This window comes from Candida oxycetoniae (assembly GCF_023343755.2).
Source record: "Candida oxycetoniae strain CBS 10844 chromosome Unknown scaffold40, whole genome shotgun sequence".
Taxonomy (NCBI): Eukaryota; Fungi; Ascomycota; class Pichiomycetes; order Serinales; family Debaryomycetaceae; genus Lodderomyces; species Lodderomyces oxycetoniae.
In genome coordinates, this window is record NW_026055415.1 from 1 (window position 1) to 121,708 (window position 121,708).

A 121,708-nucleotide genomic window follows, 5' to 3' on the forward strand; every position below is an offset into this window, starting at 1 on the left:
ATCCTTACACACGGGTTTGATTGCATCCTTACACACGGGTTTGATTGCATCCTTATCAAATCAACCAACCACAAATCCCTCTTTAAAAAGTCAATCAAAATATCCCTGACAATCGTGACTTTGTCACTACCCTTTTCGGTCAACTTCTTCAACTTCTCCTCCTTATCCTTATCCAACTGTACATACTTCAAACATGGCGCTAAACATAATATCCAGTATAGTCTCGCAAAGTTGGTCCCTTCTCCTCTAATCGTGGTCTCATCAAACTTACAGATGTACCTCCTCGAAATAGAGTGGGGCCCAGTATATGGCGTAAACACTCGACTCGAATTGGGATGTGCCAGTGCATACTCATAAAAAGTCCGAAACATCTCCATCCCTTCTATTTTGATCTCTCGTGGTATTCCGGCTTGCAATAACGCTTTGTCCTCTTCACAATATTCATGTTCTACATACTGCTTTTTTAATACAGAGTTGTCTCTCTTTGTACTGGGGTCTTGGCTTATATTCATATCGTAAATCTCATTCTCCTCAAACTTGTTCACTACTAGACCAGTTCTGCCCCTATCAAATCTGAAACTTGCTCCATATACTCGGACTCCCCTTTCACTTGACTTGGTCAATTGAACATCATCCTTGCTCTTTATTATAAAAAACTCCTCCATATCAACATAGTCTTCTATCCTGGGGATAGACACATACACTATCCTCTCTGTAACATACGAATGGAGCGGCACTAAATATAAACGTCGGCTCTTAATATCACTAAATTCCTTTCTGCAATACTTTTGAAATCTATATCCATCTGTATATTGTACCTTCCTGTTTAATATAATTAACCCATTGACATATAAAAGCTTTCCAAACTCCTCTACATTAAGATCCTCCTCCATAACATTTTCATCCTCTTCATAATTATACTCTACTAGCTCATCATCTAATAAGTTATGAAAATACTCATCATTTTTATCCAAATTGTCACTCTCGCTACTCATCTTGCCATGGGGAAGATGAATCATATGGGTATTGTTTACCTTTGTGTTATAATAATACGCGTCTATTAGCCGTTTGTGTCACATGACCAAACCGTTGAACAGTTTTGTGTCACGTGTGGATATCCTTATCTCTCTGTCACGTGTTGACACTATTAATCTATTATTTCTCTTTTTTGCATCAATATCTTTCAAAAAGTTTAAAATAAAGTACCATACCTACATTCTGATAAAACTCATTACTTTTATAAACTTCCCATTTCTCATCCCTACAAAGAAGCTTTCATCGCCAGTCTCACATATATGATTAACCCTCCTCCAATGATTACCTCCATCATGTTCTCTTTCTTCATAGTCTTCTCTATGATGATATATCCCCCCTTCCCTCTTTGTATATAGACTATCACATCCTCTCCTTTCTAGCATGAAATGTTTTTGAAAATTAACCCTTTAGCCTACTTGGTAGCTATTTAATTTTTTTTACCTGCGTTCGATTCTGACATAAATCATTTTTCTATTATCTTTTCCAGTGTCACTTCTTAGTGTCGTTTTTTACGATATTATTTTTTACGACAATTCCCTTTTCTGTAAACTCTCTCCTCTGTCTCTTTTAATGTCGCTTTCTACAATACTTTCTACGACAATTCCCTTTTATGGTAACTCTTCTATGTCTTATATGTCCCTTTTAGTGTCTTTTCACGACAATTCCCTTTTCCAGTATCTCTTCTATATCTTTTATGTCTTTTCTACTTCTTCTCTGCCTTTTCTGTTCTCTCTCTTTCATCTCTATGACTCATGTCAATACCTTCTTCACATTTCCCTCAATACACTTCTAATTCATTCTATTCTCACTATCCTCGGGTGACTCTCCAGCTCTTCTTTATCAACAGCTACTTCCTCTTTCCTTCTTTTGGTCCCCCCTCTTTACCACGTTTTCTTGCAAATTTTCAATTTTCAATTTTCCTTTCTTTTCATTTTCAATTTTTCTTTCTTTTCTTTTCTCTTCCCTCTTTTCTTTCTTTTCTCTTCCCTCTTTTCTTCTTTTCCCCACCGATGTACACTTCAACAAGAGCTACTACCCCGCAATCCCTCTCCTTTGAGGAGGTCGTCATGACGGGCTTGGCCCCAGATGGTGGCCTCTACTTACCCTCATCCATCCCGAAAATCCCCATCGCTGACTGGTCCTCCCTCTCCTTCCAGGACCTCGCTTTTCAAATTATGAGACTATACATCCCCTCCTCAGAAATCCCAGACTCTCACCTCTCATCCTTAATCTCAAAGTCTTATGCTTCCTTCAAATCGGACGAAATCACCCCCTTATACAACGTCAACGAAAACTTGTACCTCCTAGAATTATTCCATGGCCCAACTTACGCTTTCAAAGATGTCGCCCTCCAGTTCGTCGGTAACTTGTTCGAATACTTTCTCCAAAGAAAAAAATCAAACCCAATCACCGTCGTCGGCGCTACTTCAGGTGATACTGGCTCAGCTGCTATCTACGGCTTGCGTGCCAAAAAGGACGTCAAGGTCTTCATCTTGTATCCAACAGGAAGAATCTCCCCTATCCAAGAACTACAAATGTCAACCGTCCCTGATGAAAACGTCCACGCCTTATCCGTAAACGGCACTTTCGACGATTGCCAGGATATAGTAAAGGCTATCTTTGCTGATAAGTCGTTCGCAAGTTACAACGTCGCCGCGGTAAACTCTATAAACTGGGCAAGAATCCTCGCCCAAATAACTTACTACTTCTACGCTTTCTACAGAGTAAAGGGTACAGTTAGGTTCGTCGTCCCTTCAGGTAATTTCGGCGATATCCTCGCAGGCTACTTTGCCTACAGAATGGGTCTCCCCATAGATAAACTCATCATCGCTACAAACGAAAATGACATCCTCGACAGATTCTTGAAATCGGGCGTATATGCAAAGGGCTCGTCTGTAAAGTCCACTCACTCACCGGCTATGGATATCCTCGTGTCTTCAAACTTTGAAAGATTGCTCTGGTATTTGGCAGAGGGCTCGGACCTGGAAAGGGGGGGAACTGTGTGCTCCTACATGGACCTGTTGAAAAGGGAGGGTTCCTTCTCGGTACCAAACTCGGTCCTCCTGCAAGCAAGAGAAATATTCGATTCCTCCTCAGTCACAAACGATGCAACTATCGCCACTATCAAAAAGTTCTATGCCTCCCACAAGTATGTCATTGACCCTCACACTGCTGTCGGCGTAAACACCGCCTTGCGCTTCCTTGAAAATCACCCGGCTACCTACATATCCTTGTCAACTGCTCACCCGGCAAAATTCTCAGAACCAGTAAACAAGGCTCTTGCCCTGTTTCCAGAATACTCGTTTGACAAAATCATCCCGGACGACCTCAAAAGGTTACTGTCTTTGAAAAAGAGAGTCACTTACGTAGATGCCTCCCTTGAGGCTGTAGAAAACGCAATCAAACATCTCTACTAATTACTCATTACCTTCAACCCTTCAACAATTTCCTGGTTCTTCTTATTCCCCTTTAAAAGATACTTTAAACAAAGTATCGCCCTCTCCTTGAGAAATGGATTGTTGCTATCAATAACACAACTGGAAAGTATCATCATCAACCCCCCATTCTCCCTCATCTCTTCTTGCTCTTCAAAGCTAAACTTCCGCGTGAGTACAGTGACTAAATCACTCTTGGCATGATAGAACCGCCCGGTGCCCCCTTTCATCCTAGGCTCTTCTCCAAGAACTCGAAACACTTGAACTAATTTACTAATCTCTCCTTTACTCCCACTATGCGACATCACTTGCAATGCCAAACATATTGGCCTCTCTTTTAGTGGCGCACTCGCATACTCTTCAAACACTTGCTCAACCCATAATAATGGCTCTTCCCATTCCTTCGTTTGAACAACATAACTACTCAACTCTAGCCACTCGCAAAGAACTTCCTCCTTTTGTCTCTTCACCCACTCCCCAAATCGATCATCAACAATAACCTTATATAACATCTCAACAAACTCTTCTTCAACTCCTCCTTGGCTTAGTCGGATCACCATCCCCATCATCTCATCGCTTATCTCCCCTAAATCAAGCTGCCGAATAATCAAATACACTACTGCCTCTCTATCAATCTCAATCCCTCCCCATCCCATCACCTCACTCGTCTCCTTCTTATACTCGTTCCTCTCAAAGTTGGCCAACGTTTGCCAATATACTCGATCAATCTCGGCGTGGCCCCGCGGAAATCCCTTGAAACTACTAATCACTAACGGATACACTACACTGCTCATCCTCGGCGCCAGATTCCTCACCATCAAAAGTATCCCTCTATACTTCCTCATCCCTTTCTCCTCAGGTACATACTCAAGTATGCTTTTCGCACTCTCGACATCCACCCTCTCGCCTCTATCAAGCGCCTCCCGCACACTATCAAGCCCGTAGTCGCCCCGTTTTATCTCTTCTAATATATCCATCTATTTAATCTCTCGTAACCTATTTTCAAACGCACAAATCATCATTTTCGAAACGTGTGGCGCAAAAATTCCACTCATCAGATTATACATCGCATTTCGAAATCTATACACTAACTTAAAGTCAACTCGACACTTGTCCCCAAAACTACTCCTCACCTTGCAAAACCTCCACTGCGTCTCTAAGACATGGAACAACTCCATCTCGACACTCCGCGCAACAACTTGCTCATTCTCAATACACTCTAACTCACATTCAAACTGCTCAACAATATCCCGCCACCCAACTCTTAGCCCGCCTCGTGTCGGCCGCCCGCTTTCCCGCGCACTAACAAACGAGTCCTCAACAAACGGTACAAACTTCTTGTACTTGTCCACTTCACTAACAACCAGATACACCGCCTCCGGCGTCCCGTTAAGAAGCCTCAGAATCTTATACGTCTGCGCAGCACCTGTAAAGAGCTGTCTACTAATTCTCATCATTTTGAATAAAAGTGTACATTTACTATACAAATAATTTTTTTTTTTTCTTTAAGAGCGAGTGTATATCGCCTGTTTAGAGTGCTTCAAGACGGGTGTAATAATACCATCCTCCTCTAATTGCTTCAATGCTACCCTCGCAAGAGATCCTCCAATCTTTAACCTGTCCACTAATACCGACACAGAAACATACTTGTATGTAGGAACATCCTTCAAAATCCTATCGTATTTCTCTTGGTCTAATATAACAACATGCTGTGCCTTGTCCTTAACTTTACCCTTGTTCCACTTCTTCTTTCCTTTTTTACCACCGGCTAACGCAGCTGCGGCCTTGGCGGCCTTGGTCTGTTGGATCTTTGGTGCCATCTTGGATAAAGAAGTATGGGTACAGGTTTCGTTTTATTTTTTCCTCTATTTTTTGCTCTAAATCCTCTTTACTTTAGGGCTTAGCCCTGGAGTATCCTTATACACGAGTCAGGCTACCACCCTTTTTTTTTCTTCCTTTAATAGCTTCTTCAATGAAGAGACAAGCTGAGGCACAGATCACAAAGGACGCTCTGGGGGATACACCAGGGGATCAAGAGCTTCCCATGGAGCTTAATGCGCCCCCTGAGGTCTTGTCGAAAAGGAAAATAATAAAACCAAAAAGCAAATCAACTCCCTCCAAAATCCAAGCTTTAAACGAAAACTTTGTGAAAAAGGTCAACGAGGCTGCAAACGATGAGAGTATCGTGGATTATACGGAGATTGCAGAGAGGTATATACAATACTATAAGCTGATAACTACACAGCCAGAAAAATCTGCCCCTTTTCCTGCCCCCCCTGCATCTGCCCTTTTTCCTGCCCCCCCTGCATCTTCCCCCTCATCTCCCCCCGGTTCTCCTCCCCCTGGTTCTCCTCCACCCTCCACCTCTCCCCTTTCCCTCCCCGGAGAGGAAAACGAAAAACTCATCTTCACGACAAGAGTAAAACTACTCCTCCTAGACTCCTCCTCAAAATCATACCTCAACAAGGGACTTGGTGACCTCAGAATACTCAAAAACATCAATGGCAAATCGCGCTTGCTCATCAGAGCAGACTCAAGCTTGCGCATCTTACTAAACTCAAATATCTCAAAAGAAGTCTCCTACGACATAATCGGGAATGGCACTTTATTAAGAGTCCCTGTATTTGAATCTGGATCCGTCTCCACTTACGTCCTAAAGGTAAAAACTAAAGAAATCGCAGAGGAAACTCTAAAATATATACAATAAAAAAAAAAAAAAGAAAATCACTTTCTTCTAATCCCAAAGAGCTTGGCAATCTTTTCCATCGTCGATGGATGCAAGTCCTTCTCTTCCTTCACCTTCTCCCACTCAAGTGTCCTTTTCGCATTCTCATCATTAAACGCATCCGCTAATGCCTCAAGCAATGCACTCTGTGTCGCAGTCTCTGGAACCAACGTCTTGACATTCAAAATAACTTCTAAATCGCCCCGTCTTTGTCGACTCACTGGAACTCCCTTATCGGGAATCACTAACCTCTTGCCATTCTGCACTCCTGGTCGAATCTTTAACTTGACCTTCTCTCCATCTAAGGTGGGCACTACAATCTCTCCTCCAAGACTTGCAGTAGTCATCTTGATCTCCAGCTCAACTACTAAATTGTTCTTTTCCCTCTTGAATATAGGGTCAGACTGTACATTGATCCGCACAATCAAGTCTCCATTCCTAATCGTATTATACTTGTCCTTCAAAACTTGCGGCGCATCTCCTTGCCCGGGAATCCTCAACCTCGTCCCATTGCTGACCCCGGCAGGTACATCGATAGTCGTGGACTTGGGAACCTCCTGTACCCCGTTACCGTGACACGTCGTACACCCATCTGATCGGTTTACTGCTACCCCGGATCCTTGACATGTGGCACATGTAGACGCCATATGGAACCCGCCCATCACATACGACGTCTGGCCCGTGCCGTGACACGAAGAACACGTTTGCTTCTTGGCTCCCGCTTTAAGCCCGCTTCCTTTACACGTGCCACATGTCTCAAGCACCTTATAGTTGATAGTGGTCTTGCCTCCAAATATACTCTCCTTAAACGGAATCAGCTTAAGTACCTCGACATTATCCCCAACATGCTCCGTGACAAACTGGGCTCGTCTACCACCACCACCACCACCACCACCGCCTCTAGAAAAGGCTTCCTTAAATAAATCCTCAAAATCAAACCCATATGGATTACCAAATGGACTACCGCCAAATGGATTACCAGATGTGTTTTCAAAGGGATTCTGCCCTCCTCCAGTGGGCTGTCCATTCTCATCAAACGCATCCTTACCAAACTGGTCATACTGCGCCTTCTTCTCTTTATCCCTTAATATCTCATAACTCTGTTGGATCTTGTGGAACCTCTTCTCCGCATCCTTCTCTTTGTTCACATCGGGGTGAAACTTCTTCACTAAATCATAGTACGCTCTTTTGATCTGCTTGCCGTCCGCTGACCTATCCACTCCAAGTGTCAGGTACGGATCATAATTAAGAAACAACCGTCTGGACGTTTGCAATTGCCGCCTCCATATACTACTGACTAACTGTGGTCTCAACCTCATTGAAGAAAAAAGAATGCAAAAGAAAGCAAAAGAAAAAAGAGAGAAAAAAAATAGAAAAAGAAAAAGAAAAGATAATAAAGCTAAATTGATTTGAGATACTATCGAGCAGAGCGAGATAGTATTGTTACTCCACTATCGAGCGGAGTGTCAACAGTGACACTATCTCGCTCTGCTCGATAGTGTCAATAGTGTCCATAATGTCAATTGTGACGTTGCTCCACTATCTCGCTCTGCTCGATAGTGTCGATAGTGTTGATAGTGTCGCGTCTCGATAGTGTCGCGTCTGCAAGCGAGTCAAACAAGACCGAAATTGACTCTCCAAAGTGGTCTCTTCTTATACACTCAGCAAATATCGGACTAACATCAATCACCACCAACTTATTCCGGTGCGCCTCAATACGACCTTGTAATATAGGATAAGTGTTGGTAACAACTATCTTGTCAATACACCTCGACTCCGTTAATGCATCCAAACAGGAATCGTTAAACACTCCGTGCGTGCCAACTACATACACAGCTTTTGCACCACAGTTCAACCTCAAGTGCTCGGCAGCAGCAATAAACGAGTTGGGCTTGTCTATCATATCATCGAGTATGATCGCTACTTTATCCTTGACATCCCCTACAAGGGTAATCAACTTCTCCTCCACCAACGGCTCGTCCTCGTCGTCGGAGTTGGTCACATCGTACGACCCGCCAAGAACATCACTGTCTAAGGAAGCAGGGGCAGAGGCACAGGCAGAGGCAGAGGTTGCGGTTGCTGCTGCGGTTGCTGCTGCCCCTGCCTTCTCTTTTTCCCCCTCCCACTCGTCATCAACAACATGGCCCTGCACAATGCGCGCCGTTTGTAATTCATTTACTATATTATCTTCTTCCTCATCTGTAATCTTTGTTGTCTTTAACGCCTTCTTCCTCGCATACTCATCCTGCGTGCGTCTCCTATCGGTATGAATCATAGCAAAATTGATCTTAAGCGAGTCGGCCAACGCAGTTACTCTCTTTGTGCCTCCAGGGTTTTTCGAAACAACAACTGACCTCTCCCAGTCTTCAATGTTGTGTCTAATCCATCGCGCCAAGGTAGGTGCCCCAAATAGATTATCCACAGGCTTGGTGAAGAATCCTTGCATCTGACTGGCATGAAGGTCCATGCTCACAATATGGTCCGCTCCCGCCATTACCAACAAGTTCGCCAACATCCTCGCAGTAATGGCTCCCCGGTGCTTCTTCATCTTGCTCTGCTTGCTGTACGGAAACTGCGGAATCACTGCAGTGATCTTATTGGCACTGCCACCTCGACACGCACTGATCAATATCAAGAGCTCCATGATATGGTCGTTGATGTGCGGTGACCCACTCTGTATAATATACACATCCTCATCTCGCACACTAACCCCAATTTGCACTGACGTCTCGCCATTGCTAAACTTCTTCAACGTGCATGGTGCTGGTAATACCCCTAGCCTTTCGCAAACAAGTTGGCCCAACTCAGGGTGTGACGACCCTACGAAGATCTTGCACTTGCGCATATCCTTGAATAAGATGCTTCCCATTGGTAAGAACTACAGGAAAAAAAAAATTTCTCACCCTCACTTCTCACCCTCATTCCTTTTACTTGTTCCCTTTTCTTTTTTTTTCTTTCTATGTTAAAACTAAAGCAAAGCTTGGACCACTACAGGCTGGTTATAAAAAGGTCCAGCTTCTTTAAGGAAATACAAGCTTGTCTTGGTTGTGCTGGATTTACTAAAATTAGATGTGTAGCTTTGGGCTCACCTAGTGGAAGCTCAAATGCTAGGTACCAATACGCATTGCTTTTGGAGATGGCAGAGGTGCTAAATATCGAAAAGGTATCATTGTACGATCCAGTGTTTACAAAATTGGACTTGGAGCTATTCTCAAGTTTCACTGTTGAACAACACTTTACTGGCGATCACCAGGTCCTATATTATATCCCCCACGCGCCGCTTGAGGTGATGGAGCAACTACTAATAGACAATAAACCACGCTACTTCATAGGCAACCATATCATCGCCCACACTGATAGATTGACAAAGAGAATGTTGGCAGATCTGTACCCTACAATGGCTGCCCTAGTACATTGCTGTAATGACCATTCTTGTAATGATGACTTCACAAAAGTGTCAAGGAAAAGGTATAAAGAGCCTGAAATCAACTACAACTTCAACTCTGTCTACTTCCACACCGTTGAGATTGTCCCCTTTAAACACAACTTCTCCAAAGGCGACCCCTGGGGGAACTCCTTCTCAGACTTGGCGTTTCATACTATTGGCTCCACCATCGAGCAAAGCGAGATGGTGTACTAAGTGCTCTATGGCTATATCATAGTCTCTAAAACCTATCCCATGCTTTACAAGGGGCCCTGTGTTGCACCACCATCTCGCTTTGCTCGATGGTGTACTTGCTCTATGGCTATATCATAGTCTCTGCTTCTTACTCGCCGGCTCCTCTTCTCCCTCTTTTAATAAATGTTTCGATAGTATCGAGTACAAATCGTCCTTGGTAAACGGCTTTGCTAGTATATCGCTCATCCCGTTCTGTAAATACGTGACTAAATCGTTGTCGCCAATATTCCCCGTCATGGCAATGATCGGGGTCTTGGTGTCAAACGATCGAATCACACTGGTGGCAGTGGCGCCGTCCAAGTTGGGCATCACAATATCCATCAACACTAGGTCATACTTGGTGTGTTCCACCGTGGAAATGGCGTTGAGTCCATCGGTGACTACTGTCACCTGACACCCGTACTTGACAAGAAACTTGCGACACAACTGAATGCAAACATTGTCATCCTCGACAAGTAACACATGGAACGTGGGTGCAAGGGGCGTCCCTATATACTCACTAGTCCCAGTAGATGCTGCTGCTACAGTGGATGCTGCTGCTACAGTGGATGCTGCTGCTGCAGTGGATGGTGCTGCTACAGTTGCATCCCCACCACATTCTTTCCCTTCAAGAATGTACCCCTGGGCAAGATCAATAGAACCATGTGGCGATATTGCCAGACTGGTAAAGTTGTTTGGTGGCGGAAAGTCCAACGGAGGAAGCTTGATCCCCGATTGTACCAACACATTGATGAGCGCACCCATCGACCGGTAGTACCGCTCATTGAACGAGTTGATTGAAACAATATGGTCAACTAATGTCTTGTACTTTTTCTGCAACATCGCATTCTCTTGAACAAGATGCTGATTACTCTCTTTTACCTGGTTGAGCTGCTCCTTCAAGTAGGCGCAGTTGCGATTGCATTGCGTTAGACTGTGCTCTGCTACAACCTTGCCGTTGATTACACTAGAGTGTTGTTGATGTAGCTGTTGATGATAGTTTTGCTGTTTTTGCAGTTGCTGCTGCTGCTGTAGCTGTTTCTTAATCCCTGGCCCTTTCCTCTTGATATTATCTAACGAGTTTCGATCATTAATCTTGAAATCTGGGTGCTTAAACTCCCACGCATCCTCGCCATATGGGTACGTCAGCCTGGCATCATTGGCCACTTTCACTTTGTGAAAATCGTACTTGTTTAGCTGCCTTACGAAACTGGCAAAGTTAGAATGCTTAAAATGACGGGGTAGTATCTCTTTGGTGAAAGCATTGGTATTGAGCACAACAAAACTGTCTCCGTTCTCGGTCCACTTGACAATATCTTTATAGCTATCCTCCTGCAACATGAGGAATAGCTTCTTGACAAAATCATTGGACCCGCTCTGGTTCGAGCTGAACGTGGTCGCTAGTGTAGAGTCTAGACCAATACTGGACATAGTTGTGGAGGAGGAGGAAGATGGAAATCAAGAGAGGTTTCAAAGTAAAAAGCTGTGCTTTTTTTTTTATTTTAATGTTTAATATCTTTTATTTTATTTTATTTTTTTATTTATTTTTACACGACAAAATATATTGGGAGCGTGGCATTGGTGATAACTGCTCTTCCACCTTCTTGCTTGAGATTTCCTGAACTTACCCCATTAATGGTGCTACCTCCTACAATTATCACCTTTTCAACGTTAATCGCAGACGACAGTCTTAACCCGCTTGCATCTGCCTCTATCGTGATATATGTGTACTCTCCGTTTATGGTCTCGCCATCATCCACGTATAACGTGCCTTTGGCTCTGTTTTCTTTATCGAGCGCCACTACCAAGGTGTACGGATCATACCGCATCAACTTTGTAGACCTCCTGTACCGCATCTTCATGGGCACAATCGAGCCGCCCTTGAGTAGCATAGGAATATCCCCAAGAGTAACAGCAGCAGCAGCACTACCACCACCACCAGCCAAACTCTCTACTTTTTCCCCAATGACGCCATTGGTAAAACTGTAAAACGTATCACCCCACTCAACACTACTGAAAGTCACGGTTGTAGCACCTTCATCAGTCACCGGCTTCACCAATACCCCTGAGTCCCCAAGGAAAAACTCATCCTCAATGTCCAACGCCTTTTTGTGGTGGTGGTACTCATAAAACACAGGCTTTATAACAGGTGTGCCGTTCACAGAGGCTTCGTAGAAACTGGTGTAGAAAACAGGCATCATCGCATATCTCAATCGTATTGCATCTCTGATATGGCCAATATAAGGGTCTCCTGCCAACCACGGCTCTCTCCTTCTAGAGTCTATATGTGCATGACCTCTAAAGAACGGGTACCAGACCCCGGCTTGGTACCACCTGGTCAACAACTCGGCCGATGGATCACCAAAAAAGCCTCCAACGTCTGCTCCTGCAAACGGCATGCCGGCAATATTCATCGTGAGAATCATGGGAATCGATACTTTCAAGTACTCCCACCGCGACATGTTGTCTCCAGTCCACATTGCCGCTGTGCGCTGGCTTCCTGCAAAAAAGGACCGTGTTAATATAAACGGCCTTTGCTGCTTATTGAGGAGCAGCTTGTAAGTTGCTTCGTGCATTGTTAGTCCGTAGAGATTGTGGACACTGCGGTGTTCCCATTGTCCGTAGTGGATGTTGTCCTTTGGCATAGTTGTTTCTGGCCCATCAAACACAGACGGCTCATTCATGTCGTTCCAAAATAGTATGTTTTGGTATTTGTCAGGAATAAACCGTTGGTGAAGTTTGTTCCAAAACGGTTGACTTGCAGGGTGAAGTGTGTCGACCCAAATAGACTCACCGGGCCAGCAGTGGCCATGGTAAACCTCGTTTTTTGAGTTTTTTATTGCAATATCGTTGTCAATGAGGCCTTGACTAACCTCGTATCCTGTTTTGATGTGAGGATCAATGATAACCACCAAGTTTCTTCCTGTTCTGTTCAACACTTGCAACATCCTCCCGGGATCATTGAAATTCTCAGGATGCCATGTAAAATATTTCTTGTTATCGGTGTACTCGATATCGAGCCATATATTATCATAGGGTATTTGATACTCGTCGAATTTGGAGTGCACATCAAGCACATCCTCGATGTCATTGTAGTTCCACCGGCATTGATGGTAGCCTAAACTGGCCAAGAGTGGCAACATGACATTGCCTGTGATTCTCCCATAAACTCGGTTGACATCGCGAGGTTTGTCCTCAATGATGACTATAAAGTCCATCACTCCATTCTCGGACATCCAGTGTACGCTCGAGTTATTAGACTCTTTATGAATATCAACAAAAGTGTCGGCGCTGTTGATCCAGAATATTGCAATTGACACGTCTCGCTTAACTGCCATTAGTAATGGTATAGACCCGTACATGGGCAATCTCGAATCTACTTCGTACTCAAAGATATCCACGTTGTACAACCTGTAGGGCTCTGATCCCAGTGTGTCCTTCAACAGCATCGTGTCTGCATGCTCTGGGATTCCGTAGAGATGACTAAACCCTTTTAGTGTAAAGTCAAGCCCAATCGCTTCTTGGCCCATTGGCTCTTTGCCCATTGGCTCTAGGCCCATCGGCTCTAGGCCCATGTGCAACAATTGTTTCTCGTTCACCACCAACTGCACTTGGTCTCTATAGTAAAAAGTGAACAACACCGGGTTCATCTGTATAACTACCTTCTTATGATGACCATAACTTACATCAACTGAAGTCTTCCGCCTTGTATAATTGAGATGGCCCATCTGCGCATTCTCGCTGAATGCCCACTTTGCCGCCTCGTTATACCTCTTATGGCCTACCACTCTCTGCTCATCCATTCGAAACCTGAAACTGTTTTCAACAATGCTAATCTCAAATGGAAGCTGTACCTGGTGTGGCTGTACCTTAGAAACCACTCCATGTAGCACTCCATTGGTTAATTCAAGCGACTCCTCTTGGACATAATAACCTCCACCCCCATCATTGTCCACATGCTGACGACAAAATCCAGAGTCGGCACATGCCTTGAAGAGGTAGTCCTTAACTGCAGAACAACCACCTACAATAGCAAAAAGACTGAACACTCTCATAAGACCTTTACTTGTTCAGTCGTGCGTACAAAAATATAAATTTTTGCGCAAAAAAAGAACAAAAAAAGAACAAAAAAAAAAAAAAAAAAAAAAAAAAAAAAAAAAAAAAAAAAAAAAAAAAAAAAGCCTTCCAACTCATCCAGACTCATCTCCAAAGCTTCATAATGAATAAAAGACCGAGTGATTCAGTGGGTACTACAAGTGCCAAAAAATCCAAGGTGGCTTTGGATGAGCTAAGTACAGAGGGACCCTTAAGTCAGGCAGATGTGGTGTACTTCAAAAAGGAAGCGATCTGGAGACAGATGATTTTGTATAAACAGCAGGTGTTGAAACTAAAAGGAGAGGTAAAACGGCTAACACGGGACGTTGACCAGCTGAAACATATAAGTAGTGTGTTGATTGCATGGTATGAGCAGCTTGTAGCATTGTTTGATGTAGAAGAAGGGAAAGACGATAACATATTGGTAGCATTCAACGACAAGGTGGATGCCAAACTCCAAACCATCAGTAAACAGCTATCCAAGGCAATCTCTTCCAAAGTGGCTCCGAGCGATATACAAAGCGTTCAACAGCTCGGCACACTCAAAAGTGAAAACCAAATACTTGTCAAGGAAAATCAAACACTAACAGAGAACATAGCAGCTCTAGAGTCGGAGATTCTAGCCTTGATAAACACGTACGAACGTAATGAGTCAAAGACTTTGAAGCGGGTGGACGACGCAAGGAAAGAAATAATGGAACAAAAAGAAGAAGAAGGAAAAGAAGGGGAGTCAACAACAACACCAGCACTACCAGCAGCAGCACCAGCAGCAGCACCACAACAACAAACCAATGGTTCCTCCTTGGATACTCTCACCACGGAGGTGGAGCAGTTGCGCACCTCCAACGCCATCCTCAACGAACAAACACAAGCACTCTCAACAAGCAACCAAGAGCTACTCAAGAAAACAACTGCACTAGAAAGCAAACTTCACAATCTAAGTGAAAGCGACTTGCAGGATAACCCTATATACAAAAGGCTCATCAAGAACAACCAATCGCTCCAAGAACAGATCAGCAAGGTGAACAAACTAAACTCAGTTAACGTGACCAAGTTGAGTGAATTGGAGGAGAAGCAAAACGAGATAAAAAAGATTGTTGAGATGGAATTGGTGAAAGAGAATGAGAGTTTGAAACAGCAGCTCGAGAAAGCAGAACAGGACCTTGTGCGAGTGAGAACAACAAGGGACGAGTTGTTGGCAAAAAATAGTCTTTTGACCAGTGAAAAAGAAGACCAAAAGAGTACCGAGTCGTTACTAGAGTTGAACGAAATCTTCTCCAAGCGGATCGAAGAGCTCACTAAGGAAAAGTTTAGCCCAATGGAGACAGAACATGCAGACCTGTTGTTGTTGTTGAATGAGATTAGGGAAATCGAAAGTGCATTTAAGCAAACACGAGATCTAACAATAAAGAAACTACACACCACCATAGACCACGAGAACCAAGTGAAAAAACTCACTATTGAAAAAAACAAAGCTGACCAAAAGTACTTTGCCACAATGAGACTAAAGGATTCGCTCACAAACGAGAACAAGGTGCTCAAACAACAAGTGGCAAAGTCGCAGGATCTCATCAAAAACCTTAACGAGTTGGAGGTGACCTACTTGAACAAGATCGATATACTATCCAAATCGCTTCTCGACTACAAAATCATCAAGGAGAACTCGTTGCAAGAAAACTTTGCCCTACAAGACAAAGTAAAGAGCCTCCAGGTAACCAAGGAGGCCTTGGAGAAGGATGTCGAGCGCAAGGATGCAAAAGTCAATACACTCACCAGTGAGTTACTGCAATCAAAGGACCTTGCAAACAAACAATTGCTCGAGTTGACCAAACTCAACAAGAGCCTTGCTTCGACAGAGTCGCTACTACTCAAATACAAAGCAAACAATACCAGCTCTATTCTTGAAGAGGACGAGCAGCAAATTCAAGCTTTGCGGTCGATTGCCAAGTGTTCAGTGTGCACAAAGAACTGGAAGGACACGGCCATCACAGTGTGTGGCCATGTATTCTGCTCAGGGTGCACCCACGAGAGACTTGCTGCTAGACTAAGAAGATGTCCCACTTGCAATAAGGGATTCTCAAGTAACGACTTGTTAACTGTACACTTGTAAATAAAAGAAAGTAAAGGAAGTCGTGTGCATTTGGGGGGTAGAGTACTGCACACAAGCACCACTGCGAGTATAAATAAGATGAAGATTTCCTCATCTTCTTTTGGTTTTTTTTTTTTTTTTTTGCTAAAAGAGACCTCGTTTTCTGTTTTTTTTTTTTCTTCTTTTTACTAAAAGAGTCCTCATTAAAAGAGTCCTCATTTTCTTCTTTTTTTCTTCTTTTTTTTTTTCTTTTTTTTTTTTTGTAAATTCGTAAATTCATTTTTGTGTACGGAGTGAAGGGAGAGATAGATAGATACATTTTAGTTGTGTTAGGGTCCCACACAAATGTCACAAGTTGATACAAATACTCCTGTACAGACGCCTTCTGGAGACTCGTTTCATGCGGAGACTAAGCAAGAGGTAATGGGTGAATTGGCGCAGGAACCATTGTCACCACCAGATCCCTCTCCAGTACCGGAAAAGAGAAAGTTGGAAGAGGACGCAAGTGAAGAGCCGGAAGAAAAGAAGCAAAGAATGGGGGAAATGGGGGAACAAGGGGAACAAGGGGAAAAAGAGGAGGAGGTAAGGGAAGTGGAGGTAAGGGAAGTGGAGCTTAAGGAAGATGAGCCTAAGGAGGAGCCTAAGGAGGAGCCTAATGAGGAGCCTAAAGATGAGCCCAAGGAGGAGCCCAAGGAGGAGCCCAAGGATGAGCCTAAAGATGAGCCCAAGGAGGAGCCTAAAGATGAACCTAAAGATGAGCCCAAGGAGGAGCCCAAGGATGAGCCTATAAAGTCCACCCCTGGATCCCCTCTGGACTCCTCCCCGCAAGTCGAGATTACTCCCGCACCCAAGCCGCCACCTGAACCAGATATGGACAACTTACCGCTCCATCCCATGCCCGCACATCAAGTCAAGTTTGCTCTCAACACAATCAAAGCAATCAAACGACTTAAGGATGCTTCACCGTTTCTTGCACCTGTGGACACGGTGAAACTCAATATCCCACTATACTACAACTATATACCACGGCCTATGGACTTGTCAACAATTGAAAAAAAGCTCACAGTTGATGCGTATGAGGATATCTCCCAGTTTGTCGACGATTTCAACTTGTTAGTGGCAAACTGTAAAAAGTTCAACGGCGAGACTGCAGGTATTTCCAGAATGGCAACTAATATACAAGCACATTTCGAAAAACACATGTTGAACGCACCGCCAAAAGAATTGCCATCAGGAGGAGGAGGAGGAGCAGCAGCGGCATCTTCAGTGGTAGCAGCACCGTCAGTGGTAGCAGCACCGTCAGTAGCTGCTGGGTCCTCTCCCACACCACCGCCTCCTCCCAAAAAAAGAGTAACCACGGAGTCTCAACGAGACTCAGTAGCAGCCACACGGCCAAAAAGAACCATCCACCCACCAAAGCCAAAGGAATTGCCATACGATGTAAGACCCAGGAAAAAGAAGTTTGCTGCAGAGTTGAGGTTCTGCACGCAAACAATCAAGGAATTGATGTCCAAGAAACATTACAACTACAACTTCCCCTTTTTGGCGCCCGTGGATGCGGTTAGTTTGAATATACCAAACTACTTTCAAATTGTCAAGCAGCCAATGGATCTCGGCACGGTGCAATCCAAACTTGCCAACAATCAATATGAAAACGCCGACGAGTTTGAAAAAGACGTGAGGTTGATATTTCAAAACTGTTATGCTTTCAATCCAGAGGGCACAGAGGTGAATATGATGGGACACAGGTTGGAGGCTGTTTTTGATAAGAAATGGGCTAATAAGCCTGTGCCCGAGCCTACACCGCCCGCGTCTGAGGTAAGTGGAGGGGATGAGTCTAATAGTAGCGAGGAGGAAGAGGACGAGGAAGACATGGAGGATATGGAAATAACCGAAGCACTGCTCTCTGAAATCCCCGCTATCCAGCTTCTCGAAAACCAATTGGCAAGAATGAAAAAGGAGTTGGATGAGCTAAAGAAGGAGCACTTGAAGAAATTAAAAGAACAACAGGCTGCAAGAAGGAAAAAGAAAAAGAAACGTGGCACCACTAAACGCGGCAACAGTCATGGCCATGGCCATCACAACCGCAGCCACAGCCATGGTAGCCACACCCACCACTCCCACACCAAGTCAAAAAAGTCCAAGGAACCTTTACACCCTGCACAAAACCACCAAATCAAACTTACTCCACCACAACCTGTTGTCACCTACGAAATGAAGAAACAGGTCTCCGAAGCGGTCCCCACCTTATCGGACAAAAAGCTAAATGCTCTAATCAAGATGATTCAAGATGATGTGCAGATCACCAATGATGATGAGGTCGAGTTGGATATGGACCAGTTGGGCGACTCAACTGTGTTGAAATTGTATGACTTTTTATTTGGTGAAAAAGCTTCTCAAAAGTCACAAAGTAAGAGAAAAAAGAAGTCAGGTACAAGTCTAGACGAGTTGGCGCATTTGAGGTCGCAGCTTGCGCTATTTGACGAAGGCAATGGGCAATCTCAACTGCAGCAAACTAACAATAATGGGTTTATGGAGATTGCCCATGAGGAGAGCTCAGATGATGCAATGTCATCAGAGAGCTCAGAAGAGGAGTAAGAAAAGAAGGAAAAAAAAAAAAATTTGTATTATTATGTATAAACACAGAACACATAGCTTTTCTCTTTGATGACCTCACCGTTGACAATTATACGGCAATGTCGTGAGCAGGGTCGGCCCGTGTATGTATCAGGACCCATGGTTCGATACTCCAAGCTCCCGTTTCGTGAACTATGTCGGTTTTACAATGTGGACATTGTATACACACCCATGATCCTTGCGCGCGAGTTTGTACGTAATGAGATGGCAAGGTATGCAGACTTTACTACCAACGATAAGGACCACTGCGTCATTGTGCAAGTCGGTGTGAATAATGTTGCGGACTTTGTCAAGTTTGTTGGCATGGTGCATCCGTATGTTGATGGAATAGGCATCAACTGTGGGTGTCCCATTAGAGACCAGGTGAGGGAAGGTGTGGGAGCCGCGTTGATGAGCAAGCCACATCTAGTGGCAGAGATGATCGCCGCGGCAAAGGCTAAATACCCGTTCATATGCATAGACACAAAGATACGTATACATAATGATCTCAACGAGACTATTGCCTTTGCAAGAATAGTCGAGGCAGCAGGCACAGATATGCTCACAATACATGGCCGCACAAAGACTACAAGATCGTCCACGCCAGTAAACCTTGAGGCTATAAAGGTGGTGCGGCTGCATGTGTCGGTACCGGTGATTGCAAACGGAGACTGCTTTACATTGGACGATTGTAAGAGGATAGTTGAGTTCACCAAGGTTGATGGTGTGATGTCTGCGCGTGGGGTTCTAGCCAACCCTGCTTTATTTACAGGAATGGACACTACACCATGGGGCGCAATAGAAATGTTTATGCATCTCGCCACTAGCTACGGTCTTCCGTTCAAACTCTCGCAACACCACGTTGCGCAGATGATGGATAACATGCCGCTGATTCCAAGAAAAGTAGTGAAAGAGGTGAATACATGCAAGTCAATGATCGATATGATCGATGTGTTGGACAAATACTTTATTCTTAAAAGAAAACACGAAAAGGAGTTTGCCAAACTCACCACCGCGCCCACGCTTACTGCATTTCACCATTGAGGAGAGCAACACTTGTTGTTTTGTCCTTGACCTTATAGATTCCAATCAACTTCTGTGCCAACTCAAACATGTTGTTCCTCAATGATATCACCACAAACTGGGCGTTCTTTGTTCTCTCCTTGATATAGTTGGCCACAATGGACACATTGCGAAAGTCTAGAGCCGCGTCGATCTCGTCCATCACATACAACGGCGTGGGCTTGTACTTGTGCAAGGCAAATACCAAGGCCAACGAGCTCAATGTTTTTTCTCCTCCACTTAGGTTTGAGATGTTTTTCCACGACTTCTTGGGCGGCATCACGCTGAAGAGAATGCCTTCGGAGAACGGGTCCAAACTGTCAACCAACTCCAACTCGGCATTGCCGCCCATGGTGATCATCCTGTACATATCCTTTAGTGTCATTGAGATATCCATGAACCCTTGCATAAACTCGTCGAGCCTCTTCTTTTTGAGATCTTCGCAGTAATCACGCTTTGTGTCGCGTTGTTGCACGGCTTTGTTCAAGTCGTCTTTCCGCTGCTGGTACTCAACAATCTTGGCTCCGTACTCCTTTAGAATCTCAATATCCACACGTACATTGGCCATGTATTTTTCCAACTCATCAACCTCTGAATTGACTGCTTCTATGTCTACGTCGTCTAGCTCGGTAGGGGAAAGCTTGTGCGTAGGCGATGGCATAAGAAACTTGGCCCGATCATCATCATCATTATTGTCCATCCAATAAATGTATGGCTCAACATCTCTCACAGCTGTGTTTTCAAGAGCACGCTCATTTTCGTCAACTAGATGGTTCAACTTTCTCAACACTGAGGTTATCTTCTCTACTTGGTTGAGGGTGTCGACCTCAAACTGTTTGAATCCGGATAGTTCTTCTTGCATGCCTTCGATATCCACGCGTATAATCTCTAGCTCCTCATCTTTATCGCGTTTGTGCTGGTCCAAAGCTTGGATTTTTTCATCGAGTAATACCATTTGTGACAAAAGAGACTTATGGGACTGCTGGATCGCTAATAAGTCTTTTTCCAAAATGTCCTTTTCCAAAGTGGCCTCCTCAATCAACCGTTTGTACCGCTGCACATCACTTTCCAACTTCTTAATAGCAATTCTGTCGCCACTTGTTTTATCATTGATGATGGATATCTGCTGTTTGATACTGTCGACACGTGAGTTTTGTACCTTCAACTCTACACCTCCTGCTTCCATTATTTTCTGCTCCAACAAAAGTATCCGGTTCTCTGAATCGGCCATTTCCGACTTTATTCGATTCCTCTCCTCATTCAACAGAGCAAGTGCCCCTTTTTTCTCTGAAATCTGTTTTTCAAACGGGTTATCCGTCTCCATCTGTTCCTGCTCAAGAGCTAAACTTTTGCGAAACTGTGCAATCTCTTTCATCTCTGATGCAAGTCCTGCAATATCCAACTGGAGTTTATCAAGAGCAAGTTTTGTTTCTGGCTCCAATGCTTTTACTTGTTGCAAAGCAGCCATGTTCTCATCATACTCTTTTTTTACCTCTTGGTGTTTTTGCTCCAACTCGCGTAGTCGAACACGAATATCCTCAATCTCAATCTCCTTCTCATGCTCCAAGACCTCCCCCACCACCTTGTTCCCCCCTCCCAACTTCATTGCGCCTCGCTGTACATAACCTCCACCTGACATTGTTCCAAAAGTATCTATCACCTTCCCATCCAATGTCACCACCTTCCATCGTTTTGCACCATACGCAACAGCCTTTGCTTCACTCAAGGTGGGCGCCACTAGTGTATTAAACATCTTGCTGAAAAACGCAGGTGCAAATTTGTCACTGACTGGTGTGATCAAGTCAAATAACCTCTTGATCCGCGATGGGTCTCCTGGAGTACTAATCTTGGATAGATCAAATTTGCTCAACTTGTTAAGACATATGAAATTGGCGTACCCAAGCTTATTTTTCCGCAAGTACTCGATGCATGTTTGAGCTGTTTCGACGGTTTCCACAACCATCGAGTCTAGCCCTGGCGCAGCAGCAGTGGATATCGCAACATCGTACTGCTCGTCAATCGTGCCTAGATCTCCTAACCGGCCATAGAAATCATCGATTCGGCCAGACTTGGCCAACTTTGTTAATGCTGCTAGCACGCTGTTTTTGTTTTCTTTTGTTTGCATTACAGCAAGAGAGTCCAGGAGTTTATTTTTTTGCTTGGTGATTTGCGCTTTCAACTTGTCCAAAACCACTTTTAGTGAGTTTGTTTGCTCTTCTCCAAGTGCGGTTTGTTCAATGATTCGCTCTAGATCCAACTCCTTCTCTTGTAACTGGGTTTCTTTGTTCTTGCCCTCTTGTTTAATCTCTCTCAACCTGTTTTTGCTTTCTTCCAACTGCATTTTCGTGCGATTCATCTGTGTTTCAAGCATATCTATATTCGATTGGGTGAGCTGTATTTGGTTCTCGTTGTTTTTCAATTTGGATGTCCATGGATCCAACTTTTTCTGCAAGTCCTCAATCTCATTGGTGAATGTGGAGGTACGTTGTGTCAACTTCTCCCTCATACTCGTTAGCTTCTCTTCTTCCCTTTGGAGATTATTGGTCAAGGCATCGATCTCACACTTGTACTGGGAGGAGGAGTTGGAGTAGGTGGAAAGTTTTTGGTTTGCGTTGGCCAAAGATTGGGTCAGTGACGTTACTGATTTGTTTGCCTTTTTCAACTTTGTCTCCAAACTCTTTTGTTTTTCTTCAAAAGAAACACTCTTTTGGTTAAGGGTTTTTTTTTCCTTTTGGAATGTGCCGAGCTCGGAAACAAGCGTTTTCACCTGCTTGTTTATTGCCGCTTGGGAGGCAACCTTGTTGTCGATCAGTTTCAACAAGTTTGCATTTTCAAGCCTCTTTTTCTCCAAAGTATCGCTCAACTCTTGTACCTCGCCCTCCTTCTGGTCCACCTCCCTTTTGTACCTCCTCAAATCATACTGCTTTTGCATACTCTTGAACTTTTCCAACTTTTTCTCCAACTCCAAAAATCTCAACGCTTCAACTTTCCTCTCATCAAGCAAAAGCTTATCCTTTTCAACAAATGCAAACCTATCCGACTTTTCCTGGCACATTGTGTTTAATTCTTCAATCTGCACCATGCTGTCCTCGATCAACTTTTTGTACTTTGTGGTGCCAATGATATCTTCTAGGTACTCCAACAACCCATCGTCGTCGCCTTCCTTCTCCCCCTTTGGTTTCATTTGTGCTATCGACTCCACCTCTCCTTGAAGAATGAGAAACCGTTTGTGGTCCAAGTCAACGCCCTTTTGCTTCAATAAAGTGGTCACCTCTGTGTAGGTGCTTTTCTTACCATCTAGATAGTACTGTGACTGGTTGTTTTGGAACGCTTTACGCGAAATCACCAATTGCGAGTTGTGCACAACTTCCAATGGCGGACCATCAAGAACCATTTCAAAATGGATATCCACCTGGCAGAACTCAGGTCTTGTTTCGTCTCCAGAATTGTGGATCAACTCAGAGATCTTGCCTTGTCTCATCTTATTGGCCTTGAATCCAAACACAAAAAGCATAGAGTCAATAACGTTGGATTTGCCACTTCCATTAGGACCAACCACGGACGAAAACGATGTGTGGAACGGTCCAATCACTTGTCTCCCTGCATACGATTTGAAGTTGGTCAACACCAATTGTTTGATCGCTAGTCGTGGTTTGCTTTGGGTATCATTTTTGGAATTCTCTTTTGCTATGGTCTTCTCCCCCTTACTCTCCTCCCCCTTACTCTCCTCCCCCATGGTCTCCTCTCCCTTACTCTCCTCCCCCATGGTCTCCTCTCCCTTACTCTCCTCCCCCATGGTCTCCTCCCCCATGGTCTCCTCCCCCTTGCTCCTTTCCACCCCCTCCTTCACATCATAATCGCTATTATTAACAAACGTGTCTTCCCCCTCGATCTGCCTCTTCCGCTTCATAACAATTCAATCGATATCAAAGGTAGTTCTTTTATTTATTTATTTATTTTTTTTCTACAACTAAGTACTACACCACTATCTCGCTCTGCTCGATAGGGTCGCGCTATATATCAAAAACAATCTTCTTGGGCACCTCTTCGTCCTGCTTCTTCTCAAGAGGAGGTAACCCTCGCAAACTTCTCTGGATCCTTTTCAACTGCGATATAAGCGGCACTGACCCACCATTATTACTAGCAAGACCGGTCTCCTGGTTCTGTTTCTTCACATTGAATGGGTTGTTGTTGTACTCGCTAGCATCGATAAACTCCGTTAATAATGTCTCAGCTTGACTTTGCGGGATAGACAGTTCTGTTCCTACTCGTACAGCAGTGGGCGTATTCAAAGTAGAAGGTAGTGCTCTTCTCCCAGACATCATGACAACAAACTATAATGATGAGATGGGCTAAATAGTTTTTGTCAATTTTTGTGCGAAAAAAAAATCAAAAAAAAAAAAAGAAAGAATGAGAAAAAGAGAAAAAAAAAAAAATCAAATGAGAGATGTTAACTGAGATATTGTTCAACAACATGTTCCTGGTGATCAAATCCTATGTGAGGCCACTGGCCGCGGCACACTTTCCTATTGGACATTCCACTATTGGACAGCCCCCTATTGGACACTCCCCTATAGCCCTTTTGCTTTTACAGCTCCGCTTCAAATCCAGGGGTAACACGTACCAGCCATCAACATTGAAAAGAAAGAGACAGTTTGGGTTTCTAGCTAGGCTCAGAACAAAAGGAGGACAAAAGGTGCTTGCACGAAGAAAAGCTAAAGGCAGATGGTACTTGAGTCATTGAATATATATATATCTATACATTAAGCTTTACCTAGCATCTTGGAGTACTGGACCTCGATTTCATGTACGAGTTTCTGTAAGTTGACTATGACCAATGTATGAGTGATGTTGGGCAACTTGTCCCTGTGTAAGCCAAACCATTCCAATGGTGGCGTGGCGTTTCCCAACTCTTTTAATTGCGGGGCCTCAATTATTGGTGGCGCTAAAGGTGTGTACTGGAAGGTAGAGCCTGTTTCCACTTTCTCCATAGTCTCTTTGATTGCATCGTCAATCTCCTGTGTGGAGTTCTCTTGCAAGCTGTAACTGCGTTGCAGTTGCAGGTGCAGTTGCGAGTCGCCACGGTTATGCATATACTCCCTCCTCGACGCTAGTGCCCTTGTATGGATGTGGTACATTTCTCTAATAAAGTTGACGGACCCTAAATTCCACCTCACGTCTACAGTGCCATTGAACGATGACTGGAACAAATACTCAATCACGGTACTTTTTTCTTTTTGGAATGTCCTCATGGAGACACGGAAGGAGGGAAACACAAAGATGTTGCCGCCCTTGGCCTGGTGAGCCGAGTTCAAAAACTCATCAACTGTGCATGTTTGCACAAATGATTCCAGTAGAGGTGGCACTGAGGATAGCGAGACGTTTAGATCGTTGAATCTCAAATCTAGCTCGTTGGATACGCCATGGGTATACTCGTTCTGCTGAAACTTTGCTCTAGACTCGTCAAGCTTCACAACGAGGACCTTGGAGTTGTCTATGGAGGATGGGTAGACGTGAATCAAGATTTTGCCGGCAGATACATGAATTGTTGTATCCAATCGTTTTATTGTCTGTAGAATGTTGGAGTAGGAGCTGTGCAAAGGTTGTTGTTGCTGCTGCTGCTGCTGTTGTTTGTGGTGACTAATGGATTTGCCCCTCGAGGAGTCCCTAAGTATCTCTCTATACGAGCTTCTAGTTTCTAAAACCATTCTGGAGATTGTATTTGCAATGTCCATAAAGTTTGAGGCCGAGAGTGAAGTTATATACACCTCGAGGCCATTGAACTTGGTGGTAACAACAAGATGGTCCTTGGCAATGGCCAACGCGCTCTTCTTGTTGTATATATCCATTGAAAAGTCTTCAACATAAACAAGGGCAATCACGTGCTCGTCGAATGACATTTTAAGCGACAACTTGTTGACACCACCGGAGACCAACACCAATGGAACGTCGAGTGTTGCGCCTGTAGCAATCTTCCAGCTGATGGTTGTGTGTAAATTGATCTTTTCAACAAGTAGCGACCCGGTCAACCTACCCTCTGACGACAAGTTGATTGTGCTGATCCCCGTTCGCAAATCTTGTGACCAGTCCTGTGCTTTCTTTGACACTGCCCAGAAGTTGTTCATCAGCAACTGGGATTTGCCCAAGGCCTGGCCAAAGTCCGCTTCAAGGTTGACTGTGTTTGCGACAAAGACTACTATCCAAGGGAACGCATAGGTGGTGGATACTTGTCTGAACTTCAGGGCTATATTCTGGTTGCGTGCTAGATCAGTGGTGTCGTCTTTGGCGTCCTCTTTGTCTTGGTGGAATAGATTTTTTGGGAACCAGATATCGGTGAATAGGTTGACGTCTTGGTACTGTTTCACATTGACATAAGCGTTAGTATTGGTCACGCACCCAGTGGAAAACATGCGGCCCTGGGCTCCCAAGTCCAACACACTCAGCAAGAGTATTTGTTCTATTTCTAGTGAAGCACTGATGTCCCTGGAGTAGATGTGCTGTAGTGATGCAGAAATGCCATCTAGCAATGCAGACAATACTACACTCTTTCCTTTTGCATCGTTTGAGTTTACCTGGATGCAGAACCCGTCTAGACCAACCACTGCGGCGACTTTCGCTGTGGGTTCACAGCTTAAGGTGAGCTCTTGCCTTTTTATCCTGATGGCAATGTCGATGAGAAGATTGTTGAAGAGAGACAATGTCGACGCTTCGTCTCCTATCTTTTCCTTTTTCTCCACCTTTTTTTTCTCGTCGTGGACCAATGCCTTGACTCCGGAAGCCAAGTCAAGCATGATTGGTACGCATTGTGGGTACAACACGTTTTCCGACGACGACGTCACCAACTCTCCCATAACTTTCCACAAATCGGAAGTGTTTGTGAATTTGACAATTGTCTTGATTGCTGGTGCATGCAAGTACATTGACTTGTCGTCAGAAAACTCATCCTCCTCCATTCTGGTGACCAACATGTTTGAGCCGGCAAAAGTGGAGACTAGCTCAATTGACTGGAAGGGAATTCGTGTGTTGTTACTTGTTGTTGCTGTTGGTGCTGTTGGTGCTGGTGCTGGTGCTGGTGCTGGTGCTGGTGCTGGTGCTGGTTTGGTGGCACTGAGAAGCTGAGACTTTCTTTCTAGATACAGACGGATCCCACTCGCCAGAGCAGATATTTTTTGTACAATCTGTGTTATTGAAGTGGAGATGAACTTGATGTCAATTTCATCTCCATGAACAGTGAGCAGCAAGTGCTTGGAGTCTATAACATAGATCAATTGTAACGTTGGTAAGAATGCGCGGTTCAAGCTGCCTCTCTCTGAACGAGCGCTGAAAAAGTTTAGTGCGTGATTACCATGGGCTATGGAAAAGTAGGCGCCAATAAGCGTAAACTTTCCCAAACTCTCTTCGGTAGCCGCAAAGAACTTTTCCGCTCCAATAATCACTCCTGGGTAATCCTTTGAATTGTCGTTGAAGAGCCAGCCGATGCAGAAATTGTACGATAGGAACTGGAATGCGGAAAACTTTGCGTAGATGAACTGCTTGAGAGAGGGTGAAGAAGCATTGGGTGTAGCAGTTGGTGTTGTGGCCGCCGCAGATGCCACCTCGTGATACCGCTTAGCAACAGTATCAGCAATCCTAGTCATGGCAATAACCACGGGCTCAGACAAACATACGCGGCAAAATTGGGATTCCACTTGCAAATGCTGGCGGGAGTCACGTGTATCTGTATCGTTGAACAAGCGCACAGCAAACTCCAACGCCAATACGTTGGACAAACCCAAGGGGATATTCTTGCTGAACAAGGTGAATCGCAAGAGAGGCAATGCCGCTTCTCCGTGGATGGGGACCTCTGTACTCACGGCAACGTTGCTGATGTTGAAAAAAGTGTTTTCAAGAGCGAGACTTGGCGTTGTTGAGCCCACGCCAGCAGAAAGCTCCAGGTATGCGTTTTTGAAACTAAGGCGGAAAAGATGGTGGTTGGAAGCAGGGGTAGTAGTGTGTCCTACTATACTGGATATCTCTGCGATTCTAGCTTGTATTTTAGAAACACTTGTGACAAGATTCATAGTATGGAGCAAGTCATTCGAGACTATCTTCATATACCCTAGGGACACTTGCGACAGAGTCAACTTCAACTCTGACAGATTTATGGATTCTGTGTCACATAGGCATACAAAATCGGCACATTGAAGACCTAGAACGTTGCTGCGATCAATACTAAAGTTGCTATGTAGCTTTGCAAACTCGGCACAAAGTGCAGCTGTCCCAAGCTCATCATTGAGACTGAAGCTGGCCTTGGCCCCAAGTAGTACACCCGAGAGGTGTAGAGGGTTTAGTATCTCAACGCTATAAGCAAACTCTTGTATTAGGAGTGTTGATGATACCTGGTGGCGAGCTTGCTGTCTTGGTACGTTTGTCTTCTTTTTGAAAAGACTCTTGCAGAATGGCACATCCTCATCCATCACTGCTCTGATGATTTCTACAAAGTTCATCTTGTCAAATAGGATTGTTTTGCACTTTCTAACTTCCAAGTTGAGTTGTGAATTGTTTTGCTGGTTGTGTGCAAACACTTGCAAATGGTGAAGGTTTGTGTGAAAAACACGCTCGAGCGCATCTAGCTTGATCTCCACGATGTGTGTGTTTATGGTGGCTGTATGTTGATCCATAGTTGCCAATAGGTCTTGCACTGTGACAGTTGCCTTTAGGTTTACAAGTTCTACCAGCTGCACAAAATGGGATATATTAAGTACAAGCTGGAATGGAGATGATGATGAGGAGGAGGTGGATGATGTCTCAGTTTCCAAATTCAATAGCGGCACCAATTCCAAAACCGATTTAGTCAATTTACCTTCATACGAGTCGACAGTCAATAGTAGACACAGTAGTGTGTCCTTATTCAACACAAAACAAAGTGTCTTTATATTGATACTCGTTGGATTTTGTGAACAGAGAGAATTGATATTCACTTCGTTTACTGTAAAGTCAAAGTCGACTTTTCCATCCTTTCCATGCTCCTTTTCGTTTTTGGTGAATATTCTCTTCAACATTGCCAGTCGCTGGTCCTGGTTTGCCTCCCAGACCCTCCATTTGGAGAAATAGTCCCGTACATGGTCGGCACCATAGTCAGGTAGTACAAAAGTGCCATCCTTGAATGCGTTGCTCACGCTTGTTTTCCATGTTTCTGGCAAGGTTTGCAAAATGTGTCGTAACTTGGCCACCACCTTCCAGCTATCGAAAAACCGAATGTGTTCTCTTTTGGCGCGTAGAATGTATGCAGGCCGTGTGAGAACCTCTGGATCGTGGTCGATGGAGTAATCCTCTGACGCTAACGTCAATGCATATAATAGTTGCGCTGCAGCGTGGTGGTCTGTAGAGACTTTGAAGCGTGTGATGATGTCTTCAACCTGTTTAACGAATACGTTTGCTTGTTCTAAAAGCCATGGGACTTGCTTCAGATCGATCGCAAGGTCGATATAGTCAAGGTCGATTGAACCAATAAGACTGGTGGCATCCTGGTCTAGCCAGGCCTCATAGTCCACCAAGGTTAGTGAAACTGCCTCTAGAGTATCAGATGACTTTGCGATCGTAAAGTCTAGGCTTTCGCCATGCACGGCAAAGGAGGTGGTTTTTTTGTCGGGTGTTTTGGAAATAGCCATTGACAAGTTGGTGGTGTAGAGCGATATGTGTGGAATAGTCAATCCGTTGAACTCGGTATGCCTATATGGCTCTATACCAATGTGCACGGTAGTGTGGCTATTCACTATTCGGAAGTTGTCAACCACCTTTGTTGAACTTAGAAGATCATTTGCTATTTTGATTATGGATACTTCTATTTCGTCCATAATCGAGTCTAGATAATGAACACTTTTCACTGAGACAAACTGGGTTACGGTACAAACACAAGCAGGACTGAGGTACATTTCAGTTTCGCCTAAATCAACAATGAGATTATTGTACTTTGTATCTGGATCAGGTTGATATGATGGGGAAAAGTCTTTAGTGTTGTAATTGACTGTGGGAAGTGTGTCCTCCATCTCACCTCTGTAGGAGACGGAGGTGGCGGAGTAGGAGGAGGAGGAGGAGGAGGACGACGACGATGTATCATCAATAAGATTGGACGTTTCCAAAGTTAATGGCATAGGCACTCTCGGTAGACTCATTGATGTCATAAAGCTTCCTCTACTCTCCTCATAAAAGGTGTCCCTGTACTCCTCAGTGAGAATAAATGGTGCTCTGTGGAATGGGGCATCGCCGTTTCTAATGTGCACCTGCTGTGTATCTCTTCTGCCATCCATGTCATCTTTTTGAGTGATATCAGACAACACGAGGGAAGTCAGAATATACCCCAACACGTCCTCCGAGGACAGCAACACTTTACCATTGATGGAAGGGATCTTCACAGACAACTTGTTTGAATAGCGGTCATTGCTCAAGTCGTTGTATGACAACAACACATTATTCAACTCCACCTCTGCTGTATTGGTGTCATTTGGTAGTTTAAACTTGAATACAAATTTCGGACACCTGAATGAGAAGTTTGCAGCGTCAAATGCGGGTGGTAATGCATCATTCAATGCATTTTCGCGATCTTGAAATGTTATGCCAAAGTTTGTGATTCCTGCTTTTATTCCTTGCAATATCAAAGGAGAACCATTGATGATCCATTCCCCACTGTAAAAGTCCCATTTGCACCAGAATGTCGTCTCATCAGGTGGAGGTCCAAACATCCTGTGCGAGTGTACACCGAACCCATCAACGTGCACTTGCGGAGGTGTTGTTGTTGTGATGTAGTCCTTGATATAGTCCTTGACATTCAACTTGGCGTCAGCGTCAAATTGGGTGACTAACGAACCCAAAAGAGGACTGAAATCAACCTGCATATCCATATAATAATTGGAAAACCTAATATCTATATCGAGCATCTTGAAAGTCAATCCGATGTGTGATTTGCAACTGTACAAGTGTTGCGGTAGTATGATAAGACCAGTTCGCACTTGGAACTTGAATAGCACATCAACATCGTTCTCTAGTTTCACCATTGCCCAGTAATTTTTGTCTGTGGGAGAAGAGCAAGAGCTCATGGACAGTTGCTTATTGGTGCTGTTCTCTGTGAACTCTTCAAACGTTTTGAAATGTATGTAGTCACCAAAATAGTTTTCCCGCACAGTAAACAAGTACCTAATGACGAACCCATAAAACTTGAGACACACATCATCGCCTGTACAATTGATCTCCACCAAGTCAGCAGTGTTGATCTCCACGCCACTATAGAATGTGTATGCTCCTGAAACCTCGAACGCGCCCGCGCTTCCAACAACATGCGACTCTTTTAAAAATGCATTCACCGTGTGCCATTGCGGCGTGTCCAATACAAGATCAAACCTGGGTGTCTCCAACCTGTATGTAACAGTTGACTTTTTCGAGCAAGCACCCTCAATTGGGATGTCAACAAAGCATCTCAACTCGTCCCCCTGGAATGATAGATACTTGTTGTTAGTAAAGTCTAAGGCGTTGTTGATGATATTGTAGTCGTTGACATTCAAGAATAGTTCATAGTGGAGGAGTTTCCATGAAATGATGTAGTTGAACCGTCTATACTGTTCGTACGGCTGGGGGTCGCCAGAGCCAAAATCCGTCAACAAGTCACTAAATAACTGGATATGTTCCCTCAATAGAAACATTCTTGCGTTCAAACTGACCTGGTCAAACTTCCACTCGCATTTGCCATTCCACTTCAAGGGTAGTGCCACGTCGGCATTAATCTCGTGCGAGTCAGCGAGGAACAACACATCGTGGTTTACCGAAGACTGCACTTCTGGATCATTGAATATCATCTTTAGCTTATTAGGCCATCTGTCACCTTTAGTAATATAGGATGTAAACAGTCCCACGTTTGACCCTTCGCCTAGCTTTACCTCCAACCAACCAAAAGAACGATTGGCCCTTGGCGTGGTGTCTTTACTAGCCTCTCGTGTCGGCACACGTACCACCAACTCGTCGCGCACAATGACCGTCAACTTGAACCCTTCGTAGTTTCTTTTAGTGGTGGTGGTAATAGGCACGGCGTCCTTGGCCAATGAAGGGAAGAGCATACTTTGCAAGGGTACACGTTGTTTATCAGCCCAAGGTCCGTAGTGGATGGTGCCATGCGAGATCTCAATCTCAAGACCACACTCTGGCGGAGCCTCACTTTCCCTAGTCCTAGTGTCTGTTTGTTGGAGTCCGGGTGAGTCATAAAAGTAGATGAACCGGGTACTGGTAGAGTCCAAGAGCAAGCTATACTTTGCATACTCCTCTTGTGTTGAGCCATTCTGAGCAGCAATAACCTCGTGGTCTTGAAACTCGCCAATGTACCGTTCAAGACCTCTCCAATTATTATTGTATTGCTCATCATTAAAAGAGAATTTGAGGCCATTCTCTTTTTGATGTCTCTTTCTAATCCATTTCTTTGCGCCAGCAAGCTTGGTCCACATTTTTGGAGGTTTAAAGGTATGGCCAGGCCCTTTATCGTTTCCTCCTCCTCCACCACCATACCTGTTCTTGTCCAACCCCAAATTTGGTCTCATCCAAAGTTGAAACTCGTTAAACTGGAAATCGTGGAGTAGTCTATATGGATCTAGGGGATTTGGTGCCTTGGACACGTCAATGAGGCCCTTTCCCGACTTGAACGATGCCACAAGCACGCATGGCGTTTTGACATTCCCCACCACAACTGCACCTTTTTTTATACGAACTTCTATGGGCATGATTTGCAAGAAGAGCTGCAACGAACGGCTCACTGTTGCTTTTTGAAACTGCAGGTTGAAAGTGTTGGTGCTCGAGCTATCCTTTACGGTATCATCCAGCAAAGCATCCCTAGAAAAACCCTCCTTAGGGCTATTTTCCTTGGGGATATTGTCCTTGGGGATATTGTCCTTGGGGCTATCCCTAGGGCTACTTTCCTTACCACTATTGTCCCTATTCTCGCCCAATTTGCTAACAATATCATCAAACGCTGCTGTTCGGTTGTACACAAATATCTCTAGACCATCTATAACCATCAAGAACCGAGACGGCAGGTTATCGTTTTGCGTTTGCGAAACTCCTCCGATCTCATAATCTGTTTCCCAGTAGTAGTTGGAGAGCTTAGTGATTGAGAAAAGCCAGTACCTCCATGTGAGGGTGACATTCAATATGGATATGGTCGAGTCGCAGGTGGTGATGATTAAGTTTTTCACAAATAACCGTCCACCCAAGGGCGATATCTTCAATGCATCAACGTGCACTCTAGTCTTGTACTTTTTCCAAAGTACCAATTTCAATAAAGAGGAAAATATAAAGCCCAATAGTTTGTGGAAGTAGAAGATGAATGCCAACCCCAAGATCAAGGAGAGAACCCAATCTACCAAGTAGATCCAAAGCGAGACCTTGATAGTGGAGGTCGACGTCACTGCTATGAACAGTGATTGAAAAGACATACCTTTAAGCAAGCATGAAAGAGAAGGCTAGTAATAAAAGGGTAATATTAACAGGGTAATATTAACAGGGTAGTACTTTAAGACTAATTTTAAGTAAGGGATTTTAAAAAAAAAAGATCGGATCCTTTATTATCGGATGCCTTTACTTTTTTTCCTTTTTTTCTCAAGCCACAACAACTCATCCTAGAAGGTATCTAATGATGTCTAATCGGGTATTTGACAACACAGAGAACCAGGATGCAGTAAAGCCATTTAGAAAAGATGCACACGGCAGTGGCAGTGGCAGTGGCAGTGGCAACGGCAACGGCAATGGCAATGGCGGTTCTAGCAATGGCGGTTCTAGCAATATCAAAAGAGTACCTCTAGGCGGTAAAAACCAGAATACAAATAGCCTCACATTACATAGGTCCAAATCGAATCTAACCACCCCAAAGTTTCATGTTCCAAGATTAACCAAATCAAACTCAACCTTGGGGATCCCCTCTGTTTCTGTTCTCCATGAGAGAGATACAAGAGTCAAACGGATACAGCCACTATCCGAGAGCATAAGGCGGCCACTCAAAAAACAAAAGCCAAGTGACTCATTGATCAAGAGAGACTTGCCTAGGAAGCCACATACCGAGGCATTGGTATCTACAAAGAGAACGCACCGGTTGCACAGTAGCCACATCAAACAACTGATTATTAGAAACGGAGACCCTGGGAAACAAACACAACGCTCCAAGGAGATAGACAAGCTAGTTGAGCTCCATTGGAGGGACGAGATCGAGTCTATACTACCGGAAGAAACAAAAGAGAACGCAGACACCAGCGAAATACCCAACCTATTTGATGAGTCGGAGTTGATATTCTCTACTCCAAACAATAGCCATGATGCAGGTGAGTTGACCATTATGGGGGATGAAGAGCCAATAGGTTTGAGCCAAGAGGATTTGCGTAATTTGCTAGACTAAGTAGTTTTATTTATCTTTCTTTACTGCTGATTACATTGCGGAGAATGGCTGTTTCTTCCTCCATGTTCTCCTTTTTGTCTCCCTTCCCCCTCATTATATACAGGTAAATCCACATCCTTGATTACTGCGAAATCAGTAAACAACAGGGTATTGGCACCGCCATTAGCGCTAGACTCTTGTGCCTTACCCCCCGGAAGAATATTCCGTAGCTTCACCAAGTCGTCCTTTTCCAAAAACCAATTATCTTTGGGGAACTCGATATCCGGTTTCAAGTACAAGTCTCCTGAGGCATTTGGGAAAAGCAGCCACGATTTATTCAGTTTGGGCATACCTTCACCAATGATCTTGATATAATCACCAGGTCTAATCACCTTACCAGGGGGTGTACTAATCTGAACCACTCTTCCATCTAGATGTAAAGCCACTTGTTTTGTGAACCCTGCAAGCGCGTCCGCTAGCAGTAGAGAAAACAGGATATATAGATCATCGCCTTTTCTTTCAAACACACTGTGCTCTTTACATGTATACTCCAAAATGATATCACCCGTTTGTTTTCCCGGGTACTCGTCGCTCTCGCCGTGTTTTGTAACCACGCCTCTGCTCGGCGCGCCTCTAGCAATCTCAAACTCAAGGATCTTGGTCTCCTCAGTTACCCTGGCACCCAAACATACCTTGCATTTGTCCTTGGTCCTATAAATCTTGCCTGAGCCCTTGCAATTAGCACAGTCCACATACTCCTGGGTCACCAACCCTGGAGCCACCCTCTTGATTTTACGCGTGTGTCCTTCTCCTTTGCATACTGCACATGCTTTGCTCATAGCGCTAGCAGACCTGAGCCCACTTCCTTTGCACTGTGTACATATGATATTCCTTGTCAATGTTGTTCTAACCACTTTCCCTATGTATAGTTCTTCCAACGTGACCTCCACGTGAATATGTGCATCCTCTGTCCTAGACTTTTTCTGGGGACCACCAGTGCCACCATTGAAAAAGAACTCGTGAAAGTCGTTACCTTCGTATTGATTGAATCCGCCGCCATAAAACTGCTCAAACGGGTTTGACGCGTAGCTCGCCCCACCGTAATTATTATCTGTAGTTGTGGTCCCGTAATGGTCATAGTAACTTCGCTTGTCCTCGTCTATGAGCACCTCATATGCAAACGACACTTTTTTGAATAGGATCTCAGATGCCTCACGCTCTTCCTCTGAAACCTTATCCGGGTGGTACTTTAAGGCTAGCCTTCTATATGCCTTTTTGATTTCCGCACTGCTGGCGGTAGAGTCCACCTCTAGTATCTCATAAAGGTCTTCCTCGTCCATATGTGAGAAAGCAGATCTGAGATGGAAAAGAGAAAAAGAAAATGAAAAAGAAAAAAGAAAGAAAAAGGTGTAGGAGAAAAGGAGAAAGAGGTGTAGGGAAAAGGTGTAGGAGAAAAGGAGAAAGAAGTCTAGGAGAAAAGGTCTAGGAGAAAAGGTCTAGGAGAAAAGGTCCAGCAGAAAAGGTCCAGCAGATGTTACTCACCTATCTCGTCAATGGGCCATGTCTATTTTCCTTTTTCAAAAAAAAAGAAAAAATTGTACGACAAAGACAGGGTTCGAACCTGCGCGGGCAATGCCCATCGGGAGATACCTTTTACTTTCCAGTTGAGGAACCTGCACCCGACTCTTTAACCACTCAGACACTTTGTCGCTGACGCTACCATATGCCATACTGGATCCATTTCTCGGTAAGCTCATGTGTCACCCACCGGAACTCAGAAACTGGAAACAGCTAGGCTAAAGTAATACAGTTTTGCGACTTCTGCGATTCTGCAGGTGTAGTGGAAAAGAGAAAACCTCCCCCCAAAAATAGAAAAAAAATATATAGCAAGTAAAAAAAGAATGGGGAATCCTTTAGAGGAAATGCTAATGACTTTTGTTGTATATGGTGCCAACATCTTATGGGTCTTATTGTCTAATCAAATCTGGTGGAATGTGGGGGGGGGGGGAGAGAGAAAAAGAAAAAGTAGTTTGATATAAAACATTTTTTTTTTATAGTGAACTATGAAGCAGACCTCTTCTATAAGGGTGTGCCTCTCAAACGTGGCGCCCATAAGGTGTGATACCCGTGAGGTGTGCCACTCCCCCCCCCTCTCCTCCCTAAAGTGGTGTTGCTGTCCACATGATAATTATGCACCACCCGAAAAACCAACTTCAAAAGAAGAAAAAAAAAAAAAAAAAAAAAAAAACAATTTTTGAACGTCAACAATCTTTCTTTCTTAATATACAGCATTTTTATCAAATATGGTATGTTTATTATGGAGGAACCCAATTTGCACCTTTGGAATACTAACCATTATTGTTTTAGTCCAGATCAGGGTATGTTGTTTCCATACTTATTCTACATCTATTCTGCATACTAACAATGTGGCGTCTAGAGTACAAGTTGCCGACGAATCCTTAGCTGCCTTCAACGACTTGAAGTTGGGTAAGAAGTACAAATTTGTAATCTATACATTGAATGATGCCAAGACTGAGATTGTTGTTGACGAGACATCTGCCGATACAGATTACGATACCTTTTTAGAGAAATTGCCTGAAAATGAGTGTAAATATGCCGTTTACGATTTCGAGTATGAGATTGGTGGAGGTGAAGGAAAAAGGTCAAAGATTGTGTTTTTCACCTGGTCTCCAGACACCGCGCCCGTTAGAGCTAAGATGGTATATGCATCATCGAAAGATTCTTTGAGAAGAGCATTGAACGGAGTTGCTGCTGATATCCAAGGCACAGACTTTTCAGAGGTTGCGTATGAGTCAGTCTTGGAAAGAGTTAGTAGAGGTGCTGGGTCTCACTAAAAGGAAAAATACAACAAAAAAAAAGATGAAAATAAAGAAAAAGAAAAAGAAAAAGAGAATATCATATCTATAAGACTTAATACTTTTCTCTCATTCACTCTTGTAAAAAAAAAAAAAGAAAAAGAAAAAGAGAAAAAGAGAAACAGAAAAAGAGAAAAAGAGAAAAAGAGAAAAATGGGTGCGCATTTTCACGTTTTTCTTATCTTGCTTGTCCCTTCCAAGAAAGCATGCCTTCAAAGGTTCCAAGGGCAACGTTGGCTCAAAAGGTGCAAGTTCTTGACTACTACCACCAGTCAGAGAGTCCGCAGTTGAAAACCGTGGATAGATTCAAAGAGGAGATCTCGATTTCTACATCCTCGTTGAGCGAGTGGTTGAAAAATGAACAGGAGTTGCGTCGACGGTTTGCCCAAGCGGACTTTAAAGCCTCAAAGAATAGTAGAAGAAAGGCAACCTTTAAATATGAAAAGATAAATAGCGCGATGGACAAGCTTGTTCAGGAAAAAATGCTAAAAAATGAAGCTATTACTGAACCGATTCTTCGTAAACATTGGGCTATATATGCGCAAAAGTACGGAGTCGATGATCCTAAACGGTTGCATAGTTTCAGTCACGGATGGTTGAGTCAGTTTAAAAAGCGTCATGGAATAAAAAAGAATCGCATCCAAGGGGAAGAGCAGCAACCACTCAAGGAGTTGTCGCATGAAAGTCACGACTTTGAATCGCATGAGGAACAACCTCTGGTTTTACTGCTGCTGCTGCTGCTGGCTCTGCTGCCGCCGCCGCCGCCGCCGCCGCCGCCGCAACAGCCACAATCGCCGCAGAACAAGCAGCAAAACACACCGCCCAAAGAGCCCAGTACTTCCAGCATTACCATTGTTCCCGCCACTACCATTGCTACCACGGCGCCCACCACCTCTGTCGCCGCGCCACCGTTTCCAGTTTCTGTGCCCAAGAGCTACTTGGCCGAGGTGGAAGTGGAAAAGTTTATATTCGTCACTGCAGATAAGTTCTTTCTCAATCACCAAGGTGACTACCCCAACACATATCAGTTGTTCCAAAAGTTCAAAGAGTCCTTTTTCGATGAGAGGATACTTGCATCTAGAAATAAGAATCATGGGAGTACCATCGAGTGAGAGATGATGATGATAATAATGATGATATTAATGATGATGATGATGATGATGATGATGATGACAATTTACATTAGTCTATTTATACAATACTTTATAAGGCTCCTGTAAAATCAACCTCAGTGTCAGCAACCTCGACTTTTAGATTCGGCTCCACATTGATGACATCGCTTTTCTGCTTCCCGTGTTTGCATTTGCAACTCTCGCACAGCTTTGTACACACCTTCTCAATAGCGCTTGAGTTTTGATTACCGGTGGTCTCTTTGAGCTTTTCCGTCTCCAGATCGCCAGGTATTAGTTTATTGATCCTGGTCTCTATTGCTATATCATGGTCATGTTTGGCATACAAGTAGTTTCGAAGCGCCATTTCTGAACCCAAGCCATATGAAAGTAAAAGATAAAACAAAAAAAAAAAAAAAGAAAACCCAACCGCTTGTGTATATGTTGGTACCAAACTTTATCTCGGTTAAAGTGGTATGATTTTTTCTTTTTCTTTTTCTTTTTTGTTTTTTTTTTTTTTTTTCTACTAGGCTCTTACTTGAGATTGAGGTGTCAACTTGAACCCTACAATCATAATACCTAAAGCGATTGTCAAAAACTTGAACTTCAAGCTATCATCGACTAAATCCTCTTTATTTTTGTATTTTGTGTCTTTACCCATGACCAAATGCCTGATATGGGTTAGCATTCCCAGCTCTTCCTCGGAGGAAGATGCATACTCATCGATGAGTCTCTCCTTCTCCTCCTCCTCCTCCTCATCATCATCATCATCGTCCTCTTCCTCGTTCAGTTGCCAAGTAGTGTCTATATCTGAGTCCACCTCATCTAGCGAAGAGAGGTCTGCTCGGGAAAAAACTTGCGATGCAAACTTTTTAACAATCTTGTCGTTGACAAAGTTTGTTTCTTCATAATGTGGAGCAGATTGGGGTGTTTTCAATCCCAAAGTGGCTATACCAGGTGTGGTGATGAGGTCGTCATACGCCGCATTGATGGAAACAGATCTTAGCACTCTCTTTTTATTAATAAGCAAGTCTCTGGAATCTTTAATGAGCTTTGCATCGGAGTACTCATATGACATGGAGTTGAGCGACTGTTTCTTGGCCAACTTCTTGATGTTTTTCTTTTGTTTCTGCAACTCAAACCCAATGTATGAGAGTAATTTTTCATTGTGCAATTTCAACGATTGTAACTCAAACTTTAGTTTGGTGATCTCTTGCCGCGTGCGGCTATCGTGTTGGATGTAGCTGGATCGTTTCGATGACAGCTCAATCTCGTCGTACGATATGCCATGAGAAGTATCGTACCCGTTTAATGCAAACAAGGTACCATTCCTATAGTCATCCATCGACTCTTGAATCACATCAAACGGTATTGGTGGAGGCGACGGCTTGACATATTCGGGCATCGACAGGACTCTTTGCTCCTCAAACTCCACCTGCACTGGTAGTATATCGTGGCTGTTGTATCTAATGTGTGTTGGTTTGGAACTAGAGTACCTCTTTACAATCGAGGTGTTTGCATCGTCATCACCATCACCATCGGTGCTGCCTGCTCCGTCATTGAATGTATTTGCCGATGTGAGCTTGAAGGGAGATAGCACAAACTCAGAAGTGTCGAATGGTTTTGGTTTTGGTTTGGGCTTGAGCTCGGCTGGGAGAGACTGTCGCTTCAAGCTTTTGGAGTCGGGGTCTGGGGAAGGAGGGAACTGAAAGTCCGTATTGACTCTAATGGAGGTATTGTCTGTAGCACTATCCTCCATCGTGCATGAGCCCATGTGGATTTGTTTCAAGAGATTGTCATTCTTATGAGCAAGGAATTCCACTTGGTCCATAAGCACCAACTTGGAGTTCTTTTCCACTTCAAATTGGTTTTCAAGGATCTTGTAATCTCGTATCACCTTATCCAATAAGGTGCTATTGTCCTGGTGGCGTAGCTCCATCTCCAAATCCAGCACCTTCTGCTGTAAACTGTCAACAAGTTGTGTGTAAAAAGTGCAAAGCTGGCCCTTTTCCAGTTCCAACTCCTCAACAGTTTTTTCATAGATCCGACACCGACCTTTAGCGTTGTCCAACTCCGTTTGGAGCTGGTGTAGTTCTTGTGTTAGTGTTTGATTATCTGTGCCCATACGTTCAAAGTCCAACACACTATCTGCAAACCGTCGTTCTAGATGTTGGTAATCTTGGCTTTCTGTAAGGGGCCGAAAGTGGTCATTTCCATTGTTCAATAGCGATTTAGTTCGTGCCTTGCTTTGGCTTTTTACATCCACATCCATACCTTGAATATGAGCACCTTGAATATGAGCACTTCTCTCTACCCAAGGAGTCTCTATATTTTGTGATATGTTTTGAGTAGATTTTGCGGCACGGGTATTTGATTTTACAAGAATAGGAGCTACCGTTAACGAGAATATAAAACAAAACAAATTACAAATGGAAAGAAGAAAAAGAGAAAAGAAAAAAAAAAGAAGCTTTTATTAAATTAGTTTATTATATCGCCGCTACAACTTGTTCTATAGATGTGCCTGGGTTCAAGCTCTTTTTCAAATCGTGTTTTTTGATACTTGCCCTTAGTATCCTTGGGTCCTTTCTTAATGTTCTCAACAACTGTGCTTGCACCTTGCTTGAGGAATCAAAACCCATGATGAAATGTAACCCTTGAAAGTGTCTTTCTTGCTCTCGCGATATGATTTTCGGCAATGGCTTGGCTCCTAGACTTGTGATGTCTCTAACAACACCTCTATTGTTTAAAATCAACTTGCCCACAGTAGAGGCTATCTTTGTAGCCTCCTTCGTTACATGTAGCGGGTCGGTTATACGTGCAATCGCAAATAGCTCATAGTACATCTTTGAACTGGGGTATGGGTGGGTTCCGTGTTGAAAATTTTCTCAAAAAAAAAAAAAAAAAAAAAAATGAAAATGAAAAAGAAAAAGAAAAAGAAAAAGGAATGTAGAAAGACATTTGGTAGCAGAGGACCATGTCACTGTGTGTCCTCACTATGTATCCTCACTATGTATCCTCACTGTGTATCCTCACTGTATATCGTCATGACCTATCCCCACGGTCTCGTCCATTGACCTCTCATCTCTCCCTACAGTTACTTGCAAGAGTACATTGTTTGATTGTTCATCAATGTCTTTTGTGTCCAGATGAGTGTTGGTCACGTGCAATGATCAATATATACCCCCACCCACCTTCACCAATTTCTCCATCACTTTCTATTCTCCCTCTCCACCACTTTCTCTTCTCCTCAAAGACAATGGCTACTAATATCACATGGCATGCCAACTTGACTCACCAAGAGAGGGCTGGTTTGAGAAAACAACAAGGTGTGACTGTGTGGTTAACAGGGTTGTCTGCGAGTGGAAAATCGACCATAGCTTGTGCTTTGGAGCAGTCGATTTTGGGTCGCGGGTTGAATTCATACAGACTCGATGGTGACAACGTTAGGTTTGGATTGAACAAGGATCTTGGGTTCAGCGAAGCAGATAGGAACGAGAACATCAGAAGGATCAGCGAGGTGGCAAAACTATTCAGTGATAGTTGCTGCACAACAGTTACTTCCTTCATCAGTCCGTACAAGGCAGATAGAAACTTGGCAAGAGAGCTACATGAAAAAGATAACTTGCCCTTTGTTGAGGTTTACGTCGATGTTCCCATTAGTGTAGCAGAGGAAAGAGATCCAAAAGGATTGTACAAGAAAGCTAGAGAGGGGATAATCAAGGAGTTCACTGGGATTAGTGCACCCTACGAGCCACCAGAAACTCCAGAGATCCACATTAAAAACCACTCCGGTCTCACAGTCGAGGAAGCTGCACAACAGATCTTGGACTATCTTATTGAAAAAAAATACATCTCCTGATGTTGACTTATTTATTTACTTTTTTAGACTGTCTAAACGTGCTTGTAAGTCGTTGTCGTCATTGTCATGTGCTCCTCCGCCTCCTCCTCCTCCTCCACCACCACCTTCTCCAATACCCTCTGCAACTCTGCTCCTACTTTCCGTCTCCTCTCTTCCAGTAATCCCCACAGGTGTATCCTTCAAGTTTGCGCTCAAGTCAACCCCAATTTCGTCAAGAACCTTGCCCAAAATCTCATCAATGTTGTCCTCCTCGCCCAACTCCCCCTCGCCCTCATCCAATGCCATTGCATCGTCAATGGCATCATCCATAAACTCCTGTTTCTGATCCATCATATCGTTCTCCTTGGCAAATTCCTGTGCTATCCGTGATAGCTGCGGCAAGTTCATTGATCTGTTCATCCCAGAGAGCACCCGGGTGGCGTCTCGCATCGAGATAGCCATTTGTTGGTTCAGCCTGACACTTTGCACGCGCAAGGAGATTGCTTGAAGTTGTGCTTTCATTGAGTTGAACTTGTTGATGTATGACTTGGTTCTTATTAGATCCTTGGCCTGAATCCTTGCACTTGATATCTGGCCTTGCTTAGCGGACTTTTTGATGTCGTTGATAAGTTTCTTTTCCTGTTGCTGCAACTTGGCCACCTCTCGACCAAGCTCTCGCTGGGTTTTTTCTAGCGCCCGCTGGTTCTTACGAAGCCGCTCCTGCGGCGTGAGTGACTTGCCAAACGCCCACTGAAACATTACTCAGTAGATTGTGTTCTGTTCTGTTATTTTTTTTTTTCTTTCTTTCTTTTTTTCTTTACTACAATTTTACATCTATTGCTAATTTAACTGCTCTGTGTGCCATTCCGAGTCCCGATTGGTAGCCATTCCCAGCAGCACCATAGTTGTGAATGAGTACCCTGCCCTCAATCATAACCCTTTCAATCCTAGCCCCGCCATGTCTACATGGTCTTAGTCCAACAGCTACTCTAATCACCTCTAAACTATCTACAGTATTTCCATATGGGTTCTCCGTCAAGATCTTGGGGTAGAGTGTGGTTGTTCTTTTCAAAATATCTGCCGTTTGTTCCGCTAATGCATCTGGGGTCCAGTCACCTCTTTGATAGAACCCGCCCAAGATCAATTGGTCGTGTGAGTATGGCCTTTTGATGATATATGTTGGTTCGCGGTCGCCCCAGCTTAACACGTTCTCCATAATGTGCGGAGCTCGAACCACAACTACTTGTCCCCTACCGGGATAAACATTTTTATCACCAACAAGTGTCCTTGCACCAAGACCCGTGCAGTTAAACACAATACTTGTTTTTGTGGACTCGTATGCTTGTACAATGTGGTCAAGATGTTTTCTTTGAAACTGGACCCCTCTTTCTTCCAAGTTGGTTTTGAAATGGTACAAAAACTTGGGACAGTTGAAGTTCCACAGAAGAAAGCTTATGCCAAAAGCAGACCCTGTGGGTAATTGGTCGGCCTTGAGCTCCTTGTAATCCTCTAGATAACTCTTTAAAGAGTTGATTTTCTTCTGACTCGGCTTGGTGTCCCAGTACTCGGTAGATATATACCTGTCTAAACCCGCAGTTTTGCCAATGGCCAGCTGTACCTTGGCAAGATTAAGATAAGTGTACTTGTCATCTGCGAGAATATCGTCGTCATCACCGGTGATGCACGAAAAGTTTCCTCCCGCATAGGGGGATGTGTAGTTTATCGACTCGTCGCCGGGGAAATAGTCGGCAATAACAGTAATGGTTTTCACATCTATACCTTTGTCCAATAAGGTGTACACAGTGTACAAGCCAACAATTCCGGCACTAACACATTGTTAATATGGGAAAGCTATACCAACACATCCATCTCATACATACCCTACAACCACAATCATTGTCATTCGGTACTGGCGGGAAGGGAAGAGAAAACCCAAAAAGAAAGAAGAAAAAAAAAAAAAAAAAAAAAGAAAGATTTAGTTATTCATAAGTCGTTGACAATCTTATACAAGCGGTCCATAACCTCAGCAGAGTTGTCCTGCGACACATCCTCCATTCCGTAGTTGTAGATGGACCATGACCCGTAGAGTGCCGCCAAGGCACATACAGCTATAGCAAAGTACCCTTTAGATGTGAACCCTTCTGGCAATGGTGGGCGCTGAACATTTTGTCCTTGCAAGTTCAAAAAGTCCTCATTCCCCGCGGCGTTCCCCTTGGATAAAACGCCAACCTCTTTGCACACTTGGAGATGGTTGTCTGGAATCAATTGTTGTTGTTGTTGCACCACAAAAGGATCTTCCACAAGAATTATGGCCAACCCTTGTTCCAAATGCCAGTCAACATGGCAATGGAAGAACCAGATGCCCGGGTTTTCAGCAACAAACCGAATGACAAAGAACCCGTTACCTTTGACTTCAACTGTGTCTCTGATCAAGGGTTTCTCCGGATAGTCAATCATTGTTTTGTTATTTGGATCAAAAGCAATTGGATCAGACCCTTGCTCGCTTCGGGAGATGACTTGGAAGTTGTGGCCATGCAAATGGAACGGGTGTTTGCCATCATCGACATTGTTCAATACCAAGTCCACAACCTCGCCTCCCTGCAAGATAAACGAGTTTGTGTTGGTTCCGTATATGGCCTCGTTTGTTGCCAACTCATTGCTGGACAAGAGTGTATACAATGTGGGCACTTTGGGCGGCGTATATGTCTTTCCATTGAACATGGCATACGTAACACCATCGTTGAGCATTTCCATTGTGAGGTTGAGTTGTATGGTGAGATCGGGGTCAGGGAGCAACTTCTCACCACTAATTGGCACGAGGTCAAAATCGTCGTACCCTTTGAGTTGGTGCAAAGTTTCCTCAAAGGATTGATATGGAAGGGGTTTTGGCAACGACGACCCGCTGTTGTTGTACCTGAGGTAGTTTGTGGATACCAACTGCAAGTCTTGTGGAACCGTATCCAACATCTCCTTATCCAAGATGTTAACAAACCTGTAATCTTGGCCCAGTGTACTCTTTGTTTTAACAAGCACACCGTACCTCTGCCCCACAGTTATATAAAGCGAGTCAACATCATAAGGCACCACAGGTACCCCGTCCACCTCAACAATGGTCAAAGTGTGGTTTTCAATAAACAAGTATTGTGAAGCAAACAACCCCATATTGACAACTCGTAAGAGATATGTTGTATCTGTACGAACATCAAAAGTGACGTTTCTTGTTTCATTGAATAGACTATTCTGGGGAATGGGCTCCGCGCCAGTAGGGTTGAATCTGGACATAAACTGTTTCATAATCTCGGACGTCTCCATGTGATAGTGATCAGATAAACTCAACTCAACTGCTTCGTCATAATGGAAAGGCATATTGTCTTTTTCTTCTTCAATAATAAACATTCCTCTTAACCCATCGCCATATTGAGTGCCGCTATGTGAATGGTACCAATAAGTTCCAGTTTGATTACCCACAGTAAAGTCATAGATCATGTTTGAGCCAGGAGCTATAGGACACTGCGTAACCATCTCTGGACCGTCCTGTGCATTCTGTCCTTTTTGAAACAATCCATGGAAATGCAAAGATACGTTTCTGTCCTGTAGGTCATTATGGAGATGGATAATGACCCTATCGTTGCGACTTACCCTGAGAATTGGGTTTGGCCATTCCTGGTTGATTCCAATCATGCGTCTTTGAAACAACCCATCAGGATTAGCCTGGACATAGCCTATATTCCAGTTGAACGTGTGGATCCGTGCAAGCACTAGATTACACCAGAGTATTAGTAGTAATGCATTCATTGAGAACAGGATCTGATCCCTAAAAAAAGGGAGAAAAAAAAAAAAAAAAAATATTAAATTAAATATCACATTGCTTCAAGTTACATTTCCCCATCACATTGCCCCTTGTGTAAGAGAAGAATATGCACGGAAGAGTTACACAAATAATAGTGCGCACCCAGGTGGATATAGATGTGATCTTTAACTGGAAGGCACTGCAGGTAAAGGACAAGAGACAAGAGGAACCAACTAGGTGGAGGTAGCCCCCTTTCTATGTTCCTCCTTCTATGTTCACCCTTTTAGGTCCCCCCTTTTATGTCCCCCCTTCTATCCTGTATTTCTATGTTGTTTCTTTTTTTTCTTTTTTTTAGAGGTCCACGGAAGAATTGGAAAATGCGGTATTACTTAATATACAGTACATCATGGTTTGCTCTCATCACACCCCCTCCCCCCCTTACAAGCTGAAAGCTTTCGGAGCTTCGCCTTCTGGGCCAATATACTTTGGATCTCTCCATGGCCCAACATCATTCAAGAGCAAGTCATCGTCACTAACATTGTCCATTCCGCCATATTTTACAGGTAAGTTCTGTGGCGGGATCTGTTTCAACAACTCTTTGCTATAGGTGTACCCCAAGATGTGGATCTTGGACACGGTGACAGGGTCCAAGAATGGCTTGAATAATCGGAAAGCAGTTGCAAAACCAAATGGCGAATTGATCAAGTAAAACTTACCCATTCTCTCGGGGTAGTAGTCCTGTCCAATCTTGGACGCCTCTTTGACATAGCCAATGACATTATATGCAGAGGTGATTGAGATCCCTTTCAAGTCCAAAATGGTGCATGAAGTTTCCACCAAGTATCCTGCTTGTCTCGAGCAAGCAGGCAAACGATACTGACACATTGATTCGTATTCCCATACTAGATTCTTTAACATTCTTTCTTGTGTTGTGACCTTCAACATCTTGGTCAAGTCAACCTTACCCAACTCCTCGTAGTATACTGGGCGGCCGTCCTTATCTGTTTTGTGGTAGTAAGTGGGGTACATCTTTGCTACTATTGGCTTTTCTTCATATACGAAATCTTTCAATATGGTATTGGTGCCAAACTTTTCTCTCCAATCCTCGCAAGCAATAAACATTTCTTTGGCCAAGGCCAAATCGAACTTACGTGCCCTTAAGAATCTCAAGAGATTGGCATCGTCTATTCTATGTGTATATCCTAATTCAACCAACTCCTTGCGTAATTGGATAATGTCCTGTATCTGCTGCTCCGTCAAGTTGGATGTGAACCCCGTTTGGTCGGTGGGGGCTGTGATCTGTGGGTACGACTCCAAGATCTCCTCTTCTGATGCCGTGGTCATCACTGTATCTGTAGTCATTAGGGAAAGAGAGAGAGAGTCAAAGAGGGAAGCCAAAAAAAAAAAAAAATATAAAAAAAAGGGAAAATGGGTGGTCTTTGGGAAAGCTGCTTTTCAACCGTAAGTGATGAGCTACGTATACCACTCTGTAACAAACTGTTAAAAAATTATAGCAAATTGTTTTTTTGTTTTTTTTTTGGAAAAAATTACTGAGCGAGAGTTTCCTTCTTTCTTTTTATTTTACTTTTCTTTTCTTTTTTTTTTTCGCGGAACACGTTGAGTTCTACGAACCGGGTCGGAATTAGAGAGAAAAAGAAAACAAAACAAACGGTAAATGGGAGAGGAGGGAAAAAAAAAAAAAAAAAATTCTCTATACTTCTATATTTGCTATACGAAATTTAGGACGACCTCTTTGTTAACCATTTCCAAAAGGGCATTTTCCGCCCCTCCTTACTGCTCACTAGACTGGTGGCATACCTGTCGATTTTTGCAGCTGTAGCGGTTGATGTTATGGTGGTTGCTGTTTGTATACTCTCACGCGCAGTACTCAACGAGTTCTTGTTTATGTCCAAGTTGGACGCTGACGAGTTAGCTTTGTACAGGTAGTAGTCATCTCCAAAGAATCGTAGTTTCAAACAAGCAAACGCGTTGTCGGCCACGAGCGATTTATAGATGTTACCATTTGTAGCAGCACTATTATTATTATTACCACTTGTTGAACTCAAGTTGAGATCGGAGGTGATGACCACGTTTCGTGACAAGTCCAACCACGCTTTGGATAGAATATCGTTTGCAAACGCAGGCCATAAACGGTTGTCTTTGCCTATATAGTTGGCAGGGAACTCATAATTTTCAAGTGACGCTTCCAATTCAGCAATCTTGTTTGTAATTTTCGCGCTTTGCTTTTGTATATCCTTTAGCGTTATATTTGAGTTGATGAAGGAGAAAAACTCCTCGTTGCCATTGCATAGTGACTTGATGAACCCTTCTGTTTCATTATCTCCAGCAAGGTCCAAAAACTCCAGTTGCTCAAACTCTAGAGACCCAATCTGGTAAATGTTTTCGTTGTTCAAGTTCAACTCTTCCAACTTGATAGGATCGAGGTCTCTTTTTGCACTTGTGTGTTTGGAGTTGGGACTAGTCAACAGACTCTCATCCTTTTGAGCGGCGGCAAACTTACTGTAGTTTAGCAAGTGGACTAATTCGGTTAGTCGGAGATACTTGTCTATGAGATACGGTGTAGTGGGTAACTCGTTGGACGTTTCATCCAACCCCAAGTCAAAACGCTTTACTTCGTGGCTCAAGTTTAGGATCTTTTCGTTGAAATCGTTTTTTCTGCCAGTAATGCGATCAAAGTATTCATACACTTCCTGCTGGTGCTTTCTCAAAAAAACATTCATTTTGACGAGGTGCGGCTCCTTATGTGGACTAAACTCTTGTCTGTTTGCCAAGTTGAGGAGGATCTTGGCAATGAGGGTCAAAGTACGCTGTGTTCTTCCTGTTTGGTGGTTCTTGGTCAAGTAGAACAATTTGGGGTTTAGTATTGCTGGGCAGAAGAACCGAAGAAACACAAATGCGCTGATGCAATTCAAACTGGTCACTTTATCGCCGGGCTCGCATACTAGCTCCACTTTGGTTCTAAAGTTTTTGAGCTGTGTTTTGATCTGCTGCGGTATGTCATTGGACGTTATATAGATCTTGTGCCAAATCTCCTCTGCATAGCCATATAGGTTTTTGTAATTCTCTTCAACCACTTGTTTGATGTGCTCGTCCTTTTCTCTTTCTAATGCAGAGTTATACCCGTCATCGTCACTGGCAACATCATCATCACCGTCATCATCATCATCATCATCATCATTATCATTATCATCAATATCACCACTGTTTCCTGTTTTCCGCCCTTGGGTATTGCCCTTTTCCTGTATTCGGACATACCTCGGGTCAACTTCACAATTCTTACATTCTTTATTGATTTTGGCGAAAAAGTCTCCAAACACTTTCTCCAAGTACTCCTGGCCTATTCGAATATTGTATTTCTCCAAAGCCTTTGAGAAAATGGATGAACCACGGAAGAGTGTGTTGAACACATTATTTTGCGATGAACTTTTTTTTGTAGAGAGTTTCTTCTCAAGCGATGAAAGTGAGATCTCTATCAACGTTTTGAAAAACCGGTCTTCTTGCCGAAGGCACTGGAAAATGTCTAGTAGAATCACACTAATCCTTTCAAACTCAGAAGCAGCCATATTCTCATTAAAGAGTTGGATGAGTTTGTCAATGGGTCCGTTCTTTAGTAAAAACTCAAGGCTTTTAAAGTGCGGCGCTGCAAGAATATGGAACTCCTTGAGCTCAACTTGTAGGAGGAGCTTTCCAATGGGGAGGTTATTAGGATCATAGATTGTTAGCCGTACGATATCCAAACTGCTGGTACCATTATTATTGCTGAAACTCGTGGATATTGGTATAGAGCTTAGATGTATACCGTCATTACTATTATTATTATTATTATTACTACTACTTTTGTTGTCTGGCTCCCCCGTCATAATGGTGGTGCTTGTTTTGATCTGTTTTGTGAGAATGTTTGGTGTTACAAAAACTGTACCAATAAGCTTATCGCCCGCAGAATAAGTATCTTGGAAAGTACACTTTTTGATCAAGATGTGGATCATTTGCGTTGAGATTGGCAATTCTGTCAGAAACTGTTCTTTCCAAAACGGATTGCTCGTGTGGTTAACCATTGCAGTTCTCGACCATGGGTACCCCCACATGCGCACCTCGGCATAGATCTTGCCTCCTTTTGCATCACCACTATAATTACCATCAAACTTGGCTTCAATGATATCGATGGATATCTTCTTGGACACCCTGAAATGCGCGCGGCTAAAGTCTGCAAGGCACGGATTGGGGTTGCTCTCATCTGGTGTTGTTGGTTTGGACTCTGAAGTGCACGATCCAATGTACTCTCTCCTGGCAAAGTAGTTTAAACCAACAAACCAGTCCTCCAAGTCTATGTGCAAGGGAAACTCGATGAATATACGCTGATTACTCTGGATGTTTTTGCCTTCTCGTGTTAGGAGGCTTGTCATTAGTTGGTCCGCACTAAGGGTGGAGGTTGTTCTAATAGCATTGTTGTACCGCAACTCCTTCAATGGTCCTATAAAGAGCACATTTGAGCTATTGAATATCGAGTTGTGCATCTCCCGTATTTCACTTGTGTAAATGCTCTTTATATCAATTGAGTAGAGCAAGGTTCCGTCCAACTCGCTGATGAAGTTGAGAATCCCATTGGAGTTGAGTGCACCCATTGCATAGAACCAGCCCTCATTGATGTTATTGCTCTCAATAACCTGTGGCGTAGCAGGAACGTCCTTCTTGTCCACTTTTGGCTGGTACACGGGCACCTTTGGCCCCGTGATGATATGTAGGTTCTTGTACTTGCTTGGTATTGGTGCATATATCTTGAACCGACACACCAACAACTCATGAGGCTTACCTCCATCAACAACAACTTTCTTCTGACTGTACCATTTCTTGGCCAACCCGCGCGGCTTCAAGTTTTGCCAAACAATCAAGCTGCTGATGAGATTACCAAAGTTGCTTTTCGATGCTACTCGGATATACAACTTTTCATTTTCGCACGTCTTGATGAAAATCGCGGGTGGATCCTCATCAGTGTGTTCAATTGGTCCATTTTCCTTGCCACCTTTCCGTTTAGCCTGGAACGTTGTTTGTGTGGGCGACTTTGGTGTACCTGTATTGGGGCATATTTGGATATAGCATGATTGCAAAGATGGGAGGAGGAGATAATGGTTATTGTTGTTATCTGAGGTGAACAATTGTCCATGCTCAGTAATAGAGATCGACGCTACATAGATCCAGCTGATCGAGTCAGTGGACACGAGAAAGTTTGACCCTTCAAACCTCCCTTTGTTTCGACATACAATCTTGTGGAACTGGGACGGATAAGCCATTTTGGACAATCAGTCAGCAACTAGTGCATTGAACAATATCTCGTTCTTGTTCTTTTTTTTCTTTTTTTTTTCGTTGTCATTTTGATTTTCATTTTTTTTTTTTTTTTTTTTTGGCTCGTTGCGTCTTCGTGTTCGTGTTCTTTTACTTNTTTTTTTTTTTTTTTTTTTTTTTTTTTTTTTTTTTTTTTTTTTTTTTTTTTTTTGGATTTGTTTTTCTTTTATGGTATGCTTTATGGGAGGAACAATGTGTGTGTACTATCAGCAAAAAAAATTACCCCGTGTGTGTATAGAGATGGACGTGGCGCGTAGTGAGTATTTCCAAAACGGGGAAGTATATAGATACATATATGTAATTAGATAATATTGACGACGAAAAACTTGGTTATTGATAAGTGCGTCACTATATACACCCCTGAGTCCACTGAGAGAAAGAGAGTTTGTATGGATGTAGAGTAGCGGGGTAGTCCACCATATGTGTAGTGCACTGCACCTTGTTTTTTATATACAAGATTAGGTCTATTATAATGACGAGCTGTTTCATACTAGTGGTGGGCCCAGGATACATTTTTAATTAATGCTCATGTTTAGTGCGAGTTTGAGTTTGGGCACACACTACTCTATCAATTTCACTAATTACTTTGATTAATTACTCTCATTAATTACTCTCACTAAATACTCATTAATTACCTTCACTAAATCACTCTCAATTAATTACTCTCAATTAATCACTTTCACTAAATCACTCTCATATAATCACCTTTACTAAATCACTTTCACTCCTTGTTTCACCTCCTTTTTTTTTTCCCCCTTCTTATATCTACTTATTTTTCTGCTTTTCTATTATTTTTTTTTGGTTTTTTTTGGTTTTTTTTTTTTTTTTCTCTTTCTTTCTTCCTTCTACAGTAGTATGGACTCTAACCATCCGCCACCTTTCCGTTCATTTTCCACCACGCTGTCTAATTATTCCTTTGGCTCGTCGTCATCATCGACCCCTTCCAGATCCAATCTGTCGGGACCACTCAATTTGAGTAACTTCAACAAACCAAGCAAGCCACAAGATCACTTGTATTACAAATGCGAAACATTAAAGCGTAGACTAATGATGTTGGATGGCATGGAGCCATTAATGAATTTGGCTTTTGCCAAAGCAGAAAAGTTATGTGAGCAGCAATCGCTTAGTTTGGCACAGGAGAGAAACACTACAACAATGGATCGATTATCGATCCAGTCTGGCAGTTCAAACGGAAGTGGATCTCATCGTTATCATGCCACCCACGGCACAAATGTTTATCAGGAGAATTTATTAACTTTTGCTGCTGGTGTATTGCCTGCCAGTATTAGTGTGGACCCAGCAACTCAACTATGGCAATTGTTCCAAGAGGGTGCGTCGTTATGCTTGATATTCAACCATCTCTCGGAGCACACTATTGCTGTTATTTGTTCAGATGATGTAAGGGTGTGCAAAAAGTCGGTTTACGATTTTCTCATTGCGGTTAAAACACACTTGGATTTTGAGGACGATGAGTTGTTTACAATATCAAATGTGTTTTCAGACAGCACTCAGGATTTGCTTAGAATAGTTGCATTTGTCAACAGGCTCTTGGACTTAAACCCAGAGTTTGCTTATGAAGAAGATGATCTCAACTTGGAGGTGCAGATTACAGACGAGCGGTCAAAGGTGTTTAAAGAGATTGTTGACACAGAGAGAAAGTATGTACATGACTTGGAGTTGTTGCTAATGTATAAGAACGAGTTGGTGCAAAAGGATGCGCTAACCTCAGAGCAGATCCATTGTTTGTTCCCCAACTTGAACGAGATTGTCGACTTTCAAAGAAGGTTTCTCAATTCTATGGAGTGCAATATCAACGTGCCTGCGAAATACCAGAGACTCGGGTCCATCTTTATACATGCGAGTTTCGGACCGTTCAAGGCATACGAGCCGTGGACTGTAGGCCAGCCTGCGGCCATTGACTTGATCAATAAGGAGATTGCTAGTTTGCGAAAGGCCTCATCCCTAATCGACCCTGGGTTTGAGTTGCAGTCATACATTTTGAAACCGATCCAAAGGTTGTGCAAGTATCCGCTCTTGTTGAAAGAGTTTATCAAGAATGATCCTTACAGTACCCCCTCAGATGAGTTGCATGTGGCAAGAGCCGCAATGAAGGAAGTGGCAAATCAGGTCAATGAAGCTAGGAGAAGGTCCGAAAACGTAGACTTTCTACACAAGTTGGTGGAGAGGGTGAGCAATTGGAGAGGCTTCAGCTTGAAAGACCAGGGCGAGCTCTTATACCATGGCGTCGTTGGCGTTAAAGACTCTGAAACTGAAAGGGACTATGTTGCATACCTTTTTGAAAAAATCATCTTCTTCTTTGTCGAGGTGGATAAAGCTGCAACAGAAAAGCCAGAAAAGAAGTCGATTTTTAATGGAAGAAAAAAGTCTTCATCTAGCGTATCGCAGTCATCAGCAAGCTTATTGGAGTCGCTCAATGCCAAAAACGATAAAACCCCGCTTGAGCTAAGGGGAAGAGTGTACATACAGGAGATCTACAACATTACTCCCCGTTCATCTAACGGGTACACCTTGGTGATTGCGTGGTCTGGCAAGAGGGAAAGCGGTTCCTTCACCCTAAAGTACCGCTCAGAAGAAACTCGAAACCAGTGGGAACACTGTCTCCGCACTTTAAAGACAAACGAAATGAACGCACACATGAATAAAAAATTACGTGACTCCCAACTGTCCACAAACACAAACGACTCCTCCATATACGACTACATCGGCGGCGCAACAGAGTCGGTGCTGTTTGAACATCACCATTTACGCTCCGCAAACGGGCCGGCGTCTAGACACCACTCTTCTTCGTCCACTCATAGCATGATGCGCAACGGGTCACGTTCAAAGTCTGCCGAGTATATGAGACTATCGTCGTCATCGTCGACGGCATCGTACGGTAATTCCACCACAACAACACCCTTATCACTGGCACCACAATCAACAACATTCGACATCCACATTAGCATGATTTACAACCACACTAAAGTACGCGAGTTGCTCATAGTTAGCTCCCAAATGCTGTTTCACGAGCTATATCTGAAGATCTCGGCAAAGATAGCCGTCAGCGATGTGGTGAGCGAGGATATACTAGTGACCAAATTACGGTACAAGGACGAGGATGGCGACTTTGTCGTGTTGGACTCCAACGATGATTGGAGTTTGGCAGTGGACGAATTAAATGGGAAAAACACAATCACCATATGGGTGTCCTGAGACGACGACTCATATGAGTAATCCACGCAATGTGATTTGCCTCAAGTGTTTTTTTGTTTTTTTTTTATATTTTTATTTTTAGTGGTTTTTTTTTTTTTTTTTTTCTATTGCTTCTCACTTTTCTTTTTTTTTTTTTCCCAGCCTGTACACCATGTTTCGAGTGTTACGCAGAAAGAGTGTATTGGCACTTCTGTACAAAAGTGCTGTATCCAGAGGTATCTGGAAACGGCCCCTTTCTACTCCCCCTCCACCTCTTGCAAGTTGTTCGCCGGAGCAACTCCAAATATTGAACCAGGAGAGGGTGCGGGATGAAGTAGATGTGTGTATAGTGGGAGGAGGCCCCGCGGGGCTAGCCACTGCAATCAAGTTGAAGCAGCTAGATAACCAAAATGGACTGGGAGATATGCGTGTTGTTGTTTTGGAAAAAGCCGCCGACTTTGGTGGCCACACTGTTAGTGGAGCAGTAATAGAACCACAAGCGTTTAGAGAGTTGTTCCCCGACTCTTCTGATCAGGAGGATATCCCACTACCAGAGGATCTTGTGACAAAAGTGACATCTAACCATATGAAGTACCTCACGAAAAAGTCCACATGGCTGTTGCCTGAACCGCCACAGCTATCAAACAAGGGCAACTATATAGTCAGTTTGAACACTGTGGTAAAGTACTTGAGTGAGCAAGCAGAGGAGTTGGGGGTCGAGTTATACTCCGGTGTTGCTGTTAGCGAGGTTCTCTACGATAAAGATGACACTTGTGTTATTGGAGTCGCAACACAGGACATGGGCATAGACTCAAAGGGTAGACCCAAACCATCATTTGAGCGAGGGCTAGAGTTCACTGCACAAACAACTGTTTTTGCAGAAGGGTGCCATGGATCATTGACAAAACAGTTGATTAAACGGTTCAACTTGAGAAAGAACTCTGATCCGCAAACGTATGGATTGGGGATCAAAGAGGTATGGGAGGTCAACCCTGAAAAGTTTAAAAAGGGCTATGTTTCGCACACATTGGGGTATCCATTGACCAAACAGTCGGCCAGCTATGGCGGTGGGTTTATGTACCATTTCGGTAATGGCCTTGTTGCAGTAGGGTTGGTTATCGGATTGGACTATAAAAACCCATACATCTCCCCTTACTTTGAGTTTCAAAAGATGAAACACCATCCGTACTACTCCAATGTGTTGACGGGCGGTAAATGCATAAGCTTTGCTGCACGTACCTTGGTGGAAGGAGGGATCCAGTCGCTTCCCAAGTTGGAGTTCAATGGTGGGCTTCTTGTTGGAGACGGTGCCGGGTTCTTGAATGTGTGCAAGATCAAAGGGACCCACACTGCAATAAGGTCCGGCATCATTGCTGCTAAGTGTATCTACAACAAAAAGCTGGAGCTGGAGCTTGAGTATGAGTCTAAAGTAAAGAGATCCTCCATATATGATGAGTTACACAGTGTGCGGAATGTGCGGCCAAGCTTTAACTCCAAGCTTGGTGTTGTGGGTGGAATGGCCTACTCTGGCTTTACCACCACCATCAAGGGGAAAGAGCCATGGACATTGCAGTTTGGTCACGGCGATGCTGCAGCAACACAAAAAGCTCAACACTATGCTCCAATCGAGTATCCCAAACCAGACGGCGTCCTCTCGTACGATATTGCCACCTCGGTAAGTCGCACTGGTACCATGCACAGAGAAAACCAGCCTAGCCATTTGTATGTGGAGAATCTACAACAACATGCGGAAAAGAGCTGGCCAGCATACAAGGGGGTCGAGGAGAGGTTCTGTCCTGCGGGAGTTTACGAATATGTCGAGGACAAATCAAACCCATTAGGAGTTGAGTTTAGAATCAACTCGCAAAACTGTATCCATTGCAAAACATGCGACATCAAAACTCCTACTCAGGATATTACGTGGAAGGTCCCCGAGGGGGGCGATGGTCCAAACTATTATATGACCTAAGGGGGAAGAAATAAAAAAAAAATAATAAAATAAAAAAAAAAAAAGTATATACATATAATACAAGCAAATATACATGTACATGAAATTTTCATATCTAAAAGAATCGATCCAAATCGGACAAGTTCACATCCTCGGGGGCGCCAATATCGACAAACCCAGATCTAAACCATTTCAAATGCTCTGCATCAAAGCTGATGGATGCTGCTCTGCACGCTGATGCATGGAGCGCAGCACCTCCAGCAGCAGCATCTGCACTATGTAGACTGAAAGCTCTAGATCCGCGCCGCGCAGCTGATGCAACTGTTACTAACAGATCCTCTTCATCCAAATTTTCAACAGAGTCCCTAGTCGTACTCCTGGTTAGTAAGAACCCGGGGGTGGTGGTTGGCACACATAAGTGGAAGTTCTCTATACCTTTGAAACTGGTTGTGGCTGTTAATGATGGTAATGCCGCTGCTGCCGCTGCTGCCGTTGCCGCTGTTGCCGCTGTTGCTGCTGATGTTGCTGTTGCTGCTGTTGCTGCTGCTGCTGGTGTTGCCGCTACCGTTGATTGTTGTGCTGCTCCTGTCGCCATCATTGTGTCCTTTACATTTTCCGTTTCAAAGCTCACCTCTTTCTCAAACTCAACCTTCTTTTCCTTTTCACTCAACTTTCTTGCTTCAGCTTCCCAGCCTGGCGCCAAGAGCCCCCTGTACGCATAAACCATTCGCTTGGGCGAGTTGCTGCTCCATGCACGTGAGATTGCGTATTTTAAAGTTGCATCACCGCGTTCTAATCGCTTGATATACGCATTCATCTTTGCCGAAACAAGGTTTGACACCTTTGTGCTCAAGTTGCTCACGTCTTGCTCAAGATGCTGACAGATCTCCTTCACGGTGATTCCTTCGTTGCTTTCCCAAAGTATCAAGAATATTTGGTATAAAACCTCGTCTTCAAATGCAGGATGGTCCTTTTGCTCGGGTCGCGGTCTTTCTCCTGTGACTGGAATGAATGTGGAAATGTCTGTGGCAATGGGTGCTCGTGAGATGTATTTTGTTTTCTTCTTCTTCCCTTTCGGGGTGGGTGGAGTTGATTCTCTAGTGTCTCTTGTGGATGACAGGTCCACCTTGGAATAGACGTCATCGTCGGAACTCATTATAGCATCTTCTTCTGGTGCAATAGCAATGCTACTAGCGCGTGCTTTAACAGCAAACGTATCCGCATTGAATGTAGGGGCAAGCTTAGTACCCATTGCAAAGAAGGAACAAAAATATAAAAGAAAAAAAAAAGGACAAGGGAACAGGAAGAAGAAGGGATAACAGCGGGATGGGGGGGGGAAGGGGGAGATGTTGGTGGTGGATAGATTCAATGTAGAGTACAAATGCTAGTTCATACCAAAGCGCAACCGGGTGTTTCAAAAATGGAACAAATGATAATTAAATATTTGTTCGCTGTTTAGTATTGCACTCCAGAGAGCGTATGAGATGGGGAAGTAACTTGGTGGAAAGTGGAAAACTAGATAAAGAGATATTGTGTTTGCGATTGAATTTTTCAAGAGAAAAAAAAAAAAAAAAAGAAAAAGAAAAAAGAAAAAAAAAGAGGGACAGAAAGAGAGAGAGGGGGAAGATGGGGGATGAGAGGGAGGGAGAATATGGGGGATGAGAGAGCGGGAAAAGACGGGGGATGAGAGAGAGGGAGCAGATGGGGGATGAGAGAGAGGGAGAAGATGGGGGATGAGAAAATGAGAGAGAATGGAATTAATAATGGGCATCTAGTTGTCTCGTTGGTTGGTCTTCTAAGCTACTAATATATATAAAAATGCATCTCTTTTAGCACACACTCTCCTTTCTCCTTTCTCAGGCTCACGTGCTGATAAAAGGGTATTTGGTATCCAGTATCTGGTATCTAGTAGACACCACCTATAGAGTAGTAGATAAATAGAGTTTACGTATCACTGACCATCATCTACCCCACTGCACTCAGTGTTGGGGTCTACTAAGTTCAACTTTTCTTTTCCACCTTAGGGCTCCAACCACTAGGTTAATATTTTTCGCACCAAAACATATATAAAATCAATTGACTTTAAAAAAAAAATAGAAAAAGATAAACCCACCAAAAAAAAAGAAAAGTGCTTCTAACAAAAGTGCCTAACAAAAGTGCCTAACAAAAAAGCCCACCAAAAAAGCCCCCTATTGCATGGATGTTGATGGGAATCACGTTTTGAGTAAGGATATTGCTTCCTCTATGAGCTTCCAATCTTCTCTCCAATACTCGTCCTTATATGGATTAGAAAAAGTCTTGGCGTTTGGTGGAACAAACCAGTAGTTGACGGCAATGTGCACATCCTCGCGGCCTCCGTTAAAGCTCGACACTTCATGAAACCAGCCGGCAGGTAAATACAACATTTGACCCTCTTCTAACCACACTTCCATCTTATTCAATTGTAGAATGCCCGGGAAATACTTTTCTGCAAACACTTTCACATGCTCTTTTGTCTCGGTGTCCATTGACTCCAAGTGAAGAAGCGCAGGAGGCACTTTGGAGAAGCTTGGTGGCTCTACTACATTGGTGCTAGATGACAGGATAATCTCTTGGTCTTCTTCATTATCGACCTCCTCACCCTTCCATCTCGAAACGTCAGCAACAATTGCACCGTCATCGCGTATAGAATTCCATTTGGGTGCTGCCTCGTTTCTCTCATAGTCAATTACACCATTCTCAAAGACCTTGTGGATCTTTCCAAAGGTGTACAACTTTGTTGCATCTGCTGGACTATAAAGCGTAAACTTTTTGTGTCCTTGAACTTGTATGTAGAGATTGTCGGCATGGTCATGGTGCAACCCGGAACTCGATCCGTGCATTGGAACTTGTCTTCCCAAGTGTGTCAAGGGACGTGTAGTATCAACAGTAAACTCTGTAGGTCTGGTTCTCCCCATCCACAAGTTGATTTGTTGCGGAATCAAGGTGGGGATGAGTCGAGGGTGTAGTGGAAGAGTCGTGGTATCAGTGAGATTTGTCAATGGTGCTTGGTACAAATCTTCAACTCTGGCCGCTGCTTCTGCTTCTTTCACCTCTCCATTAATCATCTCCTCAAAATCATCATGGATGTTGCTGACATTCATTGACAATGCCGAAGGCGAATCTGAATCTGAATCTGTGTCTGAATCTGTGTCTGATCCAAATGGCTTTTCATGTCGTTCGAGCTGTTCATACTGCGTGGTTAAGTAATAGTCGTCCTCTCCTCTCTGCAACCTTTCCACCAACTCATTAAACGTCATATAAACTCTCTCCTGCGAAGACCCAAATCCTCCGTCACAGCTTCTTTCCACTTGCAACTCGTCCTCGTCGTCATCCCATTTCAATGTGCTCACAATGTTTGCCAACTTGAGCCTGTCTAATAAAACCAAACGTTCCCCCACCACCTTAACAGGTTGTCTGTTACTGATAAACTTGTCAAAAAAATCCTCTCCTGAGATTGTGCTGCCATCGACTGTCACAATCTGGGTTCCTGGGGCCAATGTATACCCTTGGTACTCATTGATCTCCGTTACCGGTGTCTTATCATCACCATCAGTATCAGTCATTGCTTACATTACGAAAAGAATTAACTTCTCTTCTCACTTAATTTTTTTTTCTATTTGTACTTACAGAAAAAAAAAAAAAAAAAAAAAAAAAAAAAAAAAAAAAAAAAAAAAAAAAAAAAAAAAAAAAAAAAAAAAAAAAAAAAAAAAAAAAAAAAAAAAAAAAAAAAAAAAAAAAAAAAAAAAAAAAAAAAAAAAAAAAAAAAAAAAAAAAAAAAAAAAAAAAAAAAAAAAAAAAAAAAAAAAAAAAAAAAAAAAAAAAAAAAAAAAAAAAAAAAAAAAAAAAAAAAAAAAAAAAAAAAAAAAAAAAAAAAAAAAAAAAAAAAAAAAAAAAAAAAAAAAAAAAAAAAAAAAAAAAAAAAAAAAAAAAAAAAAAAAAAAAAAAAAAAAAAAAAAAAAAAAAAAAAAAAAAAAAAAAAAAAAAAAAAAAAAAAAAAAAAAAAAAAAAAAAAAAAAAAAAAAAAAAAAAAAAAAAAAAAAAAAAAAAAAAAAAAAAAAAAAAAAAAAAAAAAAAAAAAAAAAAAAAAAAAAAAAAAAAAAAAAAAAAAAAAAAAAAAAAAAAAAAAAAAAAAAAAAAAAAAAAAAAAAAAAAAAAAAAAAAAAAAAAAAAAAAAAAAAAAAAAAAAAAAAAAAAAAAAAAAAAAAAAAAAAAAAAAAAAAAAAAAAAAAAAAAAAAAAAAAAAAAAAAAAAAAAAAAAAAAAAAAAAAAAAAAAAAAAAAAAAAAAAAAAAAAAAAAAAAAAAAAAAAATTCCTTCCATAAATTTTTTTTTTTTATATTAGAAACAAGAAAAAAAAAAAAAAAAAAAAAAAAAAAAAAAACATAGAAACAAAACAAGAATCATTAATCAATAATCAAATAGTCTTCAAGTGAGCTCACTTCTCGGTTTATCTGAGTTGTATAATTACTAATTTATCCACTATACGTGTTTCATCAAGAACTTTCACCACGTTCTTCTATACATAGCCAATGGTGCAGAGTACACTATGATGGGCCACACTTGCATAGGTATGTAGTGTAATTCTGAAACTCTCATGCGCATCTAAAATATGCTACAATTAAATTACTCTCTCTTATCCCCTGTTTTTTTCTTCTTCTCTATTTTTTTTTTTTTCTTACTACCAATAATACTATCCTTCTGCTGCTCCCCCCTCCCCCCCTTAACCCCATGGGTGGTGTGATTACTGAAGAGAGTTTTTTTTAGTCAATTGTGTTTTTTCCAATTTCAGGTTCTTACGAAGAAAAAACAAAAGGGAAACAACCATTAAGACATTCTAATCAATAGAATCTTTTTTTTATTTTTTTTTTTTATTTTTTTTTTTAATTATTTTTATTCTATTTCCTCTATACAACTTCTTCTTCTTTTCACAACAATACTTTGCGATTCCAACTCCTCGCGCCTTTTTCTTTCTGGGTTCCCTAAAGGACTTGGGCCAGGAGTTCTAGGCATGGCCATTCTAGGGGTTCTTGGCATATTTCTTTGATGAATAGGTTGGTGCGAGTATTTCTTTTGTAAACTATTTGGTACACTCAAAAACCGAATGTTTCTAAATACTTGCTGGAAACTCTCAATGCTCAATGGGGCGGTTGAGTAGAAGTTGTAAAATTGTAGAATATACATCAAATTTATTGGGAGCTTCAACTGCGAAATGCTTGACATTGTAGCCAAAATCGCAACTTGCGATGATGTATAGTCAAAGTATATATTTGGGTAGAATTGGAATAGTTCGCCAAGATAATAAGCAGAAACCTTGATCTTGTGGTAGGACGTCTTGATGATTTGTGCGTTTGTGTCGTCAAGAGAGGTGAGCAAATTGAGGAATAAATCCACAAATGAATCACATGTGGGGCTGTAAACAACCCAGTCCAACGACTTTAATATGTGTTTCTCCATCTCCATGAATAAGCCTTTGGAGTAGCCACCAACGCAAATTTTACTCAAATCGTCCAACGAAGGCACCTTATGCTTTGAGTCGAGATTCTTGCAGCAAATCCATAAACACGTAAGCCCCAACAATTGGTAATGTTGCTTCTTGATAATCCTCGTTGAGCAATAACGGTCAATCAAATTGACTGTAAAGGGGAACGTGGATCTCGAGAGATTGAGGATGGTGATCACTTCCAATAAAAAATCAAGGAGCAAAGGTCTCATGCTCAATCTGATCTCGGGCTGCTGCTCTATCAACGCCAAGCATGGTAACGTACTAATCTCCACTGAAAGCAAATGTTCCAACTGGTCCAATTGATATTCATCAATGGATTCCTTGTGTGCACTATGTTCCATCTGTTGCACCATGTAATGAGAAGCTTTCCTTTGCGATTCTGAAACTCTAACCTGGAGGAAGGAATCGGGTGAATTAGCCATGATGATATTGAGGATGATAATGTGTGTAGTTCGTTGTGTGGGGGAACGGGGGAAGGATGTTTTTTTATATACTTATTCTAATGTTGTAAAAAAAAAAAACAAAAAAAAAAAAAAGAAAAGGAATATAAAAGCTAAAAATGTATATATAAAAAAAAGAAGAACAAAATTTGGTTGTAAAAAAGATTTCAATGTAATAGTAGCCAGTACTATAGGGAGGACGATTGATAAATGCAAATAACTCGTAGAAGATAACGTTGAATGAGTGTGTGCTCTCTGTATCTTTCTCTCTCTCTCTCTTTTTTTTTTCTCTTTTCTTTTTCTTTTAGTGTACTCAACAAGTGGAAAACAAAAGAGTGGACAAAGAGAGTTATGGCAGTAGTGAGCAGCGTGAAGTCAGGAAAGCAAGATGGTTGGCAGACAACAACGGGTATCAAGATACAGGTGTTTAGTTAAGCTAGTTAAAGCAACTGAGTATAGTTAGTAGTAGTTGTTGTTGTTGTTGTTGTAATGGTAGTGGCAGTAAGCAGCAGTAATAGCAACAGTTGATACTATAGGCAATACAATAATGTTCAATGATTAAGATTGGGAAAAAAGTTTATCGAAAAACCTAGGAAATTTGTAATGATATATATATTGAAACTCCTTAATTAAAGGAGACATTATGTGTTGTTCTGCTTTACCCGGTGTCGTTGTCGCTGCCGTCGTCGTCGCCGCTCTCATTGTGTAACTTTTCACCAATAATTTTTCTTTAATATCTTCTGAGTTGGACATTGAGATTTCTTTTTTATTAATTTTCTCACTTTCTGTCTCTGTCTTTTTCTCATTTTCTCTGTCTTTTTTTCATTTTCTCTGTCTTTTTTTTAATTACTTTGTTATTTTGTGTCCAACGATTGACAATAAAAAAAAAAAAAAAAAAACATTATTTGGTGTCTTCCGCATCTTATTGATCACAAAATGGGGAAAGGGAGGTAGAGAGGAAAAGAAATAAAGTGCTGAAATTATTGGAGATAACTCCCGATACTCATAGATATTAACCATATGTGCTAATTGCTATTATAGGTGTACGATGCTGCCTTTAAATGAAGACAACTTGTAAGGCAAGATCACAAGGGAGGGAAAAATAGAAGAATCAGGGAGAGAGTGTCTCTGAAAGAGTGTCTTTGAGAGATTGTCTCTAAGAGATTGTCTCTGAGAGAGTATTTGTGAGTTTGGGAGTTTGTTTGTGACGACGACAACGGCAACGATGGTATCTAATCTTTGTGCAATAACTACAACGCTCTAAATGAAAGTGCCTCAGCAAACCGACTAACAAAGAATGATATTTTATTTTTTTTTTTGGTTTTTTTTTTTTTTTAATTATTCTTCTTTTCTCTATAAAGTAAATCTCTTTTGTATCTTGTCGTTGACTGTTGGTGGGATCAACTAAATAGTAGATGACGTTACTTATCAACATCCCCTGGAACCATTGTTGTTTCATTTTTTTATATACACCAAAAGAGATATCCATGAGCTAAGATGATTCATGATGAGCTATTGACCAAGTATGGTATGGACTATAGCCATATTTCCATGTTTCTTCCTTTTTTTTTTTTTTTTTTCTCCAATGTGATCCCCTATATTTATCCCTCCGATCCTCCTTTTCCTTCTCCTTCAGCTTCTCCTCCCTTCCCTTTCCATTCTTGGTTTTTTTTCCGCTTCTCCCCCTTGAAATTTTATTTTGTGTCGGAGCATAGTAGTAGACAGACAACGACTTTTTTTTTTTTTTTTCTTTCTTTCTTTTTCATATTGTTAAGCTGTTTTAACTTTCTTGCTATTGACTCCACAAAATCTATATGTACTTTGCAAAAACGGTAAAAATGGTTTGTAGCAATTGGCTAAATGGTTAGCAGTAATGAACGGGTTTGACATTTTTAATAATGATGCAGAGATAACGAAACTGATGAAATCAGCCAATTTCGATGTAAAGGGGAATATTCTCAAGTAAGAAGAACAAAAAAAAAAGAATGGATTTAACTGCCCTTTCTTCTCTACAGGAATGGTGAAGTAATCACGAGTCGAATCACATTCTCCTTTCAAAGCAGCTCGTCTATAGGAAGAGACACAAGTGAGACACACAGAATGGTATTTCAAATGAAGCTCTTTTTCTTTAAACACTATTTCTGTTTTCATTGGATAAGCTCCCCGCTTAACAGTCCCTTATTCTGATTGGCTTTAGTATATGGTTCTTCTTCTTCCTCCTCCTTTTTTATTTTTTGTTTTTTCTTTTCTGGATGTTGTTCTTCTTTTCTTATTTTTCTTAGCAAGATCTATTTACTCAAATTGGTGAGTCTTTAATTTTCTCAGCTACCAAGAAAGGGGGAGGAGAGGAGAGAGGAGAGAGGTATAAGGGCAACTAATCCCCGTGCCGCAAATCAACTAAAAGAGAGAAGGTATATACTCTGGAAAGTGTACGCTTTGGAAGTTAGAGAAAACTCTTTTTAGAGGTGTACGTTTTGGTTGTGCTTTTTGTTTCCTCTAATTGATTATTATTATTATTTTTTTTCTTTTTTTGGCTTTTTCCCCGTCAAGAAAGCGGAATGATTATTATAACTTTCTAGAAATTCAAAACCTAGTAAATAACCACTATCACAAGCTATCTTTCTCTATTTTGCGCATCTATATCACCTGGCGCATCTCCCCCTTTCAATTCGTAAAAAACCAAAAAATGAACAATCAGTACAGCATACATGAAGTATATAATTTGGAGGACTTAAAAAGAGAATGGCGCTCTTTATATGTGAGTAGCGCCTGATTCTGGGAGGAGAAAAAAAAAAAAAAAAAAAAAAAAAAAAAAAAAAAAAACAAAAAAAAAAAACAAAGATAAAAAAAACAAAAAAACAATGTCACTTCCAGTTTAATTTACTCTTATTTAACTTCTCTCTTCATCGAATTCCCCTCTTTCATCCCCANTCTTTTAAAATGAAGATGTTCAGGTATGGAATGACTGAAAACAAAAAAAAAAAAAAAAAAAAAAAGATTGCCGCATCATTAATAGCACACACAGACACTACACACTAAACAGTACACACTAAATAGTACACACTAAATAGTACACACTAAATAGTACACGCTAGACACTACACGGTAGACAGTACACGCTAGACACTACACACACGACTTGTGACGTACATACTATGAGCCTATTGTTGATCCTTAAAATTAGATCCGTGTAGCGCCATAGTCTACAAACAATCAAACCACTGTATGCTTTCATCAAAGATGTGTTCTCTCGGGGATTAGAAGTTTAACTAAAAGGAGGGAGAGGGTACAGAGGTGGTGATGGAAGAGGACAGGAGTAGGAACAATAGAACAATGACGGAGGACTTAATTCACCATTGGGCAACTACTAGCGAGAGGAAGGTTGCACCTCGGCAATGGCACACGGGTTTGAAAGATTACACTTGGATCGAGTTCCACCTGATCTTTCCCACGTTTCATCATTATGTTTTGATCTCTGGTGTATTCTTCTTTTTTGTTTTCTCATAACACTTGAACAGTTCTAGTTGTCGTCTCCAGTGAGATAGTGTCAGTGTTTCATGCCAATTTGACAAAATCAGATAAATTGAGTAGATCTTTGGTTTTTTTTGTCCCAAAAGAGGATAATTGCTTAACTGTCGGAGGACCTTAACTAGTAGCAACTTATAATCTTTTTTTGTCTCTATTTTTTTTTTAGAGAAAATTTTTTTTTTCGACACAAAGCATTTTTTATTGAAAGATGGTGAATATGGAGGAGCTCTGTCAACGCCAGAGAAAGGAGCTCAGGGATTTGGTCAATACCATCACTGGGTTAAAGAAACAGGCTACGAAAAAGACGCGAAAAGGTGTGCTTTCGAAATGCCAGGAGTTGGAAGACAACTTAAAGAGAAAACATGCGGAGGAAATGGCTCTACTAAATGGAGATGAGCAAGCGGTGACAGAGGTGGAGGTAACGCCGGAAACACTACTTGCCCAAGTATCACTTGAAGAGAATGAAAATAAGGATAATGAGGAGCCGCCTTTATCCAAACCCAAACGGCGAAACAGACAGAAGGAGCGTCTTGCAATACGCAAAGCCGAAACAGAACGCATCCGAAACGAGGCAAAGAATGAGGCCGCAAATAGTATAGACTATAGGCAAATTGAGATGGACTCAATGAACCAACTTTTAAGTCTTCATGGGTTGTCCTTGTATGAAATCAAACCGGACGGCCATTGTCTTTTCGCAGCAATTGCAGATCAGCTTTTGCAGCGACGCGGCATTACAAAAACAGTCCAGCAGTTGAGGGATTTGGCTGCAGACTACATCTTATCGCACAAGGACGACTTTATCCCTTACCTTTTCGATGAAGTCACCAATACAATGAGAGATGTCACAGATTACTGCCAGGAGTTGAGAGCAACAGCAATGTGGGGGTCAGACATGGAGGTGCTAGCTTTGGCAAGAGTGTTTGACTGCTGTATAAGCATCTATATGGCAGGGGCATCTACTATACGGATCAACGAAGACGCAAAGGACGAGCCAGAGCTCATGTTGGGCTACTACAAGCACTCATACGGATTGGGTGAGCACTACAACTCCTTACGTGATGCATCTTCTACACTGTAGTGATAGTTTGTTTCCTCTCCTGCCGCCTGTGTCTTTCCCTCCAATTATACTTGTAATTGAAACATCACTATTTTCTTTTTTTTTTCTCACACAACTTAAATTGTCGCGCAGATTTAGATCTCGTATATATCGCCTATATGCAGTCTACAAGCAGACACAATGTCTCAAACATAAAAAATTGAGCCCCTTCACGCGTATATTCGTAGTCAGGACAACTTGACATTAGCTGTCCCCCCACTGACTACCCATGACAACCAAATAGAGCCATGGCAATGAGGCATATCTGTCAGAGTCCACTCCATTACATCACCTGAGCCTTTATCTTGCGCCTCCTTTTGGTTTCATCTTATTTAGTTTCATCTCAATTAGACTCCTTTAATTAGTTCCCACTTGTTGTATTTTTTTTTGCACTAATTTGAGAAAAAAATGTCTAAAGTGTGAAAACCAAAAAAAAAAAAAAAAAAAAAAAAAAAGTAAAAATTTAAAAAAAAANAAAAAAAAAAAAAAAAAAAAAAAAAAAAAAAAAAAAAAAAAAAAAAAAAAAAATGTCTGAATTTTAAAAAGGAGAGAGAGAGAGAGGGAGGAAAAAAAAAAAAAAAAAGAAAAGTGGCTGGTTATCAGGGGATGAGAATTCTCATTCCAATTAAGAATGAGTGCTTTTATTTTAAAAATAGCACCCGGTAAAAGTCATTTCCTTTGAGATCAAGATAAAGCCTTCAAATAATATTTACCTCCAACCTCTGTAGAACTAACACGTACGCCTTTTCTATTTAGATGCACCTTGTAGAAGTATCTACTTTGGGTAAGCCCACTTTCCCAGTAGAAGCCCTTGCCTTTTGAAATAGTGTAGGTGCCACTAAGATGAAGAGTTTCATCTTAAAAGTTTTCTTTTTCCCTTTGATCCGCACGTGCACCTACTTTTCCAACTGCGAATCATCTCTCTTATTTTTTGAATACTTTTTTTTTTTTTCCTTCTTTTTCTCCTCTTCCCAGATTAATCTTTTTTTCTTCTACAATGGGATGGTTTTGGGCAAACACTAACAAAACGATCCCGATCCCAGCAGCAGTAGAGGGATGCCCTGTAGACCACTCTTTTTTGAAAGCGACATGTCCTGTGACATCATCGAACAATGAGCTAAACCCTTTAAATAATATGCCCATGGGTATTTCGAGCGAACATGCACCAGGCCAAAAGATCCGCTTACCCACCGAACGAACTATATCTAGCATCCCGCGAGGCGAGTCGCAAGACCAAGGGTTATGGGAGTACCCATCACCACAGCAAATGTTGAATGCAATGTTGGCCAAGGGAAAAGGAGATGGCATACCTGAAGACGCAGTTGAGTCCATGGTGGAAGTGCACAATTTCTTAAACGAAGGCGCATGGCAACAAATATTGGAGTGGGAGGATAAGTATACTAAGGAAACAAAGATTGAGCCTAGGTTGAAGAAGTTTACCGGAAAGCCTCATGACTTGTCACCCAAGGCAAGAATGTATCTATGGTTGGGTAGTGTTTTCCCCAATACTTTCAACACAACGCCACCATTTGACAGGCACGACTGGACAGTGTTGAGAAGTTGCGGAAAGAACCAAGGATGGAAGGAGGTGAGGTACATTATTGATTATTACGGGGCGCCGGATGATGAGGAGACGGGAATGCCTTCATTTGTGTTGGACACGCGGCCGGCATTGGACAGTGCAGAGAGTCTACGAGACAGAATAGTTACTTTTGCAAAGCCGGTATGGCACAAAGCAATGGGGGATGATGTAGTAGAAAGGATATAGTATATACAAGTTTTTTTTTTTTTTTGGTTTTTTCTTTTTCCTTCTTATACAAGGGTTGCATTGATTTGACTCAAGAGTTTACTCAACTGTTCACCATACTCGTTTAGAGGAGTTTTTGCCAAATCACCAAGAAGCATACGAATCACATCTTTGTTTGCCCTTTTGCCAAAATGGTCAAACAAGAAGTAGTAGGTGTATCTATTTGGGGAGGCACTAGTTTGTAATTTGAGTTTCTCATAATACTCTAGGGCCAACTTGTCATTACGCGGTAGCAAGTTCTTGATCATTGTGTTCCAAATGATTGTATCGTTTCTGATTTCCTTCAAGTAGTGGAGAAAGATTGCTTCTGCAGTGGTAATATCACCAAGGGTCAACTCTGCAGTCAACATGTTACTATGGATCCATGCGGATCTGGGGTACCGCAAATGCAACACACGGTACAATTCTCTTGCCGCTTGGATGTTTGCAGATTGAATCAACCCATTAAGCACAGAGGAGAAAGTGTAGTCATTCAACTTTGTGGCAGACCCCTTTAAACTGTTTAAGAAAACGGCGAGGTTGGGACTTCTTCCCTTTTCAACAAGAGCACTGACATATGCATTGGTTATGGTTGTCAATGTTGATACATTTTCGGGAATTTTGTTTTGTTGCATAAAGTCGTTGATGGCAAAGATGGCATTATAGTTTTTCCTTTTTGCATAGTAGTTGAGGAAGTCGTTCATCAAATTTGTTTTTGGCCTGTACCCATCCTTCTCGTTGACATACTCTTTCAACTTGGACTCTGCGTCTTTGATCCTTCCGTTGAATATCAATCCTCTTAGTATTCCATCTTTGGCAGTGCTGGTGATTCCTAGTTTGTCGTACTTTTTAGCGTACTCTTCTGCCACATCGAATTTGTCGGCTATGGCGTACGAGCTGATGATGGCACCCAAGGTCTCAGCGTTAAAGTCTAGTTTGCTTGCCTTGATGGTAGCGAGTGTTCTTTCAAACGCCTTGATAAACTCTTTTCTTTGCTCAGTGGATGCACGCAGGAACCTATTGGGGTTTATCATACCGCGAAGAACCACGTTCCATGCTCCGATGGAAGGAGCAATGCCTGAGTTGATGATGTTCTGAAACATACTGAACACCTCGTCGTACTCGTCGAGGTAGAAATAGCTTTCCATAAATTGAACCAATATCCTCTCTTCGATCTTCAAGTCACGTTGCTTTGATATCTCGACAATCTCAGCATAGAGATTATCGAGCGATCTTTTATCAGAGGCATTGTGAATCCTAGTGATCATGCTAGAAGAGTTGGGGTCTATCTTCTGTTTTCTATCTTCCTCCAAGTAGTTTACAAATCGGCCAAACTCGGTTCGGGAAAAGATATTGTTTTGCTCTAAAGTGACACGAACTTGTTGGTACGTGGGGACCCTATCTCTCATCAAGAACTTTGTAGCGGTGTCTCTGTCGAAGGCCACTCCTTGCTGCAAACACGATAACACATATGCATAGTATGCAAGGTTAGTGAAGTAGAATGGCTGGTAGTTGATTGGCTTTTTGGTGAGCGATTCAGCAGCAGGAAAGTACACTTGATTAGCACTTTTATACTCAATATACTTGACCCATAGTTGTATCACTTTGTCAAGATTCAGCAGTGGTATAGAGGGCTCGTGCCTGAGCCATGATGCGGCAAGCTCGGTGAAGTGGTATGGATGTGCAATACGATGCTCAATGAAAAACTCGACGAGCAGTTCCAAATCAGCTTCGTTTTTGGACTTGACCATTTCAAATAGCTCGGTAGCTAATGGTGTAAATGCATTAGCTAGACTCTGTTCCGATATAAACTCTTGTTTCTGAACTTGGTTTAGAAAAGTGATTCCCTCTTCAATGATATTTTTTATTTCCTTTGTATCATTGGAGACTAGAGTTTGTTGGATTTGGTCAGTGATATCTTTCAACTTCTGATTGACATGAGTACTTTTCTTCGTAGTAGCTGTCTGTGAAGCTGCGGCCCTAAACACAATACCACTACGTCCAACATAGTGCCTCGCCTGTCTCCTCAACCCCTGACCGAGAATATATCTGCACGGTATCATTTGGTATTGGGAAAGGAAAACGGAAAAGAGTTTGTTCTTCTTTTTTTTTTTTTTTTTTTCCCACTAATGGTGAGAGAAATAGAAAGTTTATTGGTGGTGGTGATGGTGATGCAATCTGTATTTGCTATACAAACTATATACACTATGTTAGTACTATTCCTTACAATCACTGCAGATATCAGATAGAAGTATAAAAAAAAAAACAGGTTTTTATCATAAACAAAATATCAATTGAGCTGGGTTTATGGTATGGAGTCTATCGACTCTGTATCATCATAGAAAGCGCAGTGTAAACTTGGAGACATACTTGGAGGAGGATAGACTTAGTGGAACCCACTAAAGAGAAAAGAAGAAGTAATGAGAAAATGAAAAAAAGAAAAAAAATTTTTTTTTTTCTCTCTTTTTTGTTTTCTTTTTTTTCTCTTGATCTATTATGAACCATGTTGATGAGAAGTACCAGCTTTCAACACCACTTGTGTTTTTTAACCACCACGAGTATTTGGTGCTGAAAGGAACACCTTCATTGGTGGTGAACCATTTCCCCAATATATATGCAGATGCGCCATTGCATACCAGGGTAATAAGAATCCCGCGGTGGTATTGCAATGAGTATTCAGATTTGATACCTCAGTTTTCAACTGTATACCCCGGAGACGAGGAAGGGGCAATTAATGGTGGAGATGCGGTGGGAAACTACGACTTGAACAAATTTGGCGTCACTTCTAAAGTTTTGGGATTGGATCTGGTTATAAGTAAGGACGAGCTTTATAAGGTAGTGCTTGAGATTAACAATATTCTAAGCGAAGCGTTTACGCCATACTCATTGTGCACTGCAGTGGAGAATATCTTGGATATACTAACGGGCGGGATGTCCACTCTTGTATGGAACCATATTGGTGGCACACATACAAACAGAACTCTACGGAAACTAGATACATTGATTGATGAGCAGAACAAACATTTCAAGGAAGCAGGTATCGACTTGGTTGTAGTTTCACCACAAACAACCGGGTACTTATCAGTATGTATGAGGAGTAATAGCAGGGAGTCACTAAAGCGTTACTAACAGTTGAACACAGCTAGATATAGTAATTCCCAAACCATAATCACTCTCATCTCACTCTATTTTTTTCATTTTTTTCTCATCTCTCTTTTTTTCCCTCTTTTTCTCTTTTCTTCCCTCCCTCAATGAATGGGGTTTTTGCAATATACAAGCCTGCTGGAAAGAGCTCGGCCAAGTTCATTGCCGAGATCCAAGAGCTCTTTACCAAGTCTGGGGTATTTGCTAGCGACTTGAAGTTGATGAGAGAGAAAATAGAGTATGATCTCAGCCGCGATAGGAAATGGAAACATCGTGCACAACAAAAAGCCAAGGCTGCAAAGATCAAGATTGGACATGGAGGAACGTTGGACCCCATGGCAAGTGGCGTGCTTGTTGTTGGAGTTGGGCTGGGAACAAAGAAACTACAATACTATTTGTCTGAATGTCAAAAGACGTACGAGACAAAGGCATTGCTAGGAATGTCCACCACTACAGGCGACTCCGAGGGAGAAATCCTTACTCAAAACGAAATCCAGCATATCACGCCGGAGTTGGTGAAACTGACAGTGAAGAGATTTGTGGGCGAGATCAAGCAAACGCCTCCTATATTCTCTGCATTGAAAGTGAATGGCAAACCATTGTACGAGTATGCAAGAGAAGGGTTGCCGTTGCCTAAACAGATCAAGGTGAGAGATGTCAAAGTAAATAGTATCCAGGTCATTGACGACGACTTGCTAAGTACCAATCACGAGTTTGTCAAGCTTGAAAGTGAATTGGACGAGAACGGTGTGCCGAAAGAGCATGCGTTGAAGAACAACCCTACACTAAACGACTCTCCATTGTACTTTGCAGACAAGGATGCAGTGGTGCCAAAGCCACGGCTATTGCCAGAGGGGGAACTGCTTCCGCAAAAGTTACCCTTGCTTCACCTTATAGCAGATGTATCATCTGGAACTTATATAAGAAGTCTCATTAGTGATATTGGACGAGCTATGCAATCGTCGGCATACATGGTAGAGCTTATTCGAACCAAGCAATCCGAATGGGAACTCGATAAAAACGTTTTCACAATACAAGACTTTCACAAGGAGGAGAGTGTATGGGGTCCCGTATTGAAAAAAGTATTGGATCAAGGTGGTGCAAACATTGACTTGGAAAGGGAGCTTGCAGGAAGAAAGAGAACCATCGATAAGGTAGAATAAAGGAAAAAAAAAAAAAAAAAAAATAGCTTTTTTTATTTCATTTCTTTCACATTATTATGTTCCGTAAATTTGCACGTTTCAGCAGTACAAAGTCGTATGCTCGATGTATAATCAACCCCACAGATTACCGATTGGTGGTGCCGCCACCACTACGTACAAGCTTCTCTGTTGAATCTGTGGTTTTATTCTCGACACCGAATAACCTTGCGCAGGTTATTCAAGACTCTATTGCATTGCACAGGGAGAGTGACCTTCAAGTTGTTGTTGCTGGTATAGATACTGTTTTGCACAGTAGAAACGGGGTGAGCGAGCTTTGGCTAGACCATAAAGTGAAGATCCATAGTTCAGTATTACTTGAAGAGGCAAACACACGCAATTGGAGAAACATCAGCGGGAGTATTGGCTTGAATTTGAGACACGAAATGAATATGAAAATGAGTGTTGCAAATACCATTTTTTCCACAGGGTCACTGGTCACGTTATTCTATCTCGATTCAAATGGAGGGCCCTCCGGACTGGGGCCCGCCCATTCTGGTGAGCACTTGTCCAGCCTCGTGGTGGACCTTCCGCGAGGCGTTGTACCACTGCATGCCAAAGCCACTGTGCTCGATAATTGGGTTCCACTTTTTCCGCGCAGTTTCAAGATTACTAGTTGCATTGGGAACTTGTTGAAAACAGTTGAAAAAGCACCTGCTGCACAATACTTAGAGGAGAGTGAAAAGTTGATGGCTTTGAAAAGCAAAGAGACTCAGGTATTTGTAAGGATATGTAATACTGGGGAAAGGTTCAAGGTGGTTGCAGGGGGAGGAGGCTGGGGAGCAAAAGCTGGCATTCTTGCATTATCTCCTGAGGCAGCACCCAAAGTAGGTGACGAGATTGAGTTTTATATGGTGCCAGAGAACAATCATCTGGAGCAAAAGCAGCAAGAGCAGCACCACCGACACCGACACCATCACCACATGATATTCACCAGTAGCTATGAGGAAAAATCCTACTCGCCAGCATCCACATCCGAGCAAGTTCTCGAAAACGTACTTGCGTGTGGCTCGGAGCAAGGTTTTTTTTTCAACGCGATAAAACACCACTCACCAGGGGAAATGGTTGTAATAAAATTGTAATTGGTACACATGTACAAAAATTCTAGTTCCTCTCTCTTCAATGACAATAACACAATATATCCAAGGCGATCTATTTACGTCTACGGACTCAGAGGGGCAGGTGGTATTAGCACATGCGTGCAATACACAAGGGAGTTGGGGCGGCGGCATTGCTGCAGTATTCAAGAAGAAGTACCCGATGGCTTTCAAACAGTATAATGAGCATTGCAATAGTCACACCGATTTGTTGGGAACAGCTCTACTTGTTGAGGAGAGCGGCACTTCCATTGCGTGTTTATTCACCAGCGACTTTACTCAAACACCGCACCAGATTGTGAAGCACACCGAAAACGCATTGAGAGATCTTTTTAACCAAGTGGGCCATTGTAAAGTGAACATCCCCAAGATCAACTCGGGAATTTTCAATGTACCTTGGGAACTCACCGAGGCAGTGCTTATCAACAGCGAGCTAGAGTTTAATGTGTATATCTGGTAAGAGGTAGTGTCCAAAACAATTCATCCAAGTGCCACCCAAAGAAACGAAAAATATAATAAAAGAAACATTATCTCTTTTCCTCATTCTTTTTTTGCTCTACAACAACATGGACGAAACGTTAATTGCCACTATTAATAAGTTGCAGGATGCATTGGCGCCTCTTGGAGGAGGGTCGTCGTCACCTGTTGACTTGCCCCAGATCACCGTTGTAGGGTCGCAATCATCAGGTAAATCATCCGTTTTGGAAAACATTGTTGGTCGAGATTTTTTACCCAGAGGTACAGGAATCGTTACTAGGAGACCGTTGGTGTTGCAGCTTACCAATAGACGAGCCAGTGTAAAGAAGGAGGGCCAAAGGGACTTGGTTGACGTTAATTCCAGTGAGAATCGCGGTGGGCAGACAGAAAACAATATAGACGAATGGGGGGAGTTTTTGCACTTGCCAGGCAAAAAGTTTTACAATTTCGAAGATATCAGAAACGAGATTGTTCGTGAGACTGATGCGAAAACAGGAAAGAATTTGGGGATCTCGCACGTGCCCATCAACTTGAGGATCTATTCTCCACATGTATTGACCTTGACGTTGGTTGATTTGCCTGGTCTCACCAAGGTGCCTGTTGGCGATCAGCCAAAGGACATAGAGCGTCAGATTAGAGATATGATTATGAAGTTCATCTCGAAACCCAATGCCATCATTCTCAGTGTGAATGCGGCCAACACGGATTTGGCCAACTCTGATGGATTGAAGTTGGCTAGAGAAGTGGATCCAGAAGGGTCGAGGACTATTGGTGTGTTGACAAAAGTGGACCTTATGGACCAAGGCACGGATGTGATTGATATATTAGCAGGAAGAGTGATTCCCTTGAGGTTTGGATATGTTCCTGTTATCAACAGAGGTCAAAAGGATATTGAAACAAAGAAAACTATCAGACAAGCTTTACTTAATGAACAAACCTTTTTCGAGAACCACCCTTCGTACCGAGCTAAAGCGCAGTTCTGTGGTACTCCCTACTTGGCCAAGAAGTTGAACGGGATCTTGATGCACCATATCAAGAGCACATTGCCCGAGATCAAGATGAGAATCGACCATTCGTTGAAAAAGTACCAGGCCGACTTGAGCATGCTAGGACCCGAGATGTCCGAGTCGCCTGCATCGATTGCGTTGAGCATGATCACAAGCTTTACAAAGGACTATAATGGCATTTTGGACGGTGAGTCGAAGGAGTTGACGTCGCAGGAGTTGACTGGAGGTGCTCGTATATCATTTGTGTTTCATGAGATCTTCAAGAACGGGATCAATGCTTTGGATCCGTATGATCAGATCAAGGATGCAGATATCAGAACCATTTTACACAATACGTCAGGGTCAGCACCCTCTCTCTTTGTAGGCACATCTGCATTCACAGTCTTGGTGAAACAGCAAATCAAGAGGATGGAGGAACCCTCCATTCGATGCATCAACTTGATCTTTGATGAATTGGTTCGGATCTTGTCGCAGATTCTCAACAAGCCGCAGTACACAAGGTACCCAGCCTTAAAGGAGCACTTGTCCAACCACTTTATCCAGTATTTGAGAGAGGTGCTTGTTCCTACTACAGAGTTTGTGTCGGATATTATAAAGTCCGAAGAAACATATGTCAACACTGCACACCCGGACTTGTTAACCGGTACACAGGCCATGGCGTATGTGGAGGAGAAGTTCCATCCAAGACCGCAAGTTGCAGTGGACCCAAAGACCGGGAAACCATTACCTCAGCAACAACCACAACCACAACCACAACTACAGCAGCACCAGCTGCAACACTCATTATCTAACTCCAATGAAGCCAATAATGGATTTTTTGGTGGGTTTTTCTCTTCAAAGAATAAAAAGAGATTGCAGCAGATGGAAGCGCCGCCTCCAGTGTTGAGGGCAACTGGAACCATGACCGAAAGAGAAACCATGGAGACGGAAGTGATCAAATTGTTGATCTCATCATACTACAATATAGTTAAGAGAACAGTTGCCGATGTTGTTCCCAAGGCAATTATGTTAAAGTTGATCAACAAGTCCAAAGACGAGATTCAGAAGGAGTTGTTGGAGAAGATGTATAACAGTCCCGAGTTGCCAGAATTGGTAAAGGAGAACGAGCTAACTGTGCAAAAGAGAAAAGAGTGTATAAGAATGGTGGAGGTGTTGAGAAATGCTAGTGAGATTGTCTCTGCCGTGTAATAGAATAGAGAAATGTACCCATGATTTTGTTACACTCTTACACTATCGAGCTACACTATTGAGCGAAGCGAGATAGTGTAGCTCCATTACACTGTAGCTGTTACATTTACCAACAGCCTCTCACTTCACTATCGAGCGAAGCGAGATAGTGTAGCCATTACATTTATGCAGCCGCTTGCTCCACTATCTCGCTTCGCTCAATAGTGTAGCTCCATTACACTGTAGCTGTTACATTTACCAACAGCCTCTCGCTACACTATCTCGCTTCGCTCAATAGTGTAGCTCGATAGTGTAGCTCGATAGTGTAGCTCGATAGTGTAGCTTTTTTTTCTTCTTTTTTTTCTTCTTTTTTTTCTTCTCTCTTCCCTGGATACAAAATTTTTCACTCTGCAGCAACAACTTAAAAGGGACCTCCTAAACACCAAGTCCATCCGTTACATGCCCAAAAAACCCCTACGAAACAGCTTTTACTTTAACAAATTGAAAGAGCCTGGATAAGAAAATGGTTTCCGTTGAATATGTTGACCACGAATTATCAACAAACTTGGACTCTACTAATGCATTTGAAGGGCCAGAGAAGTTACTAGAAATATGGTTCTGGAAGTCAGAGTTTGACTTGCCCTCTGGTGCAGCCATTGATGGAATGAGGTCTGTGCCAATGTCCACTTGGGTGGACATTTTGGATTTGGTCAGTTGCAAAATCTTGTCAATGAAGTCGTGCAAATTTATGGACGCTTACCTTTTGAGTGAGTCCTCGCTATTTGTGTTTCCGCATAAGATCATCTTAAAGACATGTGGCACCACTACTACATTAGCATGCTTGGATAAACTTTTCCAAGCTACAAAGATGCTTCTTGGCATCTCCAGCAAACAAATATACCGAGTTTTCTACTCAAGAAGATCGTTTATGTTTCCTGAAAAGCAGGTCCATGTTCATAGAGACTGGAAGAGTGAAGTGGCTTTGTTGAATGAACATTTTGTTTCGGGAAAGTCCTATGTAGTAGGAGACTTTGCCAGTGATGACCATTGGTACCTCTATGTTGGAGGCAATGCCAACCCTAGTGGGTGCCAAACCAGTGGACTCCACCCCAATGGGTCCCATCCCAATGGGTCCCACCCCAATGGGTCCTTGCTGGACCAAACGTTCGAGATCTTGATGACGGAATTGGATCCAAAATGTGCATCAACATTCATCTACTTGAGACAGCCCGGAGGTGAAAAAGATTTGGGACACGAGCTTGGCTTTGAAACTATGGTGGAAACAGAGTTGGACACTATATTCCAGTCTCCCACTGTAAACACCCACTTGCCGTCGCCATCCATAAGTGAGGATGAACATGAAAGCGTGGTACCAAAAAGACTGCACGTGTATGAGTTTATCCACGACTCCTTTGCATTCACTCCGTGCGGATTCTCATCCAATTCAATCTGCACCAATATTGGCGGGGGGTACTACTATACTTTGCATATCACACCAGAGTCAGGATGGAGCTATGCATCTTTCGAAACCAACTACCCGTTCAACGAAACGGTGGATGTGATAACAGTTTTAACCAAAGTCTTGAAAACGTTTCATCCAAAGAAATTCTCAATGACACTCATCAGCGAGGTAGGCGACGACGAGCGCCAGTCGACTAGTCAAGCACTACTCCACTGCGACTTGTCGGAGCTCAACTATAAGAGAGCAGAGAAGGCCATTTACGACTTGAATGAGTACAGCTTGTTGTATATGAACTTTAATACAGAAAAATGAAAAATATGAAAAATATGAAATATATATATATATATATATTAGAGGGCTATCTTCTATCAATTCTCCTTCTGTATGTTATTTTATTTACTTGAATTTCTTACCGAATAAGATGACTTGGAGTTGGTCATACAATGAAATGACACCAGCTCCTGCAACACCTCTCAAGATGTTTGCAGCACAACCCTTGAACAAAGAAGCAACACCTTCAGCAGCAATGACCTTTCTAGCACAGTCAATAGCACCATTGTACTTGACTTTTTGACCTGAGGTCATCATCATACGACGACGAACGGTATCCAATGGGTAGGAAGCAGTAGATGCACCGGTGGTAACAGCCCAACCCAAAAGGAAAGAAGCCAAGAATGATCCTTGCAATGGTCCAACAAGAACAACTGGCTTCAACGAATCATAGAGACCAAAGTACAAACCTCTGTAAACAATGATACCAATAACAGAAGGACCGAAACCTCTGTACAAACCAGCAATACCGTCAGTAGCCAAAGTCTTTTTGTAAACATCGATCAAACCGTTGAATTCTCTACCTTTACCGTCACCCTTGGCAGATTTGGCGTCATTGGCCAATCTGGTTCTGGCATAGTCCAAAGAGTAGACAAAAGCCAAGGAAGTGGCACCGGCCATACCACCGGAAGCCAAGTTACCACCAAACCATTTCCAGTAACTGTCTTCCTTTTTGAAACCAAACATAGCCTTGAACTTATCTTTGAAAGCAAAGTTCAAAGCTTGGGTTGGGAAGTATCTGATCACATTAGCAGTGTTACCTCTCCAAAAGGAAGCAATACCTTCTTCACTAGCAGTTCTTCTGAAACATTCACCAATACCAGAGTATGGTTTAGCCAATCTACCTTGTTTCAACATCTCGTCTTGGTTCTGAAGCAACAATTTGACTCTTTCGATTGGAGCAGCAGCGGTTTTGGAGATGGCGGCGGAAACACCACCCATCATGAAATCAATAAAGAAGTTACTCTTTGCACCTTTTTCAGACATTGTAGAGGAATATGTTACGATGTGTTTTTTTTGGGGATATAGAAGAAGAAGAAAAAGAAGAGGGAGATGAATGGAAAATTTTTTGTCAACGAATTTGAAAAAAAAAACAAAAAAGAAAAAAAAAAAAAATTAATAATGAATGGAAAAAAAAAATGAAAAAAGTGAAAAAATGTAGAAATGAAAAAATTAAAGTTGAGATATTAATGCAGTGTAATTGGAAAAAGAAAAGGGGAATGCAGAATAGAAAAGAGCCGAGAGAAGGTAGATGCCGATGGTGGATAGTGGTGCATAGAGTATTTAGTGTTGTAGAGAGAGTCCTCTGTCCTCTTCAGTGTCTTTACTGGTATGCTCTAGTCATATTTGATATTATTCTAGCTGCATGATCCGAGGGCCATTTCACGGTGAAACACGGGTTGTCAAGTATGTTACTGTGAGAAAAACAAACATATTTCATTGGCTGATTTGAATAAAGTATCTCCAATCAAAGAGGGTAGCGCTACACACAAACTGAATTCCCCGGGAAAGTACTCCGACATTATGGAGCGACACTATCGAGCGACACTATCGAGCAGAGCGAGATAGTGGAGCAACTATTTGTAGCTTGTCACAAGTACTAGCTTGTTACAAGTACTAGCCTGTTACAAGTACTAGCCTGTTACAACACTATCTCGCTCTGCTCGATAGTGTTGCGATAGTGTTGCTCGATAGTGTTGCTCGATAGTGTTGCTCGATAGTGTTACTAGCCCGTTACAACACTATCTCGCTCTGCTCGATAGTGTCGCGATAGTGTATAATTACAAGGTTTTTCTTTTTCTTTCTTCTATCTAATTTCTATTTCTTTCACTTATCTCAGAGAACCTTACTTGGTTATTATTAAAGTCGTCCATTTGGATAGTCTCTGTAGCCAACAGCTCATCTGAGTTTGAGTTAAAGTAGTGTTGTTTAACTCTTTTCATTTTCGACACAAACCCGGGAGGTGGTGTGTGAGGAGTGATGTTGTCGTTGCTGAGGTCCACGCGTTCTGGCTTTAGCTCGTCGGATAACTTATGGTCCATACTCATTCGAGTCACCACTTCACTGCTATATGCACTGATCTTGGGTCGTTCTGGATCCGTGGGGTCGTACAGGTCCGGGTACGGGTCAAAGTCGCCTCTTTGGATACATTCGCGGATCACATCGACATCATGAGGCCAGAACTCTCGTTGTATGATATCGTAGAATAGTCTTGGTAGCAAGCAGCAGAGTATTCCGATGAAGATACACGCCCAGAAGGAGGTCATGCCAAACACCTCTGCAGCAGCTTTGTAGAACTCTTGAGACGAGTACTCTGAGGAGGACCATATACCTGTCCATATAAACACAATGAGAATGGAGATGGCAATGATCAAACTGCTTAGCCAATCCCATCGGTACTGGTGGAATAGGATGTACAAGTTGCAGCTGGTACATGCAATAACAGTGACGGGGACTCCGACCCAGAACCTATGATCCACAGGTCTCCCGCTCGAATCTGGAAATGCAACCATATACATGAGGTAGGGGAAAAAGTATGAGATGGCACTTTGGTAGATCCCATCAAGACAATAAATGTAAAACTTCAAATCGCTCATTTCATTGCGCAAGATCCCCGTTCGGTACAACGCCGGCACAAGCAAGCCTACTTTTGCAGGAACATCCTGGTCAAATATACCCAAGAAGATCACTGGAAGCGAGGTGAATGCCAAATTGTAGAACATAAGATACGTAAACTCAAACAAATAAGTTCCGTCAAAGTCACAGTATATTCCGTACCAGAACAACGCAATGTTGAAGATGATGTTCTTGTAAAAGAAGGAAGGGATCATCTCACTGAACCGTTTGTACGACCACCGTCCATGTGTGAGTAGTAGCCGCACAAGGAACCTAAACTGGCCAAATGCATAGTCGGACGACATCACTGCTTGTCGCCCTTCTTCTCCCGCAATGCCTACACCTACATCTGCTGCTTGAATCATTGCCACATCGTTGGACCCATCGCCGATTGCAAGAGTCATCACGTCCAAAGTATCCTTGACCAACTTGACAACTGCTGCTTTTTGCGCAGGCGAGACTCGACAGCAAAGCACAGCTCGACATTTCTTGCACAAAAGAAGAAACCTTCTCTTTGTGTCTTTATCCAAGAGCGCGAGTTTTAGCGCATCTCCATCAATAACGACACCAAACCCTTCGTCTGGTGGAGAGTGGTCCTTTGATGCAACCTCCTGCTCTTCAACAGTGCCTTCCATATTGAAGTGGTGTTGCAAGTAGTACGAGATAACAGTATCAATAGTTTTTGCCTCTGAATTGCCAAACCCCAACTCAAGGCCGCCGCCTATCTTTTCCGTTTCCTCTTTGGAGTATGCGGTTTTGATAACTAGTATCTGCATCTCGTTCCCTAACAAGTTGCATGAGAACCCAATATTGATGGCTGTTTCTACCTTGTCCCCAGTTAGAACCCACAACTTGATTCCTGCTTCTGCAAGCGTGGATATGGCATCGGGAACACCATCTTGCAATCTGTCCTCAATGGCAGTACCTCCAAGAAGAACCAACTCACGCTCAATCGAGTCTGCAACCTCTTCCATTTTCTCCTCTCTGTTCTCCAAGGAAGATGCAGCAATCTGGTGTCGTTTGTTCCACTCTGTATACTGACTCCATGAAAGCTCCCTCTCGGCAATGCAAAGTGTACGCAACCCTTCGGTGGCATACTCCTCGAGGTGCTTTGCCGTGGCTTCGAGCATCTCGGGGTTGTTTTCTGTTGGCGACAATCGTTCATAGATGATGGAGTCTGCACCTTTGCAGATTAATAATGCTTTTGGCTCTGGATCCGCGGGAATCTTGATAATCGTGCTCATTCTCTTTCTTGTGGAGTTGAACTCGAGTGTGTTGAGTACTTGGTACTCCTTAGTGACGCCGTGCTCGTCCACTAGGAACCCTCTTTTTGTCGTTCCTTTGAAATTGAACCCAAGTGACCGCGCGGTTGCAACTAGTGCCGCCTCATCGGGAGACTGTGCCTTGAGCACCAATTTGTGTGGGTTCTTGGTACTCTGCTCTGTAAGAACCGAGTGGCACAATGCCAATGCCAACATGAAATGAGTATTTGCTTCCTTTTGCTGTGCCCCGTCTGCACCAAGCAAGTCGCTTACAAACTTCAGCGATACAAAAGTTATCTCGTCATCATAGGTTTTACTTTTGAGCAACTGACGCAATTCTTCAATCATTCTTGTTTTGTCCTCGGCAATCACTTCACGCTCATGTGCAGCCTCGGTTTCCACATCTATTCCCATACGCTTGCGCAACCCTGCAAGTGCCTCCGTATACGCAAGACCATACGAGACACCATTAATAGTACACTTTTTAAACTCCATTACATTCTGTGTCAATGTACCAGTTTTGTCGCTGAATATATATTCAATCTGACCCAAATCATCACTGATGGACCACGATTTCGGGGTGCATGGAAAGTCCAATTTCGGGTAGTACATGCCGATATCGGAGTAGATAAAGTATGCCTGAGCCGTTTTGATAATCTCAATGGTGATGTAAAGGGAGATTGGCACCAACGACTGGTACAAGATCACGGCAACAAAGAACCCTACCAACCCGTTCACTGCGGGCGACCCAGCAATAGTCCCAAACTCAAAGAAATCTCGCGAAGTGTTCTTTTTCCTATAGTATAATCCATTGATCAAACCAGAAACAAAACAGATTATGAAAAGCAATACAAAGTTCAACAACACATAGTAGTTGAGCTCACGCGACATGCGTGATTGCTTTGTTGGTGTTGCGCCTGCATTGAGCATAATCTTTGTATCGTCTCCTGTGAACATGACTATCCCAATGACCCATTTGGTGTTTCGCAAAGTGCACCCACGGAGGAGCAAGTTGTTGATGGTGACGGGTTCCTGCACCTCTTGGCCTCCTCTTGATGTGTACTTGAGGTTTCCCTCGTATGAGTATAAGTTTGCATGCGGGCCTTCAGAGTCAATCTCAAATGACTTATCCACCAAGTCGTCGGCTCTTTTAAGTTTATCCGAAGAATATTTCAACGACTGTTTTACTTTCAAGTTGGTCTCACCATCGAGGTTCTTTGTTTCAACAAAGCAACAGTTGTCGTCGTCACTGGTTGCGAGAATGGCCACATCTGCAGGGATCTCTTCGTTGTTATATATCCGAAGCACATCACCTACTTTCACGTCCTTCCAGTACTTTTTCGCAAACCTGAGTGTCTTTGGATGTCTATACCCGCTGCGGCTATTACGTTGGAACGATTTGCGTAATGTATCAGTAAACGGATCACCCTCCTCCTCATCATTGGACCCCGTAGCTGTGATGTCACTTTCAAACGATTTTCTGCCCCCCTGGTCTTCCGCATTGATGTTTTTCCTCACCTTATTTGCTCTGCCTTCTTTTGTTAGGTTACGCTTGGACGCGCCCCATACGCGTGCTAAAAGCTTTGTGTTCCATTTCTTGTACTTTCTCCAAAGCGACACCTTCTCGTCATTGACATTTCTGTTTTCATATATGTAGTCATCATTGTTATTTTCCTCTGCTTGTGCAAGAATGTGCGTGTTTTGGTTATTAACTTCCAAGTCTGTAATGGTTCTTCTTGAGTCTTCGATGGCATCCTTTATAGCAGTGATGAACACAATGACAATCAAGGGCACAGCAGCCATTCCTGGGGACGGAACACCAAAGATCTGGAAAGCACCCAAGATCACCAATGCAAGAAAGTAAATGTTGGCAATGTTATGGAGGAATTGATGGAGTATGTTTTTCGGCAAGAACGATATGGGTGTATACTTTGTAGTTCTGATTTTGTTCCGCGGGTAGTTTGTGATTGGCGCGCCTGTTGCTGGGTCCGTATACTCTGGGGGTAGTTCTTTATTGAAAACAACAGTACGTTTTTCCTTTTTCCTATTTTTGACATCGCTTGCCTCGGGATCAGTGTTGTCGTCCGAATCGGACTCATGGTGGTGGAGTTCTGGAAACTCAATCGAGTGCGTGTTTGGTTTCCTTATAGAGTACAACCTCCCTTTCAACAGCAGCAGCAGCAGCGGCTTGTGTTGACCATCGCTATGATGCCGTGGATGTAGGATCCGGTGTAGCGTTCTGGACCGGCTAATGTTCTCCTTCTTTGGCTTACCGTTCTTGTTTCGCGTCGTACCCCATCTGTGTCTCTTTGTTGGTGCGCCCTCAGCAAACTCCTTAGTGAACTCGTGCTCCTCCATCTTGGGTTTGTCCAAGCTGACTTCTTCCATTATGGAATCATCAAGAAACGGCGACTGTGGATTGTGCAGAGATGACGATGGTGGTGTTGGCTGCTGCTGCTGCTGCTGCTGCTGCTGCTGCTCTTGCTGATCATCGGGTAACTGGAACCTCAATGAAGAGGATCTGCCACGGTCAAATCTATCCGTATTCAACTGTGGTGTTGGTGGTGCAGAAAACAAATCATTCGACGTTCCTTCATAAGAGAAATCTCTTCGGTCAAAATGCGTATTTCTCGGCGTTTCCGGGAACCGTTCCAGTGGATCTACAAAGGGGCTCTTTGTAGCCTTATCTTTGACCATTTTGCGGGAAACAATTCAAGAAGGTATTCACCAGTCTGGCTCTATATAGATCTCAGATCTGGTATCTGATAAAACGTTGCTCTCCTGTTGGAAGTAAGATGCAAAACTATGGAAATTGAAAAAATAAAAAAAATATAATAAAAAAAAAATAAAAAGAAAAGAAAAGAGAAGGAAAAAGGAAGGACTAAAATAATGGAGGTTGGAAAGGGAGACAGTGGGGGAAGCTAGAGGAGAGCATATAAAGGAGAGCATATAAAGGAGAGCATATAAAGGAGAGGATGTAGGGGAAGGGATGTGAAGTTCAGGAGATGAGTAGTCTAGGAGTGCTGTGTTGCGCTGTATCGTGTAGTCTATTGGCTGGTGGATCCCCCCCCCGTTGTCATTAAAAGGAAGACGCGGTTATAAAATCAAATGCGGCCATAAACCAAATGCGCCCATAAATTAAACGCGGTCATAAACCAAATGCGGCCTTTATATTTTTCCGTTGTCCGGATGGCATCGGCAGACCTAGTGCGCCATTGGATGCAGAATCTACAAATCACTCAACTATTAAAACTTATTCATCTCACTTCTTTTTGTTCTCCTCTACTTGTTTGGACTCAAAAGTGCACAAAAAAATGCGCTTTTTTTTTTTTCATTCTTCTTTCTTTAGTGCAACACCACTATACTACTATATACTCTTATGCTAATTTTTTCTTTTCAGCATACATGTTTGTCCACTCCTTAGCCACCTCTATGGCCTTCTTCTCATCCCTCTTCCAGTCTTCAGCAACATCGTTTGCCAATGGGTCATCAGGATTGGGTGCACCTAGCAATGCCTGTATGCTCAACAAGATTGTGCGGATCTGTAGCGCGGGCGACCAGTTATCCTTGAGCACGTCGAGACATATTCTCCCCAACTTGTCTATATTTGGGTGGTATATCCTTGTGAGAAAACGCACTTTTGGCGCGCACATTGGGTAGTCATCTGGTAAGTAGAGTTCGAGGTGGAATATGCCGCTGGCATACGGTGATTGGTTGGGGCCATCTATAGTCACTTCAAAATACCGAAGATTGTCCTCTGATGGTGTTGCTGTTATTCCAGGAACAGGATCACTCACCAACCGTTCTGTTTCCTTGAGGATCCGTTTGGAGAGTGCAGCCATGGTAAATAGCTCAGCTTGGTATGTGTGTCACTAAGAGATCTTTTTTCTGGAAAAAAAAGGAAAAAGAGAGAGAGTCGGAAAAAGTCGTGTGCAATAATATGTTTTTGGTGTATTCTTTTTTATGTGTATATTTTGTTTTGTTTTTTCCCTCTTCTTATTTGTTATTCCTTTGCTATTAGATGAAAAGAGTGTTGAATCAGGGTGCACCTATGGTGCATCGAATAGTGGTGGGCACACTTGCTGTGCTTGCGGGGGCATATATCACCTATAAAGCAGGTGCCGACTTTCAGTTTATCAAGTATGAGCCTCACTCTGCAGAGGAGGTGGCAAGGCGACAGAGAGAAGAAGTGCCATTCAAAATGACTGTAATGGAGACGGCCACCTTAGATTTGAAGCCAGAAGCAAAGGAGCGGATCTGGAAAAAAATGCAGGAAACGAAAACTGAGACAAATGAATAAGGAGACCAGTAGTATCTTTTACCAGTATCTTATATGAGTATCCCTTTTTCTATTTTTGTGTGATAAGGAGATATGGTTATTGCGGGGACGGCTTCCCCTCGATATGGCCCCTCATACGGGGAAATTCCACTAAACATGTTCGATATACTATTTGATGTACTGTTTGAAATACGTTAAGTATCAAATGGTGGGGCAAGAGTGTTTTTTTTTTTTTTTCTTTCTTTTTTTTCCTCTCTTCCTTTGCTGCCCCTCCTTGCCTTATGAGGACCCCGCTCATCTTTTACAAATTAGTGCCCCTCTCTCCCGTGAAACGTTTGGCTTGATATCAATTAAGCTAATTCAGTGTGTAGTATTTTTTGTGTAACCTTTTGGTATTATGTTTACGACTTTAAGTTATGTTTTCCGAATAGCCTGAATACACTAGGGAATCGTAGATACCCAAGGGTATCCAAAGTAGTCCCTTAGTTAGTCCCTCCTCTTGTCCCCAACCAATTTCTTGTACTCCCCAAAAAAAAAAGAAAAAAAGAAAAACCTGTCATGCTGATAGTGTATACAGCAATTAGAAAAAGTGGACTAATTAGGAAAGTGGAGGTGGAAAAAGAAAACACAAAGTATCTCGTAGAGGGGAGAACAGAACATGGAGAGAATAGTTTAGGGAGAAGAAAGTTTATTTCATTTGAAATTCACTACATGACACTATGACACTATGACACTATCGAGGAGAGCGAGATAGTGTCATTCCCTATGGTGTAATGCTCCATAGTGTAATGCTCCATAGTGTAATGCTCCATAGTGTAATGCTCCATAGTGTAATGCTCCATAAGCAATGCTCCATAGTATGGTGCACTACAATATGGTGCTTCATAATGTCATTCTCTATATTTCATTCTCATACTACTCCCAACATGAAAACTTTTCCTTTTGTGATACAAGCTTAACCTTCCTGTTTAGTCATTCATTTTACAGGATATGACTAAATAGGAATGATACAAATGCAAGGGAGATAGTTAGTGATGGTTATAATAATAAAGACATAATAACGGAGTTACAATGGTATACTTTAAAATGGGATTTGCATACTTGCTCTATTTTTGGGGTAGAATTGAGGGGCAGGGAATTGGAAGTACGCCAGGCTGAAATGGTGAAATATTGGAGAGTTGTGGGGGTCAAGCACGGCATGAACTCGCTCAGGGACCGGCATCAAAGACACAGAGTCCTAAGATTCCGACACAGAGTCCTAAGATTCCGACACAGAGTCCTAAGATTACAAGACACAGAGTCCCAAGATTACAAGGCACAGAGTCCCAAGATCTCTTTCGAGCTTGCCTTTCCTTCCCAACATTTATCGAGCACATCTCAAATGTATCCAAAAATTGCCATTTTTGGTTAATTACTATTGTTCCTGCGGCTAAAAAAATGAATGGTACTTGTGCAGTAAATTATACAAGTGGTGGATTGCCTATTTAGTCTAAATGATAAATTGCAACCTTATACTACAATCAACCATTCATCAACATACCCTTTATCAGCAATACAGTGTCAATGAGGACATACGGGTCAGGGTCAGGGGTAAAGAAGCCAAACAAATTAAGGTATAACCTTTTGAGTCGTTTTTTTTTTTTTTGTCTCGTCAGTTTCAAGAATTGAGAAAAAGGACAAACTCGTCGTTTTACCCCGCCCCCACCAACACTCAACTGTTCAAATGGTATAGTGCCCTCATTGTTTACCACTTAGTTGTCTCATTTATGCCCAACTGCCTCAAATACTGACAATCAAAAAAATCTTTTTTTTTTTTCTCTTTAGCTATTATGGCTTTCATTAAATTAGGTTGCCCCTCATATTACCCATTCAGGTAAATTGGAAAACTGTAAATCAGTACTCCCTATTGTCTTCAATGCACATAAATTTCCTAATTAGTCAACTTTCTTGCACTGGGTAATTAAGGTTAGCGTTTAATGCATCTAGGGGTAAAACACACAGATCACTGGGAGCGTTCTTGGCCAAACTATTCAAAAATCACACAAACCGTACCCCTCGCCGGGCCCTTTACTGTATGAAACTCTCATCTGCACAAGGGGGCGGGGGGGGGGGGGATGAGAGAGATGAGAGAGATGGGAGAGAAGGAGCAGGGAAACAAGGGAACGACAAAGAGTCAAACTTTAGCTTTGTGTTTATTGTTTCAATCAACAATAAAGAACATAGAATATATATATAGCAGGAGAGATGCCATGAGAAATAACAAAAAGTGCAAACTCCTCTGATATCAAGTATTCAAATATGAGTTCAAACGTGTATGTTGATACAGCCGAGGAAGCCATCCCACATTAATCTTTTACTAACTCTCTCTCTCTTGCTTAGTGTACTCCCCCCTGCAAACGGTAAGAAATTGTGGAGAGTGAAGAGAACAAACTCAGGATCGTGCAAGAGCTCATCTGCATCGTCCTCATCTCTCACATCCGCCGAGTGTTTAAACAGTTCATTGAAGATTGCTGCTGCTGCTGCTGCTGCTGCTGCTGCTGCCAACTTTACTGTCAAAAGACCTCCATTAAGAAGACCCAAAAACAAACCTGGAAAACCAAAGGATTATGTGTTTGTTGACTTGTCTCCTGTAAAGTCGCAAGACTGTGTGGAAACAGTAAAGGCCTCGCCTGTTGTACAGCAGGTCCCTTCGCCTACCCTTTCCACTGGAGATTGCACATCTGTTGAAGAGTCGCTATTTGACTTGCCTGGTAGTCATGATGGTGGTGAGTTGGGTCTAGGGATAATGAATTTGGGGTTTGATTGGAGTCAAACACAACCGATCCTGCAAGAAACCGTTGATGTTACCGAGAGCTACTTGTCGCAACAGCTATACGGGTACCAGCAAGCAATGTTGCAGCAACATCTTCAAATCCAGCAATTGCAACAGCAGTTGTTGCAGCAGCAACAACAACAGCAACAACAGCACCACCACCACCAGCAACAAGATCCCCCCAACCAGCAGCAGGATCCCCCCCACTTCACACCAAAGTTGAGAAAAAGAAAACAAGCTGCGGGTCAGCTTCAGTTTAAAACATACCAACCAAAACATAACAGGTCCATCTCCGACGGCTCTATCAGGAAGCCTCTGCACACTAAGCGCGCTTCAGTACACGAAATACCAACACCCTCCTCCATTTCCTCATCGCAGTATATCCCCATGGAATACTCGGACTCTACCTCCTCCGACGTCAGTCTAGACGACTTTATGATGCTAAACGAACAAATTGCAATGAACCTACCCCAAGAGCAACAATTGCACCCACTAACCCCTGCATCGTCGTACTCCTCAGACGTGGAGCTTTTCCCGCTGCAAAACTTTGAGTTTGAGGAGTTCCTCTCTAGTGTGCTGCACCCAGAACATTACCCTGCACCACCACTAAACTTTGCTCCAACATGGACATGATTTTGATACCCTATTTATTCTCACATATATATACCCTTTTATTAATAGATACAAATATAAATACTAGTAATTTATTAGCTTTCTTTAGAGATGTGCACTTAGGTGGAGCGACTTGCCCTTTCTCTTGGGGATTGGCTTTGCAGTGATGATAGTGGCGTTATTCTCGATATAATGCTGTTCCCACTCATTTGCAAGCTGCTGCTGCTGCTGCTGCTGCTCTTTCTCCTCCTCCTCCTCCTTCTCTACATACTCCACCACGTCCCTATCCACATGTATATACGGAATATAATCATTTTGTACAGTTGGCTCGATATAGTTATCCTGGTCCTCAGTGAGCATGCACTGTTTTCTTGCGTCCACCGTGAAACTCGTTACTTTGCACACACTATCCGTGTCAACAGGCCGATCCGTCCATCGTGTTTCCAATCTCTGGTACATGAGCTCCAACTCGGGAACCTCGGCAATCTTCCTGCTGACATTGTGCCACCACTCAGTGGTCAATCCACACTCCAGCGGCCATGCCATCTCCGGGTCATACGTGTCTCGTGCAGAGTACGCAAACTCCCAGTTGGGCTCGGCGCCATCGTTGCGAAACGATTTGTCTAGAGGCGTATAGTATGTGAACGAGTTGACTATACTGAAGCTCTTCAGGTCAACTGCATAGTACCTCCACGAGGGGTTTACACCGGAAAATGGACTCACCAGCGGTCCTATCAATGCATGGTTGATAGCATTCTCCAACTCCTTTTTGTCAGTGCCGTCGCTTCCATACTGGATGACAAAGGTATCGACTTGGATATAGCCAAAGAATATGGCAGCAATCACTCTTGGAGAGAACCGCTCTATAATGTTGGTGAATATCTTGGTAGGTAAAGGGATCGATTGGTAGCTCGGCGGAAGATGCGCTATTATCCAGACTCTTTGATGGTTTCTTTCCGAGTCAAGCAACTCGTTGATAAGAAACTTCCAAACTCCATACGAGTCCACATTGAGCACGTTCCAAAACGCATACAAATTCTTTACATTCCACACATTACTATTAAGGGAAATGATTTTGAGTTTGCCCTCCATGGCGAGTAGTGAGAACCCCGTTTGGGTGTACCTGATTTGCTTGGCCGTATCGTGGTCCACCCACCCTAGTTCCAGCCACAAGTCGGCAATCAAGTCGAATTGCCACTGGTAAGTATTGGAGTTTTCGCTAAGATTCTTTTGCGGAAGCTGGTTCATAGGGAAAATGTCACGTGTGCCAAACGTTGGAATCACGTCAACCGTGTCCAAGTAATGTTTCATGATCCGGTAACTCGTCTCTTGAGACTTGATGTTTTTTTCTTTGCTCATAAAGCATCTGTCCAGATGGTCAACGGTACCGCCGGTGAAGAGGGCAAATTGGAACGAGAGGTGGTTTTGATGCAAGTCTCTTATACACTGCATGGTATTGTTCAACAAGAGAACTGGCGTGTCGCATGTGTACTCGCCAAACTGTCGTGCAGGCGACCATGTAGGCTTGCGCACTTTGGATATATCCAAGTATTTCCCCTTTTCAAAATGGTTCTTGCTGTAGCTGCTGTCGTAGTACCCAGAGTTGGCGTTTTCATTGACATGCGGCGCAGTCGCCTTCTGGTTGCGGCACTGTGGCGAGCAGCACAAGCTCTGTGTACAATTGGCTTCCGAAAACACTGTATAGTCTAGCTGCAAGTTGATATCGCTTATGTGTAGCACGTGAAACACCTCGCCGCTTCCATCTGGCGGCTGGTAGTTTCTTGGCTTTGGTGGCCACATGTTGCTCATATCGATCATTGGAGTCTCGGGCAAAACATGGCACGAGCTATCGTGATAGTAGCAGAAATAGTCGCCGTCCAACCCGGAAGGGTTCATCAAACTAGCCACTTTGGCAAAGTCGTTTCCTGTGGTGGAATAGTCCTCGCTCGGGTACCCATAGTTCATATGACATTGGATCTCATCATACTCGGCTTCAATGCACCAAATGGAGAATACTTGAGGAATCAAGTCGGGCCGCGTTAATCCTAAGAACTTGGCTAGTTGGAGCCGCGCCTTGCATGTCAAGCATTCGTTTAAATCGGTCGCTGCATCGATATTGTGTAGGTCCTGTACAGCGCGCTTGACAATCTCCTCGTCGCTGAGCGACGTTTCCAGGAAATAATGTATCGGATACGCCTCGTGAGCTAGCACGAGATGCAAGAAAAGCAGAAGCTGGTACACAATCAGACACAACATTTTGAGGAGGTCTCTATATTTTGCAACAGATATACACTAAAAAATATTTACCCTTCTTTTTTATTTTCTTTTTTCCCTACTCCAACATCTCCTCAATATTTGCAAACTTGTTGGCAAGATGCTCGTTTCCGGAAAGAGCAAACTCGCCTTTGAAGATCGAGATGATCTGCCTCCCATAATCTGCTTGCTTGACTAAGAACTCCTCCTTGGCACGCTCCATCTTTTCCACGTGAAGCTCCAAGATCCGGTTCACTTTCGCCTTGACAAACTCCGTATCCCTCTTCATTGTGACCTGGACCTCATGTGCATGCACCAATATCGACTCTAACAACTCAAACGCCTTGTGGAAATCCCCAGACACACTTTGCACCTCCTCCTTACACCTACCGAGCTGGTCGTGCAACAACGTCAGCAACTCCTCTAACCGTTGAGTGGTGGACGACGAGTATGTGTCGAGAAGCTCCATTGAGTTGCTGAGGGATATCGCCGGCGACGACTTGATGCGAGGTCCTCCACCTCCCTTCATAAGATTACTGCTCTCTAGTTTCAACTGCTTGATCTTATCGCTGAGCTCATGTAGATCAAGTAGTGCACGTTCAAGCTCTTCTGGCGAACTCATCAATGTGATGTGCTGAAAGGTGTAGTACTCATCTGCGTCGATCTCAGCCAAAGTGTTTGGAATCGCATGCAAAGTGTCTATTCCACTTTCCAACTGCTGGTTACGCACAGACTCCCCCTTGCGTATTGCCGCAACTAGTTGTCGTTGCAACGTACGCACAGTGGGGACTATGAAGTTGGTGTTATTCTGCTCCTTCAATTTCATATCGTAGTACTTGTTCTGGATAAGCTCCCATTTCCTAGTCTGGCTCTGCGATCTATTGCCCACATACTTGAATGGCTTCACCTCCACAATCAAGTATAAGATCAACTTGACATCTTCAGGTGAGAGTTTCATTCGGTGTGGGTTTTTCATGTTGGTCATATGCACGTGGTGCCATGCCGATGGTCCAAACTCCGACCGTTCTCGTACCTGTTCCTGTTCTTGGTCCCGGTGTTGTCTCTTGCTTGCGGCTACTGCTGCCGATGCCGTGGCTGCCGCGGCGGTCGCTGCTGCGGACTCTGCGGCTAACCCTTGATAGTCAATTGTGTGGTCGGTGGTTGTTGTATGGTGAGACTCTGTTAATGATGCGTGTAGTTCTGCATCGCGTGGCCGCTTCTGTGATTTCTGATTGTACTGCTCCTTTTTTTTACGATGGTGACTCATAAATGGAAACTCTGTGTCGTGACGAAGTGTATGTTGTTGTTTTCGACTTGAAAAAAGAAAAAAAAAAAAAAAAAAGGAAAAAGGGAAAAAAAGGGAAGAAAAAAGGGGGAGGTTATTCATTTTTAAAGCTACCAGTTACATGTTAATATTTATCCTCTCTGCAAAGGAGCTTGTTATACTCCTAATATCATCCTCTATACTCTCTCCAATGTACCTACCTTCATATTTCTCGTCGAGCTTATGCAACTTGCTGTAGAAGTTGGCACTGATGGTGTTTGCACTGGTATAATTGGTGGTGCTTAATGGCGGCCAGAGAGACTCCTTGAGCCCTGGCGCATGCGGTATGGCAAGAGGTGTCTCTCTTTCCTTTGCTGCTGCTGTTTTTGCTGCCTTTCTCTCATAATTATTCAACTGCACCATCGACATCTGCAAGTTATCCAATGGACCATCTACTAAACACCCCTTTTCTCTGAAATGGATGAGCAAGTGGTTCCACAACTTGTTGCGACAAAGGGCGCGTGGGTTGCCCAATACAAGCAACCCATACTTTGCTCTTGTCAATGCAACATTCAATCTTCGTGGATCACTTAAAAACCCAATACTTTGGGAATCGTTGGCACGCACACAACTAAGAATAATGAAATCCTTTTCGCGTCCTTGGAACGCGTCAACACTAGTGATTTCAACTTCAAGGTACTCATCCCTCTTGTCCAATAGTGTAGAGTTGATAGACATAAACTGAACAAGGTATGCACGCTGGCCCTCATAGGGTGTGATAACACCAATCTGTTCAGGCTTGATCCCGTCTTTGAATAGTCTAGTGATGATCCTCTCTACGTTCATAGCCTCGACTCGGTTCAAGTAAGAGTTACCACTACCACTCAACTCCTCGCGTCCATAGTTTGCCCAGAACATCATTGGTGTTTCGGGTACAGGCCACGGAAACATTGCCCCTGAAACCACCCTATCGTCGCTGGTGACTCCGTTTTGCAAAGACCCTTCATAGAACATGTTACTTGGAAACTCAGACAAACACGGGTGCATCCGGTACTGCACTTCCAATCTAATAGGCACGTGACCGAGAAACACCAAGCGTTCGAAAAGCGATTGTTTCAATCCAGCATCGGCGGCTTTTCTATCGAGAATAACTGGGCCCAACTGTTGGTGGTCCCCCACGAGAATCACCTGTTTGGCTCCTTTGACTATAGGAATCAAGACTTCTGGCTCCGAGGCTTGTGTGCTCTCGTCAATCAACACAGTTCGAAACTTGAGCTGCGCCAACCGTTTGTCGGCGGCACCAACACATGTACAGCACACAACATCGGCTTTGCTCAATATCCTCAGCTCACATACTCTCAAGAGCTTGATGTAAGCTTGCGAGTCGTCACTGGAAAGCTCGCCAACTTCTCTTTTCAACTTGATGAGCTTTTTCAATTCACCTTTGGCTGAATTGTCTACCATATTGTGTAGTGCCAAGTGACTAACTGAGCTTTCAACGTCCTCGCGTGATTTCGCAGTAAGCCGCACCACCTTCAACCCAGTCATGTTCAATTTCTCAGCCAAGTGGTCAACTGCAACGTTTGATGGTGCACAAACCAATATTTTCTCTCTGTTCAATTGTGACAAGTGGAAGATGATGGTTGCAGACGTCACGGTTTTGCCTGTACCAGGCGGACCCTGGATGAGCGAGAGCGGTCTTTGCAAAACAGACCTCACGGCATTTGTTTGCGACACATTCAACTCGGTTAGTTTTGGATGTGAAAAGTGCTTTGGCATCTTGATGTCAAGCTCGACTGGCGCAACATTGTGTCCAAGAAGCTTGTGGTAGATGTAGGATGACACAGACTCCTCGTTTGTGGCAAAGTCCTTCATTGCTTGTTGCATACGGTCATAGGATGTGCCCTTCCATACAAACTCCGCGGTGAAGTCGGTGGTGAGAGTTGTAGGAGGCGCTTGCTTACTAGGATTGAGCTCTAATGTAAACTCTTCTTGATGCGAGTTGGGCAAGCGCAAGATAAACCCACGTCCTTCCCAGGGCTCCATCGCACTGCCGCTGTACCTAAGAATGATCTCGTCCCCAACAGCAACCTTCAAGTCTGTTGTCTCGTATGTCGATAATGCAAACGACGCCAAGTGGCGGTTGTTCAAGCCTAGTGCCCACTTGACTTGGATGTGCTCGAGTGCTTGTGACTCTTTTAAGTTCTTGTCATAGTCGGCTTCGGCCTTGACTAGAGGCCCAAATGATCTTTGGTATTGGAATCCATCATTATACCTCATCAAGATTGGCAATATCTCCTCCTCATTGGTGATGTTGTTGTCGACAACATCATTGATGGTTGCTGCACGATTGAGCCTCCATTGAGCCTCCAACTTGGTAATCTGTTGAGGAGTCACTTGTCGAGCCTTGATTAGTGCCTCTTGATCTGGCGGCGGCGCTAGCCATGGAAGAAACTGCCGGTCTTCAATGAGCGCCTGCCAGTGACTTGTATCCCAGTTGATATCCTTGGACCGCGCGCAGGGTAACCGACATAGAATCACCACCACAGACTCCTGCTTTGCCGAGACAAACCCCAACATAAACACATTCTTGTTGCCGCAGTTGTAACACTCGAGCGTGGTGTCTCCAAGATCAGACTCTTCGTGCAAGCTCACTTGGTTGTGGCGTGACATCACCAAGTGTGTAACAATATGCGAAGAGGAACTACCGTAGGAGCCATTGTTGGAGGAGGAGGTGCTATTGGAGACGGTGTTGGTCTTGTCGTTGCAGAACCATTTGTGGCACGTGTTGCACTTGATGATGGTATTGGGCGCGTCTACACCGCAATAAGCACATGCATGGCCTTTATCATCACTCATCTCTGATGATAAAAGAGGAGGAACAAGAAGTTTTTTAATTGTTTTTCAATTTTTTTTTTTTTCTTTTTTTGCTTCATTTTGGTATAAAGAGTTGTACCATGGATGACCTCCCGGACATGTGTCCGATATGTAAAACGGACAAGTACCTCTCGCCGTCCATGACATTTCTCATCAACCCCGAGTGCTACCACAAGATATGCGAGTCATGTGTTGATAGGATATTTTCACTTGGTCCTGCACCATGTCCGTATCCGAAATGTGGCAAGATCCTTCGAAAAAACAAGTTCAAGCAGCAAGTGTTTGGCGACTTGAAGATTGAAAAGGAGATCGATGTGAGGAGGAAAGTGGGCGGTATTTATAACAAGACACAGGAGGACTTTGCTACCCTCGAAGAGTATAACCAGTACCTTGAACTTGTTGAAGAGATTGTTTTCAAATTGAGTAATGGCATCGAGGTGGAGAAAACGGAGCAGGATCTAGCTCAATATGAACAAGAGCACAAGATAGAAATACTCGAAAAGAATATGCGCGAGTCGCAGAGAACGGCCAACTTGACCAAGTATCAAGATGCAATGGAAAGATTGAAACAGGAAAAGCTAAAGATCCAACGAAAAATGGAGATGGAGGACCTTGAGTTTAAGAAGTTGCAGCAGCAGGAGCTTTTGGATAGAATGTCGAATAGTGACATGAGCTCAGCAGAGTTGATCCAGCATCACCAGATGCAATTGAATAAACGCAACTCGCTAAGAAAGAAACAGTTGCAGCAGATTACAAACAAGTTGGACCAACAGTTTATCCCAAAGCAAAGCGAACCCAATAATAGTATACCATTCACGCCATTTGAAGGAGATCGTGCATCGCCAATGTACAACACAGAGGAGTACCACGACCCATATATCTTTGAGCTATCGTCCAAGAAGGAGTATTTGGCCGCAGGATGGAGACTCGAGTTGGTATTCCAAAGAGCATTAGACGAGGCATTCTGTGGTATAGGCTGTCACGTGGAAGCCGAAAAAAAGTTGGTAACGGTTTAAAAATCTATAAATTTGATCTCTGGGTGATAGTATATGGGACACGCAAAGTAGCTCCTTTTCACATCGTCCCAGACAGCTGTATCTGTATGCACCTCTTTTGGCACATTCACCTCTGTGATATCGCACTTGAGCCCATACTGCTCAAGATCAATAGCGATCAACTTGTTGTACACATGGTACACCACTTGTCGATCCGCACCAAGCCCGTTGAAGAAGGAGCACACGCCTTTTGGTTTCAATAATGCTACAACATAGTCAAACAAGTCAAGCATATCGCTATAGTGTTCAGAAAACGTGTCGTAGTAGATCCCGTCAAGCACAACGTTATCGTTGAGAAGCTTGCTGAGATTATCCTGCCACCTTCCTGGCATCACCACCACATTCGGCTTATCGAACCATCCGTCCAGTTGCATCTTGGCCAACACATCGGGGTGCGCTTCACAGATGTAGTGTTTCGTTGGGTTTTTCGCCTGAATCATATGGTCTATGATCCCCATACCAAACCCAATGTTCAACACAGAAACATCTTTATCCTGTTGTGCACCTAGAAAGATGGAGTCTGCACCCAATTGCATAATCTCTCTTTCCCAGTCCATCATCACAGCATCCCTAGAATCCTTGGTCACCAAAGCATTCTCTACATACTCAAGCTTGGTGTCAAGGTATGCTTGCTGGTTCAGTGCAGGGTCGACGTCCTCTGCAGAAGTAAAGCCGTCTGCAAGGCCAAACTCGGCCATTTTCCTTAAAAGCAATTCTGCTCTCACACCAGCATCTACGATTCTATCATAGATGGACGGAAACACTCTAGCCAAATCACGCCGGATCAATATGCACCCTGGCGTTTCGTTATTGGCATCCGTCAAGCTCCACCCTGCTCCATGTTCAAATAGTATATCGACCATCTCTTCAACAACCGCGAGTTCACTTTTGTCCAAGTCGGGAGGAATGGCATTGCAGAGCAAATGAAGGGGCGTGGTTGTTGCTGCTAGTGCTCGGCTTGTGGCCTCTTCTACGGTGTACGTCGCAGGGACGCCGCTGTTCATCAATTGGGTCAACCTATCCAAGTATGTGTAAGTGATAGGTCTATCTCTGAGATTACAGAGTTCATGCAAGTCTGTCATTGTTGATATGTGCTTTGAAGTGAAGAAAAAAAAAAAGAAAAAAAAAAAAAAGAAAAGAAAAGGAAAGGGAGGTGTAGAAGGGGAGCAGTACACCAGAGCAGTGGGAGCAGAGCAGTACACCAATACAGTACCAATACAGTACCAATACAGTACCAATACAGTACCAATACCGCAGCCATACCGCAGCCATAGCGCACCAAGCAGTACCAGGACGGAGTTTAAAGCTATAGGACCTAGGTGCAGGAAGTGCGTACTCGAATATTGATTTCAGGAATCGTATGATTTCTTGAAAATTAGTTGGCTTTTGTGTTTGGAACACTACCCATATATCGCCAGCCAGTTGTGAGTGTGTGATAAAGTTGATCGAGTTGTGGTTTCAAGATTGGATCACACAGAGAGGGGCATGTAACGGTTGGTCATAATGGGGTGATGAAAAAGAAATGGAAAGAAAGAAAAGGTATGGCCAATATGGCCAGTGAGTCCAATGTGCTTTCTGTTTTCTGTTTGTTTTTTTCAAGGGGTATGCATTTTGCAGCAGAGACTATAAACTACCCCGAAAATGACCTATAAGAAAATCTCCAGTTCCAAACCAGGTTTACAGATCTTTGCAGACTTCAACTAAGAACGAACGGTTGGGGAAAAAGAAACCAAATCATTGGCAAGTGTACTTGTGGCTATAAGTAGGTCGAGTCCGTACGTCTCTCTCTTTTTCGTTTTTTTTTTTTTGTTTTCAATCTGAAGGCCACCCCTAGAAGTGATGTCTTTTAGATTACTGGAGTACAATACGTTTATCCCAGCAGAGGATATGCAGAGTGAGCCCTTATGTCTTCTTGGCCAAGGAGACGCCAGTTCGGCGAGAAGGGTGCCTACTGAGTCATCTTCGTTCCCTGTTGATATAGACTTTGGGTTGAGTGAGTATATGAGTAATGGGCGTGGGCGGGGCACGCCTGAGGGTGGTACTGAGTACTTGGATGCAGAGTATGTGAATTACGAGCAAGAACTAGCGGGACAGATGGCACAGCAAATGACAGGGCAGGTGCAAGGGCAGGTGCAAGGGCAGGTGCATCCGATGCCCCAGCAGATTCCAATCCCTTGTAGAGACACAGCCCTTTCGACTGTGCCGGTATTAGGGTCACCCTTATCCATGGAGACGCCTTATCCGCAAGTTTTCCAAGATAGTTCCTCGCCGCTGACGCCCAGCAGTACGTCAAAGGACAGGCAGAGACCCTCTTTATACACAAGGTCGACGCTGTCTCTACCGACAAGCGGAGTTTCTGCACGACCCGGAAGACCGCGTGTTAAATCTGCACATAATGTTATAGAGCAGCGGTACAGGAACAAGATCAACGACAAGTTCAATGCGCTACAAGAATCCGTTCCCACGTTGAAAGTGTTGTCGATGAAGAAGCACGAGGAGAGAATGAGGCTGGAGGATGATAGTGACGAAGAGGACGAGGAGTTGAGCTCAGCAATAGATATAGACTTGGAAGGGCTTGAGCCGGCGCGGAAACTAAACAAAGGAACGATCCTTGCAAAGTCAATTGAGTATATAAAATTTCTTGAGTCGAAGAACGATAGAATGAAGCAGGACCAGCAGGACTTGCTACGCCGGGCGAAACTGATGGGAATACCCTTAAATAGCTTGCAATAAAAAAAGGTTTGTTTTTATGGGATGTTACTAATGTAGTGTTTGTGATACGATGAAGAATTTTTTTTTTTTTTCTTTCTCTCGTAAACGACGGAGTCAGACCATAAGAGATTATATAAACGGTGAGCAAAACCCTGAGAAATAGAAGAGTTAGTCCTTGATACTATTAAGATGTTGCTTGTAGATTTACTTGTCTCTGGATACAGCTACTTCCAAGCGCTTTCCACAGCGCAGCAAGTAGCATTTATAATTGTTGTTCCATTTATCTACAACTTAGTGTGGCAGTTGGTTTACTCGTTTAGAAAAGACCGTGTCCCCTTAGTCTTCTACTGGATACCTTGGATCGGGTCAGCTGTTCCGTTTGGTCTGCAACCATATGTGTTTTTTGAACAGTGCAGAGAAAAGTATGGAGACGTTTTTGCGTTTGTGCTTATGGGCAGTGTTATGACTGTTTATTTAGGTCCCAAGGGCCATGAGTTTATCTTGAATGCCAAGTTGTCTGAGGTCTCTGCCGAGGAGGCGTATAAGCATTTGACGACGCCTGTGTTTGGCAAAGGTGTTATCTATGACTGTTCCAACGCGCGGTTGATGGAGCAGAAAAAGTTTGCCAAGTTTGCCTTGACCACCGACTCGTTTAGAAAGTATGTGCCTTTGATTCGAGAGGAGATCATAAAGTACTTTACCAATAACGAAGCATTTAGTCTTGACAAGAGGAGTAGCGGAGTTGCCGATGTGATGAAGACACAACCTGAGATCACGATATTCACAGCCTCGCGCTCGTTGATGGGTAAGGAGATGAGAGATAGGTTTGATGAGCTGTTTGCACAATTGTACTCCGACTTGGATAAAGGGTTTACCCCTGTGAACTTTGTATTTCCTCACTTGCCATTGCCCCATTACTGGAGAAGAGATGTTGCACAAAAGAAGATCTCTTCCACCTATATGAAGGAGATTACAAAGAGAAGAGAAACCGGTACTGTTGATGAGCACCAAGACTTGATCAGCTCATTGATGACCAAGTCGACGTATAAGGACGGAGTGCAAATGTCCGACCAGGAGATTGCTAATTTGTTGATTGGGGTATTGATGGGAGGACAGCACACAAGTGCGTCCACCTCTGCGTGGTTCTTGTTGCATCTTGGGGAGAAGCCAGAGTTGCAAGAGGAACTCTATCAAGAGATCCAAGAAGCCCTTTTAGCAAAGGGGGGCAATCTCAGCGACTTGACGTACGAGGACTTGCAGAAGATGCCGCTTGTGAATAACACCATCAAGGAAACCTTGAGAATGCACATGCCATTGCACTCGATCTTTAGAAAAGTCATGTCTCCCATGGTGGTGCCCGGAACAAAGTATGTTGTTCCCAAGGGACACCATGTATTGGTGTCTCCAGGGTATGCGCATACCAGTGAGAGGTACTACAAGAACGCATCGACATTCGACCCACACAGATGGGACGAGGCCAACATGCCTTCTAAGGATGCAGACGAGGTTGATTATGGGTTCGGTAAAGTGTCTAAAGGTGTAGGCTCTTCGTACTTGCCATTTGGTGGGGGCAGACACAGATGTATTGGAGAGCAGTTTGCATATGTGCAATTAGGAACCCTCTTGACCACTTTTGTATACCACATGAAGTGGAAGTTGAAGGGCGACCATGTGCCGGCCGTAGATTACACGAGTATGGTGACACTTCCTGAGCTGCCTGCAGAAATCCTCTGGGAAAAAAGAAAAAGAATGTAGAAAAAGAAAAATAAAAAGAAGAAGAACCATCACTCAGTATTTTTATAAATAGTTTTTAATGCACTTTGTTATCAAGGTACCAGCCTCTTCGGCGAATATCGGGCCTGGGTTCGATGTGTTGGGTGTAGCGTTGCAGCTTTATCTTACTGTAGAGGTGGACGTTGACGAGGGGAGCAAAACATCGGGGGATGTATCGGGGGATGCATCTGTGTACGGAGCGCAGCTCTCCTACACCGGAGATCTTGCCGAGAAGGTGCCTTTAGAGTGCGACAAGAACTTGATTACCAAGACGGCAATGTATGTTCTTGAGAGACATGGGGTGAGCAGGTTCCCCACGGGTACTCGAGTGAAAGTCCACAACCCGATCCCATTGGGACGAGGATTAGGATCAAGTGCCAGTGCTATTGTTGCCGGGGTGTACTTGGGCAATGTGATTGGGAAGCTAGGATTGAGCAAGAGGAGGATGTTGGACTATTGTTTGATGATCGAGAAGCATCCTGATAATGTAGCAGCAGCAATGCTTGGCGGGTTTGTTGGATCATATATAAGGGAAGAAGAAGAGAGTGAAGGCATTCCCTCGAATGTGGAGTATTTCCAGTACAACTGGAACAAGAAGATCAAGTGTATAGTGATAGTTCCCAGCTTTGAGGTGAGTACAGACAAGTCGCGAGCAGTGTTGCCCATGTCCTATTCAAGGGAAGATGTGGTTTTCAACATGCAGAGAATAGCTATTCTCACCTCTGCATTGGCACAGGACCCGCCCAACCACTCTATGATATACGAGGCAATGAAGGATAAGCTCCACCAGCCATATAGAACGGTGTTGATACCTGGGTTGGATAGAGTTTTGAAAGAGGTTGTTCCTGAAAGGTTTGAGGGGCTTTGTGGGATCTGTTTAAGTGGTGCGGGGCCAACGATCTTGTGTTTGGCAACAGACAAGTATGAGGATATTGCACAAAGTGTGGTTAAGATATTTCAAGAGGAGAATATAGAGTGCGATTGGAAAGTGCTTGAATTGGCGTATGATGGGGCGACATTATCGAGCTAGCAACACTATCGAGCGCAGCGAGATAGTGTTGCAACAGTAGATAAGCAACACTAACGAGCGCAGCGAGATAGTGTTGCAACAATAAATAGCACTATTGAGCTAACAACAATAAATAGCACTATTGAGCTAACAACAGTAAATAGAACTATTGAGCTAGCAGTAAATAACACTATTAACATTATTACCCCCGCTCCATAGTGAGCAACACTTTGTAGTCATACTTTGTAGTCATACTACTAACACTATCGAGCAGAGCGAGATAGTGTTGCTCGATAGTATTGCTCGATAGTGATGGTGAGAAAAAAAAGAAAACCAACTGTTGGTCAGTCTGCTCCACTATCTCGCTCTGCTCGATAGTGTCGTTATCATGAACACGCAGCCTGTTTTCCTCTCGCAAGTCTTAGTGAATGATTCGGACTCGTTTAGCGACTCCTTCTATGGGAAGCTATTGAGTCCTGTATTGAGCAATGCCGATTGCACATTAGCGCAGATGTGCCAGAGGATCCACGAGTCTGCACAAAAGCTACGCAGTACAGGTATATTTGAGACCATCAAGGTCCGGGTAGAGCCGGACATATCCACTTCCGTACCCTCAGTGCCTCATGGTTTTGAGTGCATTCCTGCTAAAGTGATATTTGATGTGGCCACCAAACCGGTGAAGAACAACTACATATATCTCAGATGTGATCAAGAGTATCTCAATGTGCAAGTGGGCCACGAAGCTTTCAAAGAGAATGGGGAAGAGGTATCATTAGGGGTAGACTATAACCCATACAAGCCGTATGACCGTTTATTGACACGGGTCAAGTTTGGCACGTGCTTAAAGGACCCTAGGGTCAAGATGGTGATGGATATGGCGTACAGTAATGATATGCAGTGCAAGAATCAAGCAGGGGCCACAATTGGATTACTTAGGAAAGGAATGTTGGAAGCGTTTGTTGGGATGTCGATATACCAGAGACGCTCTAGATCTCTCAAGTCTAGTATAGTGAGCAAATTGCACTGGCACAATGTAAAGTATCATGGCGACACCTTTGCAGTGGATGGGGATACCTTTGCAGTGGATGGGGACACCTTTGCAGTGGATGGGGACACCTTTGCAGTGGATGGTGTTGACGCTGTGGTGGAGTGTGAATGTGCATCTATCAAAGAGAGCAAAGTGTACGAGTTTTTCAAGCTGAGAGTTTGTATTGATGTGTATAAGACGGTTTTGGATACCACCGTGCATGTTCACGGCGAAGCTGCCGGGAAGTTCCCAGAGGAAACCTTTAAAAGAGATGGTATTGACTACAAGATTCTGGGTACCGTGTTTTCGAAAATGCCGTATTTCGGAGTTGCCAAAAAGGAGGTGCACCCACTCCGGCTTTACGGGACGACTTTAATAGACAGTAGCAATGGCCTTGGGTATGGAGTTGGGGTTCGGTACTTTCACCCGTGGGCCAGTTTTGATCTTGGTTACGTAGCCAATGCCCCTGGCGTGCACATGTCCATTTCTATAGGCGCAAAAATATAAACATAAACACCCACCTCTTCTCTTTAAAATCAATGGGCATTCAAGGGTTGTTGCCCCTTTTAAAGAGCATTTCAGAGCCATGCACTCTTGAGAAGTTCCGTGGCCAGACATTGGCCGTGGATGCGTACGGGTGGATGCACCGGTCCCTCGTGTCGTGTGCCGAGGAGCTCTATAAGGGTATACCTACACGAAAGTATATCAACTATATTCGAAAACGAGTCGAGATGCTTCAACATTTCGGGATAACCCCGTACATGGTATTTGACGGAGCAAGCTTAGCCACCAAAGCTGCCACAAACGAGTACCGGTTAAGGATGCGACAAGAAGCCAAGTTCAAGGTTGAAAGGTATTTGAGAGAAGGGAAAAAGCATTTAGCATCCAAAGAGTATGTCAAAGCCACAAGCGTCAGTTTTCAAATGGTGAAGCTGGTAATGGAAGAGATGGATGAGATGAATGTGAAGTATATAGTTGCGCCGTATGAGGCGGATCCACAAATGGTGTATTTGGAAAAGACTGGTGTTGTTGACGGGATCATTAGCGAGGACTCCGATTTGCTTGTGTTTGGGTGTAAGAGATTGATCACAAAGTTGAAGGACGATTCTAGTTGTGTAGTTGTGAACAAGAATGATTTCCACAAGGTCAAGGGGATGCCGTGTTTAGGACGGTTTTCGGAGCACCAGTTGCGGCTTGCCGCGATGATGTCCGGGTGTGATTATACCAAGGGGATTCCCGGGATAGGCTTGAAGACGGCTATTCTGTATGTGACGCGGTATACGAGCATGCGCAAAATCGCCATAGCCATGCGGTGCACCGGGCGAAAGATCCCTGAGAACTTTGAAGATGAGTTGGAAAAGGCCAATCTTGCATTTCAGTTTCAAAAAGTGTTTGATCCAAGAAGAGAGATCATGACCACGCTTAATGAGATACCGAAAGATTTAGTGGTGGATATAGAGGTTTTGGAAACGTGCTGTGGAAGAACAATCCAGGACCCGGATATGGTGAGAAAGATGTGCAATGGCAAGATCAATCCGAATGAGACAAAGAGGAAACGGTCATTATCGGAACTGGATATCGAGACGCCAAAGAGGCCGCGGCTTGTAAACTCGGCAACAGAAGTATCGCCAGCGACAAAGAAGTTGCAGAAACTCTATACGCATCTTGATATGACATTGTTAAAGTCAAGCAGGTACTTTATCATCCCGCCGTCTGTGGATTATCCGAAAGTGCGCACCGAGAGCAAGTATGATGTATGGGACTCGAGTTTGATTGAGGACTCGGAGGTACCCGAGACGTCCCCGGTGAAGGGGGGGGAGGAGAAAAAGAAGGACAACCAAGGGGTGATCCTTGATGGAGAGACCCTTGATGGAGAGACCCTTGATGGATTTGATGTTTCCAAGACAGATGACGAGATAGAGGAGTCGCCGGTGAAGAGGGAGATGAAGGTGAAGAGTTATATATTGAAGGAGTTTGCGTATAGGTACTGACCGCGACACTAGCGAGCAAAGCGAGACACTAGCGAGCAAAGCGAGCTAGTGGAGCAGACTCACTGTCATCAAAATTAAAAGCACCTAGCTTAATACAACACTATAGAGCAGAGCGAGACACTAGCTCGCTTTGCTCGCTAGTGGAGCAGACTCACTGTCATCAAAAGTAAAAGCACCTAGCTTAATACAACACTATTGAGCAGAGCGGGATAGTGTTGGTCAATAGTGTAGCTGTATAGTGTTGCTCTATAGTGTAGCTCTATAGTGTAGCTCAATAGTGGCTCTATAGTGTTGATAGCTATTTACTGTTGCGCAACACTATCTCGCTGCGCTCGATAGTGTTGCTCTGCACGATAGTGTTGCTCTGCACGATAGTGTTGCTATTGCCAACCTTGTCAATTCCCCCTGAGATGTCCCCTCTATTTTATAAACTCCCCTCACCTCATGTTCATTACATAGATGGAACAACTCTATATCCAGTACATCTGTCTCCTCCACATTCTCGCCAACTTTCACCCTTATGGCAGTACCACTCCCCTTCATGCCGAACCTGTTTATTGCGTCCGAGATGACATTTACAGGAGACAAGTTTAGGAGAATCTCTGTGTTGAAAGACTTTGTTTGCATTGAGCCGTCTAGGTAGCTTTGGAGGGACTTGTAGACACTATAAAGAAGATGCTCTTTAGACACAATATACGCCGGGTTTATATAACAAGCCTCTGGCTCGTCATAATGAGTTACCAAGGAGATTGCGATTTTGTAGTTTGGAAACTGAGGAAATATCATTGAAAGAAAAAAGTATTCCTCAAGTGTTCTTTTTTTTTTTCTGCATGAGTTCTCTTCACCCCGAAGCGATTCTCCAGCTGTCAGCACGAGGCACGAAACTTTACTCCACGTTGAGCACGGCGCCGAATGGGACGACCGTGCGATGGCACGAGTCGACATTGGGTACAGTAGAGCAGATTCTTGTTGAGAACTGGCAAACGCCAGTGGAGGACGGCATGAAAAGTACACGAGCCGGACTATTCTGTTGGGCAACAAACGAGACCGAGCCTATGCCCAATACAGAGAAGAGGATAATCCAGAGTCTTGGGCTATCATTTAGGAGCGGGGAGGCCACCTTGACCAGGATCGCAGAGACCGAGTCTAACAAGTTTGTACAAGAGAGAATAAATAGGGAGAAGCATAGAGAAATTAGCTTGATTGATATATAATCGAAAAAAAAAAAAACATCAATACTCTACCTCTCCTCTCTACTTCTCTTCTCTATTCTTTTTATGAAACGGCTTTATAGTCCTGTGGTGACACATTTGAGTAATGGCATTAGAGTGGTTACCGACTCTACGCCGGGCCATTTTTCAGCGCTAGGTGCATACATTGATGGCGGGTCGAGGTATGAAACCTCTTCGACGTTAGGGCTTAGCCATATCCACGACCGGCTTGCCTTCAAATCGACGAGAAACTATTCTGGAGTCGAGATGATGGAGCAGTTGCAGAAGCTCGGAGGCAACTATATGAGTTGTGCGCAACGAGAGTCGATGATCTACCAAGCAAGTGTTTTCAACAAGGATGTGGAGAGTATGATGGATATGCTTGCAGAGACTATCCAGAACCCGCGCTTTACCGAGAGAGAGTTTTTGGAAGCGTTGCAAACTGCGGATTACGAGGTGCAAGAGTTGGAGTATAAGCCGCAGATCTTGCTTTCGGAGAAGTTGCACGAGGCTGCATATAAGGGCGGTTTAGGGAACTCTCTATTCATCAAGAGAGAAAGAATTCCAGACCTAAGGAGAAGTGATGTTGTGGAGTACCATAGAGAGTTTTTCCAGCCAAGCAATATAGTGGTGGCGATGGTGGGTGTACCAGAGGAGAAAGCCATCAGGATGGTGGAGGAAAAGTTCAATGGATCTCCATCAGGCAAGGCCAGGGAACGAGTTGGTTCTTATATTGGGGGAGAGGTGTGTGTCCCCCACCAAGTGCCGCTTTATGCCAACCAGCCCGAGCTTTACCACATGCAAGTTGCATTTCAGACCACGGGGTTATTGGATGACGATTTGTATGCGTTAGCGACATTACAGAAACTTCTTGGTGGCGGGTCCTCGTTCAGTGCCGGGGGTCCAGGGAAAGGGATGTTTCTGAGACTTTACACAAACGTGTTGAACCGGTGTCATTATGTCGAGAGCTGTGTTTGTTTCAACCATTCGTATATAGACAGTGGCCTCTTTGGGATATCGTTGAGTGTGGAGCCTGAAGCCGGAGGCATTGCCGGGGAGATTATTGGGCAAGAGCTAGTCAAGTTAGTGGAGGGGGAGATTGGGGAGGAGGAGGTGCAGCGAGCCAAGAACCAGCTCAAGAGTTCAGTGTTGATGAATATGGAGAGCAAATTGGCGCGGTTAGAGGATTTGGGTCGGCAGGTGCAGTGTCAAGGGAAGGTGACGAGTATAGATGAGATGATAGGTAAGATTGAGGGGATGAGAGTGGCTGATTTGAGGGGAGTAGCCGAGAAGGTTTTAAAGGGGAGACCATCGATTGCTATGCAAGGGAGGAGGAACCAGTTTGGGGATGTAAGGGGGGTGCTTAGGAAAATGGGGTTAGGGACTACACTATCGAGCGACACTATCGAGTGAAACGAGATAGTGGAGCAAGACTAGACGAGTGAAACGACACTATCGAGTGAAACGAGATAGTGGAGGTGAGACTAGACAAGTGAGACTAGACAAGTGAGACTAGACGAGAGAGACTAGACTCGTTTACTCGTCTAGTCGATAGTAGATAGATGTGAGCGGGATAGTGTATAACAATATAGTCTAACGAGTCTAACAATATAGTATAATGAGCCTACAAAGCTACTCTAACGAGTCTACCGATCTAATCTAACGAGACTAGCAAGTTTACAGAGATAGTGAGTGCTGCTCGAATGGAGTGAGAAAGTGCTGATGACAGTTAGTAAGTGCTGCTCGATAGTGAAGTGAGAAAGTGCTGATAACAGCTAGTAAGTGCTGCTCCACTATGTCACTCGATAGTGTTGATGACAGTTAGTAAGTGCTGCTGGATAGTGGAGTGATAAAGTGTTGATGACAGCTAGTAAGTGCTGCTCCACTATCTCGCTTCGCTCGATAGTGTCACTCGATAGTGGAGTGGAGAGTGTCTCTCTCCAACCTCAACACAGCCTCTTTCAACTGATTATTTTCCTCTCTTAACCCCTTCATCTCCAACTCCCTCTCCAGACTCTCCAAATGCATCATCTCTATACTACTTTTATAATGGTTGATTTTATTCTGAAAGTCAAAGTTTTCATCATTGTACCGTTTGCTCAATTGAGTTTCTGACGCCACACGCGACTCCAACTGTTTGACGTGTCTTTGGAGGGCGCTGATTGTCACTTCGCAATCGTGTTTCTCCTGTACCGCCAGCGCCAACTCATTTGAGAGCGACTTGTTTCTGGATTCCAAGTAGTTGATTTGTTTGTTGCTATAGAGTTTGTATTCTAGGTCCTTTACTTTTGAGTGTAGTTCCGTATTGATTTTTTTGAGGTGGTAGTTTTCCTCATTGGCTAGGAGGAGATTGTTGCGGATCTTTTGTTGTTCTTTAAAGTCTGAGGAGGATGCTTTTTGGGATTGGCCTAGTTCTTGTTTGACGGCCTCGGCCTCTTCTTTTTGATTGGCAAGGTGTGTTTTTAGAAAGGAGAGCTCTGACTGGAGGAGCTGGATACTGAGGTCTTTCTCGTGAATGGCGGAGACACCTTGAGAAAGCTCTGTTTTGAGCGAGTCAATCTCAAAAAGACAAGACTCTAGACGAGCAGTAAGGCTTTGTGTTTGTTCCTTTAGTAGTGATGCCTCCTTTTCCATATTGTTTATCCTGCGTTCATCTTCTATAGTCTTTGCCTCGAGAGATTTATTCATCTCCATCGACTTGTTGAGCCTGTGCTCTAGCTGCTCTTGGCGCAAGGCCATCTCCTCCATCTCCTTTTCACACCTACTCTTTTCCAGTAGAGCTTCTTCAACCTCTATTTTCAATTGCTTATTCTCCTTTATCAAAATGGTTTCTCTTTCCACCCTTTTATTAAAGTCTATACTCAACTTGCGCATCTCCTCCCTCAACATTTCATACGACTGTTTGTTCTCATAGTTCTGCACATGGTACGAGAGTTCTTCCTCCAAATCAGTAACTTTTTGCTTATAAAAAGCTTCCTTTTTATCAAACTCCAAAACCCTTGTTTCCAACTGCTCCCTTTTGGATAGTTGTTCTCTGAACATGATTTGGGAGGCCCGTGCCTCCTCCTTTGCCAAGAGCAAGCTGGACTTTATCTCCTCCATCTCTTTTTGCGCAAGCTGCTCGTGCTTTTTGGCAAGTGCCACTGCAGACTCGGCCAACTCCAACTTTTTGAAATACTCCTCTGCCCTCTTTTTGTAAAGCTCGTTGGTGTCCACTAGATCTTTGTTCTTGGAGAGTGCACTGTCGTACTTGACTTTGAGTGTAGCCATTTCCAGCTCGTACTTGTCCATTGCACTTTTGGACTTTTGTTGTTTGACTTGGTAGAGTTCGTCCTCAGACTCTCTAAGCAAAGCCTTTAATCGCAAGATCTCTGTTTTGGACGTGCCAAGCTCTTCGCGAGTGCATTTAAGTGTTTTGTTTGTATCTTGGTAGATCTGGACAAACTCAGGACTCACGCCTCTGAATATGAGGTCTGTTCCTATCAAGTTGGCCAATTTCTCTTCTAGCTGAGAAACTCTTGCTTGTGACTGTTTTAGTTTGAGCTCTGTGTCTGTGGAGTGGTTGAGGCCTCGAGAGGATTGGAGTTTGTTTAGTTTTTTCTGGAGTTCGATGGCGTAGTTTTCGGCGCGGAGGTAGTTGGCTCGGAGGAGTTCCATAGAAGGAGATAAAGGCGTAGCCGAAGGCGGAGCCTTTATCTCCAGCAAGGGGGAAGGAGCTGCAGCTGGAAGCAGAGCGCTCACCTTTTCAAGTGGAGCCTTTGGCTCCACCTCCCCTAACCTAATATACAACCTCACCCACAGACTCTGAGTCTGGATCACCTTAGAAATCACCTTAGCCGCATTCATCTCCCTCACTCTACCCACCATATCTCTCCTAAAAGCATTACCCCGAACTTTCCCCTGCAACCTCGTCACTACCCCCTTAATCCAATCCTCCCTCATCAGCTCCAACTGCGCTAGGATGGCATTTTTAAAAAAGATCTTTGTAATGCCCACTTTATAAGTGCCCTCATCCAAGTGCGAAAGCACCTTTCTACACTTTGCCTTTAAAGGAGCATCTCCCTCACACAAGACCCAGTACCTCAGATAGAACTCGTCAAAGGTGAGTTTGTTCGGGTACCCAGCACGAGTGATCCGTATCCCTTCAAGGACCCCATTACATCTCAACTGGTTGAGAACAAGGCGTTTATCAAAGATACCAGGTTTTTTTTGCAAGTTTGGAAGAATGCACCTGACAAAGTGAGGTTCTGTTTGTTGCAACTCCACCATCAACTCTTGTAGTTGCTCCTTATGTTTTTGAGAAGAAAACCTATACTTTGTAGTTGTTTTGGAAAAGAGGCTTGCCATTAATGGGCTGGACGAGGTGGCCATGAGCTGGAGAAGGGTTTCGTTTATGGGGTCGGTATTTTTCTGCACCCAGCCATGCGAAGTATACTCCACACTGCCTGCATAGTGTTGGATGATGAACCCATTATGCAACTTGTTGTGTATCAACTTGTCACTAGAGAGCAGGTTCAACCTGTTGATGAACAGCTCGTCAGAGGAGTTGGGCATGATACATTCCTCATCTAGTAGTTTGAAGATCCCCATGGGTGACTTTGATTCAAGAAGGTCTATAGTTGGTTGCAAATCCTTGCCAAAATCTATAAATTGCCATTCAATGTTTTCTCGGATATACTCATTCTGTTCATTGATGAAGGAGTGGTGGTTGAAGAACTGTTGGAGCTTTTCGTTTGTATAGTTGATGCACAACTGTTCAAACGAGTTGATGTCGAAGATCTCAAACCCGGCAATGTCCAACACTCCTATAAACGGCCCGCTCGTGTGGCTGCTCTCTAGGCTGATATTGATCTTGTCAATAATGTACTGGAAGAGGTTCTCGTAAAGGTGTTTGGCAAATGCATCAATGGCCGATTTCACTTCGGGCGGACGCCGTGAAATGGTCACCATCTCTCTGCCTGCTCTCACCTTGGGCGAAAGGAAACTCTCTTTGAGTGAGGAAAGAGGTACTTGTAGCAACTGCGCTATAATGGGGAGCTCCTTCTCACTAATGTTGGCCTTTTCCGAGGTCATGGAGGAGAAGGTGATGTTCCCGAGATGGAGAATCGCTCCTAGAATGGTAAAGATAAAGTGCACCTCCTCCTTGGTGAAGCCGACTATATCAAACGCTTGCATCAAATGGTGGTACTCCTTGAGATCGTCTATGGGGGTATCACCTTCAGGAGAGAGGTATTGGTACGTCTCCTCTTTATCCAACGAAAGAGCACCCAAATCATATCCCTTTAGAAGTTGATAAAACACATGGTAATTCCGCTCCTCCTTTCTCTGACTAACGACCCTCGACTTTTCCAACAAGTAATAGTCGATGTTGCCTCCTGTTAGCTTGCCGCCACTAAAGTAGATCTTTATAAACTTGCCGAACCTCGAAGAGTTGTTATTTTTGATTGTTTTTGCATTCCCGAAACTTTCTAGGATCGGGTTGGCCTGGAGAATGCGGTCATGGATATTGCCCAGGAGATGCGTGTTGGAGATGTACTGGATAACCTTTTTGGTATTTTCTGTTTTCCCGGCGCCCGACTCGCCCGTGACCAAAATGCTCTGGTTGGTGTTGTTGCTTAATAGCTTCCTATACGTTTGTTCTGCTATGCTAAAGATATGGGGTTTGGAACTATTGATCTGCTGCGGCAACTCTTTATACGGGTTGATGGCGACTAGAAACAACCCGGAATACGTATACACAAGGTCGTCGTTATACCTGAGGAGCAAGTTGTGCACTACAGACGGCTCGTTCAAGTGCGTGAGCTCGGCCATATCCTCGCACTTGTCGAACTTGGCGGGATTGCACTCATAGACAGAGTCGAGCGGGAACTCTAGAGGGGTAGAGTCCACAGTGACGCGCACCAGGCTAGTAAGGTACTCGATCACCTCCCCTTTGCAGTAGTGGTCATGATACGGCACCCAAAGTGACATCAAGGTAGGGAAAGAAGTAGGGAAAGGAAGAAGAAAGAAGAAAGAAGAAACAAGGTAAACAATGTGAATAAGGTAAATATGGTAAACAAGGTAGTGCCTTCTTTTTTCTATTTACTTTTGAAGAGCTACCAACGCTCTAGCGTGGATACTCTCGACTCACTACTCCACTAGCGAGCAAAGCGAGCTAGTGTCACTACTCGCTAGTGTCGCTACTCTCTGCCTATTACATACTGCTCACTGCTCACTACTCACTACCCTTTACATACTGCTCCACTAGCTCGCTTTGCTCGCTAGTGTCGCTAGTCGCTAGTATCGCTTTACATACTGCTCCACTAGTTCGCTTTGCTCACTAGTGTCGCCACTAGCTCGCTTTGCTCACTAGTGTCGCCACTAGCTCGCTCCGCTCGCTAGTGTCGCTTCGCTCACTAGTGTCGCTGTCCACGCTGTAACTACTAAACAACGAGTGAGGGCTGGAGTAGACACTCTGCTCCTGGAGTAGGGTATCTGCATAGTGGAGCATATCTGTATTCTCATTGATCAACTCTATGATATAGGAATGTTTTGAGTGGAACTTTCGTATGATGTGGATGACACTTGTGTACTTGCGCGTGAGCACATCTGTCACTTTTGTGAGCAGGAGGATGAACTGGATACATATTTTGCGCGTCGTTTGGTCTAGCCGTCTGGGTGCAGGCCGGTCGGCCATTGAGCAGGCTAGGAGGTGGGCGGTGGTGGCCACCTTGCTTGTCGGCACCGACAAGTAGAACCGATCGTATAAGGACAACTCGCAAAGGAAGCGTGCGAGTGTGAGGACCTGTTTTTCTGGTGCGCTCAATTGTAAACACTCTTCCAAGGTGGGGTGGGCAATGGCCCATTGGAGGGTGCTGAGGATATGCATTTCCATCTGCACAAACATCTCCTCGTCATAAGCGTGCCGGCACATGATACACAACTCCTTGAGGGTGGGCACTCGTGATTTCTTGTCTTCGTATTTGCCTGCAATCCATAAAGCCGTGCATCCTACGAGCTGGTAGTGTCTTTTGAAAACAATGCGTTTGGCACAGTACCGGTCGATGATGTTGATGCAGAGAAAGAGTGTTTGTGGCTGTAGTTTGAACGAGGAGTGGAGCTCTATAAGGAAGTCGAGGAGAAACGGCCGCATGAACCATTGGATCTCGGGCTGCAAGTCGATCATCGCGGGGTTGACTGAGGAGGATACCTCGAGACGGGAAAGCGTATCGAGGTAGTCGCTAAAGTACTCAGAGATCATGAGGAGGAGGAGACAGCTGGTGGGAGAGGAGCTGAGGGAGGAGACAGCTGAGAGAGAGAGGAGAGAGAGAGCTGGGGTGGTGGTTTATATACAATGAATTAATCCGCTTTGGGACATACACAAAGCGCGAAAGGGTCAAACGCGAAAACAACAAAAAGAATCAGAAACAAAAAGCACCAAAAAGAATCAGAAACAAAAATTAATAAAAAGCACCAAAATTAATAAAAGCACCAAAATTAATAAAAAGCACCAAAATTAATAAAAAGCACCAAAATTAATAAAAAGCACCAAAATAGTTCTTTTCAAGTAATCACCAAAATAATTCTTTTCAAGTATCACCAAAATAGTTCTTTTCAAGTATCACCAAAAATTAATTACCAAAACAATTCTCAAGTATCACCAACAATTCTTTAATCACTATTAGTCTTCTCTTTAATCACTCTTAGTTTCCTCTTCTTTTTACTTCCTCTTTATAGTTTCATCTACGGATAAGATCACTGTAGCCGCCTCTGTGGCCGAGTCTATAGCGTTGATCTTGACTAGAGAGGGCTCCCAGATATGCCCTCTCATATTATCTGCTATAGACTCTGTTTCAAAGTCGATGCCCATCCAGAGCTCGCCCTTTGCATGGGCGCTTCTCAATTTGTTCAACAACTCTATAGCGTCCAACCCGCCGTTTTCACAGAGCTGTCTTGGAATGACCTCAAGCGCGCGTGCAAACGCGCCGATGATGAGCTGCTGCTTGCCAGCAATTGTTTTCGAGTACTCTCTAAGGTGTTTCGAGAGCTCCATTTCAATGGCGCCGCCGCCGGCAACTATATGGTGGTGGGTCTTGGCCCGTTTCACCACCATGATTGCATCGTGGAGAGACCTCTCCACCTCTGCAATCACCTGTTCTGCGCCGCCGCGGAGAATCAAGGTGGACGCCATATGCGGGGTGCCAGTAAACAAGTTGTACCTCTCACTGCCGATCTGCACCTCCTCAAACTTGGCACACGTGCCAAGTGTGAAATCGCTGCACACACTGTGCACCGTGCCATCTATAGCCTTGGATAACCTGAGGAGGTCCTCTTTGGCGACTCTTCCTGCGCAAAAGATATTTCTATCTGCAAAGTATTGAGTGGCCAAGTCGCCAATGGGCTGCATGGAGAGCACGATATTTGCGCCCAGGGCGCAGATATGGTGCAATTTTGTCAATACAATCTGCCACTCTGCATCCACAATAGACTGGTACTCATAGACCTTGCTCACACGCACCTCTGCGTTATCGCGCTCCTGCTTCAACTCAAGCTCGATATCAAGCAAGAGGATCTTTGGGTTGAGAAACAGTTTCGGCTGTTGCTCGAACCCGGCATACGAAAAGGTCTTTTTGAAAGCAATGCCTGGGATGAAGAGACTATCTTGTAAGGCGCCGCCGCTAACCTTTTTGATGGCATAGTCGCCGCTGGCCACAGCGTCGACGGCCATCTTTGTGAAGAACGGCGAGTTGCAGAACTTGGACGACATGGCCGTGGATGCACATTTCTCAAGTGATGAGGCATCGCCATGGATAGTGATGGAGAGCTCTTTAATCTTTTCTCGGCAGAGTGCAGCGGCCACTCTGTAGCCCTTGGCAATCACGGTTGTGCTGACGCCCTCCTCGATAAACGCCTTGGCCTCTTTGAGCAACTCTCCTGCAAGGATGGTGACGGACGTAGTGCCGTCGCCCACCTCTGCGTCTTGTGCTCTGGAGATATCCACCAAGAGCTGGGCCGCGGGGTGCACGACATCGAGCAATTTCAAGATCGTGGCGCCGTCGTTGGAAATAGTGGTTTTGTCGGAGACTATGAGGATGTCCAGGCCCAAGGGGCCTAGTGTAGGCTTTAACGTGTCCTGGATGGCGAGACACGCATTGATGTTGGAGATGGTCTGGCCCTTGCCTTGGGAAGTGTCTGTGTCCTGGAGGACAATAATAGGGGGGGGCATAGAAAAGGAGGAGTGGTGAGAAGAGGGAGAAGAGAAGGGAGAAGAGAGAAGGGAAGAGAAAAGAGAGGGAAGAGAGAGAAGAGAGAGAGAAGAGAGAAGAAGCACAGTAGTCTTTTTTCCTTTCTTTTCTTTTCTTTTCTCAATTTTGAAAATTGAAAATTTTCAATTTTCAATTTCCAAGTGATAGGTAGAGGCGATTCCATGAGCAAGTACATTTCCGAGGTGAGTCTCTCGACGAGACGGGCTATGCGCAAGATCCAGCAAGGGAGGGCGCGGCCCAGTATAATGTACCAGTTCGACACGCTCGTTGAGATGAGCGACGGGTCAGTAGTGAAGAGGCGGTCGCAGGTGCCTAAAGACGAGGTGCGGATGATCAATGACCAGAGGAACAGTGTGCGGTGGAACCCCGGAGTTCTCATGGCCATAGCGTCTACGGGGCGGGTGAATAAGTTTGAGAGCAAGTATAAGATGGATGAGGGGGTGATTGATATGATGGGGGAGAATGCCAAGGAGATAGTCGGGGGCGGGAACATCTATGATAAGAGGCAGGATATAAAGAGGTTGAAGTCATAGCACAGCATAGCACAGAGGCGCAGCCTATGTGCTATGAAGACATACCAAGCATAGCTCAACAAAGCACAGAGGCGCAGCCTATGTGCTATGAAGACATATCATAGCATAGCACAGAGGCGCAGCCTTTGTGCTGTGCTCAACAGTGTAATGTAGTATTCTCCATCTTGCAATAGTGTTATAGTGCTATGAATAGTATCTATCTACTAGAGTCTCTCTACTATCGAGCAGAGCGAGATAGTGTCAATCTATCTACTAGAGACTACTCTTTTCAGTATCTCAATAGTATTGATCTATCTACTAGAAACTCTCTACTATCTCGCAGTTAATTGTATTCATCTATCTACTAGAGACTAGTCTCTCTCTCTCCATCTCACTCAACTACTCTCTTTCCACTACTCTATTTACTAGAGACCAGTTTCTCCACTATCTCGCAGTCAATAGTATTTTATTACTACACTAGTCTCTCTCCACTATCTCGCTCTGCTCGATAGTGTCCCACTACTCTCTCTCACTACTCTCCCTCCACTATCTCGCTCTGCTCGATAGTGTTCTATTACTCTACTACTCTCTCGCCACTATCTCGCTCTGCTCGATAGTGTCATCTCGCTCTGCTCCATAGTGAGGAGCTACAATGCCCAGAATAAAGGCTACGCCTTTATCCTGGGGTTCTAATAGTCCCCTCTACCCACTCTCTATCATAATGACAAAGATACTCCGTAACCGAGTCCAAATGCCAGCCGCACTTTCTCAACTCCTGGATACACCAGTAGAGGGCTATTTCGTCTCTTTTCTCAACGGCCTTTCTTGCAATGGCTTTGATGTGGAAGCAGTGGTGCAGCACCAGCGGGTGCTTGCAGTAGTGGCGTATAAGGTCTCGTACTGAAACATCTCCAGATGCACCGTCAGGTGTATTTGGAAACAGATCTGTAAACCCCCCAAGTGCATCTACAAGAGCATCTGGAAACAGATTTGGAGAGGCTTCAAGTGCATTGACAAGTGCCTTTGGAAACACCTCTGCACCTATCGGTGCAGTGCTTTCATTCACCATTCTCCACAACTTTCCACACTTGATGGTATCACCATTAACTAGATTCACCTTGATAAGCCTCTCAAGTATGATTCTTTTCTCCTCCCCTTTCAAGTGATTAATCTTGTGTGTTAAAGAATTTGCATAGTAATTGCCCAAACTTGTACTCGTGAGGTAGTGCAATATAGAGTAGATCTCTATATTGTACTGAGCGAGTTTCACGAGACAGTAGCCGTTGATGGGGAACTGGTCTATGCCCAAGGCTCTAGCCGTGGCTACAGCCCTGGGGATGTGCTGAAAAGCATTGTTTTTGAGAATGTGTTTGGTTAGTTGGAGCATTGACCGACACTATCGAGCGAAGCGAGATAGTGGAGAATAGTGAGATAGAATAACACTATCGAGCGACACTATCGAGCGACACTATCGAGCGAAGCGAGATAGTGGAGCACACTACCCAAACGAAAAAACAGTACCTACTATCGAGCGACACTATCGAACGAAGCGAGATAGTGGAGCACACTACGCACACTACCCAAACTAAAAAACAGTACCTACTATCGAGCAGAGGAGATAGTGGAGCACACTACCAACACTATCGACACTATCGAGCAGAGGAGATAGTGGAGCACACTACTACCTCTGGGAAGCAGTACTTACTACCCACACCCACTAGCTTGTTACACTATAGACTGCTCTCTATACTATAGACTACTCTCTACACTATAGACTACTCTCTACACTATAGAGTACTCCTCTACAGTACAAGCTACTTTGTCTACACTATCAACTACTATGCTTTATATCATGAACTACTATTCTACACTATGAACTACTCCTCTCTCTATACTATAGACTACTCTTCCATTCTCTACACTATAGACTGCTCTCTATACTATAGACTACTCTCTATTCTATAGACTACTCTCTACACTATAGACTACTCTCTACACTATCAACTACTCTCTACACTATAGACTACTCTCCATTTTATAGACTACTCTCTACACTATCAACTACTATTCTACACTATCTCGCTCTGCTCGATTGTGTCAGTGAGCAGAGTTGCTCCACTATCTCGCTCTGCTCGATTGTGTCAGTGAGCAGAGTTGCTCCACTATCTCGCTCTGCTCGATTGTGTCAGTGAGCAGAGTTGCTCCACTATCTCGCTCTGCTCGATTGTGTCAGTGAGCAGAGTTGCTCCACTATCTCGCTCTGCTCGATTGTGTCAGTGAGCAGAGTTGCTCCACTATCTCGCTTCGCTCGATAGTGTCGCTCGATGCGAACAATTAAATTTCTTAGCCCTGTACCAACTACTACTGCACTACTGCTGTTGACCTTCTACTATCGACTAGACTCGTCCACTCGTTTCATTTCCTCGTCTGGTCGTTGCATGCTCAAGTATAGAACCATAGGGAGACACATACTACGACTGCTCAATCTAGAGAGTAGGTGCTCCACTATCGAGCGGAGCGACATAGTGTCACGCTCGATAGTGTCTAGTCATAGGTACTCAATATTATCTAGTCATAGGTACTCAATACTGTCTAGTGCTCACAGGTACTCAATACTGTCTAGTGCTCACAGGTACTCAATACTGTCTAGTGCTCACAGGTACTCAATACTGTCTAGTGCTCACAGGTACTCAATACTGTCTAGTGCTCACAGGTACTCAATACTGTCTAGTGCTCACAGGTACTGCTCCACTATCTCGCTGCGCTCGATAGTGTCACGCTCGATAGTGTCGCTGCGCTCCACTACCTCGCTATTCCACCTCCTATCCTACGACCCCATCCTCGTCGATCCCGTGCAGTACCTCGGGTACTGCTCTGGAAACACCGACAGCCTACTACTAGACCGGCTCTTATTCCATCGCCAGTTCCATGCCATCTGGCGGCTCTTTGGGCTGATGGAGATGCAGTTTATCGAGCAAGTGGCTGAGCACCTTCTGGACGACCCGTTTATGTATGACTTTGTGCTTGCGATGCCGGAGTATGAGCAGAGCCTGTTGCAACGGTACTGCCTTGAGGCAGTCAAGAGGAGTTTTCCCAAGGCAGAGCAGGCGTTGAGGGTGAAGAGGGAGATGGACGGGATGGAGATGGAGGAGATAGAGAGGATGGAGGTGGGAGAGGGGGGAGGAGAGTGGGACCTGATAGTGTTGAGGAGGTTGATGCAGAGGGAGAGGAGTGAGGCTGAGGTGTTTGAGGTGTTGGAGCGGTACAAGCATGTGACGGAGAAGCCAGGGTGGATCACGTCCACCATGCCGAAATATGCATCTAGTACAGTGTTGAATGAGGCCGTGGCGCCGGAGATGAGTATCTTCGAGCCCATTCTAGAGTGCACCAGAGAATTGAGTTTGTTGGATGCAGTGTATATGGTGCACTCTAAGGTGGATGTGAGGCGGGTCTATGAGAAGTATAGAGGGAGGAACAAACATATGCTGAATTATCTAATGGAGAGATTAGAGGCAGAGACCGGGAAGACGCAAGTCTTCCTGGTCTGTGACTCTCTAGACCGCTCTCGGATAGAGAAGGGGGAGAGAGAGGAGGAAGAGAAGAGAGGTAGAGAGGGAAGAGGTAGTGAGGGAAGAGGTAGTGAGGAGGAAGAGAAGAGAGGTAGAGATGAGGAAGAGAAGAGAGGTAGAGATGAGGAAGAGAAGGTAGGTAGAGATGAGGAAGAGAAGAGAGGTAGAGATGAGGAAGAGAAGGTAGGTAGAGATGAGGAAGAGAAGAGAGGTAGAGATGAGGAAGAGAAGAGAGGTAGTGATGAGAGCGAGCAGACCAGAGAGACTTGCGTCTCTCCGGTTTCTCGCTCCGCCTTTTATTCCTTCGCCCCTGACTTATTCCCCCCTGTTGCAGCCAAATGGGTGCAGAGACTCGGGGAGACCAATATAGACCTTGTCTCCAACAAAGAGGCAGTGGCCGAGTTGATCCCCCCACTGGTCTTCCTCATCCTCTACTTCCGCGATAATAGAAAACTAGTAAGGAAGTTGATCAGGAGGTACTGTTTCGGCGCCTCCCTCAAGGAGGCGCGGCTGCTATGCAAGAAGGAGCTCAGTGTCATGTGTTTGTTGGAGGTGCACCGGAGCGTGTTGTACAGCGGCAGAATCGACGAGGAGCTCCTTAACGAGGTCATCACACGGATCGTCCGTGTGAGGAGCCAGCGCGGCGTGAACAACTTGTTGAGAGCATATGCCCAGAGCATCTCGTTGCTCTCTGTAAATAGAGTGAGAGAAGCGCTTGGCAAGATCCATGTGCAGAGGAATGTTGTTTCATACGAGGTGTTTCGGTTTCTCCGGAGGAGCAACCGAATAGACGAGTTTGAGAATGAAAAGGAGTTTTATGCGCAGTACTGGCTTATGATCAAGAGGGTTGAGGAAAATTACGAGTATGTTTTCGAGGTGCTTGATAGCGAGCGGGGCAAGAGGAGGAGGCACAGGCGGTTTTTTCCGGCGATGGTGTATGGGCTAATGAGCGGGGAGGTGAATGAGCTGCTAAGAAAGGTGGACAAGATGATTGAGGTGGCGGAGGAGATTGGGTATAGACGAGTGATTAAGAAGAGTGCGGCGAGTATTATCTTGAGGAAGATCAGAGGGAAGAGTGTGAGTGGAGAGTCGAGAGACTTGTTGAAGAAGTGGAGTAGGTATAGTGGGAGCTTTAGAGCAGCACTAGCGACACTATCGAGC

At 43.6% G+C, this 121,708-nt stretch overlaps 47 protein-coding genes across 47 annotated transcripts; 22 read left to right on the forward strand and 25 right to left on the reverse strand. All coding sequences in view use genetic code 12, as the record gives it.

Annotated features, from left to right (window-relative positions):
* On the reverse strand, positions 1–1,019 carry KGF56_002283 (uncharacterized protein; the record flags this gene model as incomplete). Its single annotated transcript, XM_049323494.1, has 2 exons — positions 66–639; positions 724–1,019. Coding segments are annotated over 2 exons (870 nt in total), but the record flags the coding sequence as incomplete, so codon positions are not given.
* A 1,026-nt stretch (positions 1,020–2,045) lies between these two features.
* Positions 2,046–3,452, forward strand: THR4 (threonine synthase; the record flags this gene model as incomplete). Its single annotated transcript, XM_049323497.1, has 1 exon — positions 2,046–3,452. One exon carries the CDS (start codon positions 2,046–2,048, stop codon positions 3,450–3,452), a length of 1,407 nt encoding a protein of 468 aa, XP_049180613.1.
* A 1,523-nt stretch (positions 3,453–4,975) lies between these two features.
* RPS25B (40S ribosomal protein eS25) lies at positions 4,976–5,290 on the reverse strand (the record flags this gene model as incomplete). The annotated part of the gene is made up of 1 exon (XM_049323498.1): positions 4,976–5,290. The coding sequence occupies one exon, from the start codon at positions 5,288–5,290 to the stop codon at positions 4,976–4,978; it is 315 nt and encodes a 104-aa protein (XP_049180614.1).
* A 904-nt stretch (positions 5,291–6,194) lies between these two features.
* MDJ1 (Mdj1p) lies at positions 6,195–7,514 on the reverse strand (the record flags this gene model as incomplete). Its single annotated transcript, XM_049323499.1, has 1 exon — positions 6,195–7,514. The coding sequence occupies one exon, from the start codon at positions 7,512–7,514 to the stop codon at positions 6,195–6,197; it is 1,320 nt and encodes a 439-aa protein (XP_049180615.1).
* A 200-nt stretch (positions 7,515–7,714) lies between these two features.
* On the reverse strand, positions 7,715–9,040 carry KGF56_002287 (ribose phosphate diphosphokinase subunit; the record flags this gene model as incomplete). The annotated part of the gene is made up of 1 exon (XM_049323500.1): positions 7,715–9,040. The coding sequence occupies one exon, from the start codon at positions 9,038–9,040 to the stop codon at positions 7,715–7,717; it is 1,326 nt and encodes a 441-aa protein (XP_049180616.1).
* A 906-nt stretch (positions 9,041–9,946) lies between these two features.
* SKN7 (kinase-regulated stress-responsive transcription factor) lies at positions 9,947–11,284 on the reverse strand (the record flags this gene model as incomplete). The annotated part of the gene is made up of 1 exon (XM_049323501.1): positions 9,947–11,284. The coding sequence occupies one exon, from the start codon at positions 11,282–11,284 to the stop codon at positions 9,947–9,949; it is 1,338 nt and encodes a 445-aa protein (XP_049180617.1).
* A 116-nt stretch (positions 11,285–11,400) lies between these two features.
* ROT2 (glucan 1,3-alpha-glucosidase ROT2) lies at positions 11,401–13,908 on the reverse strand (the record flags this gene model as incomplete). The annotated part of the gene is made up of 1 exon (XM_049323502.1): positions 11,401–13,908. One exon carries the CDS (start codon positions 13,906–13,908, stop codon positions 11,401–11,403), a length of 2,508 nt encoding a protein of 835 aa, XP_049180618.1.
* Positions 13,909–14,072: 164 nt separating this feature from the next.
* Positions 14,073–16,058, forward strand: BRE1 (E3 ubiquitin-protein ligase; the record flags this gene model as incomplete). The annotated part of the gene is made up of 1 exon (XM_049323503.1): positions 14,073–16,058. One exon carries the CDS (start codon positions 14,073–14,075, stop codon positions 16,056–16,058), a length of 1,986 nt encoding a protein of 661 aa, XP_049180619.1.
* Positions 16,059–16,382: 324 nt separating this feature from the next.
* On the forward strand, positions 16,383–18,635 carry BDF1 (chromatin-binding protein; the record flags this gene model as incomplete). The annotated part of the gene is made up of 1 exon (XM_049323504.1): positions 16,383–18,635. One exon carries the CDS (start codon positions 16,383–16,385, stop codon positions 18,633–18,635), a length of 2,253 nt encoding a protein of 750 aa, XP_049180620.1.
* Positions 18,636–18,845: 210 nt separating this feature from the next.
* DUS4 (tRNA dihydrouridine synthase) lies at positions 18,846–19,630 on the forward strand (the record flags this gene model as incomplete). The annotated part of the gene is made up of 2 exons (XM_049323505.1): positions 18,846–19,307; positions 19,553–19,630. 2 exons carry the CDS (start codon positions 18,846–18,848, stop codon positions 19,628–19,630), a joined length of 540 nt encoding a protein of 179 aa, XP_049180621.1.
* Positions 19,631–19,677: 47 nt separating this feature from the next.
* On the reverse strand, positions 19,678–24,040 carry SMC4 (condensin subunit; the record flags this gene model as incomplete). Its single annotated transcript, XM_049323506.1, has 2 exons — positions 19,678–23,357; positions 23,803–24,040. 2 exons carry the CDS (start codon positions 24,038–24,040, stop codon positions 19,678–19,680), a joined length of 3,918 nt encoding a protein of 1,305 aa, XP_049180622.1.
* Positions 24,041–24,478: 438 nt separating this feature from the next.
* On the reverse strand, positions 24,479–33,166 carry KGF56_002294 (uncharacterized protein; the record flags this gene model as incomplete). Its single annotated transcript, XM_049323508.1, has 1 exon — positions 24,479–33,166. The coding sequence occupies one exon, from the start codon at positions 33,164–33,166 to the stop codon at positions 24,479–24,481; it is 8,688 nt and encodes a 2,895-aa protein (XP_049180623.1).
* A 197-nt stretch (positions 33,167–33,363) lies between these two features.
* On the forward strand, positions 33,364–34,119 carry KGF56_002295 (uncharacterized protein; the record flags this gene model as incomplete). The annotated part of the gene is made up of 1 exon (XM_049323509.1): positions 33,364–34,119. One exon carries the CDS (start codon positions 33,364–33,366, stop codon positions 34,117–34,119), a length of 756 nt encoding a protein of 251 aa, XP_049180624.1.
* Positions 34,120–34,139: 20 nt separating this feature from the next.
* Positions 34,140–35,438, reverse strand: KGF56_002296 (uncharacterized protein; the record flags this gene model as incomplete). The annotated part of the gene is made up of 1 exon (XM_049323510.1): positions 34,140–35,438. The coding sequence occupies one exon, from the start codon at positions 35,436–35,438 to the stop codon at positions 34,140–34,142; it is 1,299 nt and encodes a 432-aa protein (XP_049180625.1).
* A 963-nt stretch (positions 35,439–36,401) lies between these two features.
* COF1 (cofilin) lies at positions 36,402–36,953 on the forward strand (the record flags this gene model as incomplete). The annotated part of the gene is made up of 3 exons (XM_049323511.1): positions 36,402–36,404; positions 36,466–36,476; positions 36,536–36,953. The coding sequence occupies 3 exons, from the start codon at positions 36,402–36,404 to the stop codon at positions 36,951–36,953; spliced, it is 432 nt and encodes a 143-aa protein (XP_049180626.1).
* Positions 36,954–37,180: 227 nt separating this feature from the next.
* KGF56_002298 (uncharacterized protein) lies at positions 37,181–38,160 on the forward strand (the record flags this gene model as incomplete). The annotated part of the gene is made up of 2 exons (XM_049323512.1): positions 37,181–37,979; positions 38,063–38,160. 2 exons carry the CDS (start codon positions 37,181–37,183, stop codon positions 38,158–38,160), a joined length of 897 nt encoding a protein of 298 aa, XP_049180627.1.
* A 449-nt stretch (positions 38,161–38,609) lies between these two features.
* KGF56_002299 (mitochondrial 37S ribosomal bS6m domain-containing protein) lies at positions 38,610–40,926 on the reverse strand (the record flags this gene model as incomplete). The annotated part of the gene is made up of 2 exons (XM_049323513.1): positions 38,610–40,408; positions 40,644–40,926. The coding sequence occupies 2 exons, from the start codon at positions 40,924–40,926 to the stop codon at positions 38,610–38,612; spliced, it is 2,082 nt and encodes a 693-aa protein (XP_049180628.1).
* Positions 40,927–41,339: 413 nt separating this feature from the next.
* MET14 (adenylyl-sulfate kinase) lies at positions 41,340–41,942 on the forward strand (the record flags this gene model as incomplete). Its single annotated transcript, XM_049323514.1, has 1 exon — positions 41,340–41,942. The coding sequence occupies one exon, from the start codon at positions 41,340–41,342 to the stop codon at positions 41,940–41,942; it is 603 nt and encodes a 200-aa protein (XP_049180629.1).
* A 15-nt stretch (positions 41,943–41,957) lies between these two features.
* On the reverse strand, positions 41,958–42,680 carry VPS2 (ESCRT-III subunit protein; the record flags this gene model as incomplete). The annotated part of the gene is made up of 1 exon (XM_049323515.1): positions 41,958–42,680. The coding sequence occupies one exon, from the start codon at positions 42,678–42,680 to the stop codon at positions 41,958–41,960; it is 723 nt and encodes a 240-aa protein (XP_049180630.1).
* Positions 42,681–42,741: 61 nt separating this feature from the next.
* KGF56_002302 (uncharacterized protein) lies at positions 42,742–45,602 on the reverse strand (the record flags this gene model as incomplete). Its single annotated transcript, XM_049323516.1, has 3 exons — positions 42,742–43,747; positions 43,930–45,431; positions 45,561–45,602. 3 exons carry the CDS (start codon positions 45,600–45,602, stop codon positions 42,742–42,744), a joined length of 2,550 nt encoding a protein of 849 aa, XP_049180631.1.
* A 547-nt stretch (positions 45,603–46,149) lies between these two features.
* Positions 46,150–47,073, reverse strand: SEC14 (phosphatidylinositol/phosphatidylcholine transfer protein; the record flags this gene model as incomplete). Its single annotated transcript, XM_049323517.1, has 1 exon — positions 46,150–47,073. One exon carries the CDS (start codon positions 47,071–47,073, stop codon positions 46,150–46,152), a length of 924 nt encoding a protein of 307 aa, XP_049180632.1.
* A 377-nt stretch (positions 47,074–47,450) lies between these two features.
* BUD2 (Bud2p) lies at positions 47,451–51,020 on the reverse strand (the record flags this gene model as incomplete). Its single annotated transcript, XM_049323519.1, has 1 exon — positions 47,451–51,020. The coding sequence occupies one exon, from the start codon at positions 51,018–51,020 to the stop codon at positions 47,451–47,453; it is 3,570 nt and encodes a 1,189-aa protein (XP_049180633.1).
* Positions 51,021–51,927: 907 nt separating this feature from the next.
* Positions 51,928–54,285, forward strand: CDC24 (Rho family guanine nucleotide exchange factor; the record flags this gene model as incomplete). The annotated part of the gene is made up of 1 exon (XM_049323520.1): positions 51,928–54,285. The coding sequence occupies one exon, from the start codon at positions 51,928–51,930 to the stop codon at positions 54,283–54,285; it is 2,358 nt and encodes a 785-aa protein (XP_049180634.1).
* Positions 54,286–54,436: 151 nt separating this feature from the next.
* Positions 54,437–56,233, forward strand: KGF56_002306 (putative electron-transferring-flavoprotein dehydrogenase; the record flags this gene model as incomplete). Its single annotated transcript, XM_049323521.1, has 1 exon — positions 54,437–56,233. One exon carries the CDS (start codon positions 54,437–54,439, stop codon positions 56,231–56,233), a length of 1,797 nt encoding a protein of 598 aa, XP_049180635.1.
* Positions 56,234–56,327: 94 nt separating this feature from the next.
* GDS1 (Gds1p) lies at positions 56,328–57,464 on the reverse strand (the record flags this gene model as incomplete). Its single annotated transcript, XM_049323522.1, has 1 exon — positions 56,328–57,464. One exon carries the CDS (start codon positions 57,462–57,464, stop codon positions 56,328–56,330), a length of 1,137 nt encoding a protein of 378 aa, XP_049180636.1.
* A 961-nt stretch (positions 57,465–58,425) lies between these two features.
* KGF56_002308 (uncharacterized protein) lies at positions 58,426–59,796 on the reverse strand (the record flags this gene model as incomplete). The annotated part of the gene is made up of 1 exon (XM_049323523.1): positions 58,426–59,796. The coding sequence occupies one exon, from the start codon at positions 59,794–59,796 to the stop codon at positions 58,426–58,428; it is 1,371 nt and encodes a 456-aa protein (XP_049180637.1).
* A 1,326-nt stretch (positions 59,797–61,122) lies between these two features.
* Positions 61,123–62,157, reverse strand: CLN3 (cyclin; the record flags this gene model as incomplete). The annotated part of the gene is made up of 1 exon (XM_049323524.1): positions 61,123–62,157. One exon carries the CDS (start codon positions 62,155–62,157, stop codon positions 61,123–61,125), a length of 1,035 nt encoding a protein of 344 aa, XP_049180638.1.
* A 3,754-nt stretch (positions 62,158–65,911) lies between these two features.
* On the forward strand, positions 65,912–66,781 carry KGF56_002310 (uncharacterized protein; the record flags this gene model as incomplete). Its single annotated transcript, XM_049323525.1, has 1 exon — positions 65,912–66,781. The coding sequence occupies one exon, from the start codon at positions 65,912–65,914 to the stop codon at positions 66,779–66,781; it is 870 nt and encodes a 289-aa protein (XP_049180639.1).
* A 774-nt stretch (positions 66,782–67,555) lies between these two features.
* CYC3 (holocytochrome c synthase) lies at positions 67,556–68,567 on the forward strand (the record flags this gene model as incomplete). The annotated part of the gene is made up of 2 exons (XM_049323526.1): positions 67,556–67,583; positions 67,852–68,567. The coding sequence occupies 2 exons, from the start codon at positions 67,556–67,558 to the stop codon at positions 68,565–68,567; spliced, it is 744 nt and encodes a 247-aa protein (XP_049180640.1).
* A 44-nt stretch (positions 68,568–68,611) lies between these two features.
* Positions 68,612–70,648, reverse strand: KGF56_002312 (uncharacterized protein; the record flags this gene model as incomplete). Its single annotated transcript, XM_049323527.1, has 1 exon — positions 68,612–70,648. One exon carries the CDS (start codon positions 70,646–70,648, stop codon positions 68,612–68,614), a length of 2,037 nt encoding a protein of 678 aa, XP_049180641.1.
* A 433-nt stretch (positions 70,649–71,081) lies between these two features.
* PUS4 (pseudouridine synthase) lies at positions 71,082–72,892 on the forward strand (the record flags this gene model as incomplete). The annotated part of the gene is made up of 2 exons (XM_049323528.1): positions 71,082–71,669; positions 71,888–72,892. The coding sequence occupies 2 exons, from the start codon at positions 71,082–71,084 to the stop codon at positions 72,890–72,892; spliced, it is 1,593 nt and encodes a 530-aa protein (XP_049180642.1).
* A 56-nt stretch (positions 72,893–72,948) lies between these two features.
* KGF56_002314 (uncharacterized protein) lies at positions 72,949–74,485 on the forward strand (the record flags this gene model as incomplete). Its single annotated transcript, XM_049323530.1, has 3 exons — positions 72,949–72,986; positions 73,053–73,923; positions 74,177–74,485. The coding sequence occupies 3 exons, from the start codon at positions 72,949–72,951 to the stop codon at positions 74,483–74,485; spliced, it is 1,218 nt and encodes a 405-aa protein (XP_049180643.1).
* Positions 74,486–74,591: 106 nt separating this feature from the next.
* On the forward strand, positions 74,592–76,697 carry VPS1 (dynamin-like GTPase; the record flags this gene model as incomplete). The annotated part of the gene is made up of 1 exon (XM_049323531.1): positions 74,592–76,697. The coding sequence occupies one exon, from the start codon at positions 74,592–74,594 to the stop codon at positions 76,695–76,697; it is 2,106 nt and encodes a 701-aa protein (XP_049180644.1).
* Positions 76,698–77,199: 502 nt separating this feature from the next.
* SPE2 (adenosylmethionine decarboxylase) lies at positions 77,200–78,450 on the forward strand (the record flags this gene model as incomplete). The annotated part of the gene is made up of 1 exon (XM_049323532.1): positions 77,200–78,450. One exon carries the CDS (start codon positions 77,200–77,202, stop codon positions 78,448–78,450), a length of 1,251 nt encoding a protein of 416 aa, XP_049180645.1.
* Positions 78,451–78,534: 84 nt separating this feature from the next.
* On the reverse strand, positions 78,535–79,455 carry PET9 (ADP/ATP carrier protein; the record flags this gene model as incomplete). Its single annotated transcript, XM_049323533.1, has 1 exon — positions 78,535–79,455. One exon carries the CDS (start codon positions 79,453–79,455, stop codon positions 78,535–78,537), a length of 921 nt encoding a protein of 306 aa, XP_049180646.1.
* Positions 79,456–80,279: 824 nt separating this feature from the next.
* Positions 80,280–85,043, reverse strand: KGF56_002318 (aminophospholipid-translocating P4-type ATPase; the record flags this gene model as incomplete). The annotated part of the gene is made up of 1 exon (XM_049323534.1): positions 80,280–85,043. The coding sequence occupies one exon, from the start codon at positions 85,041–85,043 to the stop codon at positions 80,280–80,282; it is 4,764 nt and encodes a 1,587-aa protein (XP_049180647.1).
* A 680-nt stretch (positions 85,044–85,723) lies between these two features.
* Positions 85,724–86,188, reverse strand: KGF56_002319 (E2 ubiquitin-conjugating protein; the record flags this gene model as incomplete). Its single annotated transcript, XM_049323535.1, has 1 exon — positions 85,724–86,188. The coding sequence occupies one exon, from the start codon at positions 86,186–86,188 to the stop codon at positions 85,724–85,726; it is 465 nt and encodes a 154-aa protein (XP_049180648.1).
* Positions 86,189–87,472: 1,284 nt separating this feature from the next.
* On the forward strand, positions 87,473–88,036 carry KGF56_002320 (uncharacterized protein; the record flags this gene model as incomplete). Its single annotated transcript, XM_049323536.1, has 2 exons — positions 87,473–87,482; positions 87,654–88,036. The coding sequence occupies 2 exons, from the start codon at positions 87,473–87,475 to the stop codon at positions 88,034–88,036; spliced, it is 393 nt and encodes a 130-aa protein (XP_049180649.1).
* Positions 88,037–88,923: 887 nt separating this feature from the next.
* AGA1 (Aga1p) lies at positions 88,924–90,070 on the forward strand (the record flags this gene model as incomplete). Its single annotated transcript, XM_049323537.1, has 2 exons — positions 88,924–88,937; positions 89,005–90,070. 2 exons carry the CDS (start codon positions 88,924–88,926, stop codon positions 90,068–90,070), a joined length of 1,080 nt encoding a protein of 359 aa, XP_049180650.1.
* An 84-nt stretch (positions 90,071–90,154) lies between these two features.
* KGF56_002322 (uncharacterized protein) lies at positions 90,155–92,305 on the reverse strand (the record flags this gene model as incomplete). The annotated part of the gene is made up of 1 exon (XM_049323538.1): positions 90,155–92,305. The coding sequence occupies one exon, from the start codon at positions 92,303–92,305 to the stop codon at positions 90,155–90,157; it is 2,151 nt and encodes a 716-aa protein (XP_049180651.1).
* Positions 92,306–92,381: 76 nt separating this feature from the next.
* KGF56_002323 (NAM7) lies at positions 92,382–96,342 on the reverse strand (the record flags this gene model as incomplete). Its single annotated transcript, XM_049323539.1, has 3 exons — positions 92,382–93,502; positions 93,788–95,972; positions 96,340–96,342. 3 exons carry the CDS (start codon positions 96,340–96,342, stop codon positions 92,382–92,384), a joined length of 3,309 nt encoding a protein of 1,102 aa, XP_049180652.1.
* A 181-nt stretch (positions 96,343–96,523) lies between these two features.
* Positions 96,524–97,459, forward strand: TFB3 (TFIIH/NER complex subunit; the record flags this gene model as incomplete). The annotated part of the gene is made up of 1 exon (XM_049323541.1): positions 96,524–97,459. One exon carries the CDS (start codon positions 96,524–96,526, stop codon positions 97,457–97,459), a length of 936 nt encoding a protein of 311 aa, XP_049180653.1.
* Positions 97,460–97,463: 4 nt separating this feature from the next.
* Positions 97,464–98,580, reverse strand: RMT2 (protein-arginine N5-methyltransferase; the record flags this gene model as incomplete). The annotated part of the gene is made up of 2 exons (XM_049323542.1): positions 97,464–97,476; positions 97,598–98,580. The coding sequence occupies 2 exons, from the start codon at positions 98,578–98,580 to the stop codon at positions 97,464–97,466; spliced, it is 996 nt and encodes a 331-aa protein (XP_049180654.1).
* A 757-nt stretch (positions 98,581–99,337) lies between these two features.
* HMS1 (Hms1p) lies at positions 99,338–100,231 on the forward strand (the record flags this gene model as incomplete). The annotated part of the gene is made up of 1 exon (XM_049323543.1): positions 99,338–100,231. The coding sequence occupies one exon, from the start codon at positions 99,338–99,340 to the stop codon at positions 100,229–100,231; it is 894 nt and encodes a 297-aa protein (XP_049180655.1).
* Positions 100,232–100,399: 168 nt separating this feature from the next.
* Positions 100,400–106,180, forward strand: KGF56_002327 (ERG11; the record flags this gene model as incomplete). The annotated part of the gene is made up of 5 exons (XM_049323544.1): positions 100,400–101,903; positions 102,118–102,924; positions 103,418–104,417; positions 104,513–105,968; positions 106,043–106,180. 5 exons carry the CDS (start codon positions 100,400–100,402, stop codon positions 106,178–106,180), a joined length of 4,905 nt encoding a protein of 1,634 aa, XP_049180656.1.
* Positions 106,181–107,287: 1,107 nt separating this feature from the next.
* Positions 107,288–108,456, forward strand: MAS2 (mitochondrial-processing protease subunit alpha; the record flags this gene model as incomplete). Its single annotated transcript, XM_049323545.1, has 2 exons — positions 107,288–108,191; positions 108,281–108,456. 2 exons carry the CDS (start codon positions 107,288–107,290, stop codon positions 108,454–108,456), a joined length of 1,080 nt encoding a protein of 359 aa, XP_049180657.1.
* A 673-nt stretch (positions 108,457–109,129) lies between these two features.
* MYO1 (myosin 1) lies at positions 109,130–116,353 on the reverse strand (the record flags this gene model as incomplete). The annotated part of the gene is made up of 8 exons (XM_049323546.1): positions 109,130–109,629; positions 109,804–110,917; positions 111,017–112,976; positions 113,458–113,481; positions 113,846–113,866; positions 114,240–114,322; positions 115,002–116,284; positions 116,350–116,353. 8 exons carry the CDS (start codon positions 116,351–116,353, stop codon positions 109,130–109,132), a joined length of 4,989 nt encoding a protein of 1,662 aa, XP_049180658.1.
* Between the last annotated feature and the right edge of the window lie 5,355 nt (positions 116,354–121,708).